Genomic DNA, 144,179 nt, shown 5'->3' with positions numbered 1-144,179 from the left:
GTAGTGTATATAAGGCAGTGTGTGTGCATGGGAAGTACTGCTTGTATAGGCGATGTAGTATAAAGGATGCAGTGTGTGTGTGTGTGTGTGTGTGTGTGTGTGTGAGATGCAGCGTGTGTGAGGAAGATAGTGTTTGTGTACAATGGCATTAATGTGTGTGTGTGAATATGTGGGGTGGACTTTAAGGTGTTTGGTGTTTGCCTAGTGTGTTGTTCTTGTCAGTCACTGAAATAATCTCAGAGCACTGCTACGGTAATGCAAAGCAATGCACGAATATGAGTACCCGACAAAAATGCAGACTAGATTCTCTCCAGCAATAGAGTGCTCTAGCATTGTAAGGGAGATCTTTGGTTAAAACCTGACTGCATACATAATTATTTGCTGCAGCAATTGACACATCATCATATTTCATATTGAAGTACCTTCTTTTCACTTTGGATCAACTTTCAGTGTAGATGATGGCTGATTCCAGCAAATTAGAGCTTACAGAAGATCACCCGAGTGAAAGTGCGGCACTTTGATAAACTTTATCTTTGGCTGTTAGTAGATAGACTTCTAAATTCCAAGAAGGATAACTCTTTCAACTATCCTCTCTTGTCATTTTCTTTTAACCTGTTTGCCTCAGGCAAATTAGCTCTTAAATGGTTTGAGACAACTGTCTCTAAAAATGTTCAACACTTTCAGCCTGTTTCAACAATAAAAATATGATTTCCTGAAAAGACTTGCACTACATCGACGATTTAAACATATGCGTGTCGGAAATAATAAAGTGAATTACTTCCAAATGTCCACAATGACATTGCTTGTGTACCTTCTTAATGGCTACCCGAATGACATGAATGAACATTGCGTTTCTGGGCCTTCCATTTCATCAAATATGGTTTTTAACACATTCTAACCAAAAGATCAATTATTGGTAGGGCTTTGTTTTGGTGTTTATTTTCTCTAAAAATAATCAAATTAGCCACTAAGTAGAGTATGGTAAGGACAGGTGTCCCACTTAGTAAGTGAAAGTCTGTCATGTCTCCAAAACGTTATTACTTTTACATACCTCCCAACAATGGGAGGTAAGGAATCAGGATGGAGTGGGTGGTACCCTGAAAGGGCTTTGTCAGGGAAACATTCCAGGTCACTGGTGATGCCCAGAAAAGCATGCAGAAAAGGGGAAAACCCACCCACTGACAGGCTGTCTGGCTGGACCCCAGCCTTCAGTACCTGGTGCTTCAAAAGTGCTCCCTGCATGGTCCTAGTCCCCATTGCACAGTGCAAGCACATCTAATGATGAAGGATATCAGCAGATTGAAGTGGGACAGCGGGACGAGATCTCAAAATCATGACTGTCTCGCCAAATGTGGGACTGGTTGGAGATCTGCTTTACTTTTAATTCAAGCCAACTCATAATACATTAAAAAAATCCTTTTGTTTATTTATTTATTACTGGTATTTATAAAGCGCCAACAGATCCGCTGCGCTGTACAATTAGTGGAGAACGTACAATATACACAGACAAATACAAGAGGTAGAGAGGGTCCTGCCCGCAACCTTAGATCTAGCCATTGAAGCTCTTTTACACAAAGTGCTTAGCTAGATAGCCCGTGAGCTTACAATCTAAAAGGATACCGCAGGATGATGAGGTTGATGAGTCCATGAGCTCAGTAGTGTAAAGAAACAGTAAGAGTACCTATTTAGGCCAGATCTGATGAAGTACCCAAGAGGCATGAAACGTATTAGCGTTTTCCATATGGTATGCCCTCTCTGCACCTTGTAATTTCATTTATTTATGAATGAATTATTTGTATATTTATTTTTAATTACACTACTTTTGTGAATTCGTTGTGTTATTTCCTGTATGGGAGTCTGCAGCTTCATGGTTAATTGTGCGTTATCATGACTGTAGCATCACTGCGTAAGAATGTCACCTTGGACATGAGAATTTCGCAGAGTTAAATGTATTTTTACTTACCTCTGCTATAATACTCACCTTTTAAAAGGTTTCAAAAACCTTTAAAACCTAAGGCTTGTTTCTTACAACACTAAAATACCATGGCATTCAGACAGTTGTTCCTTTAGGGCACTATTAAAGGTACTTAGGAAGAGGCAGAGTATTCATTAAATATGTCCCTTAGAAAGCATTATATGTTCATTTAACTTCGCCAGTAACGGTACTAGCTGACAGCCCTTTCAATAACTTTCCCAGCACAGTGTTACTATGCTTGGGGATAAGCGAGGAAAAGTTGTATCCATTTTGATTTTGCTGTTTGTGAATCCAGGAGCTACAAGGCACAATTAGAACTGATTAAAAACAGATGGCACTACAAGCTACATTGTCTCTTTTAATTTTTATTATGTATATATGGACTTATTGAATATATATAATATAGCACTTATTGAGTGTGTGTCTGTATATATATATATATATACTCAAACAATCCTACAAAAGGAGAGAAAAAATCTAACTCCCTTTCATTCCTACCACATCTGGACTTTTAAATTCCAGCTACCTAATTTCTTTCAACATTTCGTACAAAAGAGGGTTTTTTTTTTTTCCTTCGTTCTGCTTTGTACAGAAATAGTTTGAAAGTTCTGATGTCACATATGATGTTAGAACAAGCCTCACCCTCAGCTGAACGGCTGCGTTCTCACAGAGCGCAACAAGGATTTACCTTCTCGTTGCCTAGAATTTCAAACTACGTTTTGGAAAAGGTCAATGTGTGAGAGCACATACTTGAAATCATTACCCGTTATCATGATGTAGAATTATTAAAAAATCTTATTGTATTTATATTGAATTGCTGCTCTAACTCTGTATTAACCTGATACTGTGACAAATCCTCCATTTTGTCCTCATAACCTGACTTCTTCATATGAAAACTACATTACATGACAGAATTTCTCAGCACATCTAATACAATAGACAAGGACAGTATTCTCCATAAGGATATGACTAACCCAGGAACTGTTGAATTTCCTCTAACTCGCAACATAATATAATTTAAAGGCCATGAGAACACAGTAGTAATGAAATGTTCTATTCATAAGAGACCTTGCACCTAACCACGAGATTTGACATCACCGACCGAGTAAAATGACGCTCAAGACCCCTTGTCCCCCACCCGTGTCCGAAAAAGTACCACCTCTTGGTGGGTGGACACGGAACTAACCACTTAGCTTTTGATCCAATTAATTATATTGATAGGTGGACACTAACCCAGACACTTAACAATTAATCCAATTAATGATGTTTATTCACTGATATCTTGATAATCAATGATGACGAAAATGTCTCTTAAAAGGGCCTGCGCGCCCGCTGATTCTGCACTTGCCAATAAATTTCCTCGAAGTTATTTTAACCTGAACTCCGTGTGTCAGACTGAATTACTTCAGCGTATATACGCAATTCAATTCTCTTTAATTTGGACAGGAACAGATAGACACTTAAACATTTTGGTTTACTGAAAAAGTACCATAACAACTTTGGCGCCCGAACAGGGACTCCGGGCTATGTCTGGCCGGTGAGCCGTCCTAAGGAAGACAAGGGTGGACGGAGGAATCCAGGGGGAAGGAAAGGGAGACTGATCACCTCCAGTTACACGGTAGAGACTTCTGCAGAGCCACCGGTACGTTCCGGCCCCTTTGATTGACCCGTCCACGTGTCTGTGACTGCTTCCCGGGAGGACATCAAAGACAGGTAATATCTTGCCCGGAGTCTTATTACCCATTTGTTACCTGCATTTAGTCTATCTGTTGCCTGGGTGTGTCTAGTTTGGTTGCCCGGGCTGAATGTTTATTTGTTTCCCCTTTTTGGGATAAAGGGGGGTGGTGGACCAGTGGTAGTTTGCTTGAGGGTCCTGTGTTTGTCTGTTTTCCCCTTTTTGGGATAAAGGGGGGGTGGACCCGGGGGATTTGCCTGGAATCCTGTTGCCTGTTTTACTCCTTTTAGGAGCCACGTGTTTGTGGCTGTAGGGAAAAAGGGGGGTTGACCTGTGGATGTGTTCCTGGGGGTCTTCTTTGCCTGTTTACTTCTTTTAGGAGCCTCGTGGCTGTGGCTGTAAGGAAAAAGAAGTTTGTGGAATTGTGGGATCTGTGTAGAATCATAGTTTCCTGTGATCCAATTTTGTGTCACTTTGATAGCCTAGCTAGCTTCACTGTGCGCTTTCGGACCATCCAGCTCTAGTTGAGTTGGGGACGTCCTGACCCGGACCATCCAGCTCTAGTTGAGTTGGGGACGTCCTGACCCGGACCCTTCGGCTCTAGTTGAGTTGAAGGTCCACTGATTATTTTAACTGTGGTAGGAGACTTAGCCTTGTGGCAGGGGACTCAGTTTCCTGGGGGGATTCAGGCAGGCACTGCTTGTTTTCCGCATCACGTGGTAGTGAGACTTATAGAGTGGGTTTTATAAGGGCACTACGGGAGTGAGGGTGGCGTGGCCACTTTAAGTGGACTGCTGTAACGAGGGAGGCTAGAAAGGATTTCGGACCGGTGTTAGCTGTTATCCTTGGCCGCTGGTAGTGAGACTTGAGGAAGTCATTCCCCGAGCGGGGACACTACGAGGTTGAGAAAGGTGACTTTGGAGTAAGCACATGTAGAAGGAAAGGGATTACTGTTGATTTCATTTGAACTGTGATGCATGCACTGTATTTCAACTGTACTGTTGTCTTGTTTGTTTAATGTGGAGTCATTTAGACTCCTGTATCTGTCTCTAAGGATTTTCCTTCCCTTACTCTTTACCTTTTCTACACTTCCTGTACTATTGTACTATCCACTCCCATTCCTCTTAATAGAGAAGTGATTGGTCACACACTTCTCACCTCGCTCCAATCCGTGTCTACCACCCCGGGTAGGTGGATTCAGTGACTAGTCTACGTTTTGGGAAGACGCACTTGAGAAAGACCCACGATTCTCAGGTGGCAGTCGAGCATTGTAGACGTTCCGGTTCAATTTTCCTTATCTTTCCCTATATCTGGGACGCTGGTGTAGGGGAGAAGGGATCATGGGGCAGGATTTAAGTAAGCCCAGTAAGGGCTGGTTAGCATGTGATTTAGTTGATGACAGAGAGGGTGAGGAGATGGTTAAAGGTGTTGAAAAGATTGCAAAAGTTTGTAAAATAGCTGTGCCGACATGTGGTAGATTACAACCAGAAAGTTGGCGTAGATTGTTGATGGAAAAGAAAGGCAAGCTTGCAAATTATGATTTATTAAAAACAGCTGAAGCATGGTACAGAGTAGCAAAGGCTATTCAGCAAGAAGGTTGGGTTGAGGAAGAAATAATTCACAAGGGTGTGAAATTGTTTGTGTACCATAATAATTGTGTTGCTGGGGCTCTTCCTCAGCCAGCGCCCCAAAATGGCGCCCGGGGGATGTCTATCCCAAAGGTCCAGTCAGCAATGGGAGATTGCCAGCTGACTATGTATCCCACTCCCAATCCTCCCAATCCCCATCCCGTCACCTCTCCCGTTTGCCCGGTCCTAAATTCTGATGGATCCTACTTTTCCCCTTCTCCTTCCCTAACATTCCCATCATCCTCATCCATCCCCAAGCCACCTTCTGTGTCTAATGCTAACATCTCATCTGCCATTCCTTCCTCACACTTTGTCTCCGTAGATAATCCTACCCTCCCATCTGCATCTGCCCAGTTCACTAACCCCTCCTCTCCTGCCACTGTCAATCTTGCTGATCCCACTCCGGCTCCTCCTCCTTCAGGCACCTTTACTGACTCTTCCCCACCCTCTCCCTCGCCCGCCCCGACCACAGCCCAGTTTCCCACCCCCTCTGCTAATCCCTCCCCAACCTCACTGCCCACTCCAGGTTCCGCCCCAACTCCCACCCAAATGGCCTGGCCATACCCCTTCCCATACCCCTATCCTCACTGGCCATACCCCTTTCCCCAAGCCACTCCCCAGGTTCCGGTCATGCCCAGTCCGGTTCAGTCTGCCCCGGATGTGCCCACATCCAACATGGCCGCCACAACTTCCCTTAACCCCAATGCAACTTCCTTCCCCGCCTCCAATATGGCGGCCCCCAGCCATTCAGCACCCCTGATGCCGGTGCTTCCCGGTGATTACCGGTCCCAAGATTATGACCCAATGGCAACTCCCGCCTCCGGAGCTCCCTCCTATCCCCCGGCCCTGTCTCCTCAGGTGATCCCCTCACGCAGAAGGTCCCAGATAATAGAGCTAGATGAGGGAGAGGATGACAGGCTGTCCCAGGTTTCAATGGAGGCTGCGAGAGCCCACCGTTCTATTGAAGATCCCTTCGGCCATCAGGGTCGGGGAGAACAGGCCCCTCCTAAATATGTCGCTTTTAACCCCACACAAGCTAGTGCTTTAATGAAATCTCTCCCTGACCCAGAGAAACAGCCTATGCCTTTTTACCGAGGGATAGTTCAGATACAAAAGACTTATTCCGCCGCCTGGCGTGACCTACTGAGCATTTGTGCTATTAAAGCAGGGGATGCATATTGGCCCAGCATGGCCCGCCACCTCAGTACAGATCTGCTTACAAGTGATGTTGATTATCCCTCCGGAGTAACCTTTTGCAATCAATTGAGAGATTGGGCTAAGGATAAACTTGCAGATCAAGCTGCTGGCCTTACTGATGTTGTGCAAGACAAAGGAGAATCAGTGGAAAGGTTTCATGCAAGATTATATCAAATGTTTACAGATTTGGGATTTGATCTCACTGACAAAATTCATTCACAAATGCTATCAGGTGCGTTTGTCCAAGGTGTTAAAGATTCCATACGCAAGGGAATCATTGCTGCACGCCCTGAATACAAGGTTGTTCCCCTAGATACGTTACTCCTAGTTGCTAGAGGTTTGGAATCTGCCCAAACCCCCAGAAGACCCAATTCAGCTCCTCTCATGGTGGCCCGTGCCACCCCCATCACCCCTGGCACCAAGGGTGTCAAGTTAGAGGACGTAACATGTTTTAATTGTGGGGCTAAGGGACACTACAGAAGTGACTGTCCAGAACCCAAAAGGGAACCGGGGGAGCCCAAAAAGTTTCCTACAGGGGAGCCCAAAAAGTTTCCCAAGCCTGCCCCGGCCCCTAAGACCATGAAAACGGTTCCAATTGTTGAGGAACCAGATGATGATTAGGAAATTGGCAAACCTGTGTCATTAACCCCTGTCATGGCAGTGTTTACAGGGGATAAGGGAGGGGGGCCACTTGCCACAGTAACTTTACCCATTGAAGGCCAACCTACCACATTTCTTATTGACACAGGCGCAGCCCGAAGTGTTCTCAGAGAACAAGACCTGCCAGACCCATCTTTCTTGTCAAGTATTGATGTATCCTGTGTTGGAGTGGATGGCCAACCGAGACACAGTCCTCTAACAACCCCTCTGCGGGTTGGCACAAGCTTACTTGCTCGTTTTGTAGTTTCCTCCACATGCCCAATTAACCTGTTAGGCGCTGATGTCCTTTCACGCCTGCAGGCGTCTATAACCTTCACTCCAGATGGACAGGTAGAAATGTCTACACCTCTATCTGTTTCTGACACTTCAGCCCTGTGCTCCATACCTTTGATGCTGCAATTAGATATATCCAATGAGCAAGCAGCAGAACCTAGGTCCAATTTCCCAGATGAGTTAAAAACTCAGGTGCCTGCTAAGTTATGGTCCTCAGGCCCAGAGGATATAGGTCATCTAAATGTCCCACCTGTGGTGGTTAAGCTTATCCCAGGAGCTAAGTTACCAAGGAAACCACAATATCCTCTAAAACCAGCACAGGCTGCAGCCATTTCTATTCACATCAAAGCGCTCCTGGAAAAGGGTGCTTTAGTGGAGTGTAAATCAGAATGTAATACTCCATTATTTCCTGTGAAGAAGAAGACTCTAAAAGGTGAGCCAGTAAAGTACAGGATGGTTCAGGATCTCCGTGCAGTCAATGAAGCCACTGTCCTGGACACCCCTCTTGTACCAAACCCCCATACCCTGCTCTCTGGCGTCCCACCTTCTGCAAAGTATTTCACAGTCATTGATCTAGCTAATGCCTTTTTCAGTGTTCCATTAGATCCATCCTGTCAATACCTGTTCGCTTTCACCCATGAAATGCAACAATATACATGGACTGTCATGCCCCAAGGGGCACAAAATTCTCCAAGTCAATTTGCCAAAGCCATGTGTACTATTCTTGACCCATGGCAAGCTGAACACCCAGAAGTTGTTTTACTCCAGTATGTGGATGATTTGTTGCTCTGTGGAGATGATATACCCACTACTGAAGAATGTTCAATTAGTCTGCTTTGCTATTTGGCAGAACAAGGATGTAAAGCTTCGCTTCTCAAGCTGCAATTCTGTCAACCTTCTGTGATTTTCCTTGGACATTGCCTATCTCAAGGTACCAGACATCTCACTCGGGACCGAGTCAGAACAATTCTGGACATTCAACCCCCAAGGACTTCAAAATCTCTTCATGCCTTCTTAGGCCTCATTTCCTACTGCAGAGCATGGATCCCAGAGGCCTCTCTGCTTATGCAACCTCTCTACGATGCACTCAAGTCAGATCCATTCGGCCTGACCAACGAAGCTCTGGACAATTTCAAATCTCTTAAGCGTGCCATTGCTTCTGCTCCTGCCTTGGGCCTACCTGATTACTCCAAACCTTTCAAATTATTTGTCTCTGAAAGACAAGGCCACGCAACAGGAGTTCTCACCCAAACTAATGACTTAAGAGGCCGCCAGAGGCCTATTGGATATTTCTCATGTCAACTGGACATTGTGGCCAGAGGGACCCCTTCCTGTCTCAGGGCTGTTTTTGCTGCAAGAGAGCTCATAGAAAGAACCTCAGACCTGGTCCTTGGCCACCCCCTGGTTGTTTTGGCCCCTCATGACATTTCTGCCATCATCAACCAAGTCCAGCTCAAGCACGTGTCTCCAGCCAGACACCTACGCCTGCAGTGCCATCTTCTTCTACCTGACAACATTTCCATCCAAAGATGTCAAGTTCTTAACCCATCCACTCTTCTTCCACTCCCTGAGGGGGGTATCTATTATGGATTTATCACAGATGAAACCTACATTTACCTGCTTTGTGGATGTATCAAGAAAGTCATGCATCCACATTTGACATTTTATGAAGATGAAAAGCCTCTCTGTGAAGGCCCAGATTACGCCTTCTGTACCATGTGGTACAAACCAGACATTACTCCCGAGCCTTGCTATGAAGATGAGCTCTACCATTGGACTGATGTTAAGCTCACTGCTCAAAACTTCTATTGTGACTCTGAAGGCAATAGCATGGTCTTGGTCCAATTACCTCAACAACTTAACTACCTTTACCGCCATTGGGATACTGCTATCCCACATATTCCTGTTACCAAATTGAAGACAAAGTCATGGAATGATCTTGGGCCCATGGCAAAGTTATGGGCCACCATGGATGAAGAACAGCTACAGGAAAATGGTATTGTCAAATACCCAACAACTGACCTTCTGGAAGCATGGCCACGCCACTTCCTAGAAAAAGAATTTAAAGACCTAGTTATAACAAATGACTATGACCCTGAAACTCCTCATGACTGTTTCGAACAGATGAAAATGGAAACAGTACACTTACCAACTGTGCATGAGAATCCATTACCGGATCCGGATTTTACTCTGTTTGTGGACGGTTCAAGGTATGCTGATGAAGAAGGAAAATACCATACAGGATATGCCGTAACCACAACAGGGGAAGTTCTCAAGTCATCACCTCTACCGCCAGCAATGTCTGCGCAAGAAGCTGAATTGCAAGCCCTGACTTCAGCATGCAAGATTTCCAAGGGAAAACGTGCCAACATCTATACAGATTCAAGATATGCTCTGGGTGTGGCACATGACTTCGGCCTCATTTGGAAGACAAGAGGATTTCTTACCACTGCCGGTACACCAGTCAAACACAGCTCTGCAATCAAGGAACTAATGGATGCCCTCCTACTCCCTGAAGAAGTGGCCGTTTTGAAAGTAAAGGCACATGGGAAATTGGATTCAGATGAAGCAAAGGGCAACCATTTGGCTGATCAGGCTGCTAAGCAAGCAGCCAGAGATTTGCAGGAAGTGGACGAAGAAGTGTCCGGTCAAGAAGAAGAAGTTCCTATCTTTACCTTACAAACTCTTCCTACTGACCTAAGAATTCTACGAGAACAACAAGCTATAATTACCCCTGAAGAAATCCAGAAATGGAAGAAGAAAGGAGCTGTCCTAAAGGACGGAATTTACTACAACAATTCTAAATTTTGCCTTCCAAGAAGCTTATACCCAGCAGTTGTCCAATGGGCCCATGGGCCTGCACATCTGTCAAAAGACCTGATGGCCGCCCTCATTCAAAAATATTATGAAGCACCTGGAATCACAACCCTGATCAACAGCTTCTGCAGGGCCTGTGTCATTTGTGCAAAATGTAATCCAGGAAGACCAATCAAGGTGCCTGCAAAGCACCTAGCAAAACCCATGTACCCATTCCAGAGAATTCAAATTGATCATATCCAAATGCCCAAGAGTGGGTCTCATGAATATGCACTAGTAATGGTGGATATGTTCTCAGGCTGGCCAGAAGCCTACCCTGTAGCCAATATCACTGCAAAAACAACCGCAAGACGCCTACTTACAGACATTGTATGTAGATTTGGACTTCCAGAAGTCATTGAAAGTGATCAAGGCCCAGCCTTTACAGCAACAGTGACTAAAGAAATTTGGACTGCTCTGGGAGTGACCCTAGCCTTCCACACCCCTTACCACCCACAAAGTAGTGGTAAAGTAGAGCGCATGAATGGCACTCTAAAAGCCAGAATGTTAAAAATGTCACAAGAAACAAAAATGCCCTGGCCAGAAAGTCTGTCAATAGCTTTGTTCAGCGTTAGGCACACACCTAGAGGGAAACACTCGTTATCCCCATATGAAATTCTATTTGGGACAGCACCCAGGCTAGGTTGTTATTATCCACAGCAGTTACAGCTTCAATCAGATGTTTTAGTAGACTATGTAACTGAACTTGCAAGTGCCTTGAACAAAATACATGCCCAAGTTTTCTCTTCAATTCCAGATCCTGATCTGAACACAGGTACCCATAACCTGCTTCCCGGAGATTGGGTTCTGGTTAAGAAGTTCGTGCGGAAAAGCTCCCTGGAACCAAGATTTGACGGGCCATTCCAAGTTCTCCTGATCACCGCAACTTCCGTCAAATTGGCCGGCAGGCCACATTGGATCCACGCTTCCCACTGCAAGAAGTCTCCTGCCCCAGAGGAAGCAGATACCGCACAACCATGTACCTCTGGTACATTGTCTCCTTAATTAGTTTAATTAAGGCCCAGCAAGTAGCCATCACTAAAGATGCTAGTGGGTACACCTTCTGGTATAATTCATCATGTACCCGTGTGGCTACCTATACCTTTGATTATTGTGACATCGTAGAATGCCCATTCACTACAACACAAATCCAGAATATCTATAGAGATATCCCTCATGTAAAAGATCCATATGTTTGTGTAGTTGACAAACAATGGGGGCATGATTGTGGCCATTGGGGGGCGGCGGGATGGAATGCCGGGCCTTCCTGGGGCTACAAGCCAAAAAGTGCCTTATCTAAAGTAGATGATCATGGTAGGTCCCTCCTTCAAAGAATGACTCTGAGAAAGCCTGGAGGAGGCACACCAATGAAATTAATTCTTAATGTTGAGCATCCAAGCCCAACAGATGCAGACCAGTATGTATTGGGAATGTACTGGAAAAAGGGTTCCTATACTAAATTAGGGCATTTCTACCTTAAAGATATGTGTAATTCCCCTGAGTGGCAAGGAGCTACTCATATGGTCACAAACCCATTAAAACCACACATCCAGTCCTTTAAGGACATGATGGCCATTGCTAACCCCACCTTTGAAGATACTATGGCCGCTGAAACAGGTTTTAATGATGTTAATCTATGGTTAGAATGGATGAAATATAATGCCAACAAACATAACCGAACCGCATGCTATGTGTGTGGTGGTGCCCGGCCTCATCTGGGCACTGTACCTTTAACCCTGCCAGTAGATGAAGAAAAATGCATTTTAAGTCTTTTTGCCTACCAATATAATTTCAACAGGTCTCAATGTCAAGCATGGACAGCGGAGTATCCACTTATAGCCAAAAATGTAAGACCTCCTCATGGTGTTACCGTATATAAAGGTAATTACACTTGCTATGTCAAACATGATGGGATTGGTAAATTTGTGGGTAACTTTCCCGCAGGTTATTGTACTACATATAGAACTGTTCCTGTACGTTTGCTGCAGCAGCACACTAGGTCACTGGGAGATATTTACTGGTTGTGTGGGGATTTACAGTTAAGATCCAGAATGGACACAGAGTGGTGGGGGGAGTGTACATTGGCCAAGGCCATTATGCCTATACACATTATTTCTGACACACACACCAACACCCATGAGTCCAGCCACACTAAGGCTAAGCGTGAAGCCCCAGTAAAAGGAAGTTTTGACCCTCACATTTACATTGATGCCATTGGGGTGCCTAGGGGGGTACCCAATGAATTTAAAGCAAGAGATGAAGTTGCTGCAGGATTTGAATCAATTTTTACCATAGTTACTGCAAACAAGAACTTAAATTGGATAAACTACATTTATTACAATCAACAGCGTTTTGTTAATTACACCAGAGATGCCCTCCAGGGATTAGCCGAACAGTTGCAGGCAACATCCCAAATGGCCTTCCAAAATAGAATAGCCCTGGATATGATCCTAGCCGAAAAAGGAGGGGTATGTAAAATTTTGCCCGACACCATGACATGTTGTACCTACATCCCAGAAAACACAGGTCCTAATGGTAAAGTTACATTAGCCATAGCAAAATTAAATGACCTCTCAGAAGAATTAAAAAGGAATTCTGGGATAAAAGATCCCTGGGACAGATGGTTTGGTTGGATGACGGGTTGGAAAAAGGCTTTAATGCATATTGGTATGGCAATACTAATTTCTCTTTTTATCTTTGCTCTTCTCTTTTGTTGTGTCTTCCCCTGCCTGAGGAAAGCTCTCACGAAGACTATTGACCAAGCGGCACCCACTTTCACACTACTTGATGTTGATGACCAAGATTTCCAGGATCTCAACTCACCCTGTTTGCCGCTGCAATCCATCCCTTTTGATGATAAAGTGCGAGAGTTCTAGGAAGGGACTAGATTAGGGACAGCATCTGTCGGTGAATGGTAAAGGCCCCATGTGGAGAAGTGGTGGGTTAGCTGCCATGGGATACCCTTGGGTGTGAAGTGTTCGAGAGCCATACTGACAGATGAGCTAGCCTAGTAGGGTCAGAAAATAGGGACAGACTTGCACTTTGCATTAACACCTAGCTAGCGGCCACGGGGTTTCTGTGCCTTTGGGCTAACACGTCTTCTGGTATTAACAAATAAAGTTTTTATCTCTTAGAATCTAACATTTCATAGGGGGGACTGATGTAGAATTATTAAAAAATCTTATTGTATTTATATTGAATTGCTGCTCTAACTCTGTATTAACCTGATACTGTGACAAATCCTCCATTTTGTCCTCATAACCTGACTTCTTCATATGAAAACTACATTACATGACAGAATTTCTCAGCACATCTAATACAATAGACAAGGACAGTATTCTCCATAAGGATATGACTAACCCAGGAACTGTTGAATTTCCTCTAACTCGCAACATAATATAATTTAAAGGCCATGAGAACACAGTAGTAATGAAATGTTCTATTCATAAGAGACCTTGCACCTAACCACGAGATTTGACATCACCGACCGAGTAAAATGACGCTCAAGACCCCTTGTCCCCCACCCGTGTCCGAAAAAGTACCACCTCTTGGTGGGTGGACACGGAACTAACCACTTAGCTTTTGATCCAATTAATTATATTGATAGGTGGACACTAACCCAGACACTTAACAATTAATCCAATTAATGATGTTTATTCACTGATATCTTGATAATCAATGATGACGAAAATGTCTCTTAAAAGGGCCTGCGCGCCCGCTGATTCTGCACTTGCCAATAAATTTCCTCGAAGTTATTTTAACCTGAACTCCGTGTGTCAGACTGAATTACTTCAGCGTATATACGCAATTCAATTCTCTTTAATTTGGACAGGAACAGATAGACACTTAAACATTTTGGTTTACTGAAAAAGTACCATAACAATCATATACAGGAACATTCTTAGGATAATGCAAGGAGAAGATTATCAGTTACAGACATTTATCTATGTTAAAGAAGTTGTGTCTATTCATTATTTTTTTCCACAACTTTTTCCCCCACTCTGTTTTCATACGAGAGTTTCTTTGAGGACCTCACTGGAAGAAAAATAGGATTTTTCTATTTGTTTTATTTTTTATTAAAATCAAAACTTAAATTACCATGACTGTTAATGCTCTTTCACATAGCTGCTTTAGCAAACCTTAAAGAGTTTTTATCTGGTAAAGATTTCTTGATTAGATTCTTTGCACAAGGAGCAGCTGTTGGAGGCCTAGTGTAGTGGATAAAGTGAGACTAACTTTGTGCGTATAATTTGAATGCCGTAAAATGCTATATATTTGTGGTATGCACATGTGTGTATACACATACACAATGACATCATTTTCTTTTAATACATGATTCACGATTATGTATCATATATTACACGATTTTGTTTAGGGTTAGAGTTTGGGTTCCTTTAATTTCAGTATAGCTATTAGCTAAGTGGATCCGCTAAAACATGAACAGACATAACCTGCTTGAGATTTATTGAAAGTTTGCTCCTGTCACTTGTAGCTGACAGCAACTACTCTGTTTTGCTCTCATAACGGAAATTTTGGAAGAGGACCTATCACAACAGAGACATAATGATTCTTTCTCCCCAGCTCACCTCCAAGCATATCACTAAAAGGAGAGGCAGGGACGGGCTGGGAAGGGGGGCAAAAAAAAGGAAAATCTGAATCCTCTGGCTCCAGCCCTGCCTCTGGCTGAGGACTCAGATTTTTCAACTTACCTCACTCTTCCCGTAGCCTGCAGTCAGTGGAGTCGGCCGGCCTCTCCTGATGATGTCAGGAGGAGGGGGCGTGACTTTCACTGCTCTTCTCCCAGGACCGCTGGGGAGTCTGGGAGAAGAGCAGAGGAAGCCATGCCCTCTCCTCCTGACATCATCAGGTGAGGCCGGCCGACTCCACTGACTGCAGGCTCCAGACTTCACTGACTGCTGCTGTATGCTGGCTGCTGCCCACCCCTCCCTGGCCTAAGGTAAGACTCAGGGAAGGGGAAATACACTTTAGTTTTTTTTTATTCCCCCCCTCAGCCCTACCTCCCCCCTCCTCAGCGCCTGTCCCCTCTTCAGCCCTGCCCCCTCTCTTCCCCCCTCCTCAGCCTTGCCCCCCTCCTCAGCTCTGCCCCCTCTCTCCCCCCCTCCTCAGCCCCTGTCCCCTCCTCAGCCCCTGTCCCCTCCTCAGCCCTGCCCCCCTCCTCAGCCCCTGTCCCCTCCTCAGCCCTGCCCCCCGTCCTCAGCCCCAGTCCCCCTCCTCAGCCCCTTCCCCCCCTCCTCAATCCCTGTCCCCCTCCTCAGCCATCCCCTGTCCCTTAGTCAGGCTCTGGTCCCTTAGTAAGGCTCTGTCCCACCCCTCCTTTTTTCCCCCTCTCAGCTCCTGCCCCCTTTCACAGCACCATGCCTCCCACTACAGCCCCATAACATCCCCACTACAGCTCCTCTTACCCCAATTGCAACCCATATCACCCACACCACAACCCCTTTCCCAAATTGTAGCCATCAACCTACTTAAGTCCCTATCCCCCCCTACATTTCCTAACCCCCCCCATTACAGTTTATACCCTCCACTACACCCCTGTCCCTTTGTTATAGTATAATTTAGAAATAAACAAAGATGTTTAAATGTCTATCTGTTCCTGTCCAAATTTGAGAGGATTGAATTGCGTATATACGCAGAAGTAATTCAGACTGACACACGGAGTTCAGGTTAAAATAACTTCGAGGAAATTTATTGGCATCTGAGGAAAGAGCGGGCTCGCAGGCCCTTTTAAGGGGGATTTTGCATCATCGTTGATTATCGAGATATCAGTAAATAAACATCATTAATTGGATTAATTGTTAAGTGTCTGTGTCAGTGTCCACCCATCAATATGATTAATTGGCTCAAAAATTAAGTGGTTAGCTAAGTGTCCTCCCACCGAGAGGTGGTATTGTTCTGGACACGGGTGTGGACGGATGGCTCAAGCGCCATCTTTCCCAACATGAGGTTTACTCGGTGGAAAGGGGGGCTTGGGCGTCATTTTACGTAGTTAGTGATGTCAGTCTTGTGATCAGGTGCAAGGTTCTTTTATGAATAGAACATTTCATTAGTACAGTGTTCTCATGGCCTTCAGATTATACTATGTTGCAAATTACAGGAGATTCAGCAATTCCGGGGTTAGTCATGTCTTTATAGAAAATACAGTCTCTGTTCATTGTACTAAATGTTGCTGGGAAATTCTGTCATGTAATGTAGTTTAAAATGGAGGATCTGTCAGGTAATGTGGACAAAATGGAGGGTCTGTCACAGTGTGAGGTTAAAATGGAGTTAGTACAATAATTCAATACAGGTTCAATAAAGATTTTTAATAATTCTACATCACCTTTACTCAGCCACTGTCTTCTGCTTTTAAAAGTGTAAAGTTTGGGTGTATGTGTGTGTCAGTATGTCTGTGTGTGTGTGCGCCAGTATGTCTGTGTGTGCGTGCAAGTATGTCTCTGTGTGTGCCAGTTTGTGTGTGTGTATGTCAGCCAGTATGCCTGTGTGTGTGTGTGTGTGTGTGTGTGTCAGTATGTCTGTCTGTCTGAGTCAGTATGCCTGTAACAGTGTGTCTTTCTGTGTGTGTCTGTGTGCCTGTCAGTGAGTGTGTGCGTGTGCCTGTCAGTGAGTTTGTGTTTTTTAGTGTGCGCCAAATCAGCAAGTATGTGTGTGGTGGTCATTGAGTGTCTGTTTAGGTGACTGCTCCCCCCACCCCCCCCCCCCCCTTTCAATCACATGGGAAAGGTGTTTTTACTCTCCTCTTGGTGCAATGGGCCACTTGACTGGATTTGCCCCCCAGGCCAAAGGCTGCCAGCCCTCCCCTGAGGAGAGGGGCCACAATAAAGGGTTACTCTACTTTACTTTTAAGGCCCTGTTGAGTTATATTGTGTATGTCCACCTTCTTTTTATTTTTTATTTAAAAAAAAAAAAAAGCTGTAAACTTGCCTGGAATCCAGAGCTGGGAGAAGCTCTCTTTGCTGGATTCCATTTTTCCATCCAACGTCATTGATGACCTCTAATGGTCAATCAAATGCATCTCATAGAAACATATTTGACTGGACCATTTCACCACTCAAAGCACATTTTTTCACATAATTTATTTTAGGCAGCCTCGAACAGAGTGTAACTAGCCCCACGGCACAAAAGTGCAAATATATCTGGATGTGCAGTTTTTCAATCAGAAACATTGCATATACTGATTACTACTATCCATTGACCACTCCTGAATGCAGAAGTGGCCATTGTGGTTGGGGTAACCCTTTAAGAACAGTGTTACTACCATCAACCTAGGGCAGAACCAGGACATGCATATTATACAGAGAGAATTGTAAGCTTTGTGATGAAAATCTACAGTTGAAGTGGACCTAGTTCTGTATCTCCTTATACTACAACTTAAGATGTTGAGGTCTGCAATTCTTATCATCCTCACAGGCAAAGCTACAGTCCAAAAGGTATCTGGTTTCCAAAACATATTTCCAATTGTCAGGTTCAAATTTGTTTGTTATCACTGATTATTCAAAATGTCTGAAGTCCCTTAAAGGGACACTCTGGGCATAAATACAGCTTTAATGCATTTGATACGTGTTGGCCCCTTTAATATGCTGTATTTTTTTTTGCATGCTCAAGTCTTTATAGTTTTTGCAGAAAAGAAACAAATGTTTTGCAGAATACTACACTTTAAGCCTGCCTCCTTTCCCATGGCACCTCATGCCAGAAATACTTCCTTATCAAATGTATGCACACAGCTCAGTTACTGACAGTACTGAATGATCTGAACAACAAAACAACCTGCATTAGAAGGGAAGAACACCCAAGGAGACATATAGTAATGATATCATGACCTGATTGCAGTTTCTCTGACTGTCTGCAGCTAGGTGGTGAATTAAAAGAAGCTCACTCAGTACTGTCAGTGGTGAGACTGTGAGCATACCTTTGATAAGGAAGTATTTCTGGCTTTAGGGGCGTTGGCAAACCTATGGTGCAACATTAAACTTGCATTATGCCCGGAGTGTCCCTTTAAATTCTTACATACATTACCTGTGCAATCAACACCAATCATCCTCAGCCACTTCTTTACTACTGAGATCAACTAATTCCACGGGGGATATGTGGATAAGATTTTGAAAATTGCAATGGCGTAGTTAATGTGCTGGTAAAAATGATTCTGTGAGTGTTTGCTGTCCTAGAGTAAATATATTTTCCCTACTAATTTAAATCCATAATTTAAACACATTATTAGCAGTTTTTTTTTTGTTTTTTTTATTATTCTCTCCATTGTAGGTCTAATCTTCAGCATCAAAGATTTTATTTTGTCCCTCCCGTGTGCTAGCCACAGTTTACACAACTGAATGCAGTTTAACAGATTCTTCGCTCCCTCCCTCTTTTCTGCTTCACCCTCCTTGGTAGATCGCCTGCGAGCATTGTTTTTAGATGCAGACATACACAACTTATTATAACTCAACATCAAAGCTGATGTCCCACAGTCTTGCTGTCAAAGACTCCATTGTGTTTCTGTGCAGAAAAATCTGCTGGAAAAGAAAAATACTCTGTTCAAAGACACACCGAGAGGGGGCAGGAAGTAGAGTGAACGAGGCTGAGCGCATCTGTTGAATAAGGTGGGGGTGCGAGACATTCACCCCGAAAAAAAAATTCATCAGAATTGATTGTATTGTATGTATTGCTTTTTTAAATCTTTTTTTTTTCTCTCTTTCATTTTTCTTTGTTTCATCTCAATGTTCTGTAATACATGTATTATAAATTTTCCCTCTAACTCAGAGTAACAAAATCACCGCTTTTTTTATGGAACCAAAATTGCTAATTTTTTTACATTTGCAAAGAACCTTGTGTATTCAGACACACCAAAACACACACTCTGTATACTAGCCATAAGTGACATACATTAAATTTAAAGGGAAGCCTTCTCTTCTTATTTTGTTTATCTACTATATTTAAGAAATACATATTTGTGAGATCTAACACAAAATTAAATCTATAAATCAATGTTCATGTATTTACCTCTATCCTGGGACTTCATGTTGGTGCATTATCAATCAGGAGATACAGAATCAGCAGAATTGTGATGTCAGTTATTATATCTTTAATCTACATTTAATAGAACACTGAGCAACACATGGAAAAAACACTTACCAGAGAAGTAACAGTTCCTTTTTTATTTATTTTGTTTTACATAAAAATCTGTTATTTGGGGGGGAAACCGACCAGCAAACCGAGCAGACGTGCAGAGCTGTAGCTCCGTACCAATAAGCCTCAAAAAACGCAGCGAATCGGGCGATACACCGACCACGCACCCCCATAACGCAATGGGAAGGCGGTCCAAGAAGAATAAAGCAGCCCTGACCTCAGGATCCCAAAATATCGGAGAATACATGCAGGAAGGCCTCTCGCACATGGCGCCCAAAATGGCGGACCAAAGAGCTGAGATCTCGTTGTCCGAGGAGGAACCCTCTCTGGACGCATTAGATGAGATCCCCCAAGCTGGTGGCCTGCAAATTGAATCCTCGGATGAGGAGAACAATACCCAAGTCACAAAGGGAGATATTAAAACATTACTTTGTGACATCCGCAAGATGTTCCAGGCGGACCTATCTATACTAAGAGAAGACATGCTCTCGCTTACATGGCGAATTAAGGCCACAGAGGAGACATCCACCTTGCCGTAGAACAAAAACAGGTAACAGACTCCCAAGCCACCATGACAAAAAAAATGGCTGAGTATGAAGACTGCAGCCGCAGCAAAAACATCAAGATTAGAGGTAGTGATGTTCCGAATGGTTCGCTGGCGAATAGTTCCTGGCGAACATCGCATGTTCGCGTTCGCCACGGATGGCGAACATATGCGATGTTCAGTCCGCCTCCTATTCATCATCATTGAGTAAACTTTGACCCTGTACCTCACAGTCAGCAGACACATTCCAGCCAATCAGCAGCAGACCCTCCCTCACAGATCCTCCCACCTCCTAGACAGCATACAATTTAGATTAATTCTGCATTAAAGCTGCATTCTTTTTTTTTTCTTTTTGTTTTGTTTATTATACATTATCCCCCCCATAGCCAGTAACCTGTGTTTATTATACATTATCCCCCCTATAGCCAGTAACCTGTGTTCAGGGCCGGATTAACATAGGGGCTGATGGAGCTGAAGCTCCAGGCCCATGGAATAGGCCCATTGATTTAAAAAAATAAAAACATTTTTTTTTTAAATATTTTTTTTTTTTTTTTAGACACTACTCTTAGGATTGCCAGGTATTTCTCATGTATTTCTTAGGGTTGCCAGGTATTTCTCAGGTATTTGAGGCTGCCTAGCCGGTGCCGGTATTGCAGTAATACCGACAATACAAATGTCTGTCTCAGTATAAACAGATTATTCTGCAATACCAGCGCTGGACAGTAGGGGTTGCTGTTTGTGTGGAGAGAGGCAGTGATAAGAAGTTACGGCATCTCCCTCACTGCCTCTCTCTACTCACTGATCCGCAAGGGAGCAGCTCTGCACAGAGAGTCTAGACAGCAGTTCCAAGACATGGGGACGCTGAGACATTGGGATACTGGGGAACATGGGGACCCTGAGACACTAGGGACACAGTGGCCCCATGTCTCCCAGTGGCCCCTAGTGTGTGTCCCCATGTCTCCCAGCCACTGTCCCTAGTGTCTCATGTGTCCCCATGTCTTTCATGACATCGGGACACATGGGGACACAGACTCTAAGGGACACTGGGAGACATGAGGATACAAACACTAAGGGACACTGGGTGACATGGGGACACTGAGACACTAGCGGACACAGAGACATGGAGACACTGGGGGACACAGGGAGACACTGGGCGACTTTGAGACCTAGGAGACATGGGGCACTCCCCATGTCTCCCAGCCAGTGTCCCTAGTATCTCAGTATCCCCATGTGTCCCTGATGTCTCTTAGTGTCTGTAGTGTGCCAGTGTCACAAGTGTCTCTGTTTCCTAGTCCCCAAAGTCCCCTAGTCTCCCAATGGCTCCTAGTGTCTCAGTGTCCCCTAGTATAAAAGAAAATCTGAGGCACTCACTGTGATAGATATAGGCAGGTTTATTGGACACCGCAACGTTTCGACCTGTGCCCAGGTCTTTATCAAGTCTCCAATGCCCCCTATGTATCAGTGTCCCCTATGTATCAGTTTCCCCTATGTATCAGAGTGTCTCAGTGCTCCATGTCTCTCAGTGCTCCATGTCTTTCAGTGACCGTAGTGTCACTGTGACCGTAGTGTCTCGTATAAAATAAAAAAATCTCAGGCACTCACTGTGATAGCTTTAAGCATGTTTATTGGACACCACAACATTTTGACCTGTACCCAGGTCTTTATCAAGTCTCCAGTGTCCCCTATATATCACAGTGTCTCAGTGCCCCATATCTCCCAGTGTCCCCTCGTGTCTGTCTCCCAGTGTCCCCATGAGTCTCAGTGTCCCCAGGTCTCCCACTGTTCCCTAGTATCTGTGTCCCCATGTCTCCCAGTGTCCTAGTGACATGGGGACACTGGGAGACATGGGGACACAGACACTAAGGGGCTGGGAGACGTGGGGACACAGACATGCCCCCTTTTTGTGTATGTTCACCCTTTCGGACGTTCTGGTTATGTGATTTGTGTCAGTGGCCCACCTTTTTACCGCTTCCATAGACTTCCTGCTTTACTGGACACTGCTGTTAGGGGGTATGGGTTTACTTGAAAGATGAAAGCGTGAGATTAGCAAAGGGTAGTGTTTTCTCATAGTTGCATCCTATGAGTTTCCCTCCAGCACCATCTCCATCAGATACATGACGCTTAGGAGGTAGGACTGTTTTAGTGTTTTTGGTCAATAAGATTTTGTAATTAGGTCCATCATAATTATCAGCACCAGGCCCACTGGGCTCTTAATCCAGCCCTGCCTGTGTTTATTATACATTATCCTCCCATAGCCAGTAACCTGTGTTTATTATACATTATCCTCCCATAGCCAGTAACCTGTGTTTATTATACATTATCTCCCCCATAGCCAGTAACCTGTGTTTATTATACATTATCCCCCCACAACCAGTAACCTGTGTTTATTATACATTATCCCCCCACAAACAGTAACCTGTGTTTATTATACATTATCCCCCCATAGCCAGTAACCTGTGTTTATTATACATTATCCCTCCATAGCCAGTAACCTGTGTTTATTATACATTATCCCCCCATAGCCAGTAACCTGTGTTTATTATACATTATCCTCCCATAGGCAGTAACCTATGTTTATTATGCATTACCCCCCCCCCCCCCCCCACATAGCCAGTAACCTGTGTTTATTATACACTATCCCCCATAGTCATTTATCGTTGGACCTAGGCAGCATGATGTCTTAGGCCGGCCCAGAGAGTGAGTGAGTGAGTGAATAATATAATATATATGTTCAGAAACATATTAGTAATATATGTAAATCGGATTCATGCAAAGAGGGTGAAAAGGTATTAAAGAAAAACACACTTATTGCATCAAATTTACAAAGCCAAACTTTTCAAAGCTTTCCTCATTTCTTTCTCGGGATGAGGAATATATCAGTTGTAGACTGAGGATTTCCATCTGACCAATCTTTTAATAATATGCACTGGAGTGTCAGTGTTGAAGGAGCTCGAAGCCGCCCCTACTCTAAATGAAAGACCTGAGACATGGATACAACCCAATCTTAGGAGTAGTGTTCTGATGTAGAAGATGAATTTAGCCGTAGTCAGAGGGATTCAGTGAGAGTAGTGGTGAAATGTGTGTGGCATGACTGAGTGTGGGTAAGTAAGAGTCAAGTATTTTAACTGGGCACTAGTTCTAGGTGGGATAAAGTGGTATAGCGGATGGATGAGTAGTTTGGTTCGTTTAAGAGGGCACTAGTTCTAGCGATATCCAATATTTTTAAGGTGGTCCCAGTGCCACCACTCATATCTGGTGTCACAATAGCTTGCATTTAAAAAAAAAAAGAAACTTTTTTGACTGTAATATAATAGCAGTCAGTTTCCTTCACACGTGTGCGTTTCAGGGCCTGCCAGGGCACAGTGTCACACCAGTGCAACTCATATCTGGTGTAACAGTAGTGTACATTTAAAAAAAAAAATAGAGGGGGCTTGTTGTCACCTTTCGGGGACCCTTGGTGTTGTATGTGGCTGGGTGGAGGAAGAGACCTTCAATGACATCAGTGAGGACAAGGAATAGGACATAGCTAGCTTGGTATCCAACCTTGTGCAAATGGGGAGTTTGCGGTTGTGCAAATGGACTGTTTGCGGTGTGTTAAACGGGGAGTTTGGTCTGTCACTGTGAAGCGGGCGTAAACCTTACACTACCTGATCGATACAACATCATACCTGATGTTTTAAAGCACGTTATTCCAAACAATTTAGGAATGTTAGGTGATTTCTGCCCTTTATGGATTAAAAGCAGACTCTGCATCAACTGTGCAATTTTCCATGGGAGTTTTGCCATGGATCCCCCTCCGGCATGCCACAGTCCAGGTGTTAGTCCCCTTGAAACAACTTTTCCATCACTATTGTGGCCAGAAAGAGTCCCTGTGGGTTTTAAAATTCGCCTGCCTTTTGAAGTCTATGGCGGTTCGCCCGTTCGCGAACATTTGCAGAAGTTCGCGTTCGCGACATCACTAATTAGAGGCACGGAACTGCCACAACACTTGAGACGCCTGCTTCAGCATATACTTCCTTACAAGCAGGCTAGAAGCATCCTGGTGGATAATTTTTACAGAACCCGCAGGCAGGGCAGACTGCCCCAGCAAACACATAGCGATGTCATCATACAGTTTGTCACATACCTGGACAAAGCGGCAATCATGACAGCGGTCAGGGACTCACCCTCCCTGTCCTTCGAGCAACACATCCTGACTTTCTACAATGATCTATCAAGGCCTACCATGCTCTGGAGGCAAACAATGCGCCCAGTCACCAGTGTGCTGAGGCAGAAGAGAATTTTGTACCACTGGAGCACACCACGCTCCCTTCAGGTCACCATGGAGGGAACAGTCCATAAGCTACACTCACCAGCGGAGGGCCAACTGTTCCTGACCCAGCAGGGCATCACTACACAGACAGAATCAAAGAAGGGCAGCCCTCGAAGACAACAATGGGATGTAGACAACATCACCCCGTTTGAGCTGAGAAGAGGCCCCTACCCATCCACAGCAGACCATGGGGACTAAAATAAAGAGACTGTCACTACCTGGCCTCGCCGAGGCACGGGACACTCATCCAAGTTCACACCCTCCCTTACCACGGATAGATCAAAATCCCAGCTTGGACTACCCTACCTTAACCTATTGCCTTTTTTACATGTATTAATGTGTAGGCTATTTCGCCAACCAAGCTTAGCTCAAGCATTACCAGTATAGGGCAAGGGCCAACTGCGGCCCCCCTTACGAGAGCGTAGGTCTCCATAAGCCCAACCACGCACTACACATAACTGCGAGCCTTGTAAACCTGGCTCCCACCGCTTACACACCAACCCAGAGCACCAGCAGATACCAGCATGCACTCCAGCAAGCTCCCTATGCCGAGGGCTTACCTTGACGCACCACGAGATAACCTCCCGAGCTACTTACCAAAGCCCCAGAGGGATAAGCTCACATATACCACAATACCTAAGCAATGAACAGCTTACGCACAAATTCCGCAACTAAGTTATTTTGTTAATGTATAGTTTTATGTGCATGTTTTGCTACCTTATATACCTTTTAAACAAAAAGTGGATAACGAGATTACTGTACATTTTATTGCATGTGCACATCCACAAATAAAATAAAGAATTTAAAAAAAATCTGTTATTTTAAAAAATTGCCTTTCATTTTCTCGTCTTGATATTTTTACAGTACTAACAATTTTTACAGTGCTATTATTTTAAGTATTATTATCATACAGGGACAGCATATTCTCTATTGCAATGAGGCAATTCCGTTTATATATCAATAGAGGGACGGTAGGAACTAGCATGGTGTGAGCCCACGCTGGATGGATTTCGAGGACATTTGGACCTTTGGTATCAGATGAAGAAGGAGCAGGCACAAGTTGGAGTGATTCAAGTCCCGGGCTTTTAGGAGGCAAGCTTAGCCCCTGACGAAGGTGTAACATTACACCGAAACGCGCGTCTGTTTTTTTTTGCTCTTACACTTATTTATTCACTGAGCACTTTTTTTTTTAGCACAAAATGGGTTATTAGACCCCTCTCTTCTTTTCATATTACTTGTTTGTCGATAGCTAGATATGTCAATTGGGATTTAGAGAGACCGTCAGATGCTTTATTTGAATGAGCCGAAGTTTAGAACACCCATGAAGGTGTTAACTAGGAGACTCAGGGACTAGCATTGAGGATTTCTGAGCAAAATCTGAAGAATGAATATAGGGTTCCGTGTAGTTCCATTCCTTTGGGCAGATCTAACTATGGCAAGTTAAGGGTTATTAGCTACAGTGGTCTTTGGAAATATATAGGAGTTTGGAATCCATCTGTTTACTCTATTCAAATACCCCTATTGAGCACATATAGGAGTATTAATTCAACTCCATTCATACCAAATCTTCAGTGTATGATTCTTTCATTTTTTTGTACCGTATGTACTCTTTTATATTTATTTTTATTTGTATAATTAGAATCTACTACCATATCACCACGGTATACAGCTAATATACCTCAGCATCAAGGTATTTGTCTCTCATATATCCCTGTAGGTTAGAGGGTAATTTTGAGATTACTACTTAGCGGACAGTCATCTGCTCGAAAGCATAGAGGGTTCCTGCACCCGGTTATTAAAGCTATAGACAAGCGGACAATTAATGACATTACTGGCTGCATCTTGACCCCAGGCAACATGATGACGAGCAGTCATATTGTCAGTTCGCTATCAATCATCTAAGATTTATTTCATTTTCTTTTTTCACATTGTACCCTTTATGATGAAAAGTTAAATAAAGTTACATATATATACATTCTTGACAAAGGGTACATGTGATAGGAATTAGAACAATTGGTTCTAGTTTTTTTCCCTCTTGTATATACCTACCACAACCACATTCAGCATTATAATTGTTTATCATTCCATGTGTGTTTTTTACTCACAATTTACCAGCGCTCACGATCTCCCTAGTTGGAGATTACTTGCTTCCTTCGCTTGTAGATATGTAGGGCAGAAATAATGGGCTTAAAGAGCAAAAGTAAACCTTATTTTAAAAAAAATTAAAATACAAAAGATTGAAAAGTACCCTGACATATCTCACTGTAACCTAAAGATGCTACATCTAAAAGGGTATACAGATTGCCAAAAATCACTTTGAATTGGACTACATGGTTGAATAGTTGGTGATGGAATAAAGGTGCAATATTGAGGCACATCAAGTGCTTTTGATACCAATGACATATATTAAGACCAGTCATGACATAACTCTACATATATTTATACAACTTCGAAAACTACAGTTGTCCATCATCTGCATATCTCAAGTAGGATGTTGGGAAAAGTCCACTTTGGCCATAATAATTCCAAAAAGTCATGTTTCCACAATTCTTAGGAGAAATAAGTTAAAATTAAAACACTAAAGGGGTGTCAACATTTTGAAACATTTTTCTACTTATTCATGAACAACTAGGCTACTGTCATATACCGGAAATCTATCAGTGACATAGATGCTAGACTGGAATTACAAGGTTGGTTTGTATCTGTCAACAGAGAAGATAATAAAATTACCTGTTTTTGTTTACAGTAATAGATAAGGTATCATCCATTAGGGAAATCTAAGGTGTTGCAGTAGAGCTCTCACATATTTAATGTTCTGTTTAAAAAACTACCAATGCCACATGGAAGAATATCCAGAGATTCCATGAATAAATTAATGAATAGATGGAGGTTCAAAGATTCCGACTGAAATCTGCCCCCTTTAGCATTTTACAGTGAATTTCACAATACTGTTGGCTTTTACTGCAATAAGACACATATATTTGTATGCTGTGATGTCCCACATGTGCAGGTTTTATGGGGTTTTGGAATGTTACAGGGTCAAATAGAGGACTTGCAAATTAAATTCTCTGGTATTTTCTGTGGCTGTTATGAATATATTATATTTATATTTTTGTTATATTAATATGAAAAAATTTTAAGGAATAAACTCACTTTCCTAATTGAGTTTTTAATTTTCTTTTGAAGGAACAGAGTTCAGGGTTGTCCGCTGAGAGTCTAACAGAGCAGTGAAAGAGAGTTCCATAGGAATGGCGCAGTCCTAGCTAAGTCTTGAAGGTGGGCATCAGAGGTTTGAGTTCAAACATAGGATAGGCACAGATCTTACACAGTGCATAGGGACCTGGCCGGGACATACTTGTATATTAGTGAGGATAAGTAGGTAGGAGCAGCGTTAAGCAGAGATTTGTAGGCAAGCACTAGAATTTTAAATTGAGCCTTAAATCATATGTGAAGCTATTGTAAGGACTGACAGAGGGGGTAGGCATGGGAGGTGTAGGCAGACAAGAAGAAGAGCCTTGCTGCTGGATTCATTATAGACTGTAATGAGGCAAGCTGGGAACACGTAAGACCACTGAAAAGAGGATTGCAGTAGTCAAGGCGAGAGATGATAGCAGCGGTAAACAACATATCCGGCATTAGATAGCAGCAAGATTCGGTGAGCGGCTGGACATTAGGGGTAAAGGAGAGGGTGGAGTCACAGAAAACACCTAGGCAATGATCCTACAAGGTAGTGCTAATGGTTGTGCCATTGACGTGGAGGGAGATAGACATGGGAGTAGCAACACTTGAGGGATGAAAGACGAGAAGTTCTGTTTTGCGCAGGTTAAGTTTAAGGAAGTTAGCAGTCACCCAGATAGAAATAGCAGGTGAAGCAGTCAGATACACCAAATCAAGAGGGATGGCATGAGATCAGAAGAGGACAGATAGATTTGTAGATCATCCACACAGAAGCAATATGATATATTGGAGGACCTGCCTGACAACTCAGGTTGTCCTCTGCATTCAATCCAGCTGATCTGGGTCATTTGATGGGATTGCTGATGATACTAATATATGTAACAGTGTTGATGTTCCAGGAGGGATAAGAACAATTGCAAATGATTTAGGTAAACTAGAAAAATGGTCAGAGTTGTGGCAGCTGACATTTAATGTGGATAAGTGCAAGATAATGCACCTTGGATGTAAAAACCCAAGGACAGAGTACAGAATATTTGATAGAGTCCTAACCTCAACATCTAAGGAAACTGATTTAGGGGTAATTATTTCAGATGACTTAAAGGTAGGCAGACAATGTAATAGAGCATCAGGAAATGCTAGCAGAATGCTTGGTTGTATTAGCAGGTATTCGCAGTAGAAAGAGGAAAGTGCTCATGCCACGGTACAGAACACTGGTGAGACCTCACTTGGAGTATTGTACGCAGTACTGGAAACCGTATCTCCAGAAGGATATTGACACTTTGGATAGAGTTCAGAGAAAGGCTACTAAACTGGTTCATGTATTGCAGGATAAAACTTACCAGGAAAGGTTAAAGGATCTTAACATGTATAGCTTGGAGGAAAGACGAGACAGGGGGGATATGATAGAAACATTTAAATACATAAAGGGAATTAACACTGTAAAGGAGGAGACTATATTTAAAAGAAGAAAAACTGCCACAACAAGAGGACATAGTCTTAAATTAGAGGGGAAAAGGTTTAAAAATAATATCAAGAAGTATTACTTTACTGAGAGGCAGTGGCGTCTCTGGGATTCATTTTTAGGGGGGGCACAGGGTGGGCCAGGGACAAAAGTAGGGGGGCACATTCAACCCCGCCCTCGCCGCAGTTTGACCCCGCCCCCGACAAAATGTGTTGGTTTTTTCTTTTTTTTTATAATCCCTGGTGGAGGATTCATTATTTTCCACCAGAGATTATTAAAAAAAAAAAAACACATTTCCTTTGATACAGTGCCATAGTTGCCAACATTTGAAAAAAATTTCCAAGGACATTTTGCAGCACAGCTATCAATTACTGTCTGTGTATAATATCCCAGGACAGTCTGTGCTCTCTGTATAATACAGGGTTGTGTGTATAATAAATTGTGACAGTCAGTGCTCCCTGTATAGTGCTGCTCTCTGTATAATACATGGCTGCAGTGGCGTACATACCAGGGTCGCAGGGGTCGCGGCTGCGACAGGGCCCGGCCCACCAGGGGGCCCGGCCGCCCCTGCGACCCGGTATGTACCCACAGGGCCAGCCTCTTCTGCTGGGGGGCCCAGGAGCCGGCCACCTCCGGGCCCCCCGAGGCTGGCCCTGCTGTCACCCGGCTGGCGGGCGCGCGAGGGAGCACTGTCCCCTGGGTGCTCCCTCTTCAGCTCCCTCGCGCGCCGCACTGAAACCGGAGCCGGAAGCTCCCTCGCGCGCCCGCCAGCCGGGTGACCAGCAACACCACTGGACCCCAGGGAATCCCCCCAGCTCTCACACAGGTAAGGAGGCTGGGGGGATTAAATAAAAAAAAAAAAACAGAAAAAACGTGTGTGAGTGTGTGTGAGTGTGTGTTAGTGTTAGTGAGTGTGTTAGTGAGTGTGTGTGTGTGTGTGTGTGTGTGTGTTAGTGAGTGTGTTAGTGAGAGTGGTAGTGAGTGAGTGTGTTAGTGAGTGTGTTAGTGAGAGTGTTAGTGAGTGAGTGTGAGTGTGTTAATGTGAGTGTGTTAGTGTTAGTGAGTGTGTTAGTGAGAGTGTGAGTGAGTGTGTTAGTGAGTGTGTTAGTGAGTGTGTTAGTGTGAGTGAGTGTGTTAGTGAGTGTGTTAGTGTTAGTGAGTGTGTTCGTGAGTGTGTTAGTGTTAGTTTGTGTTAGTTTGTGTGTGTGTGAGTGAGTGAGTGTGAGTGAGTGTGTGTTAGTGAGTGTGTGTTAGTGAGTGTGTGTTAGTGTTAGTGAGTGTGTTAGTGTTAGTGAGTGTGTTAGTTTTAGAGTGTGTTGGTGTTAGTGTGTGTGTCTGTTACTGAGTATGTTTGTGTGCGTCTGTCACTGAGTGTGTGTCTGTCAGTAAATGTGTGCGTCTGTTCATGAGAGTGTGTGTGTGTGTGTCTAAAGCACTTACCTTTCTCCCTTGGCGCTGGGGATCTCTCCGTCCCGATCCGCCTCTCAGCTCCGAATGCACATGCGTGGCAAGAGCCACGCGCGCATTCAAACCGCCCATATAGGAAAGCATTACTCAATGCTTTCCTATGGACGTTCAGCGTCTTCTCACTGTGATTTTCACAGTGAGAATCGCAGAAAATCCTCTAGCGGCTGTCAATGAGACAGCCACTAGAGATGGATTAACCCTCAGTGAAACATAGCAGTTTCTCTGAAACTGCTGTTTTCAGCTGCAGGGTTAAAACTAGAGAGACCTGGCACCCAGACCACTTCATTGAGCTGATTTGATCTGGGTGTCTGTAGTGGTCCTTTAAGTGTATGTGTTTATGCATGCACTGGCGTACATACCGCGGTCGCACGGGTCGCAGCCCTGCGACCAGGTGCCCGCCTGCCATGTGTTGCGGCCCCAGCCCGCGCAGAGTAAGCGGGGGGGGGGGGGGCCCACAGATCAGTTTTCGCACCGGGGCCCCATGGGTTGTGTGTACGCCACTGCATGGCTGTGTGTATAATATCCCAGGACAGTCAGTGCTTCCTGTATAGTGCTGCTATCTGTATAATACAGTTCTGTTTGTGTATAATATCCTGGGACAGTCAGTGCTCCCTGTATAGTTCTGCTCTCTGTATAATACATGGCTGTGTGTATAATATCCCAGGACAGTCACCTGTATAGTGCTGCTCTCTGTATAATACAGTTCTGTTTGTGTATAATATCCCAAGACAGAGAGCAGCACTATACAGGAACACTGACTATCCCGGGATATTATACACACACAGATCTGTATTATACAGAGAACAGCACTATAGTATTATACAGATAGCTTAGCATATACCCCATGTCCCAATCTCTAGACTACTAGTACCTGTCAACAGCAGCTCCCAGATGTGTGTAACAGGGCTAAAGTGTGCGGCAGCTCACACAGATGATTCAGCTGTGAAGCGCACTCGCTGGCAGAGCCAAACTGAGAATCCAAAGCAGCCCTGGAAAAAAATGTATGCCATTTCTACAAGTCAATATGTATATATTGTACAGTAAGCACACAAGTTCACTGACATGTGCAAATAGGCTTACTGACAGACAAAACTCTCTGACTCACACAAGCTTACCACAGACAAACTCACTTGTATTAACACAAGGCTCACTACAAATAAGTTCAGGGACACACACAAGCTCACTAAAGACAAGCTCACTGACACACACATGCTCACTAAATAGAAGCTCACTGACACACACAAGCAGTACCATCTTAACAGCGTTAAGGGCCCCCGGGCAAAGCAGTGCACTGGGACCCTTCCTACACAACAACTCACAGGAATACAAATGTTAATAATTGATAGACTGCTGAGAACACACAGTACACTGAATACATAAACACACACACACAGAGATTTCTGAATGCCCACAGACTACTGAATGCAAACAGGTGTTGCTGAATGCACACAGGCTGATTCATACGCGTACACACAGACTACTGAGTCCATACACACACACACACAAACATACAGACTGCTCCATACACACACACAGACACACAGAGACTGCTGAGTCCATATATACACACAGACTGCTGAGTCCACACACACACACACACAGACTGCTGAGTCCATACACACACACAGACATACAGACTGCTGAGTCCATACACACACAAAGACTGCTGAGTCCATACACACACGCAGACTGCTGAATCCATACACACACACACACACACAGACTGCTGAGTCCATACACACACACACACACATACTGCTGATTACATACACACACAGAGACTGCTGAGTCCATACACACACACACAGACTGCTGAGTCCATACACACTGCTGAGTCCATACACACACACACACACAGACTGCTGAGTCCATACACACACACACAGACTGCTGAGTCCTTACACACACACAGACTGCTGAGCAGGGTTGCCATCAGAAATTTTAAGGCCCCTGCCACAACTCAAGATCTGGGCCCCCGGGGCCAGCCCCGAGTCCGCCCACAAGGATAAAGTGTGTGTGTGTGTATAGTGGATGTAGAGTGTGTGTCATGGATGCAGTGTGTATAGTGGATGTAGAATGTGTATAGTGGATGCGGTATGTGTGTCATGGATGCAGTGTGTATAGTGGATGCAGTATGTGGCTCATGGATGCAGTGTGTATAGTGGATGCAGATTGTACGTTTTGTGTAATATGTAATGTTTGTATGCATGCATTAGATGCAGAGTGTGTGTGTAGTGAATGTAGGTGTGTGTATAATGAATGCAGAGTGTGTGTTTTTGTAGTGGATGTAGTGTGTATAGTGAATGTAGTATGTATAGTGAATGTAGTGTGTTTGTAGTGAGTGCAAAGTGTGTTTAGTGAATGTAGTGTGTGTGTGTGTAGTGCCGTGTGTGTTTAGTAAATGTAGTGTGTAGTGAGTTAAACGCGTGTATAGTGTGTGTGTGTAGTGCAAAGTGTGTTTAGTGAATGTAGTGTGTGTGTAGTGCAAAGTGTGTTTAGTGAATGTAGTGTGTGTGTAGTGCAGAGTGTGTTTAGTGAATGTAGTGTGTGTGTGTAGTGCAGAGTGTGTTTAGTAAATGTAGTGTTTGTAGTGAGTGCAGAGTGTGTTTAGTGAATGTAGTGTATGTGTAGTGCAGAGTGTGTTTAGTGAATGTAGTGCAGAGTGTGTTTAGTGAATGTAGTGTGTGTGTGTGTGTGTAGTGCATAGTGTGTTTAGTGAATGTAGTGTGTGTGTGTAGTGCAGAGTGTGTTTAGTAAATGTAGTGTTTGTAGTGAGTGCAGAGTGTGTTTAGTGAATGTAGTGTATGTGTAGTGCAGAGTGTGTTTAGTGAATGTAGTGCAGAGTGTGTTTAGTGAATGTAGTGTGTGTGTGTGTAGTGCAGAGTGTGTTTAGTGAATGTAGTGTGTGTGTGTGTGTAGTGCAGAGTGTGTTTAGTAAATGTAGTGTTTGTAGTGAGTGCAGAGTGTGTTTAGGGAATGTAGTGTATGTGTAGTGCAGAGTGTGTTTAGTGAATGTAGTGCAGAGTGTGTTTAGTGAATGTAGTGTGTGTGTGTGTAGTGCAGAGTGTGTTTAGTGAATGTAGTGTGTGTGTGTGTGTGTGTAGTGCAGAGTGTGCTTGTAAGGATTCAGTGTGTGTGTAAAATAGGGGGAGGGGAGTATTTTATATTTATTTATTTGTGTATATTTAAATTTTATTCCCCCCTCCCTGGTTCTTACTGTGCCAGGGAGGGGGGGAGATCGCATTTCCTGTTGATCCAGTGGCATGGTGGAGGGAGCCAGCCGCGGTACATTGAAGAGGGGGCCCAGCAGCACACATTGTCTTCCTTTCCAGCTCCTCTCTGACTAACTCTCACGAGACAGGCCTGCGTGCTGTGCGGAGCGTTGCCATAGTAACCCGTGGCAACGCTCTGGCGGCTGCAGGGTGCAGGAAAGTTAGACAGAGAGCAGCTGGAAAGGAGGACAGAGTGTGCTGCTGGGCCCCCTCTTCATTGTACAGGTAGCAGGGGGATCTCTGTGCACATATATATAGCGAAAATCGCTATATATATATATATATATATATATATATGTGCACATAATGAATGTGGGGCTCGGGGCCCCCCAGGACCGCCGGGCCCATGACAACTGTTATGGTTGTTATGCCCTGATGCGGCCCTGCTGCTGAGTACAGACACACAAACACACACATACACACACAGACTGCTGAGTCCAGACACACACACATACACACACACACAGACTGTTGAGTCCAGACACACACACACACACACAGACTGCTGAGTCCATACACACACACACACACACACACACACAGACTGCTGAGTCCAGACACACACACACATACACACACAGACTGCTGAGTCCAGACACACACACACACATACACACACACACAGACTGTTGAGTCCAGACACACACACACACACACACACACACAGACTGCTGAGTCCATACACACACACACAGACTGCTGAGTCCAAACACACACACACACACACACACACAGACTGCTGAGTCCATACACACACAGACTGTTAAGTCCAGACACACACACAGACTGCTGAGTCCATACACACACAACCACACAGACTGTTGAGTCCAGACACACACACACACACAGACTGCTGAGTCCATACACACACACACATACACACAGTGGCGTACATACCAGGGTCGCAGGGGTCGCGGCTGCGACCGGGCCCGGCCCACCAGGGGGCCCGGCCGCCCCTGCGACCCGGTATGTACGCTCTGGGCCAGCCTCTTCTCCTGGGGGGCCCAGGAGCCGGCCACCTCCGGGCCCCCCGAGGCTGGCCCTCCTTAAACCCGGCGGCCGGCTGGTGCGCGAGGGAGCACTCTCCCTATCAGTACGCGGCGCGCGAGGGAGCTGAAGAGGAAGCACTCAGGGGAGAGTGCTCCCTCGCGCGCCTGCAGGACCAGCCAGCCCGCCGGGTGACCGGCCCCCCCAGGAGCCCAGCAGCACCACTGGACCCCAGGGAATCCCCTCAGCACTCCAAAAGGTAAGGAGGCTGGGGGGATTAAATAAAAAAAAAACATGTGTAAGTGTAAGTGTGTGTGTGTGTGTGTGTGTGTGTGTGTGTGTGTGCGCGAGTGTGAGTGTTAGTGTGTGTGTGTGTGTTAGTGTGTGTGTGTGTGTTAGTGTGTGTGTGTGTTAGTGTGTGTGTGTGTGTGAGTAATAGTGTGTGTGAGTGTTAGTGTGTGTGTGTTAGTGTGTGTGTGTGTGAGTGAGTGTTAGTGTGTGTGTGTGTTAGTGTGTGTGTTAGTGTGTGTGAGCGTTAGTGTGTGTGTGTGTGTGTGTGAGTGTTAGTGTGTGTGTGTGTGAGTGAGTGTTAGTGTGTGTGTGTGTGTTAGTGTGTGTGTGAGCGTGTGTGTGTGTGAGCGTGTGTGTGTGTTAGTGTGTGTGAGCGTTAGTGTGTGTGTGTGTGTGAGCGTTAGTGTGTGTGTGTGTGTGTGTGTTAGTGTGAGTGTTGGTGTTTGTGTTAGAGTGTGTGTCTGCTAGTGAGTGTGTTACTGCGTGTGTCTGTTACTGAGTGTGTGTGTGTGTTAGTGAGTCTGTTTGATGTCTGTTAGTGAGTGTGTGTTTGTCAGTGAGAGTGTATGTTTTGTAAGTGAGTGTGTATGTATGTCTGCCGCTGAGTGTGTCTTTGTCAGTAAATGTGTGTGTCTGTTAGCTAGTGTGTATGCATTTGTTCGTGAGAGTGTGTGTGTGTGTGTGTTTCTTCAGCACTTACCTTTCTCCAGCGCCGGACTCCCATGGCGCTGGGGATCCCTCCGCCTCTCAGCTCCGAATGCGCATGCACGGCAAGAGCCGCACACGCATTCAAACCACCCATAGGAAAGCATTACTCAATGCTTTCCTGTGGACGTTCAGTGTCTTAAAATGGCGGAAGCGCCTCTAGCGGCTGTCAGTGAGACAGCCACTAGAGGCTGGATTAACCCTCAGTGAAACATAACAGTTTCTCTGAAACTGCTATGCTTTCAGCTGCAGGGTTAAAACTAGAGGGACCTGACACCCAGACCACTTCATTGAGCTGATGTGATCTGGGTGTCTGTCGTGGTCCTTTAAGTGTGTGTGCATCTGCATGCAGTGGCGTACATACCACGGTCGCAACCCCTGCGACCAGGTGCCCGCCGCCATGTGTTGCTGCCCCGGCCCCCGCAGAGTAAGCGCGAGGGGGGGGCCCACGGATCAATTTTCGCACCGGGGCCCCATGGGTCATGTGTACGCCACTGCATACACACACACGCACACACACAGACTGCTGAGTCCAGACACACACACACACACATCAAGCCTACTCTGCACTACACACACACACACACACACTACATTCACTAAACACACTCTGTAGTGCAGAGTGTGTTTAGTGAATGTAGTGCAGAGTGTGTTTAGTGAATGTAGTGTGTGTGTGTAGTGCAGAGTGTGTTTAGTGAATGTAGTGTGTGTGTGTGTGTGTGTAGTGCAGAGTGTGCTTGTAAGGATTCAGTGTGTGTGTAAAATAGGGGGAGGGGAGTATTTTATATTTATTTATTTGTGTATATTTAAATTTTATTCCCCCCTCCCTGGTTCTTACTGTGCCAGGGAGGGGGGGAGATCGCATTTCCTGTTGATCCAGTGGCATGGTGGAGGGAGCCAGCCGCGGTACATTGAAGAGGGGGCCCAGCAGCACACATTGTCTTCCTTTCCAGCTCCTCTCTGACTAACTCTCACGAGACAGGCCTGCGTGCTGTGCGGAGCGTTGCCATAGTAACCCGTGGCAACGCTCTGGCGGCTGCAGGGTGCAGGAAAGTTAGACAGAGAGCAGCTGGAAAGGAGGACAGAGTGTGCTGCTGGGCCCCCTCTTCATTGTACAGGTAGCAGGGGGATCTCTGTGCACATATATATAGCGAAAATCGCTATATATATATATATATATATATATATATATATATATGTGCACATAATGAATGTGGGGCTCGGGGCCCCCCAGGACCGCCAGGCCCATGACAACCGTTATGGTTGTTATGCCCTGATGCGGCCCTGCTGCTGAGTACAGACACACAAACACACACATACACACACAGACTGCTGAGTCCAGACACACACACATACACACACACACAGACTGTTGAGTCCAGACACACACACACACACACAGACTGCTGAGTCCATACACACACACACACACACACACACACACAGACTGCTGAGCCCAGACACACACACACATACACACACAGACTGCTGAGTCCAGACACACACACACACATACACACACAGACTGTTGAGTCCAGACACACACACACACACACACACACAGACTGCTGAGTCCATACACACACACACAGACTGCTGAGTCCAAACACACACACACACACACACACACACACACACAGACTGCTGAGTCCATACACACACAGACTGTTAAGTCCAGACACACACACAGACTGCTGAGTCCATACACACACAACCACACAGACTGTTGAGTCCAGACACACACACACACACAGACTGCTGAGTCCATACACACACACACATACACACAGTGGCGTACATACCAGGGTCGCAGGGGTCGCGGCTGCGACCGGGCCCGGCCCACCAGGGGGCCCGGCCGCCCCTGCGACCCGGTATGTACGCTCTGGGCCAGCCTCTTCTCCTGGGGGGCCCAGGAGCCGGCCACCTCCGGGCCCCCCGAGGCTGGCCCTCCTTAAACCCGGCGGCCGGCTGGTGCGCGAGGGAGCACTCTCCCCTGAGTGCTTCCTCTTCAGCTCCCTCGCGCACCGCACTGATACCGGAGCCGGAAGATGACGTCATCTTCCGGCGCCGGTATCAGTACGCGGAGCGCGAGGGAGCTGAAGAGGAAGCACTCAGGGGAGAGTGCTCCCTCGCGCGCCCGCAGGACCAGCCAGCCCGCCGGGTGACCGGCCCCCCCAGGAGCCCAGCAGCACCACTGGACCCCAGGGAATCCCCTCAGCACAGCAAAAGGTAAGGAGGCTGGGGGGATTAAATAAAAAAAAAACATGTGTAAGTGTAAGTGTGTGTGTGTGTGTGTGTGTGTGTGTGTGTGTGTGCGCGAGTGTGAGTGTTAGTGTGTGTGTGTGTGTTAGTGTGTGTGTGTGTGTTTTAGTGTGTGTGTGTGTGTGAGTGTTAGTGTGTGTGAGTGTTAGTGTGTGTGTGTTAGTGTGTGTGTGTGTGTGTGTGTGAGTGAGTGTTAGTGTGTGTGTGTGTGTTAGTGTGTGTGTTAGTGTGTGTGAGCGTTAGTGTGTGTGTGTGTGTGTGTGTGTGAGTGTTAGTGTGTGTGTGTGTGAGTGAGTGTTAGTGTGTGTGTGTGTGTTAGTGTGTGTGTGAGCGTGTGTGTGTGTGAGCGTGTGTGTGTGTTAGTGTGTGTGAGCATTAGTGTGTGTGTGTGTGTGAGCGTTAGTGTGTGTGTGTGTGTGTGTGTTAGTGTGAGTGTTGGTGTTTGTGTTAGAGTGTGTGTCTGCTAGTGAGTGTGTTACTGCGTGTGTCTGTTACTGAGTGTGTGTGTGTGTGTGTGTGTGTTAGTGAGTCTGTTTGATGTCTGTTAGTGAGTGTGTGTTTGTCAGTGAGAGTGTATGTTTTGTAAGTGAGTGTGTATGTATGTCTGCCGCTGAGTGTGTCTTTGTCAGTAAATGTGTGTGTCTGTTAGCTAGTGTGTATGCATTTGTTCGTGAGAGTGTGTGTGTGTGTGTCTTCAGCACTTACCTTTCTCCAGCGCCGGACTCCCATGGCGCTGGGGATCCCTCCGCCTCTCAGCTCCGAATGCGCATGCACGGCAAGAGCCGCACACGCATTCAAACCACCCATAGGAAAGCATTACTCAATGCTTTCCTGTGGACGTTCAGTGTCTTAAAATGGCGGAAGCGCCTCTAGCGGCTGTCAGTGAGACAGCCACTAGAGGCTGGATTAACCCTCAGTGAAACATAACAGTTTCTCTGAAACTGCTATGCTTTCAGCTGCAGGGTTAAAACTAGAGGGACCTGACACCCAGACCACTTCATTGAGCTGATGTGATCTGGGTGTCTGTCGTGGTCCTTTAAGTGTGTGTGCATCTGCATGCAGTGGCGTACATACCACGGTCGCAACCCCTGCGACCAGGTGCCCGCCGCCATGTGTTGCTGCCCCGGCCCCCGCAGAGTAAGCGCGAGGGGGGGGCCCACGGATCAATTTTCGCACCGGGGCCCCATGGGTCATGTGTACGCCACTGCATACACACACACGCACACACACAGACTGCTGAGTCCAGACACACACACACATCAAGCCTACCTGTTGCTGGGGGTCAGCCATCTTCTGGCCTTTGCAGCAGCAGCATGGGCTGCTGCTTAACGGCAGGGGCGGGGCTTATGAGCGGGAGGCGGGGCTTCGTTTGGGGGCAGGGCCTGTGCCGGGGAGCCTGTCTCCTGCATTCCCTCGGGCTGTCACAGACTGTTACACAGGTTGCTGGCATTTGGGGGGGCCCAAGGTGGGGCACAGCATGATGTAGGGGGGGCCATGGCCCCCTCTGCCCCCCCCCCCAACGACGCCACTGCTGAGAGGGGAGTGGATGCATGGAATAGCCTTCCAGCGGAAGTGGCAGAGGATAACACAGTGAAGGAGTTTAAGCATGCGTTGAATAGTCAAAAGGCTATCCTAGATATAAGATAAGGCCAGGGACTAATGAAAGTATTTAGAAAATTGGGCAGACTAGATGGGCCGAATGGTTCTTATCTGTTGTCACATTCTATGTTTCTATGATTGTGGTGTCACCGCATGTGCGATAGTGCATCATTGAGGTCAATAGAGGATTCTGTGAGACTGTGAGATCCTTCGTAGAAAGAGCTTTATTCCTTTCAGTTATCACTGGTGACGACTAGGGGAAAGGACAAGTTTGACAAAAAGTAACTCATCCTTTTGTCAATCAGAGGGAAAAAAAGAGACAAAGTAGTCCCTACTTTGTCTCAATATATGTTTTCTAGAGTCTGAGCAAGTGTGGCGCTTGTTAAAAAACAAAGTCTATAATAAGGTTGTAAATAGGTGTTTCCCCAACACCTAAACAGTGTAAGTTAAACCAAACCAAACACAAGGTGAGAAACCACAATGTATAATACACCCTTAAGAAATGTGTCTAAAATAATATAAAATAATATTGATACTTATACACAAGGTAATGCTGGTTGATAAATATCACAGGTAAAAAAAAAGAAAAGAAAAGGCAACACATAGTGTATACTGTAGAACCAACTGGATATGTTTACACTCATGGATTACAGAGCCGTGCCAGGCTCTGTGTAATGTGCCCAACGGTGCCTATATAGGCAGAGGTGGTAATGTTGGCAGGACGTCCCTCCTATCTTTAGGGCGCGTTAGCCATTTTTGTTGAGGGCAATTTGCCCAAATGTCTTTTATATCCTGATGAAATAAAAACACTAATGCAAATAAAAACATTTGCAGCCAGATGTCAGATGGAAATCCACTATGAATTATTAGAACAGTGTGTCTTACTGATCTATGAGAAAAATGATGTATAAAAATGTATATAAAAGTTAAATAAATACCATACTGCGTATAATCTAGCATAGAGAAAACTTTCTCAAAACAAAACATTATAATATTAAAGTATGTTACAACAATAACTGGCCTGGTTTAATAATCAAATATCAATTCCATTATATTATTTTGCCATAATACATACATCCCATTTGTTTGCAGTGATATATTTGAAGCTTCTATGTATTCTTTTCCTATTGTAATTCAGCCTCTTTCCACAAAATATTATTGTAGTGAAGTTGAGAAACTATGTCTAACTTTTTTTCCCACCATATATCACTTTCCAAGTGGGGCTAAATTTATGGCGATGCCTTTATGTTTACTGCCCACTAATTTCCCACTCCCACCGATCTCAAGCTTACCAGGACCTGTATGTCCTTTCTACCTCTAACCTAATAAAAAAAAAAATAAAAAAAAAAAATATATAATATATATATTATAAAAGATACATAACGGTGTCGAAAATATTAGGGAAAATAATTAGGGTAAAATAATTTCAGCTCAGGGTTCTGGAGATACTCATAAACCATTAGACCCTTCTTCTTGTGGTTTATTATGATGTCTCTAGAACTTCTATCTCATTAATTTATTTTAAAAAAACAACAACAACAACAAAATCCAGACAAACAAAAAAAGAACAGAATTTCAACAAAAATGAATGATACATTTGAGTTTTTTTTTTCTTTTTTCAAGTATATCCTGAAGAACACATACAAATACATGTATGTGTGTGTGTGTATGTATTTTGTTCTGGTTCTACAGACCCTTTTTTGCTTACTGCACACACGCACACTCCTGTTCCACTGCCCCCCTCTTATTCTTCCCCCCCTCTCTCCCCTCCCTCAGCCCTATCTCTGGCTCCTCCTCACTCTCAGCAGCCTGTGTGTCTGGTTCCAACACTATGAGCCTCTCGCCTCTCTGTACTGGATACCACGACGGGCTCCTCTCTGTCCATGAGGTGCCACTTTCCCCAGGATTCACTCGTCATCTTCCTTACTTTTTGGATTTTTTAGGAGGGAGATTGAACATATCACCCAGGATCGAGGATTTATGTTTTTTTGTTTTCTCCTTTTTTTTGTGTGTGTGTGTGTGTGCATGAAGCACATTCAATGTGGGAAACACACATTGGATTCTTAATTAGCACTGGGATTGTACTGTGTTTCTGATGTCCAGGATCTGGGATTTCCTACAGAGACATGGGCAAACTTTACTCCAAGCACGGTAAGTGCTCTGTAACCTCTGATTCTCTATGTCCTATTTGTGTTCAGGGATGGCAATGATCTAATCATATTTTGTTTTTCTTTTCTGTACTTTCTTTTTTATATACATATCGCTCCTGTCTGGCAGCTGCTGTTTGCAAACCCAGAGAAAGTCCTGAAGGTAAGACATTTAAATGTCCACCAGTGACCTACAACTTTATTTTTGCAGGACTCCTCTCTTGAGAGAAAGAAGTCCTGGTCCCAGTCTGTCTGTCCCCCCCTGTATGTTCTAAGCTTTGCAACATTTCTTTCTGTGTTAAAAATATCTGGTTACATGTTGCCCGGAGCCTCATGAAGTCCTAGTCACATCATTCCCTGTGTGTGCTATTGATCTGTGTTAATGGCTTTCCCTGTGTTCCGTTGTGTGTTGTGTGCCATGTGAGTTCTGACATTAGCTGATGTGTCTGATAAAAGTTTGGGCCACTTTGTTTCTATCTCCTTTTTATGTTTTAAAACTCTGATCCCCTAGTCTAAACATTAGTTTGCTCTGTTTATGTTTAATGAGTTGGTGACATACTATTACATGGGTGTGTTATGGGATTGTAGACACACATTGTCACCTCTGTGTTATAGTGCTCTGATTGATCGCTTTCCTTGTATGTTAAAAAGCTTTGTTCATTGTTTCTCATGTGTGACAATCTATAAGCACATATACTCACTTTTATTGTTTTATGAAACACACTTTGAGTTTTCTCACTTTTGTTCCTAAAGCTCTGGACACAGTTTGTTACTTCACTACTGAGCAGAAGATGTAACATGAAATGTTGTTTGCTGGTGTGTTCTAAAGCTGTAATTGTACATTGTCACCTCTCTGTTTAACTAGTTTTAATGGCAATTGTGTCCAGTGTCACCACATGTATTCTCTGCTTTGCCAGATCTGATCACATTGTGTTTTGAAAACTGTATTGACAGAGCGGATATATTGTGTGACAAGAGACTACTTCTTTATATTATGTGATAAAAAAAAAAAAAACTATATATATTTTATGTCACATAAAAGTTAGGTTCCACATCAAAGTTGCTTTATGCTGGCATTGGTTAGGAAATGAGAACTTTGAATAACTTGGTGATCTGTTCACCATTCCTGCCTTGGCTTTCAAAATTGCTGTTTCTTTTGTTTTTAATAAGATTTTTTTGAAACCTTATGTATGTGGTATTTGATCTCCTGTGCTGTAATGGAATTGAGATCTGGTTTAGTTTTATGTAACAGATGTGGAATGTGGAGTTTCTTGGTGTAAGGGTGGAATGGAGTCTTGGTATTCTGTGGTGTGATGCATGTGGACACTTATCTTAAGATTCATTCTTTTAGAATCTCTTGGTGTCATGTCTGTTGTACAAAGCAGAGCCCATGCGCTTTGATCTAGTTTGTTGTTTTTTGTTTAAAACTCAGTCCTCTGCTCCACACAATCATGATTTTTATCTCATCAAAAACTTATCTTGTTAAAGACAGAGGGAACCGGTTAAATCACCTGCGCTGAATGAAATCTATCCAACACTCTTGGCAGTTGGTAATAAAGGGTTTGGGGATTGGAGTTGAAAATCCTGGCTTTACATACATACCGTTTTGTGTTTTTTCTTTGCAGAAATGGAAAATGACAGTTCATTTTCCATTGCCTTAAAAAGAAAACTGTTTATGATAGGATTAGTTTTGCGTGCATGTGTTCCATGTGTATTTAGATCAAGTTTGGTCTTTTCCTGTTCTCTTTTTGGTTGATAAAGATGAAGGTCAAACTCCTCATCAAATGCATTGCTAATATTTACTTGTAAATTGAAGCATTTTCGTTGTACGTCTAGATTGGATAGATCTCTGAAATTACTCACTTTTCACACATTTCTCAAATTTATTTGCAACTGTTTACCAAAAAAAAAAAAGTATCACCAAATGTAACTGTCACTTGGGTGGACTACCCCATCTTTTCTGCTCTTACTGCTTTTACACAATGTATTGTCCAATGCTTGTGAGGTACAATTTGCTGTTGAAAAGTTAATGTTCCGAACACACCATTTGAAAGAAAAATTTTATCATTTTCAGGGTCCTCTCTTTTTAATGTGGTTGTATTTTCCTTATTAAAGGGAAGCTTGTGTATATTGTGTTGCCCTTGTCTCCTACATTCTAGAATACTTTTTTTTATCTAGTGTCCAAAGCTGTATATATTGCTCTTAATATACATACAATAATCTTTTTTTGTGTGATCAAATAATATTTTTGGAGTGTAATAAATAATACTTAGTTCAGACTTTTGAGGAGAGCATTGTAGTTTGTCAACAACTTGTGGCCCCAGTCCTGCTCTATCACATATTTGCTAAATCTTCTAGCACTAGATTCATAGAGTAATAATTATCAATATTAAATTGCATCCTCAGTTTTTCCCCATCTCTCACATTCTCTTAAAGCCATCTAGAGTCAACATGGATCTAGAGCCAACTTTATTCCTATATAATAACACAGTGGGTATAGAATGAATCAATATCTCCCATGGGCCAAATTGTCCCTAGGGGAGTAAAGTTGGTTCCTATTTGGCAATTTCAACAGCAGAAACTTAAAGGAACAGTAAAAAAGATTTATTTTCTCTATAGCCAAACTCAGGTCTAAAGAATTTCAAGCTAATTTAAGTTGGAACCTAGAGAGAGGGTCAAAATTAAGTTTTTTTTTTTGTTAAATACAGGAAGTAAAATTGTTTTGGACATTAATGGTGCCTCCAGGTACCAGACATCATTTCCAGAGGTTCCTCAAACACAAGGCAGACAATAGCTAAGAAAACGAAGGCTTCACTGCCCCATTAAGGGATTTACACGTATGTGTTGAATCTAGGATCCAGACAAATATACTTAGTACAAACATACTTTCTTATGTGTTTTTACACATACTTAGGAGCCAGTCTGATTTTTAATGAGACAGACAGGAACATCCAAAAAAATAACATACCAGTTAGTATATATTTAGGAGCCATTCTCGTGGGTATAATCCAGCTCTTCCTTGTTTTATTGTTTTAATAATGTACTTAGGCTATTTAAGTTTGATAAGTAGCTTTTCATTTGGTTTTTGTTTTGTACTTTTTTTTTTGTTTCTTCGATTTCATTATAATCCTAGGGAACTTTTCAGAACAAAATACTAATGACGCCAAATGAAGTCAATGTGGGCTAAACTCTCTTGCCACAGAAGCCTGTTTTGTGTCCACGGCAGAGTTTGGCATAAACAGAGAAAATGTAGGATAAGTGAATCGATTTACATAATTTGCAGAAAACAAGAATATCAATTGTAAAGTATGCCAGCATTTAATCAGTGAAGATAGGTTATTTAGATACACAGGTGTTTGCTTTTTAAGATAGTAAAACACATCAAAAGTGTTTAATGATATGAAAATATACAGAAAATATACATTGTACAGCGCTACGGAATCTGATGGCGCTATATAAATAAAATAATAATAATACTAAAGCATAAGTAGGAAAATGATGCCAGTTAATATAGGTATAAAAGGTTTGGCATTAGCATATCAAGCTACATTGATATTCACGAGTTTTAAAGGAATATTGACGGGAGAGGCTGTAGACTAGGGGGAAACACTAATAGCCCATTTGACATAAAATCGTGATTCCGTCTGTCCTCTTCTTTTGTTTCAACCTATCCTAATATAACTGGAATTAAAATTGTGTTTGGTGGCTAGGATAGACTTTGTTGAGGATGAAGTAGTGGTAGACTATATTGTGCTGTAAAATGCAAAATTAATTTAACAAATCATAAAAACAGTCTTACTACAAATTAATTATGTTTTTGAACACCTGTGAATGTTTTCCTTTAAGTAAACATAAAGCATTTCTGTGTCTGTAAACAAAATATAAATTCTAGTACAGTTCTTAGTGGAGTCCTCGGAACAAGTGATGTTGAATGAGCCATAAAGATGGTTGCGTGATGTATACTAGTTTGGTAACCAGTGTTACTTTGTGACTGCCCATGATCTTTTAAAGGAAATACAGCTAATCTGTTAACTTACATAGGTAACATAGAACCATAGAATGCTAAAAATAAGATAAAAACCATTTGGCCGATCTAGTCTGACCGATAAAGGTAAACAGGCTGAAAAGAGATTCACTTTCTCACTTTTGTTTTTGCTGTTAATCCAAACAAAGGCAAAAGAAAAACAAACGTTTCTCTGTATACAATAAAATGTAAAGTTAACTTTGTCTGAGGCCCCGCCACGGTATGATAAGTAAGAATCTCAATGATGATGTTGAAAATCCATTGGGATCTTCTAAATGTCAAACCTGGAATTGTCTATAGAAAGCTGTTGATAAAGTACTGTGATATGTCTAATACGTTATCAAATTAAGTCTATTCATGTATATTTGTGTAGGTACAGTTTGTTTTCTTTAGTAACCATTAGTGTAGTTAATTGTGTGGTCTCTGTTTCTGACATGGTTTGAGGGACACTACACATAACTAATGTGAGATCAGACAGGTTTTCCATTGGATTGCGTGACCTCCTTGGATATCCCATGGGATACTTCACAGCCTTTCTATCTCTTCCTATAGGTGACAGCTTTGCAGTAAATGCCTGCTTGGCTCGAAAGGGCATTGAAGAATGGATTGCAAAGCAAAAGTCTCCGAATGCTCCCAATCATAAAAGTGGGTGCAGGTTCACACAGAGGGTAAGTGACCACCTTCTTGCTGCACTTGTCTATTACTCGGAAAGAACCCTTTCAAAGAACATGGGTGATTATGAATATGTCTTGTATTTTTTCCTGATACGTGTGTAGCACCTATACAATTTATTACATATCTTAAGAACCTTATTCAGTGGTTCAAAGATGTAAATATTGTTATCTAGGTTAGCTTTGGAATGTACAAGTGGCCTTCTGACCTGAGTTAGTGGTCACGCTATTGGCATCAATTTTGATAATGTGCCACTTTTGTTTGACATCTTTTTTTGTTTTGTTTTTAGTTTCATGAAGTTTTGTTGACTATAACTAAATAATGGCTTGCTTTCCTGCTTTCAAATGCATTTTTTTTTTTACTTTTTTACTAATTCACAAGTGTCGCCCCTCTACACAGGAAGTTCTAATATTTCTCATATGTGTTAGTACTGTTTTGAGACAGCGTGCCTCACAAGTTGTGGGTTTTGGCATAACTTCTGATTTTCTGGAAGCACTGTACCTTCAGTTAACCCATTTACAACTAGGCTTGGTGTAAGATCAGTTCCTTCAAGGCAAATGAATTGACTTAATATTAATACCACCCCCCTTACACCTATAGGCTTTCAAAGGAAGATTAAATCCTGTTTTACGGCTTTGAATCTGTACTTTGCACAAATATGTGTCACTCTCCAGCAGGATAGTTCATTTCAACACTTGTGTTTCTTCTATCTTTTGATTAATGATTGTTTTCTAAATACTTTGGAAAGAGCAAGATACCTCTATATGAGGGCTGGAAAGTAGATCAAGTGATTAACACAAGATTTCACAGGAAGATTGTAAAACCTTTGAAAGCGTCTTTTTTTTCTACCCACAACTAAGTGATGTTTGAAAACAATCTGTGCTGTGTTTTCGTTTTCCTTTTTTTTGTAAAAGGTGTCAAACTATAATTATATGTTGGGTTGTTTAAAATGGTCTTGTTTGTTTATGTTCTGCATTGACTTTGCTTTACCATGACCATCTGCACAAATTGTGTTAACGGGGACATGAAGGATAAGGGTTCATTAGAAAACAACATATACAGGTTTATCCACTAAAGTGAGAATCAATAATACAAAGTGAATTCAAAGTGAATTTCAATAAAATTCCCCAAACTTTCAGTTAAACTACTTTGGCCCTAAATTTGAAATTCCCAACTCTTCTCACTTTTGTGAATAACCATGATAGAGTGTTGATTGTTGACTCATTGTTTCTAAAAAAAAATGAACTCCATTAGATTCTATGGTAACTGCTGCACTTTTAGCCCTTTCATTAAACCTTAATTAAAGAGTAGTAATAATATCTATTTATATGTATTATGATTGTCCCAAATTGGATGCATTTCACCATGGTGGAAAGTGTATATTTTTAGTTTCTCTATTTTTGATCATGCAGAATATGTGCATGAAAACCTTGATACTGGTAAAGTTTTCTATATACATCAATGCTTGCACACTAAGGCTTTGCTCCGAGAGTTCTCAATGGGATTGAGTTTTTGCTGGTATCCATAGCAAGGTTGAGTCCGTGTAGTAACAGTGATGAGAAAGTTTACTTGGCAAAGACTTTGCAGAATGTAAATTAAACAGACATTTAATTAGAATATGGGCAAGCCTTAAGGAACGTTGGGCCTCAAGAAATGTCAACAAAAGTGTATGCCTATTTAATTAAGTGATTGAACCATCTCTAGAATTAAGGAACAAGGATTTGCGTATCCAATCACTTTACCATACGTTACAAAAATACATGGTTGAGAGTTATAAAAAAATAAATAAATCAAAAACAGGTGAAGGAACTTTCTGGGGACAACCATGAGTCTTGTTTTGCCATGCCAGGTTCCAGCAAATGTATAGATTAGATGTAATTTTACTTTAGGTTCCAGTCAGTACACTTCTAGGCCAGCAGTTGTGTTGATCTTTATTTACCTATGGAACCTTTATCTTACTAAGTGCAAAGTGGATAAACATGTCACTGCTGTTTGCCCACTTTTGTCCTTGGTGGGAATGTCCCTTTAAAAGGGGCTAAATGCTCTTGTGACATAATGAAAGGATTAGCTTCATTGCCAGCGATGTAACAAAGCCGGATTCCAAGGAATTATTTCTGAGTGATACCAGTTGCTCCTATAAGCTCAGTTCAGCCCCACGTACAGAGATTTTTGGATGCTGAGCCCCCTCCCCATAAATTCATTATTTCGGGCCCTGACGTGAAACAGATGCGTTGGCTGACAGTTTATTAAAGAACCATCTGGATTTCCAGCTGGTGGAACTAGCAAAACGGAAGTTCAGCAGCCTCAAAGCAGGGTGCTGGTTCTGCTTTGTACAGTGTGCTAAGCATTAAATACACCTACCTTTATGTGTTACAGCCAGAGTGGGTAACTATGGACATCATTAGACTGCGTGGCTGGGCATTAAAGAAACAATACTTTTTTGGCTTCCGGAACACTTGGTGCTTGTTAACTGTATAGAAAGATATAAGGTGTCACAAATTGCATTTTTATGGCAATATTTACATATTGGATAAACACTATAACAATCTGAAATTAAACTGTTTAGTAAAATAACAAATTGCTTTTATAATTATTTTTATTATCTTTCCTAGATTTATTTTATTAGCTTTAACCCCCTTTTTTATGCATATATGATTTACATTACACGTGTGCATATATTGCTACGGAATTATGCATTTTATGCTACCCAATTAATTACAGTATTCTTTATAAATTTCAGTAGTCCTGGCCTCTTGCAGTAGATGTATTAGCACGTTATAAAGTGCAGGAGATGTTCCTCGCATTCTCTGATCCTATTCATTCCAGTTGGTTATATGTTCGTCATTGTAATGCATTTGTGAAATGTGCCCTATTGGAATTAATGTGAACCACACTTGCATGCCTAGTACAAATTACAATCATAAACGTATCCCTTTACCTTACTTAAAGTAAATGGTGCCTGTACTGTGCATGCACAAGTAGTATGACTCCCTCTTTGAAATGAGTCACACACATATGGGGTTCCGCCATCTAATCTTTTTCAGCTAAAGTCTAATGATATCATTTTAGTTGTTCTCATTAACTCTTAAAGGAATTCTTTGCCCATGTGCAATATAAAAGCTATGGAAAGGAGGGCAGCGAGAATGTTTCCACTCCTTTTACACATTTACTAGCATGAAAATTTATCTTAGATCCTTGTTAAATTTTTTTTATCAACTTTCTGCATGCTAGTGATCTATGTAAAGTGTTTCAGTTCTCCTCTACTCTAATTTTTTTAAAGGGACACTGTAGGCACCCTGACCACTTCAGCTCATTGAAGTGGTCTGGGTGCAAACTACCATCACCCTTAACCCTGCAGTGGTAATTATTGCAGTTTTTATAAACTGCAATAATTACCTCTGGCGGTTAACTCCTCCTCTAGTGGCTGTCTACCAGACAGCCACTAGAGGGACTTCCTGAATTCAAACAAACTTTTGATCTGTTATCTGACGCTGGATGTCCTCACGCTTTGCATAAGGACTTCCAGCATCAGATTTTCCCCATAGGAAAGCATTGAATAATGCTTTCCTATGGGGAGATCCTAATGCAAGAGCGTCCATTGCTGCGCATGCGCATTAGGACCCCCCCACCCACCGGCCGACATTGGCGGGGGAAGACCGTGAGCCAGCAGCCAGCACCGAGGGACATCGGCGCTGGACCCAGTTAAATGACTGAAGGGGTTACTAACCATTTCAGTGCTACGGGAAGGGGCCTTTACAAATGGGAAATCTATAGTTTTCCTGGCACTATAGAATCCCTTTAAGTGGCATAAAAGACAACATTTATGATGATGATGATGATTGACAAAGAGTCAAGATGGAGGCAGCTAGTTCCAGGATAGATTTATGGATTTAAAAAAAATATTATTCTTTTTTTCAAAGCTCACAAAAGCATATTTGCTAATGAATATAGCAACAAACGTAATATAATGGTTTCGTGGTTTTTTTTTTAAACATTTTTTGTCTTGAGATTAAGAATTGTTCAATCATAAGTGTTTGCTGCCCCCGTGCTAGCGCTGTATCTTTTCTTGTTTTCCACAATATATATATAATGTTTGCAATTTGTACGATTCATGAGAAAAATACTAAACGTTAACTGTACAATAAATACAAAACCAAATACATAAACAAGTCAATTTGGCACTAACAATCTATGCAGTTTAAATAATTAACATCTTATTAAAATCTTATTAAAAATACACAAAAGCCCCACAGAACTTGAGAGATTGGATCTGAACAGACAAAATAAAACTGAATAAACAAGTAAAAATAATAATGTTAAAAAAGTTTTTAATTATTTAGTGAGTCACCCCCTCTTTTAGGTTTAATAGCTTTTCAAACAACGGCTTCAGTTTTTTTTTTATCTTTATATTATTCTTGTTTGTATTTTCATAGTTGCCATTACTTTAGCATAACTTTGTTTTATATACTAATTACAATAAAGCTTGATTAGAAAACCTAATAAAGCTTTATTGTCATTTTTAAGACGGTCCTGCATGTGCTTGTCTTTGTGCGCGTGTTGTTTAATAGCTGCTTGCTCAGGTGAATGCTCTTTTTTGTTTTGTATGTGTGTGTGTATATTTATTTGCATATTTTTTTAAATTCACATGGGAGTGCAGGCATCACTTGTAGTGGTTAGAGTGGTTAGCTTCTGGCAGTCAATGAGTTAATCTTTCAGCTCAAACACATAAACAGGCCTGGAAGGAAATAGCTGAATAAATACAGACTCCCAGGGTGCTTTGAGGTAGTAGCCAATAAAGCTTTGGAGGAGGACTGAAGTGTAGCGGACAATCAATCCTCTCTTCTAGGCCCAGGCTTTCATGTGAAGTTGTTAGTAGTTTTGGAGGGGTCGGACTTCACCTCTGTGGTCCCCTTCATGTTAGAAAAATAACATCAGGAGCTCCTGGTGAAATTTCTACGCTGTAAAAATAAATAACACCACACTTTTTGTTTGTTGTTTCTTTTTTTTTTTTTTCTTTAAAGGGTATTTCTATCACTCCTCCTTAATTATCCTGTTCCCCTTCTGAAAAGCTCTGCAATAAAAAATAAAAAAAAATGGAAAATTGCATGTGCAAACACCTATGGTACAGTGAGTTTTTGCTTCTATATTAGAGAGGATTCTGGGAGCGACTATAGGAAAAATAACAATTGTTAACACTCTGGTTCAAAGGACCATGACTACAGTTATTTCCGCTTATTGAATGTGTGGAGTCTACAGTTTGGAATTGGCCCTGTTTGATGCATTGAGATGTTATTTTAAAATAAGTAAAAATGTTAATGAAAACATTCCTTCATTTATAGCAAATCTGCTGCTACACAATTAAAGGGACACTCCAAGCACCATAAACACTACAGCATGCAGCTACCTACATCCAGCTACCAGAAGAGCAGGAGCTTCTGGCTTCCAAGCAGATATAGCATAGGAGAGGAGCAAGACCACTCCTGATACCACTACAGGGCACTATTGCTTTAACGAATTGTGCACTAATAATTTAGATTTTTTAAGTAGTATAAAATTAGTTGCAGACCTATACAGGCCCTGTCATAGAACACTGAATTTTTTTTGAAATCTTTGCAGCTACTTCAGGGAGAACAAGACCTTTTATTTAATACATACACAGACACTACCCCATATAACAACATGTAAGCTACAGAATGTTTGTTTTACGTTTACACTTGAAGCATTTTCACATTGTCCTCAGAGATCAATCCTTTTTGACAGAAAAGAGACATCACTAAAAGGAATTTATGAGAGAAAATAGCTATTTTATTAGTTTTGAATGTGAAAAATCTCACTTAAATACATTTTATAAAATATAGTTTTATTCTTTGCAAGAAAAACCCAAACATATAAACTTTGCTAATGCAGACATTTTTTTTATCACTTGGAAATTATATCTGTTTTTTAATAGTTTTTTTTTTGCATTTTTCCTGGTATATGTCATATTACTGTCACTATAACACCCATATTATTTATATTATAATTATATTTATATAGCGCCAACAAATTACGTAGCGCTTTACAATGGGTGAACTAACAAACATGTAATTGTAACCAGACAAGTTTGACGCACAGAAACAGAGGGGTTGAGGGCCCTGCTCAATTATTATTATTATCATTGGTTATTATTTATATAGTGCAAGCTTATTCCGCAGCGCTTTACAATAAGAGGGGGATTTACCAAATGAGAAAATAACAAAATGTAACGGGAACAATAGGTAGTTGAGGCCCCTGCTCAAACAAGCTTACAATCTAGAGGAGGTGGGGTATAAAAACACAATAGGAAGGGTATTGAGGGAGACAGCAAATAGACATGGTGGGAAAGTAGCAGAACTGGAGGTGAGAGTTAAGTGAAGATTTGAGAGATAGAAGTTACTCTTGGAGGCCATAAGCAATCCTGAAAAGATGGGTTTGAAGCATGGATTGAGGACTAGGGGAGAGTCTGACAGGGGTAGGCAGGCTGTTCCAAAGGAAAGGAGCAGCCTGTGAGAAGTCTTGCAGGCATGAATTAGGGGCATATGCAGGCAATGTTTTTAAGCTTGAATCGACAGGTTTTAACAACAGACTGGACATAAGGCGCAAAATTGAGGCCAGGATCAAAAATGACACCAAGACAGCGAGCTTGAAAGGATGGGGTGAGGCAGGTACCGTCAGCCTGCAGGGAGAGTGAAGGAGGAGGATCAGTGTTATGAAAAATAAGAAACTCCATTCTAGAGAGATTGAGTTTCAGAAAGCGGGAGGACATCCAATCAGAGATAGAAGAGAGGCAATTGGTGACACGTTGTCGGACAGCAGGGGACAGGTCAGGGGAGGAGAGGTGTATCTGGGTGTCATCGGCATACAGGTGGTAGTGGAATCCATATGAATTAATGAGTTTGCCAAGAGAGGCAGTATAGAGAGAGAACAAAAGGTGGACCAAGAACTGAACATTGAGGGACTCTGACTGACACAGGACGAGGAGAGGAGGTGTCGTTGGAAGAAGAGACACTGAAGGAGCATTGGGAGAGATAGGGGAGAACCATGAAAGGGCTGTGTCACAGAGAACAAGAGATTGAAGAGTTAGGAGAAGAAGGCCATGATCAACAGTGTCAAAGGCAACAAGAAGAATTAGTATGGAGTAGTGGCCTTTGGATTTAGCTGTGATTAGGTCATTTGTAACTTTAATAAGAGCAGTAGAGTGGACGGGGCAGAAGCTAGATTGAAGAGGGTCTGGGAGGGAGTTGAAAGTTCAAAACAAGTCTTTCTAGAAGTTTTGAGGAAAAAGGAAGCAGGGACATCGGACGATAGTTGGTAGGGGAAGACGGGTTTAGGGATGGCTTTTTTAGGATGGGTATGACAGTAGCATGCTTAATGGGAACAGGGACAACACCAGATGAAAGAGAGCAGTTTAGGATGTGTGTTAAGGATGGTACAAGACAAGGGGAGAGAGATCTGATAAGGTGGGAAGGTACTGGATGAAGCGGACCGGTGGTGGGACAAGAGGAGAAGCGAAGCCACCTCCTGTTCTGTAGCTGGGGAGAAGGCCTGTAGGGTAGGGAAGGTATGGTCGATGTGTGGTTGAGAAAGGGAGGAGCAAAGGAGGGGAGAATTCTTTCCTTAACTTGTCGGTAAAGTAGCATGCAAGGCTATCTGCCGAAAGGTCAGTTTGAAGGGTGGCTTGAGGTGGGCAAAGGAGAGAGTTGAAGGTATTAAAAAGATGCCTGGGATTGCGTGAGCATGAACTAACAAGAGATGAAAAGTAAGCAAGGGTGAGGGATGTGCTATATGTCGACAAAATGTATTTATAATGGAGGAAGTCTGAGAAGATGCGGGAATTCCTTTAGCAGCGTTCAGCTGAACGGGACCATCTCTGCAGATAGCGTATTGACTTTTGTGGCATTTGAGGTGCTCCCTACTTGAAGTACGTACTTGGAGTGGGACTGCAGCGTCTAGGGCAGAGGTGAGGGTAGCGTTATATGAGGAGATAGCCAGAGAGGGACAGGAGAGGTTAGGGATGGATGTGAATTCAGAATGGATTACAGTTGATAGCTGTTGGAGATCAAGATAATTCAAATTCCTCCTGAGTTGAGGGGGATTAGGTTGAAGATATTGGGTGTGGGGGCTGTCTGATAGAGGAAATGGAGTATTACAGAGATTGGAGACTGAGCATGCATTTGAAAAAACAATGAGCTTGCATGCTAGAGGGAATGGGGTAAAGTGACACAAAAGGTAAGGGAAGTAGATTGGTAGAATAGTATTCATTGAAGATGTAATGTGTTTTTTTTTTTTTTAGAGGCAACAGTGTAATTGATATGCTTTTGTGAAAAAATTTTCAATTTCAATTGAGTTTTCAATGATTTTTTAAAGGAGTGGAGACTGGGTGAGCATCTAACGGAAAAGGGAAGGCAGTTCCACAGGAACGGTGAAGCCCTAGAGAAGTCTTGAAGGCGAGCATCAGAGGTGGGAGTACGAACAGAGGATAGACGAAGGTCTTCAACAGAGCGTTGGGGCCTAGACGGGACATACGTGTGTATTAGGGAGGATAGATAGGTGGGAATAGCATTATGCAGAGATTTGAAATAGAAGAACCAGAATTTTATATTGAGCCATATATCTTATGGGAAGCCAATCACAGTCACTGACAGAGGGGTGAAGCGTGGGAGGTGCGGACGGACAGGAAGATGAGCCTCTCCGCCGCATTCCTTACAGACTGCAATGGGGTGAGTTGGGAGCACATAAGACCACTTAGAAGCGGATTGCAGTAGTCAAGGCGAGAGAGGACAGTGGTATGGACCAGCACCTTAGCCACATCTGGCATTAGGTATGGGCGGGTGCACGCAATGTTTTTGAGATGGATTTGGCGATCGAATGGACATGAGGGGTGAAGAAGAGGTTGGAGTCAAAGAGAACACCTAGGCAGCAAGCCTGCATGGTGGAGCTGATGGTAGCACCATTAACATGGAGGGAGACAGAAACGGGAGTAGCAACACTTGAGGAACGAAAGACCAGAAGTTCTGTTTTGGACAAGTTGAACTTAAGAATGTGGGCAGCCATCCAATTAGAAATAGCAGAGAGGCAGTCAGAGACACTAGTCAAGAGGGGAACGGGGAGAGATCAAGGGAGGACAGAGTTGCGTGTCATCTACATAAAAGTGATATTTGAAGCCAAAGGTGCTGATGAGTTTGAAGTGACCCAGCTAGCAGCCTTAAACTTGTGTATGGCTCTGTGTCACGTTGATTGAAATCTTATGTAGAATTCTCCCTTAGAGTAAATTAAGCTATGTCGTGTATGCTTTAACCATTTATATTGCATAATTCAAGGCAAAAACAGATGTTGTTAAGGGAGAGGGTGCTAAATAAGGAGCAATCACTATGGAAACCAGTATACATTTAGAACTTTGCCCCAGGAAAGCACATCCTTTGTTTTAATAAGTGTGGAGCATTGTATAGTTTGTGTTATTCAACAATACATAGAACTATATTGTATATGTAATTGTTTAAGACAGGCTTTATACAACATTCTCCATTGCAACGACAGTGGATTTTTATACATTGAGTATGTTCCATTTTCATCTCCATAATTTCCTCGCCAGTTTAAGGTATTGTCCATGTGCCTGATTAGATATATTTGTGATAATTGCACATTCTGCTTTGAGATTTACAGACAAATATAGACATCAGTCAATGAATGATGCTATGAATAAAAAAAATAAACATACCATTACTGCTCAGTTAAGCCCATCTAAAAGACAACCATTTTTAGTAATGTCTGTAATAAGTAACATTTTAACTGAAAGAATGAAATGCATTCTGTGGATTCTGTACCAACTCATTTTAGCTCACTTTAACTTTGTCAAGATGTGTGTCCTAGGGAAATGCACATTTGTGCAATCTCTTTATAGTCACAGAGAGTCCAGAAGGATTTGAACTTGTTGTTCCTTAGATCTCTTCTAGAAATGTGGAAAGTCTTTTGAAATCCTGGCGTTCAGCTCTGCCAAATTCTTCTGAACTCCGCCGTGAGTCCTAGCCATATAAAATACTTGTTTTCTTAGCCCGTCTCATTACACAGACGTCAAAAAATGCAGCGTCCTGGAAGGAGATCCTCTTTATTTCCTTCATTCAGATGTGAGAAAGTTAATCTTTTTTTTTCTTTTTTTTTTTTTGGTCTCGCTTTGACGTCCATTGTATTTTAAGGAAAACATCCAGGCCACTCTTACACAGACAAACTCCACACAAAGGCTGCTCTGTTAAACATCTTTTAAATGTTAAGTTTGATGGGATTGAAAGGTTTTTGGCAGACAAGAACAAAGCGATTTTGAACACAAAGTTATTTTTTAAGCATTCAGATTTTATCACAACTTGTAGGATCGTTTCTTTAATGCTAATAGCAATTTTTCTTTTTCTTGCCGCATAGGCAGCTCTTACTCTCCCAATTTTTAAGAGCACTTTAACCTTTTAAGGACACCTATCCCTTGTTCCTTTATTCGGCTGAACACTGAAGAAATTAAGACGCTATTGTAGGATTATACTTACACAAATGACCTAATTACCTATCGATAAAGAGTATTGATTACAACATTTCCGTAGCATTAAAGGAACATTCCAAGAACCATAACCACTACAGTGCACTGTAGTGATTATAGTGCCAGAAATGCTTTGACATCATCCCCATGTTAGTAAACTGTTTGCTAACAGTTTGACTTCCTAGCTGTGGTCTGCTTTTTCCTGGGTGTGCACATGAAATCACGCGCTTGCTTGGATTTGCAATTTTCAGCGAACTTTCGAGAGTCAACAATAGGCATCAAGGACACTCTGCTTCAGGAAGTGAAGCAAAGTCAGAGGAAGCTGAGTATAGAAGAAGACAACATTGACAATAGTCATGGAGATAACTAGATTGGTCATTGCAAAAGGACTGGGTGGTAGGCATCCAGAAGGGGTCTTTTTTTTGTTCAACTACTCAAAAACAATTTGACACAAACCGGGGAGACTGTATCCACAGAACCACTACAATGGACGATTGTGATTATGGTGCTTGGCACATCCCTCCCCCCTTTAAATACACAAATAAACCATTTTATATCTTTTAGGAACCTTTAACTGTAAAAAAACATGTATACATATACATTTTAACACCTCAAAGATCGTTGCTGTGACTATATCTGGCACATGTTGAAAAGATTATTTAGGAGGATTATGTAACTTGATATTAGATTCATTATATATGTAAGTGTGGTTGTCACAAGTGAATAGATAACTATGACTATAACCATGCAATATCTGCATGCTAAGAAGTTAAGAGGTTATAAAATAATTTATAAATAGCATGTCATGTACAATAAGTCATTCAAGGGCAAATCAAATAGCAGTAGAAAAGTAAGCTGTGGAAGAAAACTAAAGTTTCTTGAAATGTATGTTGCTCGAAATGTAGACATACAAATGTCATGAAATGGAATGGATCCAAAGTTGTCTTCAAAGTTCCCCTGTATGGTCTCTCCTGTAGTTTGCTGAAAGTGTCTATTTCTCTTCTCTTCAATTCCTTCTCCCACTCTAGGACCTCATTCTTCTATTTTGTGTGTGTTCCTTTGTACCTAATGTATCATTGTCTTCTCTTCACCACTTTGAACCATTATTTCTTTCTAAGAAACGCAAGACGCAACAACAGCTAGGTGTGTGTCCAGGATATTTTACACCATTATACATTACATCCTTTATGCCCTGGGAGCAGTTAGTCTCTCCCCTTCCCCAAACACCTCATCTTTAGTTGAATGAATGGTGCTATTGTAATACACTAAAATCGTCTTATTTTCCATTGGCAATTCAACAAAGAATTTAATTACGAAGGATTTTGTCTTTCATTTTTTTCCGGCTTGTGGCGTGAGTCCCAGACATAGAACTGACAATAGAGAAGGATGTTGCAATTTTGGAGGGGCTCTAATTAATGCTTATTTAATTAATATGTGTACAGCAAAAGGCGGTTTTTAACCCAATGCTTTTTTGAGCAGCTTCAAATGCATTTGCTGATCAAACCGCTGAACGTTGAACAAATAAATTATTCACACTTTATCTTTGTTGCATTCGTGTTTAGATTAAAAAAATAATGACCATCTTATGTTTTTCAAGCTCTTTAAATACAGAAGCATCAATGTATGACATTTTCACGGTATTTTTTGTAATATTAGAAAATTCACTGTAGTACGGCATAAGTATGTTTATAAATTGTTGACAAGCGTGTTATTTTAAATATTTTTGTTCTACTTTATTTACAGTGGTTTACATTTTTTCAATGACAATAAGTTCTTTGCACATTCGTAGCATACTTGTCATGCAGTTATTTGCTATATCTTAGTGACATGCCATAAAACAAGTGGACTACATTTGTGCAGAATCAGTCATACATGTGCAAAAATAAATGCAACATGATTATATTTGACATTTCTTATATGATGCCCTGTGTCATACCATGCTTTGCACTTAATTTTTAATTGTGATTAACAAGAGTCTAATCCAGAGATGTTTCGTGTATGCCCATGTACAAGTGATATATATAAATATGACCATTGTTTTGCATTGTTACTAACATCTGTAACTGCATTTTGTCTCTGTTTTGTTTTCTAAATGGAGATGCATTTTACAAATACATGCATTACACACATATGTGAATGGTTTTACATATACTGAATGCTTTGATTACGAGAGAGTCTGGAATTAATATGGGTGGAATGTGCAATCTCTGTGGGTCCCTGGTGGAATGGGACACGCAGAGAACACCCAAGTTCACACTTCCTCTTTGAATTTATTGCAAAATTTTACTTCACTGCACCAGATGCTTCGGTTTTTAGCTTCGGTTTCATGAAAAAAGAAAATGTTTGAATTTTTTACCGTGGCTTAGGTTTTTTCGAGAGATGTAGGGAGGAGGTATGTGCATGCTGCACCCAAAAGTTGGATGGATCTTGCGCAGCAAAGGTGAAAGCATAATTCCCCTTCTTATGTCTGTGATATAGGGACAGTCTACTAGTTCTAGTGGTTTTTTACAAACTGTTGCAATTGTAAGCTTCTCTATGCAAGAATCCGATCAATCTATGCGCTATTGCCTCTGAAAAGATGTAATTGTCATTGCACTTAAAGTGACTCTCTAGCGCCATAACCAACTAAGCACCACAACTAACTACGGTCAGTCTACACCGATATGAAAAAACAGAAGTTCATACTTCCACGTTGGTAATATCAACTTTTCTGAAACTTTAGACATTATTGATTGTCAGAGATTGTCAACTTGTCCGCCAGTAAGTTCAAAGTTGCACAAAACTGATATCGCTAAAGCAAAAGTAGTATTTTTTCCTCTAGCATATCCGTGCAGACTGCAAAGACTTCAAGGACAGAGCCAGGTAAGTGTCAGAGTTATTGTAAACAATTTGACAGCTCAACATAGGATAAACAGTACTTACGCTGAATAGTTATGGTGCTTAGAGTATGCCTTTAAGGTGGGTGTATCCATATAAAAGACAGACAGAATAAAGAGAAGCAATTCAATGAGTGGTGACTAAACAGACTGGCCTTTACTTTCAAGGCATACTGAACCCATTATGACACTTCATAAATGCTGTTGGAGCTAAAGTTTCTCCACCCCATCTTCCCCAAAAATATCAAATGTTGCATAACTTAGAATACTCATTTGTCTATAAAATGTAATTATGAATGTAGTGGCGTTATAAATATACTTTCCTAGTTCACCTGCAAAAGTTGGCTTAGAGGTTAGTTGCATCCTTTTGACTATATTCATTAAATAGTAATATAATTTACTGTGAAAAGCTGGGTTGACCGGTAAAACCCATTTATGGTAATGATCGTTTCAGGGAAAAGCATGCAAAACTTTACAGTACACAAACGGGGCTGGATTTGCATCACGAGCGCCTATAGACACAGAATTCATAAATGCCCCTAAACACACCCCACCCAACAAAAAAAAAAACGAGTTTAAATATGAGAAAATTGTTACATATGCACACATAATGAGTGTGTGTATGCATATATATATATGTAGTGTATATGCAGGTGTAGCAGTGTCTGTAAATGTCTGAGTGCATGTCTGCGTGTATGTATATGTATTTCTGTGTATGTGTGTCAATGTGTGTTGTCTACAGTGTGTGTATATCAGTACAGTGTGGGGTGTAGGGTGTGTGGTTGTGTGTGTAACTGTGTGGGTTGCAGGGTGCAGGGGGGAAGTAGCAGTATGTATTAACTGAAATGAGCTACGATATTACACCCCCCTCTCCCAATGCAGGGCATAATTCACAAGAACTTTACAAACAGCCCAAAATTAAACAAAAAAAATGAGGAGGAAGGGAGTGGGATCACCACTGAGGTAATGTGTCCCTGTTCCTTATATATTTACTGCTTTGTCTATTATTTGTGACAGCTCTTAGAATGTATTGAAATAGACAGTGTCTGCTATAGGGGTTAATCCCAATAATGTTTCCTTAGTTATTTAGTCTATTCTTTTCCTAAATTGTCTAAATATATCAGTAGAACATAACTGAGATAGCATTATGGGGAGCAATTACTGTGGGATTTGACAGCATCAATTGGACCATTTGTGATTGCTCAACTTTTACCAGTTTCCTTGGTCACCCAGGCTGGTTATCTTACCCTTTTTCCAAAGCAAAAGCACACAGTAGGTGCTGGGATTTTGATGGAAAACATTATAAACCTTTTAGCTGATGGTGACGAGCCTATATATTTATCCGTAGCAAATGGCTCATGTTGAGATATCATCTGTCTGTCTGTTGCTTACCATGATTATTATGCAAAATTTCACCAAAATGTAGTTATTTTTTTTTTTAAATGTTCGTTTTTTTATCGATTTTTTTTTTTTTACTTCATTAAAGCTATTCCATAAAGTGCTTAATTTTTTTAAATGTTCGTTTTTTTTTTATCGATTTTTTTTTTACTTCATTAAAGCTATTCCATAAAGTGCTTAATTTGCTGGGGAAAAAAATAACACATAAAACATTTCATTTTTTACAGTAATTAACAGGGGAAAAAAAGACACCAATATTAGTGTTTAAATGTAGTATATGACAAAAGCCTAAATGGCTTTAGCACACAGGATTGAATTGGCCTGTAAACTGAAGGGTTATTTTTTTTTTTTTTCACAGGTCTGCTTCATATGTCTTTAACTGGAGAGCTTCTGCAATTCGAAAGAATAATTGCTATTTTTTTTCTGTTGAGATTTTTTTTTATTGTTTTCGAAAAGCGTAATATAGAGAGCAATAGATCTGGACTTGGATATATCCAATGCTAATGCCTTTTTGGTTCAGAAACAGTGGGGTATCAATAGAGACTCATAAATGGAGAAATTCCTTAATAATTTTTTTAAAGGGACACTGTAGGCACCATAACCACATTATACTAATTATACTGATGCCCTTCCACTTTTCAGTGCTAAAACATACTTGATCAGTTTGACACTGAATATAGGTTCTGGGTGCCAGTGTCTTTTCACCCTATTGGAGGATTTAGCTAATGTAGGGGTTATATTCCAATTGGCCAATCAAATTTTTTCCAGTGATTGGCAGAGAGTGCTTACCTATGGAGGCTATTAGCTTATCAATGCTACCCATAGCTGCTCATCATTTCCTCATTAGACTGAACAGAGGGGCCAGAGAGCAGGCAGCCAGGCACTCCATACACCATAGCTACTTAAGTAAAATAAAATGGATATGGTGTGCAGAATGTGCTTTTAAACATAATGTTAGATTCCTATTAAAAATAGGTGATTTGTTAGTTTTTACCCCAAAACAAAATGTTTTTACATGGCCTCCCCTTCTTCTGAGTTTTTCACTTAACTCTGAATTGTAGCAAAATAAAGACTGGATTGCAAAATGTAGACTAAAATTTTGAAGCTGTGACTATAGCTGATTAGACAAATTTTCTAGATTAGCTAATTTTTTCCATTTGGATTGTAATTTGCTACAATTTGGAGTTTCTTTAATAACCCTGTTTAAAATTGATTGAATTGAATGATCTGTTTGGAGTAATATGCTTTGTTAAAAAATATTCGTAGCATATTAAAATGTGCCTAATTATTTTTATATTTGATCTCATCGTATACTGTATGTCAAAGGAAAAAAAGACTCATGTGATGATAACCATTTCAAAGACATTTATGGAAATGTTAATGTGAATGACTTTGTTTTGACAGCAAAGTATTGCTGTAACACTCAAACCAATGTGGATTAACAGAGGTAAATCAAATATCACACCAAGATGTATAGTACTGTTGTGGGCAAGATATCACAGGTTTGTATGTTCTCCTGACAGTGTTTGGTGTTAGCTGAGAAGTGATTTTTGTAATGACATTTTGAACGTGGCATACCCAGGCATCATTGGTGTCCTAACTAAAGTTGTCCCTCACTGCGAGTGGTCAATGTGCAAACATTTGTAGCTTTTACAAGAAGCAATATTTTACTTTGCTCTGGATTCAAAGTGACAAAGTCATCCATGTGAACTTTAGAGAATCCTTTGTCTTTGATCTCTTTATACACTCAGTAGATTTTAATGTCTGGGCCAGATATGTGTTTTTATTTCTGTTTTCAAATGCACTTTGTAAATAAAAGCCCACATTTGTGCCATCTGTACATGTTATGGATCCTCTATACATGTTCTATGACATAAACTCATTAAAATAAATGTAAATAAAAAAATATTACTCCTAAGCGTATCCTTAGAATTCAGAAATGAAAAACAATTAAACAGTTAAATGCTGGTCTTTCTATTTTGTTTTTACACCCCACCTTCTCTTGACTTTAAGCTTTTGGAGAATTGTCCTCATCAACCTTTTGATTAGCAGTCATGAGGAATGTCAGTCTGGCCTGGTTAGTGTCCTTTTTCATGTCTTGAGACTCTCTTGCTTTGTTGGTTCCTTGCCTTGTCCATTGCTGTATCAATATCCTCATATCAAAAATTTGTTGTATATCATCCAGAGTAGTTTTTATTCTGTCTCGTATGCAATTAGAGATGTTTTCCACCGCTTTCTTAAAGAGATAATCCAAATATTTAGCAATGGGTCCCATTATTACTGAAACAATAAGACACGCAGATGGACTCAATTGATTCTTATGTATTTTTGTCACAGTATAAGTGATGTGTGTTTTTTCAGAAGATATTGGTATAACTCATATGCATATGTCCTGTTTATAAACCCATAAGTAAACACTCCTCATGACTGATGGTGTAGGATCCACTTGAAAGGGTACATATGTTGTAACATTTTGTAATTGGTTACATAATTCTTGCGAGTAAACTCTGTAGTTAAGCAGTACGATACCTCCCCCTTGTCTGCCAGTCTTATGACTATGGAGGGATCATTAACCAAGTTTTGGATCAGATTTCTTTATTCTTTAGTAATGTTTGTATGTTCAGTGTGTGAGGAGAAGAGAGAACGTCTTCAGATTCATTTTTAATTAAGAAATTGACTTACATTTGCTTGATTAGTGGAGGAACAAAGGTACTCCTCATCCCAAAGTTGGTCTTTTCTATTACAGTTTTTTTTCTTTTTGCTTATACTCCTTTTTGGAGTAATCATCGAGCCTCAAGGTACATCCGATTTTAAAAAGTTCCGCATGCCATTGAAAATTTATTTGGTGAAGCTGTAGGTAAAAAGGAGAGTAAGAACCCTTTACTTAAAAGGTGTATTTCTGGGTCAGTCAATTATGGTCTGATAAATGTATATATGGGAACTGTTTTCTGAGAGGTGGCCTCCCTTTTGGACCAATTTAAGTGTCCCCTCTGGCCGCTCCTGGTAATATGTCTCTTCTGTTATTTATTTTGCTTCGGGTGCCCGTCCCTAGTGACGGAGTTGTCTCTGTCGCTTAATCTTTGTGACTGTGGGGTTTCTTCCTCAGAATTTGATTTCCTTGAAGTTATATCAATTGTGGATATATTTGGCTTAATCATTTTCTTGCATAGCCTCCTTGGTCTAGGTTTCCTTTCTGTTGATAGCCATTTGTGTACGCGATGGTCTCGGTATTGAGTATATCATCACTGGGTTTTGTTTGCCAGCTGTGATTTTAAGAAACCATTACCCTTGAAAGTTTTTTCTTCCCCTACTCCTTAGCCCGTTACTAATACTAATTTCTAGAAACTTTTATGGCATCTCGGCCCTTTTGCCTCACAATTTTCTCTAAACAAATCCTGTCTCTTCCCCATCTGTCCATCATGTTGCCCAGTATGATCATGTAATTATATCCAAACAAATAATGATAACATTTAGAATACTTTGTGTCGATAATCCACCAGTTTTGGCACATTATGGAATGCTTGTACTTAGCAAACTTTTTCTCCAGGATTTTTTGTGATAATCTGCCCATTGAATGACTACTATTCATGTTACGTTTGTGAATTTGGGTTGAATGGCAATAATTTGGTAAAAATTATACAGTATATGTATATAATATATTTGATATGTCCTGATTCTTTTCTTTTGTTCAGTAATGTCCATCTCTGAAAGCATAGTGTTTCTGTGATACAGGTTTCGGGGTAAAACGACTCAGTGAAAAGTCATGTTCTTTCCATTTCTCTAAATGTAATATTGGCCTCTCCGGAGGCAAAATAGTTACTCTGATCTTCAAAGCATTTTCATTTTATTGGAATATTTCCATCACATTGCCTGGGGAGAATTTATAGAAGTTAGAGTGAGAGAAATACATGGTATTATAATCCTCAGAAATGTTCCAGACACAAACTCAAATAAACAATCTTTAGTTGTGGAAGTCACTTGCGCAGCTCAGTTTTAGAAGTCCACACTGAAATGAGATGAAACATTGTTTTAGCCGGTAGCATTTTTTTGTATAATAAAAGGATCATTGAGTCCGTTTCCTGTGTCCTGGGCAGCAAAGCCTGTTCATATTTATTTGAATTCTGTTGATATTTGTAGCTGGCACCAGTTTCTTTGACAAACATTTGTTTGCAGTTATTACATGCATTATGTTCTATCTTCTGCCCATTTGAAGGTCCGCATATTCAAAGCTACGGCCGGCAATATTCCAATCAGAAATACGTTTCACGTTTGTATGGGTTAACAACAAACAGTGTAATTATGATGCTCGCTACTATATATTGAATGTTTTAATCTGAGTTTTCATTGTGCATCTCGTTAATGTTAAATCTCAATCATAAATGGTAAAAAAAAATCATTATCAGAAGCATCTATCTTGTTATTATTCACTTTGCTTCTTAACGGTAGAAGGTCAGCTTCCATATGAGGTGCCAACTAAGGACAAATGTAGCAACACATCACTTGAAGAATAAATGTCAAGCAAAGGTTCATGCTAATTGTCATTTCATATGCACATGGACAGAGGCTCTCTACTGAAGAGCAAAGGGGTAGTTTACGGAAGAACCAGCACATTTCCAGAGGTCTGAATAAAGAGACTTTCAGTATATCTTACAATAAATATTTCTAGTTTGGAAAGAAGCAAACATATTGCCAATGTTAAATAAATAAAAAAAATAATATTGTGGCCATTCTCTCTTAGACGGTCCCACTGTAGTGGTTGTGATGCAGGTGTACATTTTGTTTTTTGTTACAAATGTTTTGCCCTCTTACCTGGGACCATGCCAGGCAACGAAGGTCTTCTAGGGGGAAGTGATGACATTTGGCTCTGCAGAATTGCAGAACCTGAAAATCAGGGATATGCACAGAAATTATTTTAGTCAGCTCAGAACTCTTGGTGGACGACACATCCTGCAGCAGAAGGGATCTTAGTGGATGTGGATCTGTAGTGTTTGAAAGTGAAATGCTGCGCGTACATATTCCAAGCACCATGATCACTTTAAAACACTGAATATAGGAGATTTCATTGATAACAGAAAAAATGTGTTAGGCTTATTTTATATGCAATCTAGCACCCATAAGCAAATAGCTAGTTCCTAAAATATTTTGCCTTTATATACTAAGGATGTAATAAAAGAGCAGATATCCAGTGTCTACATACAAATTATGGACTGTATCAACGACCTTCAACATTGAAGGTATTCTGGGTTTACATGTAAATGAGGGACTGTATTTAAAATCTGTGACCTGACCATTTGCATACTGGATTGTTTTGTATGTATGATTTTAGGGGCCTTGTTTTCATTTATATTTTTGTTTTAGTTGATATCAATTGTTTGAGCCTATTTACACTAGGGGAGCTGATTTATATTTACAATTTATCCATCTTGCCATCCTTTTGTTCCTAGTGACCTGTTAAAACAATTGCGGTATTAAAGTTTTAAAATTGTATTAAACTCTAAACAAACCAAAACTAAACATGTTTTTTTCATTTTAAATTTTAAATATATTCAGATATGTACAGGGAGAAAAAGTTAACATTTTTCCCTAACGTGGTGGAAGAAACATTTATTTCACAGACAGACACCTGTAGAAGCAACGTGGCTTCATTCTGGCTGGATACCGGATGCACATTTGTAGAGCTCTGTTCTGATAACGAGCCAGAGTCTGATACTGAAATAGCCTTTGGGCCAAGGGCCAGTAATTTGTTGGCCCTAGATCAATGAAATCTGTCGTTGTGTTTTTGGATTGCTGGTATGCAGAGTTAGATCTTTATACCTTGTCCCGTTACTGACACCCAGATTTAGAGATTAATGCTCTATCAATATGTCATCAGCTCTTTTGTTTTTTGTTTTTCTTTTTTCTTGTGCACTTTTATTGCGTATTACGGAGAGGATTTAAAGGTGCGATTACGAAACATAACAGCTTCCATTTTGATTGTAACCTGACAGACCTTTTTAGCTTGATACACATCTTCTCCTGTTTACAGTTCAAGGTCTTATGTATGAAGTATTTATTTAATGTCAAATGTTATCCAGTTCATTTATAAATAAAGCAGTGCTACTATCTTTGCAGGAATATACCTTGTTACAGACAAAATGTGATCAAACTTAAATGCCAGTTGATTTACAGTATCTGATTATCTGTGGCGATGTCATAAAGCCTTAAAGCAACAGTCCAAGCACCATAACCACTACATCCCCTGTAGTGGTTACGGTGCCAGGAGTGCCCTGTGCTTTTGTCCCTCAGTAAGTAGCCAAACAGTTTTAGTACTGCTGAATGCTCTCACCCTATAAGCGGTCCTGGAATGGCTGTGCTTGGCTCTTTTAGAGACATCCAACTTCTCATACGGAAGAAGATGTATTAAAAAAAAAGAGAATATAAAAAATGTTTCTCCATTTTTGGAATGTATTACTCACTTTACTTATAAAGTGTGTAATAAAGTGTGATAATTTTATCTAATTTGGTATGAGGTTCATCTGTTTATATGTTATTTATCTGATCACAGTGAAAAATGGATCCAGATATGGATGGACCTATTAAAATTGGTTCTGTCACTTCTCCCCATAGGGATTTCCCAACTCTGCCCCCCACCCCTTTTGCTGCTCTGCTCTGTTTTTTTTTGTTTTTTTGTTTTTGTTAGTTTGTATTTTTATTTTCAAAAGTTATTTATAAGGTCTACTACTTTTTCCTTATTTCCTTATGTATAAATTCAGGGTGAAAATGGGTGGAACTTTTGTCAAGCTAGATGGCCTTTCTCAACTTTGTCATTGGCCGTACTCAGTTCCGTCCAGCGATGCATAACATTCGGGAGCGATGGATCACTGACGCTCTGCATTGACTCTCGTGTGATCGCAGTAGTCAACACAGGTCCATGGGAACCCTTGGGTGTGCGATTCATTTGACACACACACACAAATAAGGGTAGAACATGGAATTCCTGGCTGACGCCATTTGAGAAAAACAAAAATGGGGTGCCGTGAAACAAGACCAGGCAGGACTAACACAACTTTGGAAAAAGCAAGTTGCACTGGTCCCGAGGCCTAAAGTTGTTGTGGGTAGGGGTTGAGGTGGGCTATAGATACGCATTGCTGGGCTTGGGGTCATGTACTAAATTACTGACGGAACCCTTTGAAGTGTCAGAGGCGTTACAATTTGTTATGCATACCTCTAGCGCTCAAAGGGTTAAGCAAAACACATAGTTTTTTTAACTAAATAGTAAATAGAAAAACTGCTTTCAAAATTTCAAGTCAAAATAGCTGAGATGGTAAAATAATCTGATCTTAACTATGCATTTTGGTGGTCAATTTACTATACATCATAGGAAATAAGCCTCTAAAAATATTGAAATAAGCTGAATAAAGAAATTCTCAACCAAGAAAAAACTTTTATTTTTTTTCATTATCATTGTACGCTTTAAAAAAAAAAAAATTACTTTGCAATCGATTTATACACCATAACGTGCACTTATGTTGTAGAAAACAATGTTTGCATTTTTCGTTCTAAAAAGAAATTTGCAGAGACGCTTGAAGGTGCTTTTATTCTTGTACATTATCTCATTTCTAGCTGACAAAAAGTGGCAGAGGGTGAGTTTTAGGGCTCGGACATTTAAAGAACGCAGAGAAGGGTGCCTCTTTTGTGGGGATTTTCAATTGGTGTTGTGTTTTTTAGCTGCACAGAACACTTAATAGGGGTTTATTAAGGCAACACAAAGCAAACAGAAGTGCCTTCTGCCTTTGATCAGTAGAGTAGCCCATCCAGGAAGCTGGGAAGCCAGAGACAATTCTCTCTTTCATCTGTTTGGCTCAGTGCTGCCCTGCTGATTACAAACACAGATGCCAGTGTGGAGGAGGTAGGGGAGAGAGTGGGAGGACAAAGGAATTTTGCACAAGAGGGAAGGGGGAGGGGCAGAGTTAAAGGTACAGTTCCATTTAGTTTGCCATGTTTTGATACTCATGAACTGGTACAAAACTGAGTATCGGTTTCACCAATTTGCAAGGCAGCCCTATTTACTTGGAATGAGGCTTCGCCTTCTCACTGAAAAGAGCCTTTGAAGACTTGTTTACATTGGAAGCAGACTTATTCTGTTTTAGGAAATATTTCATAGAATCATATTTCTGTTTCGAGGTACACCCTTATAGACTTAATTCCACGTAGGTGTGAATTTACATATTTTATATCATGGCTCTTGTTTTCTCAGAATAATACATGTACGTGGCTGAGTTTGGGAAGTTAATTGCCGTTTAGCACAAGTGGCTGACGAGACACTTTAAGCTGCAGCCAATGCTACTTTGTTAAACTAAAAAAAATATATATATTATATTTTGCAAAAAACAAACAAAACTAAAACACAAACAGAGATATGTATATTTTAATTTATTCTGTTTAAAATGCCGAATTCACAGATAATTCTGTTGTTATTGTTTGCAGCTGATAAGTCATTCTTATGCTATGGGAGGTGTAATTCAGAATTCATAAGTAGTTTTATTCATAAAACAAAACATGAATGAATCTGGGAATGATCAGTATTCTATAAAGCTCCCTGAATAAATATTTTCGGTCATACGATCTTGTAAGGAAATGAGGAAGTGACACTTCGTGCAGTTATTTCACCCAGTGGGAGTGCACCGTGCTCATAGCGCCAACAATTTTGTGTACATTGCTGTAGCTATTCTAAAACGTACTTACGCCTCAAGCTTCATGCCCACAGGTTATGGTAGCAAGTATGTGCTTGGAGTCTGTTTGTGAAGTCCTTATGGCTTTTGTAAGACCGTTTTCAAGTAAACCAAATTAATACATATCATTACTTACCCAAGATACATGTACTGGTTAAGCAAGATTTGGTCATAACAAGTTACTGTGTATCATTCCGTGACACAAAATTGAAAACCTGTATTAATTTGGTGCTATGCAAATGGTCAAATATGATTTGGAAATATCTAAAATTATTTGGACAAAAATTCAGGGATTGCACCAGTAGCGTCCTAAAACCACAGCCACATCACACAAGGTTGACCAAAGATCACCTGATGTTTTAAAACTACAACTACCACGATTCTCTACCATTCTAATGGCTGGCAAAGCATCATGAAAGTTGAAGTACTACAACCCGTGCTGTAATACTTTTTCCAAATGTTTCCGTGGACAAGAAAAAAAAGTCTGCAAAATGTCAGGCTACAACTTTTGAAGGTTATGTTTAAAAAAAACAAAAAAAAAAAAACTGTTTACACAATTTTTTATGCATTAACCTTAAAAAATATTGTGGTGGTGGTGGTGGTGTGGGGGGGGGGAGCGGGGGCATCTGCTGCATGAAGTGTTGCTTAAAGGCACTGTAGTTGTTGCCACGCAAACAGGACCTTTAATATTCCCCCCCCCCCCCCCCCCCTGAAAACTGAAGTTGGCCAGGCCTGGAATGCTCATTATGAAAACACAGCGGAGAGCCTGCTTTTCATATCCACTACATTCCCTAACGTTTTACCTATTCCGAATGAGTATACAGAACAGATTTCATGTAAAGACATCACACTGTGACTAAAAGCAATCCTGTTACAAATAAATCTCTAGGAGTCACTTCATTTGGCAAGCAGAGAAAAAAAACAAAAGCTGGTTCTCTGCGCAAACCCATTGAAGTACCTTGTTATGTTCTCCCATTGAATTATTTTCACAATCACTTGAGAGTTTAAAGGTTTTGTGGTCCCTTTAAAGTTTATTTTAATGGATAAGGTTGTGCAGATTAACGAACATAGATATTTCACACCTGACTTTAATGCGATTGCTGCAGATGTTTGAAAATACATCAATCCGGAACAGATGATCGGTGTTGAGGAATTTAATTAGTTACAGATTATTAATTGGTTACTTAATGCCAAATACTTTAATCTTTAAGACTGTTTTATTAGAGAAGAGAAGGCACATTTTTTTTTGCAAAACATACTACTTTTTCTCAATGTGCTTTTAACCATTAACTTGTATTTTAGGTCAACAATATTGTCTACATGAGTTGTGTTTATACGTTACTGAACATCTAACATTCTAAGACAAGAATGCATGCATACGATGTTGTTAATGCCATCGGATATTCATGCGCGTGATACAGGACTGCCTTCAGGAGACAGTCCATCAGTAGGGAATTGTCTAAACAAGTAGACACTTGAGTGTATTATAAAATCCCTTGTTTTAATAATAACAACATTGTGTTACATAATTTTCTTATAGTCAAACTCAAAATGCTTCAAATATTACTTTCACAAAAGAATTTAAAAGTGAATGATCGGTTTCAAAAGCTTGAGTAGAGAAATAGGTCTCCGATATTTTTAATATTTCCATGGAACTTTCTGAAGACACAAATATCTATAAAACTCAGAATTTTATAAGTATAATGAAGAATGCCTTCCGTTGCTCCACCCCCTAATGTATAGTTTAAAATGACTGCACGCATATATTGAGATCCAGCACAAGATAATATAAACAAAGGTAACTAGCAAGAGTTTAATCATTAAGATGCAAGAGACATATGGAGAGAAAAAACAAAAATAAGAAAATGGCAGGTCTGCTTTAACCTTTAATTATGTATTTTCTATAAATGTAAAGCTCTGTGGGATGCTTTATATAAAAATATGTTTATGCAAGAAAATTGTATGTGTGTGTTCATGTGTATTTGTGTGTCATAAATCCACCTGCTCAAGCTAATCGATAGGCTATTGAGGGCACCCATGTAACCTACATAAATTCTGTAGTCTTCCTTTTAAATCTGCTAATCCAAATACTCATACATTATTATTATTATTATTATCATCATTTATTTAGCGCCAGCATATTCCACAGCGCTTTACAATAATACATTGTGGAATTAAAACAACAAATATTAACATACCAAGTCATGTTAACATTACTGTTAAAGACAAAAGATTTAGAAGGCCTTGCTTAAATGAAATCACAATCTAAGAGGACATCCAAAAATCTAACCAATAAATTTCTTCTGTTTTTGTCACCCAATACACTCATCAGGGGATATTTGGGCAACTTGCTTAACCCCTTAAGGACCAAACTTCTGGAATAAAAGGGAATCATGACATGTCATACATGTCATGTGTCCTTAAGGGGTTAAAGGGACACTGTAAGCACCCAGACCATTTCAGCTCATTGAAGTGGTCTGGGTTCAAACGCCCATCACCCTTAACCTTGAGTATGTAAATACTGCAGTTTTTATAAACTTCAATAATTACCAGCTAGGGTTAAATCCTCCTCTAGTGGCTGCCTACCAGGCAACCACTAAAGGGACTTCAGGGTGCATAGGCGACTATTGGTCACCTAAACAACACTGGACGTCCTCACGCTATGCATGAGGACTTCCAGCGTCACCGGAATCCCCATAGGGAAGCATTGAATAATTGTTTCCTATTGAGAAATCCTAATACAAGTGCGGCCCTTGCCGCGCATCCGCATTGGGTCTCCCCCGCTGGCTGACGTTGGTTGGGGAGGAGCCTGGGCGGAGCTGAGCCAGCGCCGAGGGATATCGGCAGTGTACCCAACTAAGTGCCTGAAGGAGTTATTAACCCCTTCTGCACCAAGGGTGCTATAGTGCTAAGAAAAAGAGTGTGTTTTCCTGGCACTATAGTCTCCCTTTAATAGGGAGCTATCACTATGGAAACCATCAGAATGTCTTTCAGCCTTTAGTGGTTTGCCCCAGAATTGCACCTATTTTACTTGATAACTGACCTTCAAATTGAGTGTATTGATCTTTTTGTCTGTCTTCTTAGAGGCCATTTTTTTAAATTATTTTCTTTACTCACTGTGTCCTGTGCTACAGAATTTGCCTGCAGTATATAAATAAATAATCTAAGTGCTAGTCACAACATTTCCGTGATCATTTTGCACCATTATTGTATTTCCCCTTGCTGGAAGACTGAATACGTTCTAAAGTTCTAGACAGGAAATTCTTTAGGATTTCCCACAATGCCACTGAGATTGCCCATGGAAAAATAATTCCTAAGATTTAAAATATATCTATAAAAAAATATATATATATATTACACTGACAAAAAATAAAGTTGATGTGTAACTTATAATATATAAGTTATATATATAATATAAATAAACATTTAACATATATATATAATATGTAAATAAACATTTAATGAGGCTAAATGTGGTGTCTGTGCTGTGTCTGCGTTTCATATACAGTATTTAATTGGTAAACAACCTAATTTCTGCATGAACGAAGCAATTTTGCCCTCTAACATAACATTACAGTTGCCAGATTTCCTCTTTACTGGTTGAAAGGAGAAAGGGTAATTAACACTCCATCCAGCACAACAATCATTTGAATGCAGTCCTGTTTTTGTTTGGTAAAATTTGCTCAGTTCTTGGTACTTAAATGAGCATTCCAAGCACCAGGTGTGCTGTTATGTTTATGTTGCCAGGATTTCCCAGGTGCCCCCCATGTAAGTTTTCAGTCCGTTTACTAATGATGTGACTTCTTAACTGCCCCCCCCCCCCTACCCCCCCTTCTTCCTGTTTGAAAAACTGGAAGCTCCTTCTTGGAGTTTCCAGCAGGAAACCTGTATTACTAATGCTATAGTTTCATTTCACCTGCCTAGATGTCGTTTGAAAGGTGAGATTTAGTTACCTTTCAGCATGATGCAGTTCTACCATCCGGGCTAATACCATCAAGACAGATGATCTCTGCCAATTCAATGCTTCTCTATAGGAAAACACTGGTAGGCTAATGCACATGCCTCACTGCTCCAATCAAATGCTGTTCTAGGAACACCATGTGATCTATAACAGAGTTTAACTGTGTTCTTGTAGAGGAAGTGTCTTTACCGGATGTCTTTACTCTTTTTCTTTTTTTTTTTGGTATGTCCAAAATACCTTCACCCCCCGGGCAGTCCCATTTTTGTTAGAGGTATGCTTATTTTTAAAGTTATGCATATGGAAAAGTAGGGACAACTTTCTTTGTATAACTGGCAGGTTGATAAAAGTCGACAAAGGGTGGAGCATTACTTAAGCCTTATCTTTAGTCATCTTTCTCACTACTTATCTCCCTCCAGTATCGCATCATGTATATATATTCTGTTTGTTCTCGCTACACCAAGTCTAAGAAAGCCACCAGAAATCTTCCACACGTATGTGAAATTTACTCATGCTCATTAGGCAGGTTGTCAGCTAGGATGGGGGTGCAGTGAAAAAATACCTTAAATTGCACTGTTCCCTGTGCCAAAAAATAAAGGGCGTTGGGGGGAGAGCAAGAGGGAGGTATTCATAGGCTGGGGCCCTGAGAGGTGAAGGGAATTTGATGACAGAATCACTTTAAATGCTCTGTTTACTTTAAACTCTGTCTAACTTAGTGGACATTATTCTGCAGATAAAATAGTTTTATAGATTGTGTTTCAGAACTCTTATCTCTTTCAGTTAAGAAAACATTTTAAGTGTATCTTGGCTTTTGTAAGTTATAAATGTGATTATATAGAGAAACTTTGATGGAAGGCATGTAGGAAGGGATTCTGGGTAAAACTGCAACATTGTTAGCTTCTACTCCTAACATTAAATAACATAATTACCTCCTTGACCTAGAAAATATTACTGTAGTCTATATATAAAAAAAAAAGTGTATAAAGTGGTAAAATATTTTATAAATAAATATCCATCAATTTTACATGGCTTTACCTACAGTAAGCTGTTGACCTGTCTGGTGTCATCTGTACTACACAAAAAAATCACAATATGAGAAGAAAAGTGTGATTTTTATTGTTCATTATGTTTATAGCCAATTTAGGAATCTTTACACCTACCAAATATACACAGTGCAAAACCATTACCAAATAAATCTGACGCATTATTAAAAAAAAATCAGCATTATTTATATTGTACATTTTTCTGTCTGAAAGTTGTTAGCATGTGAATCATTTTCACGAAATATGTGATTATAATGTGGTTTATTCACTAAACAGCTTATTTTGGGAAACTAGCAGCTAGACTGCCAATTATAGGCCCAAACTGCTGAATTTGGCATATGTTTTTTCATTCAACTATTTTTCAAACATAGACAGTTTGAAATTTTTCGGACAATTTAATGCAATTGTACATTCCACTGCCAAAGTGAATAACCAAACCCTGCAACTTCCCTTAGATGTAGCAAATGCCTTTAACAATTATTTTGTCGGATGCTCCACTACCCTGATTGCCAAGCTAATAAATGACACACATCCTGAAACTACAAATGTGGATCAGGCCCCAGTAAATTTGCAAAGACCAAATATAGACAAGTACAATTTTAGACCTGTACCTATTACTGTCATTAAGAAGCACCTTAAAGGAGCACTACAGGGTCCGGAACACAAACATGTATTCCTGACCCTATAGGGTTAAAACCACCATCTAGCCACCCTGGTCCCCTCATGCCTCCCTAAAATCTTACTTGTATTTAAGTCTGCAGCTGCTTACTTTGTCCCTGTTTCCTTTAGACCTGCCCACCCCTGTTGACATCAGCAGAAGTGATGACCCGATCCAATCTCAGTGCTTCCCCATAGGATTGGCTGAGACTGTAGAAGAGGCAGATCAGGGGCAGAGGTCTTGGTGATTGTCCGCTAACCTGGTTTCAATCATATGTTTCAGGTCGCTCACAATACGTGTCCATTTCTGACAGCGACTCCCTCCCTCTCCCAGTCACGTGTGGTGTTCCCCAAGATTCCATTCTCGGCACCCTACTATTCACATTATTTATAAATGGTCTGCCTAATGTCTGCAAATCCTCAAATGTACACATGTACGCAGACGACACAGTAATCTATGCAAGCAAATCCAAGACCAGTTTACAGAGGTAGAAAAGTGGATCACAAAAAAACAAACTCTTCCTAAACACTGACAATAATGTCACAATGATCTTTGGAACAGTACCAAATTACACAAATTACACAATTCCCACCTACCCATCAAAACAAATTCAAATGGCACACTGACCGCAGTCCACTCAAATAATTGGGTATGTTGTTAGACCCCAATCTATCTTTTGGCCTTTACATAGAAAAACTTGCATCTAAGCTTTATCCAAAACTAGGTGCCCTGTACAGAAACAAATCCTGCCTAAGCCCTACAGTAAAGGAAAAGATTGTACAGCAAATGCTGATGCCAATCATTGATTATGGGGATGTAGTATATGCACCTGCACAGCAAACACACCTTAATAAAATTAATACATTGTATAACTCGTTCTGCCGACTTGTGCTACAATGTAATTACAGGACCCACCATTGTGACATGCTAAAAGAACTAAACTGGCTGTCGCTGGAATCCAGACGCACCCTTCATCTTTCCATCCTTGTGTTTAAGAGCTTTTTGGGAAGCTCCCACCCTACCTGAGAAGAATGCTCTCCCCAACTCTTCCCACCTCCTATAACCTCCGATCCAGTACCAGCACTTTATTTGGTCTATCTCAATAAAAAAAGAGAGCAGCCCAATCCTCCTTTTCCTACAGAGCACCGCAATTATGTAACGACCTCCTGGGCCTAAAGTCCTTTAAGAGATCCCTCTCTACATACCTCAAAAAAGAATGCACCTGTCATGGTTGATTATATATTTCCTACCTGTTCTATGTCACATTTTGTATATATTGTGTATTAATATTGTTTTTGTATTTTATTGTACCCTATTGTATCAATGCAATGTTTTGTGGACCCAGGAAATACTTGAAAACGAGAGAAATCTCAATGTATCTTTCCTGGTAAAATATTTTATAAATAAAATAAAATAAATAAAAAAATTCACTGTTAGAAAATCACCCACCCCATCATTTAAACATTCATTTTTTTTTCATGTTTTTTACATAATAGTAAGCAACCACTTAGAAATTGATTAAGAAGAAGAATACAACAATAGTGTTACAACAAATCTAAAAACAAGGTTTTACTATTTTGTTGCACCATTATGCACAACATTTAAAAGCTCAAACGTTTTAAAAAGTTTTCTCTCCATTACTATGCTAGCTTTAATTCCTCAAGCAACCCCAGTTGTGTTTATCTCTTTAGCAGAGGTCCCTACATCTGCTGCATTTCATTTTCCCTCCCCCACACTGCCTTCTAAACCAATTAAGAAATTCTTTAATGTCAGGAAGTGTGTTAAAAGCTTGGACTGCAGCAGGACTGCCAGAAAGCAGGGGAGTGCTGTAGATTAAAGTGTTGCTGGTGAGTTATTAGTGCCGTATAAAAATAATTTGAGAAACACTCCAGATATCTAAAGTGTAGAATCTTATGGAGCAATGTGAGTCTGCCCACCCATCAATCCACAGAAATTAGATCAGTAATCTATTTGCTTAAAACCAAATTAGTATAAAATGTGCAATATTGATGTTTTTTTTTTTTTTTAGCAAATGTGATACTGCTTACAACAACATTATATGATATATGTATACATGTATTATTCACTTACGTGCAAAATTATAAAGAGCTCCAATGGCTAGGTATTACCTTACGGGCAGGGCTCTCTCTACGTCTTGTATTTGTCTGTGTATATTGTACGTTCTCCACTAATTGTACAGAGCTGCGGAATCTGCTGGCGCTTTATAAATAAATAAATTAAAAAAAATATGTGAATTCTCAAATGTACACATGCTATTGTCAAATAGATATAATAGGAAGACAATGATTGACTAAAAGATCTCCTGGATGAGGAATTGGAAGATCAGATCTCATTTTCATCAAAAGTACGATTTTCAGAGTTGAGCATATTTTTTCTTTTTAACACATTTTATCTGCAACAATTTTTTTTTACAAAAAAGAAATGCTTTAAAAATAGGTGATAAATCCATGCTGTAGATTCTCTCTTTTCTTTAATTTAAGAAGAATCTAAAGAATGTTAATTCCTTTTAAACTTTCCTTTGGTAGATTGAAGGAAAACGAAAACAAGAACAGTCTCGGATTGGGCTGCTACTAAAAACGTTAGCCTTTGTCAATGTGGCTTGCACCAGATGGTTTCATAGAGCCTTTGACTATAAAAAGTTAAATATTGGCCTCCAAGAAATGCATATCATGCATTATATAAATATATCACTTACTACATACCAGTAAATGTAATTTTGCTTGCTTAAGAATAATCTTCAAATACAACTACAAATGAGAGAGCTATTATATGTGTGTGTCATTAAAGGAATGTGTAGCTAACAGGAATGCTAGCCTTTAGAAATTAACACATTTTATAGTAAATTATCTTTTTTTTAATCAGAAATACCCCATTCGGGAGATCCAGGGATCCATACTTTTGGAGAGATAGCCTTTTAATTATAGGCAAGATCACAAAAAGTTATCTTGTTTAGCCTAGCAAATGACAAATCATGTAAACGCTCAAGAATCCGACACACACACACAATTTTTTTTTAAATAATCTGACAACTACGTTAATACCTGTGATATTGTTATTTTAAAATATGTTTATTTATAAGGGCCACTTAGTTTAGATATTTTTTTTCTGGGCTTCTGTATTTCCATCTACCTTTCTTATTGCAATTAGTTCACACAGTGGAATCATTATTTCATTAGAACCCAAGCATTCCTGTTGATGTCATCCCGTGATGTAAGTAGAACATTCGTATCTCTAATACAACTTATCCCAAGAAAAATATTTTTTTTTTGCTACACCCATAAAAATAAAGTATAGTCACAAAAACAGATGTAGCATTTATTCAATTCATCGAAAAAGAAAAGAAAAAAAAACTTCAAAAGAATAATATTTATAGTTCTAAGAAGAGAGGTGAAGGCATGATATGATAAACATTTTCAGATATGTCAAAAGGATTTAATAAAGTTCAGCAATGCATCATTTTTCAGACAAATAAATAGTTGAACAAGAGGACACATTCTGAGGTTCGAGGGAGTATGACAGAGAGGGAGTGAAAAAATGTACTATTATATTCTTGGATGCTTGAAAAAAAGACAGTAAGAATTCAAGAATGCCATGGGAGAGAGAGAGTGTGATTTTGTGAATTCATGTGCATTTGATATGAAGGTTGAGGAAAAATCGAGACATGGAAACTGGAAAAGAAGAAATATGCAGTGCCGACAAAAAGTATTTGCCCCTTTCTGATTCACTCTGTTTATGCATATTTTTCATTTAGAATTGTTACAGATTGAAAAATGTAATTTAAGACTGTAAGAGAGCTTGATTAAACACAAAACTCTGTTTTAAAATTGTATTTTGTATCGTGTTTGGGGAAAAAAGAGGTTAACCAACACAGACTGTCCCTCTGTGAAAAAATATTACTCAACCCATTAGCCAGATTTAATTTATCAGTGGATTCAAAAAGAACAGACACACCCAGACTTGATTTACTGTCTGCCCAGATGAATTTAACATGACTTATATAGAGCATCAATGTGAAGTACGGTACAATGTCTAAACAAAAAGGACATTATGCATGAATAAAACAACATTCTGATAGAGATAACGGGGAAAAAAAATGTTGAACTATAGAAGTCTGGAAAAGTTTACAAAGTGATTTCTACAATCATGGAATTCCAGCAAAACTCTGTGAAAATTGAGAAATCGTGAAACATTGGTGAATTTGTGTGAAGAGTGGTCTGCCTACCAAAATTGTTCCACGGGAAATAATCCAAGTAGTCCCTAGGAAGAAAACCTAGGAAAACATCTTGGGAACTGATGTGAAAATGATTGAAGAAGAATTGCAGAGTGCAAACCTCAGTCTCAAATTTGCACACAAAAAAAGAAAACATTGATGACCTTCAATCCTTTTGTGTTATGTTGTATGGACATGAAGTACAAACTGGACCCTTTTTGAAGACACAAGTCCTCTTATGTGTGCCATAGAGCCAATAAGATCATACCAGCAGTCAGACATAATGGTTGGTGGTGTTGTGATGGTGTGGCAATTTTAAGTTGCTTAAGGGCTTCCAAAACATGTCATCGTTGAAGGAACTATGCATTCTGCCCCTATATAAGATCATTCTGAAGAAGAATAGCTGTTCATCCATCAGTGATCTAAAGCTGAAAAGTAATTGGGTTATGTAGCAGAGCAGTGATTCAGAACAAAAGATTAGTCTACCTCAGGATGACTGAGAAGAAACAAAAGTAAGGTTTTGTAGTGGCCTCGTCAAAGTCCTAACTTAAACACAATGGTGTGTCAGGTCCTTAAACGAGCAGATCATGAGAGACACCCCTTCAATGTTGCTATTCCACATAGAATATTGGGCAAATGTTCCTCCACATTGATACAAAAGACCAATATCCAGTTGTAGGAAGTGCTTGGTTACATTTTTTGATGCCAATGTGATGGAAGCAGTTACTAAGTCCATGAGGCAATTACTTTTTCAGACAAGGATAGTTAGTGTTGAATAACTTTTTTCCTTAAATGCATAACATTTCATTTAACATCTGAGATTTATTTACTGTGATTTGTTTCATGTGACTTTTATATGAAGATCTAAATCCATTCAGTGTGATAAATATGCAAAAATAAAAGGACATCAGAAAGCGGACAAAATCCTTTTTCATGGTGTGTTATGTGAACAGCGAAGAGGAAGAATGTGCAAAATTAGGATTTATGAAAACTAAAGCAAAGTCGAATTGGATTTCATAGGAAGTGGGGTTGTAGCAGAGACATTTGGGGATCGTGGGATAGAAGGTTTTAGTAAAAACTTTAATCCCTCCTCCTTCACCTGCCACTGTATTGTACAACAATATGATGTTATACTAATAAGAGCTTGTAGAATTAAACTTGTAGCACCCAAAGGTTCATTGCACACAAAAAAAAGGTTGTGGTGGATTATGGTGCTTAGTGTGTCACTTTATTGACATAATTATGGAGTAGAAACAAATTTTAGCTTTCAAGGTATGTAACGTTAAAAAAAACAACAACAAAAAACAGTATTTTCGTTGAAGGGTGGTATTTATTATGTATATGTTTTATCATCTTTCCTGCTTTATTTCACCTTATAAAACGTTAATTAATACTGTTTAGTGTTTTATTTTTTTTCGTAAATATTTTTTTCAGTGTTTTCCTTGTTTTGTTCTTCTGTACAAGCGTCAAATAACTTTTAGAAGTTATTTTAGAGAAATATGAGTACAGCAGTACAACAGCACTCTACTCTATACTGCACAGAATATAAAGGTATAAACATTATTTTGTCTCCATGATAATGCCCCTTTAAGAAATAAGGTCAAGAGGGCAAATAGCAGAGTGGGAGGATGAGATGGTCAGGAACCTTGTCTCCATCACAAGAATAAAGAAAATGACTGTACATTAGAGCTTGAGTCATTATGTTAAAGGGGATATAAACAGTGTTTATCTGATTGACAGACTTTCTTTTGAAGTGTGTGGCTAGTGACTGGCCAGTGGTATTGATAACGTGTGATAAAGCAAGAGTGTAAAAGAACTACCTACAGTGGTGTATTTAGTGTGTATTTAGGTGTCCTAAGTCCATCCAAGTCTAGACACCCCACCTTCCCAATAGACACAGTATCATACTTACGCTTAAACATTAAATACAAATAAATAATATACATAGCGGATGCTTAAAAGATAACTGTCACCCCAAACTACTCAAACTCTTTTAAAATAGCATTACATTTCATATATGCTAGCTAAAGTATAGATGGGAGGGAAAAAAATGTTTAAAAATAGGTCTTTCTCCCACTTTTCAGTCAAATCTTCAGCACAGACTCAATGCCGATGATTTGACTGACAAGGGAACGTAGAAAAGACCTCCCATGGGTGGTCCTTTTCTCTTCCAAGCATGCACTGCGGTTGCTATGTAAACTCCTTAGTGACTGATGTCACTACGTTCCAATGCCAGCAGTGAAGCCAGTGTGTCAGCATCACTTAGGTGGTTTGCCCTGTTTGAGGAAGTGTCCCCAAGCAAAGAAAATCAAAGAAGACCAGTTGGGGGTGGACAAGCTGCCACTTCCCTGTGTACTAGGTGCTCAGAGGTTGTCGGATCGAAGGTGGGACGTGGTCCCATGGGCTTTCAAGCAGTACAATTACAGCAAAACTAATTACAAAAGAAAATTTTAAGAAAGGAGCACCGTGTTGAGGTTCAGAGTGAGCAGAAATACTAATAAAAAGGAAGGCAACTTCTTCAGGGTTGCCCAAGATATTGGGATTACAGAAAACAAATATTCTACCACCTGGGCCTAGTCAGTCTAGTGATAAATATGTCACTGACCGCCTTGATCATAAATACCGATATTCTATATCCTGCAATACTTTTGTCCCAATGTTTTTCTAAAAGGCTACAATTCTAACCAGATGTTCCCATTATGAGTTACAAAGAACTGCAAAAATAATAATAATTAGTATTTATATTCCGCAGCTCTTTGCAATTACAGAAAGGGGTAAGGAAGGCCCTGCTCAAACAAGTTTACAATCTATGGTAAACATGGTTACAACCAAACATAGGACATCAGACAACATGTTGTTCAAAATGCAAAAAAACTTAAATACAAAATACTGTGCACCAAAAAAGGCAAGAACGAGAACAAATGCAACATTACAATTACCGTATATACTCGAGTATAAGCCGACCCGAATATAAGCCGAGGCCCCTAATTTTATCCCAAAAAACTGGGAAAACTTATTGACTCGAGTATAAGACTAGGGTGGGAAATGCAGCAGCTACTGGTAAATTTCTAAATAAAATTAGATCCTAAAAAAAATTTATTAATTGAATATTTATTTACAGTGTGTGTATAATGAATGCAGTGTGTGCGTATGTGTGTGTGTATGAGTGCAGCGTGTGTGTATGAGTGCAGTGTGTGTGTGCATGAATGCAGTGTGTGTGTGCATGAATGCAGTGTGTGTGCATGAATGCAGTGTGTGCAGGGCCGGTGCAAGGATATTTGCCGCCGTAGGCAAAAAAATTTTTGCCGCCCCCTCCCCCCCCCATATGTCCTGACTTCCCCTCCTCCTCCCTCAGTGGTCCTTACCTCCCCACCCCCGTGTTCCTTCACTCCCCCCCCCAGTGGTCCTGACTCACCCCTCCCCCAGTGGTCCTTACCCTCCCCTCCCCTAGTGGTCCTTACTTCCCCCTCCCCTCCCATAGTGGTCCTTATCCCACCCCCTCCCTCTCATAGTGGTCCTTATCCCCCTTCTCCCTCCCATAGTGTTCCTTATCCCCCCCATCCCTCCCATAGTGGTCCATATACCCCCCCCTCCCTCCCATAATGGTCCTTATACCCCCCTCCCTCCCATAGTGGTCCTTATCCCACCCCCTCCCATAGTGGTCCTTATACCCCCCCCTCCCTCCCATAGTGGTCCTTATACCCCCCTCCCTCCAATAGTGGTCCTTATACCCCCCCTCCCTCCCATAGTGGTCCTTATACCCCCCCTCCCTCCCATAGTGGTCCTTATACCCCCCTCCCTCCCATAGTGGTCCTTATACCCCCCCTCCCTCCCATAGTGGTCCTTATACCCCCCCTCCCTCCCATAGTGGTCCTTATACCCCCCTCCACCCCATAGTGGTCCTTATACCCCCCCTCCCTCCCATAGTGGTCCTTATCCCCCCCCTCCCTCCCATAGTGGTCCTTATCCCCCCCCTCCCTCCCATAGTGGTCATTACCCCCCCCTCCCTCCCATAGTGGTCCTTATACCCCCCCTCCCTCCCATAGCGGTCCTTATACCCCCCTCCCTCCCATAGTGGTCCTTAACCCACCCCCTCCCTCCCATAGTGGTCCTTATACCCCCCCCCCTCCCATAGTGGTCCTTATACCCCCCCCCTCCCATAGTGGTCCTTATACCCCCCCTCCCTCCCATAGTGGTCCTTATACCCCCCCCCCTCCCATAGTGGGCCTTATACCCCCCCCCTCCCATAGTGGTCCTTATACCCCCCCCCTCCCATAGTGGTCCTTATACCCCCCCTCCCATAGTGGTCCTTATACCCCCCCCCTCCCATAGTAGTCCTTATACCCCCCCCTCCCATAGTGGTCCTTATACCCCCCCCCTCCCATAGTGGTCCTTATACCCCCCCCCCCCTCCCATAGTGGTCCTTATACCCCTTTTTTTTTATTATTATTATTTTTTTTATTATTTTATTTTATTTTTTTTCGTCCCCCCTCCCTGCTTGATATATGGCAGGGAGGGGGGCTCTCCTTCCCTGGTGGTCCAGTGGCAGTTCAGTGGGGGGAGAGGGGGGCTGGCAGAGCTGTACTTACCTGTTCTGCAGCTCCTGTCAGCTCTCTCCTCCTCTGCGCCGTCCGTGCAGCTCCTTCTGTCAGCTCACAGTGTAAGTCTCGCGAGAGCCGCGGCTCTCGCGAGAGACTTACACTGGGAGCTGACCGAGGTGCTGAACGGACGGCGCGGAGGAGGAGAGAGCTGACAGGAGCTGCAGAACAGGTAAGTACAGCTCTGCCAGCCCCCCTCTCCCCCCAGTCTGTATTATGGCAATGCAAATTGCCATAATACAGACCTTGACTCGAGTATAAGCCGAGTTGGGGTTTTTCAGCCCAAAAAATGGGCTGAAAAACTCGGCTTATACTCGAGTATATACGGTATTTATCCGGGAACACTGAATTTAGGCTAAAGTAGCCAAGTTATGCGTAGAGCAGGTTTGGAGAATATTTTGAAGTTTGATTTTCAATTTGCTACAAGTTTTGGGTTTAGTTGAAAAAAACACTTCATATCTCATGCCACAAGGCTAACGATACAGATAACTAATTTCTTCAAAGATACATTATCTGCAGCAAAGTTGTCTTTCTAGCCCTTTTGACTTCACCTCAGAACACAACACAACAATCTGTGCATTGTACTGGCAGACTCAAAAGCAAACCTATCAATCAAAGTAAATCTATATACAATTATATAATACTAATTTGTTAACTTCCTCACTCTTTATAATATATTGTTACAGCATGACTATTCTTTTAATTCATTAAAGGACCACTGTAGTGCCAGGAAAATAAACTAGTTTTCCTGGCACTGTAGTGTTAATAGGTCCCTCCCACCCTCATGGTCCCCCTCCCACTGGGCTCAAGAGGGTTTAAGGGGTTAAACACTCACCTTTCTCCAGCGCCGGGCTCCCTTGGCGTTGGGGACTCTCCTCCCTCTTCTGACGCCATCCGCCGAATGCGCATGCGTGGCATGAGCCGTGCGCGCATTCAATCAGTCCATAGGAAAGCATGTCTCAATGCTTTCCTATCGACGGCAGCATCTTCTCACTGTGAAAATCACAGTGAGAAGCGCGGAAGCGCCTCAAGCGGCTGTCAATGAGACAGCCACTAGAGACTGGATTAACCTTAATGTAAACATAGCAGTTTCTCTGAAGATCGGCATCCTCAGGCCCCCAAAGCTGTGTGGAGTCAAACCCGGGGGGAAATCCATGTTTCTAAGAAAGTGTGTCATTAGGGACATTGGGGTAGTCAGAGCAAATTTGTATGTTAGAGTAGGACCTGCCAAACATGGGGTACATTGACGTTGTGTCAGGCTTATGCAATGTATGATAATATAATGTAACTAAACTCCCATTATTTTTGCCTAGATTAGGTGTTTTTAAAAAATCGAATAAAATCGAAGAACATCGAAGTTCTGTTTAGTGGATAAGTGAGTGCGCTGGATCTTGTGTATTTGCTACAATCTTGACAACATCCCAAACATTGAACTACATTGTTTTCATTGCCCCTTACAACCAGAAGTCCACTAGATTCTTCAGCTGTCATCCAGAGAACACATTTTCACTTTTATGCACTTTTTAGGAATGGGTAAATCTGAAACACCTGAACTCAATAATTGGTAGGGGTGTCCACATATGTTTGGCCATAAAGTGTGTGTTTCTTATGTTGCATTTTATTTTTTTATTATGTCAACTTGTTTGTTACTCTCTTCTTTTGTACACTGCTGTAGAATTGGAATGTTCTTTATAAAAACAAATAATAACAGTAGTGTAACTATTTACACTCGTCACGTCTCAAAATTATGAAAATCACAAAAAACACCAAGTACTTTACCACTAAAACCCACTGTAGTGGTTATGGTGCCAGGAGTACCCTGGTGTCCTTCCAGAGTAAATTGTCAGGGTCATACAGCATCAACTAAGCGCTCTCAGCCTATTACTGCAGCCTTGTATTGGGTTGTGCTTAGCTCAAGGGAAAGATGTGGCACGGAAGCCCAGGTGGACCAGAGTCATGTTGTTATACAGTGGGTTGTGGTGGCGATGGTACTTGGAGTGATCATTTTCAAAAAAGGTGAAAAGGGCAATCTGTTTGAATAAAAAAAAAAAAATCAAAATGAGCAGACTTAGTGGCTGTATGGCACTGTGGTTCCATGTTAACGTTTTCCCACAATACTACATTATAACTGACAGGTCAACAAGTGACCTGGAGTACAGAATAATAAAATGAAGAAACAAAAAACTTTTTTCTACAAGTCATATGTGATTTCCAGTGTTTTATGCTGTTATTAGAGGTGAATATCCTACTTGAAATACCCATAAAATAAACATGTATACATGTTTCACTTTGCACGTGACACAGATGATCTTAAGGACATTAAACAATGATTCCAATGTCTTAATAATGAATTATTAAACTATGAAAATATTACAAAATGAGTCAACAAATGCATAAGAAACACAAAACAAAACACTATTTAGCCTACCCCCAATGTAAACATGCATGCATTTAAATATGTGCTTTGTCATTTGGGCCAGTGGAGGCTGGTCCACAGGGTCAGGTTGGGTGATGACACTACCCCCAACCCCCACAATTTTTGTTGCAGCCCCCCCCCCCTCCTGTTTTTGCTGCAAAAAAATAAAAAAATAAATAACATTTAATATCCGTTTAAAGATTACTGATAAGTGTGTTAGAAAAAAGGTGTCTGTCATGATAATACCTGCAGTTTCCATTCTCCCTTTTATTGATGACTGAAGATGCAGCTGGTTTTGAACATGACATGACATCTTATGGGGTTAAATAAGTTGGTGGTGGGGGGGGGGGGGGGCAGCACCACACACCACTTACAAACTTCATCATCTGCCACTGATGGGCCAATATTTTCTGTGGCTGTCAATCACAGACTTTTCAATGCAGCCCAGTGAGAAGTCTTTGCAAGGCAGTTACTCTGGACAATTGCCTGCCCAGAGTTTAGCTCCACTGAGCTAAACTACTAGGATGTGATAGGTCCAGTTTTCTGATTGACAGGAAAGCAGCATAATAAGGTTAATTTATAAAAGTGGCAATTTCTATTCTACTCTGCACTTTTTGTAAAATTAAACAAGAGGACATACTCTTCACACGTAGAGCACTTCAGCCTGCTTGAGTGCTTTAGGTGTTTGCAGCGTTCCATTACGTAGCAAGGTCAGAGATGGCAATGTTGACATTTATCAGTCAGTGTGACATCTGTCAGTCAGTTAGCCACTAGAGTTACTTAATACTGAAAACTGCAAAGCATGTACAGTCTTCAATTTCAAAGTCATGATGAAACTAAATACATTTAGGCCTCCCCTTAGAGAAGCATTGTAATTGTAATGCTTCTCCATAAAAATCTTTGTATTGGTGCATTGTGGCGCATGTGAGCAGTATAGTCCTCAGTGCTTCTCTGTGGAGAAGCATTTGATTGACAGACATCATCCGTCTGGGTGATCTCACATGAAAGAGAAGCAGAGGCAGTGGTGAGACCAGGATAAAAAGTGAGTTTCCTTTTATTTAATCTATAAATGGGACCCAACAATCTAAAATTGACTAGTGACACTCTGAAGTTAAACATTTTAATATATGTTCAAGTTAGAATGCTACTTTAAATGTATCCTTGGCTTGGTTGTAATTTGTAACCTTGTACCAATGTATTTTAATTTCATTTTAATAGCTGTATACATGAGAATAATTAAACGAATAAATAACATGTTCTTTTTTTTAAATTTATTTGCAGGACCCTTCAGGTGAAATATGCAAAGATAATATTGGAGAGGAGCATTATCGTCTAGAAGGTAAATAGCTAAACTATACGTAACTTTAACAATAAACCATGGTTTCGATTTTAAATGGATGTTTTCCCTATTATACTGTTTATCTTTCTATTATACTGTTTATTTTTAAACACTGTCTTAATTATTGTACAGTAGCCACAGAGCAATAAGGTTTCATGTAAATTCTGATATGAACATATGTTGTATGATTGCAATATTGATCATGCTTTAATTGCCCCTACTCCTCAGTGATTTATTGCCTGCTCTTGTTTTCATGGACATTCTTCACGAGTGGTGGTTTCTGGGCATTTGGAAGAGCCCCAGATAATGTCACACCGTTCCAAAACTGTTTGACATTAATCTGGGGCACAGTGCCTTGGCATTTTCTGCAGCTAGTTTTTCTAAAAACCCTTCCTTGATTAAAGGAACACTCCACTGAAATTTGTTTCCCACTATTTAGTAGCTATAACTTTTAAGAATGTTTGTATTTTTTTTTTTCTGCCTGCAAAAGCTGTAGATCAAATTTTCAGCCTCTAGCGATGGTTTGATCAATCGGGCTTCTCAATGAGACACATGCACATGCGACTTTCTATTCAAAGAGGGACCAGTGAACTGTAGTACATCTCATTGAGGAACATTATTAGGTGTGCTCTAGCCTGGCGTGCCTTCTCCATCCGCAATTTCTGTGGAAACAAACTCCCAGCTGTCTGATTGATAGCTAGGTTGGTGTTGTGGTACCAAGTTACAAAAGAGCAGATTTAGTTTAAAATGGGTAATTTTATAAATTAAAAAAAAACTAAATGACCGATTCAGACACAAAAAACTCTTTAGCGCACTCGAGTGCTTTATGTATTTGGAGTGTTCCTTTAACGGATTCCTCTCCAGCAGCATCTGAATTCTATAAACTGCAGGAAAGAAGTTTGCAATTCTTCCCACTGACAATAAGAATATATGTATCGAGGACAACTATAAATGTTTGGGGTTTTCTTTTTTGTTTTTGCTTAAACAAGACCTTTGTGGTTTGCGTAGTATGTTTTGTTTTGTTTATCCAGGGATAATATGCATATCAAGAGCAATCTACCAAGAGCTGCACCTTAAATAGAAAATGCAATCCTGGCATATTCTACTATTCTACTGAAAAAAATTCACATCCTCGCTGATCAAAAGCGAATTTTACTGCTATTTGTACATAGAATCCTGGCTAAAGCTGATAAGATCCCACATCTTTTTATAGCTGGTGGAGGAGAGAGTTCTTTGATGTTTGCAGGGAGCGATGGAGGGGGGTATGATTTTCCGTATGGGTGTTTGGCTAACACAACAAACACTGTTTAAAAATGTAACTTTGCTTAATTAATTAGTGATTCTGTTTAATGCTTGTCTGATCTGCGTCCAACAAGGTATTTTGAGCCTTGAGAAAAGGATCTTCAAAGTCACGGTTAAGATGGTCAGAATGGGTGGGGGGGGGGGTTAACCTCTTCTCTGCTGAAATATGACTAAAATCTTCCCAGGCAAACACAATTAGAAAATAAGCTCTCTGGGGAATGAATTATTGGTGCTTCAGACATTCTACATATAATAGAATTTAAGTTCTAGGCTACGCACTTTCTATTTTAATGTATATGTGGCCTGTGCATTCGTTCATAACAACCTAAATAGTTACAATTGTAATTTATTTAAAAATAACCTGAATATTATCACATAGGAAACCTGTAATTCTTTAGCGCATGCCTTCATTCTCGAGGGTCAACGATAGGTCTTAGCGTTGAGACTTCTCTATTTAACAGTCAATTAACCTATTAACATGGAGCCGTGTATCATTAAACGAAACTTATAGGTCAGCAGTTTGCAACCTTTTTCTAATCCGTACCACGGTGAGGAAAGAGGATTACTGTCTGTAGACCCAATACAACAGCTAACTGGGCTCTGCACCTTACATCTTCAATGCTTCTTATATGTTTCTGACTGAGGTTTAACTGCACCCATGCTATAGAGTGTGAATCCTTGATTTTGCAATTTATATAAATAGACGGGGCCCAGGAGTAGCAATGATTGCATAGGGAAATTCCAAACATCATAACTACCAATATGTTACAACATCTGCTGCTGTAGGACATGTATTGCTATTGTGCATCATTCTGGTGTCCTTTAGGACGCAGGACACTACACTCTGGCTGCTTCTTATAGGTACCGTGACTTGTATCAATATTTTGGAGCTACAGCATGTTACGTCATTTCTGATTGTTTGTTTGTAGACGTTCTGGCATCACATTTTTTATGCTGTCCAATAGGACATGTTCTGGGCTATCTTAAAACCACTCCACAGACTGTTCAGTGCCCAATCGTGGTCTCTGTTACCCAAGAGTGCGTTCATTCTACTCATTTGGTTATTCTGGTTTCTGATGTGGCTCTGTTTATCGATTATCCTGACTTCTCTACTCTTTGACCTTTGCTTGGTCTGTGTTTATAAAAGACAATTCCTTGGGACCCACGGAAGCAGGTCCCCAAGAAAAAAGACCTGTAAGATATAGACTTGACAAAAGAACTAGTACACTAAGTGAAGCAATCACTTCATTCTCAGTGTATGCTTGTGCACAATTGAGCCTAATAGATAGAAAGTGATAAATCAACAAAATATGTGAATTTGTGAACATTAATCAATTTCAGTCATGCAAAAAAATATACTTAAATTAGAGAAAGAAAAAACCCAGAGACTCTAGTTTTGTCTGCACAATGTAATATTCCCCATATGGGAAAAAGTACAAAATAAAGTGACTTCGAAGTTTTTTCCATATGGTAAATATAAAATTAAATTAGAGAAGAATGGTAGAAAAAGTTTTAATTTCAAATGAATCACTTTGAAATTTTCCCTTAGACTTGCTCTGTGACCGTATATGAGCATGTCAGTCCTGACTCGATACTGGTTACATGTTTCTTTGCATCTCAGATATATATAAGAAATTGATGCTAAGTCAATTATTTTTGGGGTTATGAATGACATCACAAGCGTCGATGTCAGTACTTGAAGATCACCAAAGCACACAGAGTTGCAGTTAGAGGAAAGAAAGAATCCCCAATCTGCATCGTGGTGGGGTTTCAGGTATCCTGACAGGTGCATGTTTTGTTTTAGACACATCAAAGGGGATCTATTGCCCTCCATGGATTTTGGTATAAATGCTCAGAAACAAACTTCTTGGCCAAACTTGACTAGTAGTCCATTATAGAACTTTGGAATCTAGCATCTGTCCATGCTTTCTCTACCTTCGTGGATTAGTGGAGATTTCTTTATACACACATGCTTCACTGCGGTGAGGTTCTTGTAATCGGGCCTGACTGTTGGCAGCTAATCAGAGCCATTCAATGTTATCCTTTAATTATAAAGATCAGGTTGACTGTGTCTTTGTATTGGTCTTATGTCTTTACAGTGTGTCACATTACCCTTGTATAGGTACAAGGAGGAGTGACTGAATTCGAGCTCTTGTTTTCTTATCCCGGCTGGCATTACTGATTATACCTGAACGGCTGCTTCCTCTGAGTATTGCATGTCTCACTGTTCGAATACAGTGCAGGATTTACATGTCAGGTGCTTGGAAGCAGTCACCCTCACCCTCCCCAGTACTTTGTCACACGCTGCATTATTAGGAAGATGTACAAGAGTGTCAGGAAGTCATCCCTTTCACACACTCCATCCCCACTCAAATAATATCAAATGCTAGTGCTAATTTAAAATAATAATATATTTATATAAAATGTGTATATATACAATGTTAAACAAAAATCTGCACACCAGTCAAGCCATAAGACTTGCTTTTCCCACAGAAATCCCATAACTGCAGCAATGTTACTACCGCAAACGATTCAGGGTTGGCATATGCAAATTAGTTTAACAAAGAATTACATTTTTGCCTCATTCCATTTTAAACATGGATTTTCTTTGAGTCTGTGTTTGCTGTATACAACAGCTTGAAACACAATATAGGAAAAGATGCAAAGCCAGTAAACCACTCATGGACAGCTGTTTCGTTGTTAATGCAACTCTTCAGCATGAGGTTGGTTACTGGTTTGCTTAGTGAGGCTTGGTAGTGCTTGGGAAGAAAAATCCAAATAGGTTATGGTGGGGAAAAATTGTGATTGAAAACCTGTCATGGAGTAACACTTCCGGGTTCGGCACTCAGCTGTGAGGAGCCGGACCCCGCCCCCCTCTGACACAGCTCTGACGGTATTTAGGGAGACTGGGCCAGAGAGAGGGTGCTTGGTGATTGATTGTGTGAGCTAACGTGTGAGCTGCCTCCGCGAGATCGCAGGCTCCACAGGCTCAGCTACTGGGAGCTACTTCCACCAGACTTACCTCTCCACAAGCTCAGACAAGCCGTTCCAGCCTTTGAGCAAATGCAAGGATTGCTGCATGCCATAAAGGATTACTGGAGAACGGATACTTTGCTACTTTACAAGTGGACCATACCTCTGAACTATTGGAGGACTACCCATATTAATCCTTAAGTATATCTTTCAACTATTTGTCTGCAAATCATTTATTAATGAGCTAATGCTTGCTTACTCAAATCTTCATTGCTACAAGTTACTAATCTCATGAAGGACAACTCCCATCATGCTTATTCACTATGAACTGTTTCTTGCTTTGCAATTACATTCAGTGCTTCAAGTTACTAATCTCATGAAGGGCAACTCCCATCATGCTTATTCACTATGAACTGTTTCTTGCTTTGCAATTACATTCAGTGCTACAAGTTACTAATCTCATGAAGGGCAACTCCCATCATGCTTATTCACTATGAACTGTTTCTTGCTTTGCAAATATCCTTAGCTACTTGATTATTGTTCCTATTGAAGATTATTCTCATGAACTAATGTTACTTAATGCATCTCTGAAGAAATACTTAATAATGAACTTTGTTGTTGATTACTTGCACTTCTTCTTATTGGATTATTGCCTTAATGCAATTCATTTAAGTTTAACACTTATTAAAACTTCGGTTGAATCAAGTTACCAGTGATTCTCTCTTTTCTTAAAGCTACAGTATTGATACTTAAGGATTCTCCATTTCTTCACTATTGTAATTAGGGAGTTTACAAGCTGCAGTTGAGTTCCAATCCAAATCACCCCTAGTAGCGTAACAAAACCCCTTCCACCTGAAGTCTGTGGATAATTATATATATATATATATATATATATATATATATATATATATATATATATATAGAAGACCGTAGTAATCCCAGTTGTGATAGGAGCAATCTGGGCTGTGACTCCCAAATTGGGGGAGTGGCTTCAACAGATTCCAGGTAGGACATCTGAGATCACTGTCTAGAAGAGGGCAGTTCTAGGAACAGCTAAGATACCATACAGAACCTTCAGACTCCCAGGCCTCTGGTAGAGGACCCGAGAGTGGGAAATATATACCACCCTGCTATGTCTTACAATTCTTTTATACATACTGCAAGAAATCTACTTATATGGATCTCTACGTATGTATACCCTTAGCTATTACCCACAGTCACTTACACTAGAAACCCCTTTCTTTGAACTATCTCATGTTTCTAAAGTTTCAATAAAGGATTTGAATCTTTTATCACTTTTAAGTTCAACCCTTATAATTAGGAGTAACCTTGGCAGATACAACACAGATACCTACATTCTTTTCACCTACCATACAATTCAGTTTATTTAGCTTCTGAGCAAAGCACCTACCCACCTGCATTCCAGTCAATCATTCCCTGATAGAATCTGCTTTATTGATCAGGCTGTGTGAGGACTGCTGATATTACAGATTGTGGGTATATTTATCAAATGGACAACTCCTGATTAATCTGCATTTACCTGTTTGTCAAGCTTTTCCAAGAAACGTATCTTGTTAACGATCAAGCCTCTATGAAATCTGTGCAGAATCTCATTGCCCAAGAGCATTTCCTAAACTGCCCTGGGACTATTGTAACAATCTCAGAGATGACAGATCAAATTTGCTTTGCGGTGTGAATGTGATTTGTGTATCATGAAACTGATCACACCCTTTTACAATTCACCTGTGAGCAGCTATAATGCATTGTTTTTGTACTTTAATGTTGATTTTTTTTAGATCAACTATTTTTATTAGTTTGATGTACTGTATGGATTAAATTATTACATTACAGAGCACTTTTATATAATACGGCAGAAAACACTTTTGTTGTTATCATTTCAATGTATCTTACAAAAGCTAGTCTGACTATTACAAGTGCACTCGAGATTTACAGGGTTGTTCACGAAAGTGAGAATTCAAAGTAAATTCAAAAGAGAATTGGGCCAGAGTATCCAAACCGAAACCATAGCTGATTTAGATCACTTTTCCAGTTAAGCTATTTTGATCTTAATTTGGAAATGTACCTTGATTTCTCAGTTTAGTGAATTAATTTGCTTGCTGGCGGCAAAACAAAATTATTATAACAAAGAGAATCTGGATCTAATGCATACCTCCCAACGTTGGTGACACAAGAGGTAAGAGCAGGATATCTTTCATATATGGGGAAATTGGGTTACTAGAATAGCTTATAATGAAGGATTTGTGTTTTGGATGACATAGTTGCAGGAGAGGAAGCAGGATGGGTTACCAAGATTCGGAGAGGTAAAGCTAATAACTATTTATAGAAGTACATTTTCAAAGATTTTTTGAAGGAACGGAGACTGGGTTAGAGTCTAACAGAGTAGAGAACGGAGATCCATAGGAATGGTGCGTCCTTAAAGAAGTCTTGCAGGTGAGCATCAGAGGGGCGAGTAAAACCAGGGTATAGACGCACAGCAGAGCGTAGGAGCCTGGACGGGACATACTTGTGTATTGGAATAGTGTGTAGCCTTTCTTTATGTAGAAGATATAATTTATTGTTGTTTAATTCAAAATAATGCACTTACCTAATTTTCTGCTGACCCAAGATTTTATCTATGTGCATAATATAAAATTATCCATCTCTGTATAGATCAATGTGTATATGTTGTTGATTTGTTCTGTATATACACCTCCACTCGGTATTGCCCCAAGCAGCAGTAATATAACACTGACAGTGATAAGGACCAGCTGCTGTCTATGTTGTCATTTGGTCCTTAAAGACATTAAAGTGAGATTGAATGTCCCAATTATTTTTAACTGTCTGAGCTAAATAATCATTACATATTATGACAGTTGCAGTATAGACATGGTATTGATGACGACATAAAATTCATTATTTTAAAGGTTTTTATTATTTTTATATTTATTATGGTGAATCATTAAACATATTTTAAAAAAGCTGAACTGCACAAGCTGCACAGTTATAGAACGATTAAAAATAACGTATAGTTATCAATCTGTTTGTCAATTCACAGCTGAGCAGATAAGCCCTTTAAAGGGACACTCCAGGCACCCAGACCACTTCTGCCCATTGGAGTGGTCTAGGTGCAAACTCCTACCACCCTTAACCCTGCAAGTGTAATTATTGCAGTTTTTATAAACTGCTATAATTACCTTGCAGGGTTAAGTCCTTCTCTAGTGGCTGTCTATTAATATCAGACCGCCACCAGAGGGACTTCCGTGTTCTCAGAACATGAAAAGTGTTTTAAACAACGCTGGACGTCCTAACGCTATGCATTAGAACCTCCAGCGTCACCGGAATCCCCATAGGAAAGCATTGAATAATGCTTTCCTATGGGGAGGTCTAATGCGAGTGCGGCAGGTCTCCCCCACCGGCTGACGTCTGCTGGGGAGGAGCGTAGGCGGAGCCTGACCCAGCGCCGAGAGACATCTGCGCTGTATTCAGGTAAGTCACTGAAGGGGTTTTAGCAACATGGGATGGGGGTGGGAGGGAGAAGGGCACTGCAGTGCCAGAAAAACGGATATGTTTTTCTGGCACTGGACAGTCCCTTTAATTTTGTGGGGTTTGTTTGACTATCTATACATGTGAGTGAATATGTTGTTTATAAACAATTGATTGCTTGTTTTTATGTGTTAAATAGTAATCTTGGCTGCTCCGTTTTACGTTAAACCTCTTATTCCTTGTGATTTCAGTTGCTCTGCCCGATGAGAAAGGTGAGGGTTTCTTTTCTGCCGATGAGAAGAAAGCAGACAAAGACTTGGAGGGACGTGTTAAGAAACAGCTGAAATTTGAAGTAGGTTTTTCTTTTTTTCATTATTTTTTTAAAGACTTTCTATGAATGTGTTTGCTTATGTGTATTTAATGTAAGGTACACAATCCTCGCATAAAACAAGAAACACTTATAAAAATATTATTCTACAGAGCTGTATAGAAATGTTTTCACTAAGCTTGCTGCATTTGAAGGGTGGTTAAGTGACCTTAAAGTTTTTCCAAGCTGTAATCAAATAGTCAGTCTTGTTTTATTTCCTACACTGCACCAGACAGCACAGAACTGTGTTCTACGAAGACATCAAAGTGATCCGTCCAACAAACTGTCTTATGTCGGACTACTTATGTAAGGCATCTTGACGCCATCTGGGTTGCATTCCATTCAGTTTTTGAATTTGAGCAAAAACATACTATCTAAATCTCCCTCATTAGGACCTATATCCTCCTGCCCCTCTTTCTAGCCTTATTCCTTAGAGTCAAGAATATTTAATGTGTAGGAATGCATCACATCAAAAATATGAATCCAACAAATAAAACAACAATGGCCTGCTTTAGGCTAAAGTAAATAGTGTAGTGCCAATAAATTGCACTGATCTTATTCTAAATAATTTTTTTAATGATGTAAATGGTTATCGGTAGATCCTTAAGTCATCACATTTATTAAATTCTGAAGTCTTATAGGGTGCCCATAGGCCGATGTGTTAAGAGAATCTTTAATGCTTGGTCGCTTCTTTTCAATTAGGATCAACTGTATTTAATGGTATATAAATTACATTAACATGTGCTTTGCTGTAATGTATCTTTTATATTGAGAGCAAAAAACAGGGCGCAAGAGAATACTGAGAACGGGCAGCAGCTGAAATAGCCTGCCCTTTGGTTGGTTCCCCTCTCAGATCTCAAGCTGGTTTTAGCTGATGTTGTGCCATTACAGAGAGACATCTCTGAAACATATCAGACTGGTCCCACCCATACGGGCAGTCCAAATCCGAAATGCCAGCAAGTTCCCTCTGCACGAGAGACACAGCAACCCCAGACGATCGTTTCAGCCTTGTTAGGCATTATCAGTGAGTCATAGCTGATATCTCTCTAGGCACCGTGAGCAAGGGGTCGATGTCTGGATTACCCTTTAAACTTATGGAGAGCAAAAAACGTGGTGCAAGAGAATATCTTTTATATTGCATATTACTATACATTAAATGTCTTGCAATATATCCTTATATGGATTAGTAGGTCGGCACTGGGGCATACATTTATTGTCACGGGTGGTAGCTTTTTAGCTGCCCCACCATAAAAATGGTGACAATTGCCAATTGGGACTGTAACTCTAACTAGTCTGTGGCAGACCTGGACATGTAACAAGATTAGGGAATCAGACTGCACTGAGGTGAACCCTGTATTATTCCTCCATTATTAGGGAAATAATTGTATGAATGGCGTCACCATCCTTGCATGTTTGGGAAGAGAAAACATGATCTTTTCATTAACAGGCAGTGTATGTATACATTTATGAGAAGTGTGAGCTTGATTCACTCACATTCTGGCTGGTATGAATGAACAATCAGTTCAGACATGTGATTCTTTTCATATAGCAAGAATGAGCACTTTTGTCTTATCCCTTCCAGACCCCAGCTCCTCGCCGCCAATAGTTTCACCAAAGATGAAGTCATGCTCACCTTGCTATAACTGCAGTCACTTCTATTGTTTATGTTTTTAGGTTTTTCCTATTCTTCTTCTGTCCCTTTTATCTCCAAATCCTAACTTCAACACTCTCTGATCTCTGTTCACTTTGATCATGTAGCGCAAACCAAGCACTTACTTAGGACTTGAACTTTAAAGGAGAAATCAGTATTGCAGACTTACTGTGGGGAATGCTCTGTTGGAATCAGGAAAACAATTACGTTGGCCGTAGACCCTGAAGTTAAATCAGTCTAGTACTTTTTTATCTTACTTTTTTATTTCACCCTTGCTTCTGATTGTTACATGTATTTTTCCATTCAGCAAATGTATGTCGCGAGCTAAGAAGGAACAGCAGGAAAATCAAATCCCCAAAAAATAAAAATAACTGGTTTCATTTTATTTCTTTTATAAAATACAGACAAAACACCATACACAGCGAGGGAAAAAAGTATTTGATCCTCTGCTGATTTTGACCTTTTGCCCACTGACAAAGAAATTATCAGTCTATAATTTTAATGGTAGGTGTATTTTAACAGTGAGAGACAGAATAACAAAAAAAAAAATCCAGAAAACCGCTTGTCAAAAAAGTTATAAATTAATTTGCATGTCAATGAGTAAAATAAGTATTTGACCCCTTTGACTTAGTACTTGGTGGCAAAACCCTTGTTGGCAATCACAGAGGACAGACGTTTCTTGTAGTTGGCCACCAGGTTTGCACAAATCTCAGGAGGGATTTTGTCCCACTCCTCTTTGCAGATCCTCTCCAAGTCATTAAGGTTTCAAGGCTGACGGTTGGCAACTCGAATCTTCAGCCCCCTCCACAGATTTTCTATGGGATTAAGGTCTGGAGACTGGCTAGACCACTCCAGGACCTTAACCCCTTAAGGACCAAACTTCTGGAATAAAAGGGAATCATGACGTGTCAGACATGTCATGTGTCCTTAAGGGGTTAATGTGCTTCTTCATGAGCCACTCCTTTTTTGCCTTTGCTGTGTGTTTTGGGTCATTGTCATGCTGGAATACCCATCCATGACCCATTTTCAATGCCCTGGCTGAGGGAAGAAGGTTCTCACCCAAGATTTGACAGTACATGGCCTCATCCATTGTCCCTTTGATGCGGTGCAGTTGATCTATCCCCTTAGCAGAAAAACACCCCCAATGCATAATGTTTCCACCTCCACGTTTGATGGTGGGGATAGTGTTCTTGGGGTTATAGGTAGCATTCCTCCTCCTCCAAACATGGCAAGTTGAGTTGATGCCAAAGAGCTTGATTTTGGTCTCATCTGACCACATCACTTTCAACCAGTTCTCCTCTGAATCATTCAGATGTTCATTGGCAAACTTCAGACGAGTCTGTACATGTGCTTTCTTGAGATGGGGGACCTTGCAGGCGCTGCAGGATTTCAATTGTTTTCTTGGTGACTATGGTCCCATCTGCCTTGAGATCATTAACAACATCCTCCTGTGTAGTTCTGGGCTGATTCCTCACCATTTTCATGATCATTGAAAATAATACCTTTTAAACCCTTGCAGGGGTGGCGGATACTTAAACGATGACTAGGACACTACAGCGTTACACGTTTGTATTCCTAATTCTATAGTATTCCTTTAAAGGAAAACTTTCACTTCTTGGAATTTACACCATTGAATTAAACAATTTGAAAATTACATTTAACTTAAAGTTAGATGTTCTGACTTTTAAATTTATATTAAAGCTTTAGAAAATTACATCATAATCCAGTTCAGACAAGGCAAAGTCACAGCAAACATTACAAATGAAGAGAGAAAAAGAAGTAGCAAGAGAGGTGAGAATGGACAACAGCTCAATTAGCCTGCCCTTCGGTGGGTCCCCGCTGAGATTTCAAGCTGGTTTTAGCTCAACTTGTGCCATTACAGAGAGAACATATCTGTAGCCTATCAGACTGGTCCCACCCGTATGGGCAGTCCAGATCCGAAATGCCAGTAAGTTCCCTCTGCACGAGAGATACGGTAACCCCAGACAATCGTTTCAACCTTGTAAGGTATCATCAGTGAGGTATAGCCAATATCCCTCTAGGCACCGTGAGCAAGGGATCCACGTCTGGATTGCCCTTTAAACTTAAGGAGAGAAAAACAAATAGCAAGAGAGGTGAGAATGGACAACAGCTCAATTAGCCTGCCCTTTGGTGGGTCCCTGCTCAGATCTCAAGCTAGTTTTAGCTCAAGTTGTGCCATTACAGAGAGAACATATCTGAAGCATATCAGACTGGTCCCACCCATACGGGCAGTTCAGATCCGAAATGCCAGCAAGTTCCCTCTGCACAAGAGATTTTACAAATGAAGAGAAATAGAAACATTGTTTCATGCCTCTTCTCTGTTTGTAATGATGGCTGACATGGAGCTAAGATGGAGGCATCCAGTTGTAGGATAAGGAGGTGTAGATGTCTACATTTAATTTTAATAACAACTCACAAATACTTATGTGTTACCCATATTGATAATTAAACATACTTTCAAAAATCTTGGGAAAGGACAGTTCCCTTGTAAGATAAAATACACCTGTATGCCTGATTTCATTAAATCAGTAATAACGATGTATTTTATCATTTGATAACTGACTTTTTTCAGCATCCAATAATAATCACAATAGTTGAATGTTGGTACTTCCTGTCAAGATCTACTGGGTTCCCCCCAAAAAACATATAAACACTTTCAGTAGTAGTAATTGCACCTCTTAAAAGTTTGCCTTTATACATTGGAAGAAACAAACAGCATAACTTGAAATGTCTGGCTGACAGAAGTGTAAGGAGATCATTGAGAATACCGAGCAACAAGTTTATATTTAGGCTTTACCTCCTGCTGGTTTTGGAATGTTGAGGGAAACTGTAATCAGAAGGAGTGGAATGTTTTTGTCCTGATCTGTAAGAAGATTGTCTAAGATGATTGGTTGAGATTTATAAATATTACACCCATTTTAAAATATTAGTTGAGTCTCCAGGAAATAAATCTTCCGAATTTAGATCCTTTATAGTGATAATACAAATATATCTCTTGTTCATATACATGATATCCAGTGAGAATTATGAATGGTAATATATTTTGAAATGCTAATATATTTTCAAATGCTAAGGAATATTTATTACATTTGTTTTGTTTTGTTTTTGTCAGTTAATAACATTAAAATATTTTGGACAGAACACCTTGATAATCCCCCAACCCCAACCACTATCTTAGTGGCCTTTTTATAAGAAATACCTATCCGTTAGCCTCATTCACATAGTTATTTATTGGATTGGTGGATTGGAACTTGTCTAAGAAGTTCATTGAAGTAAAGTGGCATAACTCATATTTGTGGAACAGGTTTGTGATGACACTTTTACGATACTGGCCTTAATTTAATATTTTCACATTAGCCTTTCAAATGATTTAATATTTTTGTAGTAAACATTCTTTAAATGATTTAATATTTTGTTTATATATATATATATATATATATATACATATATATATATATATATATATATATATACACAGATACATTTGTTTAGATACATATTTTTTTATATTTGAATTTTTTTTTTATATAATTTTAAAAGTTTAGCCAAAAAATATTAAATTGAGGCCATTATTCCCATGTAAAATGGAAATACTGTAGCCATAAAGGGATATATATGGTTAGAATCATCTCTTAGGTGTACCGTACCATTTAAATTAAGTCCAATAAGTGTTAAGGGGCCTAACATGTTTCAAGAAAATGTCACATCATCAATGCACCACCATCGTCATCCTTCATCACAGAAACAAGGCTGGATGGACTAAATAATTTATGAAGTTTACTCCATATTCTGACCCTACTATCTTTAAAATCACAGCACAAATTGAGATTCCTTAAAGCGTCTGACACTTTTTCCAGTCCTCATTTGACTAGTTTTGATGCTCATATGCCACCGCCTTAACTTGTTCTTTGCTGACAGGTGTGGAAATGGGCTCTTCTCACTCCGTAGCCTTTACATTTCAAAGTTCAATGCTTTGTACATTCAGATGTGCCCTTTTGCTCACTACTGTTGGAAAAGTGGTCATTTGTGTATTTGAGACCTGCCAGCTGGACCCAGTCTAAGCCATTTCCCCCTGACCTTCTCACATTAAGAGCTTTTGCCACTCACAGAATGTGAGTTTCTTTATAAACTCTTTGGACTGTATTGTATGGAAGTCTTGTGAGATCAGCTGTTACTGTGATGCTGAAACTACTACATCGGTCTCCAAAAATCATACTACAATAAAAGTCACTTTAAAATCACATAGTCAACTCACCATCTCCATTTTAAGTTTCTGCTATACAGAAAACTAAATCTCTTGGCTATGTTTGGATCCAAAAGATACTGTTGTGTTCTCAGTTTCTTTACTTGAAGTACCGAATATGTGTACTTAATAAAGTGCGTGAAGGAAAAGCGTATGTGTCTGTATTGGACATTAATGTTTAAATTCAAATGATTAATTTTTCTACAAATTTCGAACACTGTTTATTGTACTTTTAAGAAATGTTTTATCTCTGGCCCAGGCCACCCCCATCTCCTCCCAGTTAAGGTTTCACTAAAGCGAAGCTGTTTCCATAGTGAGCACCATGTAATGTGAGACTGGTACTGTTTGCAATATCTCAGACTAGCTTATTAAAGACGGGAGGCTTTGAACACAGTAGGGGAACACAGGTTCTTTAACAGCCAGAGGGAAAAGATTTCTAGTCAGCAAATCTAAAAGGTAACTGGGCTACACACAGCCCTGGGTTATTTTGAGCAGTTTACACTGCAACTTGTCACCAAAGATGGAGCCTCACGCTGACACAAGCTGGTCATACTCTTGTCCCTGACTATGTCACCTGGGCAGTCTTTACAAAAACTACCAAAATATTAAACAATTCAGTTCCCTTACCTCAAAATTTGTAACGAAAGCTAAACTTATGGTAGATTTCCCACGGTGATTGCGAAAAATTGTATAGAAGTAATAAATGTTTCTTAATAGGAACTATAATTGCAATGGAATTAGATACCTTTTCTGTCACCTTGTGTCATCTCATGTAACTTCACCTGATATAGTAGTTCTGTTATGATGAGTTGATTTCCATAAAATTGCTAGCTAAAGGTGACTCATGGCAATGACTTTAGGGCTGTTGAGGAAGCCCCAGGAGGCACTAAAAGCCATCCTACAAGATCAGATTTTTAACTTCGGGTTGTCTCCCCATGCTTATTTAATGGAATATATATGTTTTTATTTTTATAAATGTTGCGTTTGTGAATTTTCAAAAAAATATTATGTAAAGCAAACAAATTTGATCCACAAGGAGTTCTGTACAATCATATTGCTACCTAGGATGAGTGTTCGTGACCTAGTTGGATGTTGTTTCTGTATTTAAAGTGAGTGGTTTATCTCATGCTGGCTTCTGGTTCTGTTTCCTGTAGAATCATCTTGTGGCCTAAAAGCCCATTCTTGGAAGGTTTGGCACAAGGTACATAACCATGTAATGAATTATTAAGCGACTGCAAGTGTTGAGTTTAACCACTACAGTTAGCCAAGCAGACCATAAATATAAATGATAACCCATGCTCTGATTGTAATGATAAATTTATTATTTTCTTAATACATTTCAAATCAAATGTCAGATTAGGCAGTGGTTTTAACTTGTTCTGTTTTTGTTAATACTCAACATTCATATTTTTAGGAATTGCAGTGTGACGTCTCGGTAGAAGAAGATAATAGACAAGAATGGACATTCACATTGTATGATTTTGACAACAGTGGAAGAGTTACACGAGAGGCAAGTACAAGAAACATAATTTTCTCTTATACTCCTCTCTGTCTGTCTATGTTATCTATCTATCTATCTATCTGTCTGTCATCTATATATCTATATGTCTTTCTGTCTATGTTATCTGTCTGTCTATGTTATCTATCTGTCTGTCTACGTTATCTGTCTGTCTGTCTATCTATCTATCTAATCTATGTATCTGTCATAGTTGCAACTCTCCACTGATTGTAGTGCACTGATGCCTAAATGAGAGACTTGAATTCTGGTGATCTACCAAAGAAAAAGAATGCAATCCAGTCAATCTGTAGAGCTGTTTGGAAACCAACCTAAAAACATGCCCCTAAGTGTGGAATTAATGTGTTTCTGACCTTTATTCTGACCTTCGCTGCCAGTAACTTGTATATACTAGCAAGGGGTGCCTTCATAAATCCCACCCCTTTAAACAAAACTGACACATTTGCACATTTTTATTTTATTTATTATTTTATAAACAAAATTAATGTGCTAAATATACCCATACTACTTATGGTCAGCTCGCTCAGGAGACAGTGAGGTGCAAAGAGACGTTCAAGCATAGCTATGATCAGGATCTGGTGCAGCTGCTGTCTGTCTCCCTGTGTCTGCAGCAGTCGGGCAGCTGCTTGATATCTTGTTTACAATTCTGCAACACCTTTTTGTGTGTGTGTGTTTGCGTGCTTTTTCCATGTGTCACTCTCCCTGTGTTTTTCATATGGGGGCAACGTAGAATAGTGGAGCATTGTGGCTGCTCTGTTGTGATATTGGGATCAGTTTGACAATATACTCGCCTAATGTAGGCATGCACTGTGATAACATATGAGGATAGTGTAACAAGTTAGGCAAGCAATAAACACAAAAATGTAAGAACATATGTGGGCACTGTGGCAATATGAAATTATTATTTATCATATCTAGTGCCAGAAATTACCACAGTGCTAAACAATAAAACCAGGGTTATAGAAAAACTGAAGCTTGAAATTATTGCATAACATTTGCCATAACATACAGATGGCTATAAAATTGTACGAAATGTCCTCTCTTGTAAGCTTAAAGTGTTTGTATTGTAATAACATTTGGGGACAATGTGAGGATGCATTGGGATAACTTTACAAAAATACGTGTTAGTTTGTACAGCACTGTGGGAATTTTTTTGGCACTATATAAATAATGATAATATTAACTTATGGGCGCAAAGTGGTTACAAATTTGGCAATATGCATGAGAAAAATATGACATGTCACCTTGTCGAGATGTTGCATTGGGCAAAAATGATCTGTGCCATTTCTTTGAGGAATTATTACGTATGTGAAGGGAGTGCGAAACTATAGCATACACTACCAGCTCAATAAGATTGTTTAAAATATTATATATATGAAGGGGTTAATTATTTTTTGGAAAAGCGCATCAGGAAGTGTGTTGATCTACAGCAAACGGGAAGAAGGAACAGGGCTCTTGCACACACAAAATGCTTTCCTACTTGCAATGATCCAAGATCAATAGAACGTGTAAAGTAATGAATCCTACCATTCTTAATTTCCATGAACGCTGCACTGCAGACATTACAACATATTTAAAACCACAATGAATAATACGTAATTGTTCATGAATGATACCTTTTAATTCTCAGTTCTTCTCAGGATGTGAGATTTTTTGTTTTGTTTTTGTTTTTGTCTTTTTCCAGCTGCCAAGAGTGCCGAGAGCACTCCTGGCAGGTGTTCTTTGACAAAGTCAATTACAAAGGATGTGGGTATTGCCGGGGGTAAAGGTGACTGTTTTATAATTAGGATAATAAAGGAAGTTCATTTTTTTTTTTTTTTGGTTGTTGTTGAAGAAATAGGCTGTGTTAACATGTCTGTAAAAGGATCCTTTATCAAAATAAATTATCTTTCAGAAGAATTATGTATTTTTATATCAATGACAGGTTTCCGTATCCTTTCTATCTCCTTTCATGCATGAAGCAGATCTCAGTGTGATGTTTAAAAAGCGTTTTTAAAGAAATATTGGACAAAGCAGTGCTTTATCTATATATTTTCTTTTTTTACTGCACCACATACATTTTTTTTTACCTATTCACTGTGTTCTATATTTCATCAAGGGTTCTTTTTTATTTGTTTGGTATTAACCCATTCATGACAAGGGCTCTTTAGTACTTTGAATGAGATCAATTTTTATAATGTTTCGATTCAGCAATAATTGTTCTCTTACTCACTTACAGGGTTATTCACTAAAGTGAGAACTGCGGAAATTTCAAAGTGAATTTTAAAATTTTAGGACAGAGTAGAAGAAATTGAAACATTGGAGATGTGGAGAATTTTTCTAGTTTGGCTATTTTGACCTTAAATTTGAAATGTAATTGAATTCTGACAAATCTCACTTTAGTTAATAATCCTGATAGTTTCTAATACAGTGTGTGCCGGTGAGCATTTTCATAAATGCCGTCGCTTGCTGAGAAGAAACCCATGTCAAGAAATACAGGTAAATGGCTGATAATGACAGTTATGGTCATTGATGCTGTTAGTGTTTACCTGCAGTGAATGGCAAGCATGTTTGCATGCCACGATCTATAATCAGTGGTGTGCTAGCTGGGACAGTCGATTGTCTACTCAACATCACTTTTTTATTTTGTATAATACTACTAATGATTTGTACATTCCTTCAGGCTGTTTGAAATGTTCATAAGTAAAGTCAAAGTGTTTAGTTTTTTTCTGTTTGTTTGTTTTTTTCTGTTTGTTTTGTCCGATCAGCTTCTGTTCACTTACGTTGAATATAGGTACCTTCAAAAGGCACCTAATACTCTTTATAGTAATTTAGCCATGTCTTCAAGCACCACTAAAAAAGTCTTTGTTTGTTGTTTGTTTTTTGGAAGCTATGCTTGAATTCATAACATTGCTTGACATTTCTGAATAGAGAAAAGCCAACAGCTCACTCAGCAATTCGAGAAAAGCGAACGTCTTCATGGTATTGGCAATAATGTGCAATGCATGTTAAGCCATAGCTATAATTGGTGGCCTTTGCATAGACTCCCATGGATTCCAACTTTTTCATTTTGTTTTATAAGAACTTTGTCATTTAAGTTTTATAAGACTCATAATTAAATATACATTTAATCTCCAAACATTATACCAGTTTTGCATAGGTTAAGTTCTATCCCTGTTTCCTTGCACAGAACTTTTTATACCCGCAGCAACTTACACAATTCTATGCAGCTATAAGCTTTTTCCCTTCTCATTGTAATATCAAAGAAGGAATCTGTGCTTCCTTATCTGTCTCCACCTTCCCTTCTGGCTGAGCTATAGATGTGCATGCACAGTTTGTGGCCCCGAACGAATGACATGCATAGCCCTACAAAAAACTGAACACATCTGCTAGTAGGGTGATATATGCAGCCTTAGTGTGGAACTGCTGCATATATCATATAAACTGCAGCATATATACCTTATACACCTGCTATAGATGGAATTATGGATACCTGGGCAATCTGTGACAAGTAAAAAGGATAGAGCATTTAGGAAACCAAATGTTCAATGGGGTTAGTCCAAGGTCATCGAGTTGTTTTCTCAGTCTGTCCAGACTGCCAGAAAAGGGTTTTATAAGATAAGATCTGACCCTGCAGACCCAAGTGTGAGGTTCAATGTAAGCAAACCCCCTTTCTGGTCTGAATAGGGTTCTTGTTGTTACTTGTCTGTGCATTAGCAAAAATGTTTACATTTTTCTTCTTTGTAAATTAATTATTATTATAATGCCTTTAAAACTAGAAGTTAAAGAGACACTCCACTGCCCACATAACCAAACAAAAAAGTAATCGCTGCTTAGTAAATATATCATCAATGAAAGCATGCCTTTAATCATCCATTTTTTTCATTGGGGTATATCTGAAAACAGCTTGCAAAAGCTACATATCTCGTGTCTGCTGTGTTTGCAAGCCCCCCCTTCTTCCCCATCCTAGACTTTCCGATGCAGCTCAATGAGAAGTCTTTGCAAGGCAGGTGCTCTGGGCATCTGACTGCCTCTACACTGAGCTAAGCAAACCAGGAAGTAACAAGACCCGTTATCTGATTGACCCCCAAGCTGTCAATCAGACAACTGATTCTGTTACTTCCTGTTACAAGGTTTATTTATAAAAGTGCAAATTTCTATTGAATTCCACACATTTTATGAAATATGAAAAAAGAGGACACACTATCCACATGTTGAGCAATTCCACAAGCTGAGGTGCTTTAGAGGTCTGTAGTGTCCATTTAAGCCAAACATGGATTGTCCTCTTAAGTAAGTTTTCCCTTGATTGTATCCCTCATGCATCCCTCATGTATCCCTCATGCATTTTCACTGCCCTATGATTTTGATTGACCCTTTTATGTCATTACCTCTGAATATTGTTAGTCTTTGCATTTCAAATGCCTCATTACAGGTGTGACACGTTTCGTGACTTTCTTGCCAAGTCAGTGTAGAAAACATTCCGCTTTCAATGTCTTTGATGAGCCGTTCATCGCTTTCTTTGTGCGTGTGTTAAGATAACGGCATGGCTTTAATACTCATGTTGAAAAGAATTAGCTAATAGAGTGTTTTTCTCAATTGACAGTCCAATTTATTTTGCTCTCGAGGTCTTTTCTACAACTGACAGCCTGCCCTGTAATTATCTTCATAGGGAAAACTGCTAATCGGACTTCAGACTCGTATAATTGAACTAATGTTTTGTGATCCGTGAAGTGTTTCTGAGCATGATTGAGGTTTAAAAGACCTAGATCATCCATTTCTCCTCTAACATAATTCTTTAACTCTATGCAGTTCATACTTAGGCTCATCTAACTTCTTGCATTTTAAAGAATTATATGTTTATTTTTTGTTCTTACACTGAATTCCAGAATGTCCATTTCAATTTTGGTTTAATTGTAATGTTCTTCTCCATTGACGATACCTGAGCGATGTGTCCTACAATATTAAAGGGCTGTCTAGGAAATATACTTGCATGTTTCTTTTATTTTTGAATCTATTTTTCTGATCTGTTGCTTTGTATTTTATTTCTTCAGGATATTACGAGTTTGCTGCACACCATTTATGAAGTATTTGATGCATCCGTTAATCATTCCTCTAGCTCCAGTAAAACCTTACGGGTTAAGTTGTCTGTGGCCCCAGATGCTACTTTGAAGAAGAGGACAATGGTACTTAACCAAGCAGGTGAATACGCTCTGGAATCCTATTAAACTATTAAAAGTATTTAAAATTTAAGAAGAAGAGGGATGAATCAGCCATATTTTCAAGCTTACTTCATTTATAAGTTCTGTTAACAAGCTGTTCTCCAAACTCGAGTGTTAAGGTGGCATGAAGACATCTACCAAATGTCCATGCCGGAAAGCATTGTCTATCATTGACGTCACTACATGCCTTTTATAGTGTTGTAATGCTACATAGCTATCTGTAGACATATGTTGCTGGGTGAATATGACCATTGATCAGATTTAGAGAAGTGGAGATTTAATACTGAAAATTGTATTAGGTGACCATCATTGAAAAAACTTTAAATTGTCTTGACCTGCATCTTAGAGGCCATTAACTAAACTAGAGTTTAGAACTTGGAAGATGCTGAATTACTATTTGGACGGGTGTTGGTGGATGCATTATTTATAGAAAAGTGTTTTTTTTTATATATATATGTCATAGATAAAGATGGATATGTGGATAACTGGTCATTCAGCTACATGTGGAGGACGAGAACATTTAGGAACACAAGTGTTAAATGGTGTTAGTCCAACAACTACAGGTTATTTTCTTAGTCTACCCAGTCCCCCATAATGTTGCTGGTGGAGTAATGAGTATAGAAGAACATCTGCATCCTATCTTTAAATTAGAGGGCATTTCGTCCTGTATGAAGTTTCTTATTCAGTATTCCATGAAACTGTAATAGGGATGCTGAAAAAAAAAAAGCAGAGTTACTAAACAGTAAAAAGAAAAAAAGAAGAGTCGTTATTTGACAGTGTTCTAAATTAGATCAATAGACGCTGTCACGGTTTTAGTGTTCTAAATAAGAACTCTGTGTGAAACCACAGGAAGGCAGCAAGGCTAAATATTATGTCTCACAGTGGCTGCACATAGTCCCTTCAGTCTGCTTAACTTTCATACATATAAAAATAAACTCTGTAGCTTCATCCACCCTAAAACATTGTACCAAGTCTAGATTTTTATAATCTTAATTCAAAACACAAATATGTTCTCATGTGTGAAGTGTAGAAATAATTAGTTTTTTTTTTTTTTAAATAAATACACAGTGATATTTGTATTTAATGTTTCTTGAGTGGCACACAATTTATTTAAAGTTTTAGCTAATTTCTTATAATTTTTTTTAGACATGCAAAGTGGAAGACACAGGAGTGAGAGCAAAGTCAACGAAGATTTACGGAGTTCAGAAAAGAAGCAGAAGGGGAATGGAAGGTAAACAACAAATGTCATTTATTTTTGGAACAGAGCTTTCAGTCTGACACATTACCACATTTATGTGATGATTAGTTTATTTTGTATGGTTCAGGTACAGTAACTTACAGATGTAAATGGTTTGTAAAGTGTTTAAAGGAACACTATAGGGTCAGGAAAACAAATATGTATTCCTTACCCTATAGTGTTTAAACCACAATCTACCACCCCCACCCCCCTCCACAGCCTCCCTTTGCCCCCCTTATTATATTAAAATCTTACTTCTAGTCAAGTCTGCTGCTGCTCGCTCTTCCCCCGATCTGCCTACTTGGTTGACATCATCAGAATTGGTGTTCTAAGCCAATCACAATTTTACATAGGAAAGCATTGGATTGGCTGTTTCTGTCAAGGAGGCAGATCAGGGGCAGAGCCAGCACAAGCCAAACACAACCTTTGCCAATCAGCATCTCCTCATAGGAGATTCATTGAATTAATGCATCTCTATGAGGAAAGTTCAGTATCTCCATGCAGAGGGTGTAGACATTGAATGTCAGTGCTGCACACTGTGCAGCACTCCCCCGGGAAGCACCTCTAGTAGCCATCGGAGGAGTGGCCAGTGGAGGTATCCCTAGGCTGCATTGTAAACACTGCATTTTCTCTAAAAAAAAAAAAGTGTTTACTGCAAAAAGCCTGAAGGGGATGATTATACTCACCAGAACAAATACAGTAAGCTGTAGTTGTTCTCGTAACTATAGTGTCCCTTTAAATATATATATAATTTGGAGAATTTGGAGAGAAATTGCAAATGTCAGGCTAAAATAACATATTGCCTTTAGCATTAAGTTCTTTGCTTTAAAGTGTCTTCACTTGTATGAAATTTGTAGCAGATATACTGAAGTGAACATTACAACACTAACCTACTCTCTAAAACTCCCAACGATCTTGGGTCAAATGAAAGGCTTTATTCATGGTTACATTTACTTGTCTGTGTACATATCTAGTTAGAGAGACCCTCCAGTCACTATTGCATACTTTGCATAATGTCCAGATGGTAAATCTTTTGTTTACATGAAATAAGGTGTCTCTTTCATTAGCACAGGTGGTTCTTTCAAGATGAATGATGCACCTGTCTTAAGGATTATAAATACCTGAATTGTGGGCGAGGCCAGTCTCTTAACCAAATTTGTGAATAGCACAGATATTATCTCCGTAACAAAAAAGTTCACAGAAAGTGATTGATTTCTGTAACTATTTCAACATAAACGGTGTGTCAGATGGTATAGAAAGATAAAAAGTTCAACATTTAAATAAAGCTGGGAAGAGAAAAAGTCATTATGTGCAAGGAACATCAAAAAGGATTTGATGTGGTGTGATTAAAAAAAAGGCCTGGCTCTTTGACAACAAAGTCTGTGTTTAAAAGAAAACTAAATGTCAACGCGTTTCAGGGCAGATTTGTCCAGAAGGATTTATGAGACTTGATACCTTTTTGTCTTTTTAAAAAAAAATAATAATTTATCACCTTATCACCCTTGTTGAATTTGAAAGCTTTTGCTGTCTTTTAAATGTTATAAGTAATGTGTAGATTTTAATTTATAAATGCAATTTCGTTAGCAATTCCTGTATGTTACATTTTATCGAAGCTTCTAATGACACTTTTTATTTTAAGCATAACATCATATTATACTTAAACTAGCAAGCCTTGTTGTCCTTTGGAGTGCAATTTCTGGCTTCCTCACTTGGCAATATAATATAATATATTCTAGACAAGCAAGTAAGGCCACCTGGCAATTCCTTAAAATATTAACTGTGGATCTTAAAGGGACACTCCAGGCACCACAACCACTACAACACTGGTATGATTTGACCTGCCTGCCAGAACACCCTACTTCTGGACTTCTGCTTTACAAGAATCTGATTCACTCTTCTGAGTTAAGTAGGGCTATGTATTACAGCGCTCTTGACCGAGAGTGTTGGCTGAATAGGAACATCCTGCTTCTCATGCCGGTGCCTTAGGAGAGTCAGGCAAAGTTTCAAAGCTGGGACAGCGCCAGAGCACAATAACCACTACAGTGCACTTGTCACTGGTACTAAAAGTATTTGACATATTAAACTGGGACAGTACCAGGGCTCTACAATGATAGTAATGGCACTTGGTGTTCATATATTTATTATTTTTTTTTACTTGTCTGTGTAGGTATATTTATCCTGTGAACAAAAACATTAATCTTTTTACCAATTTGGAATTATTATTATTGACTCACATAGACACGAATAAGATAAAAAAACAAAAAACTGAGCTTCTAGGCAGAACAGTTTTACATTTTGAGGAATCAGAGATCTGGTGTTCTAATCATGTTTACATGTGGTGATGGTTGAGAATGTTGTGATATTGTGGTGTAAATGCATCTGCATTGAGCTGACCATATTCACTATTGTACATCACCTATATATCCCTAGGTGTATACGTGTGTGTGTGTGTGTGTATATATATATATATATATATATATATTTGTAGATAGTGATCAGCACTCTCGGTCTTTAAAGTTTAAAACATGAAGTTTATTGGTTATCCATTAAAAATACATACGATCGACGTTTCAGTCCCAGCAGGGACTTTCATCAGGATCAGGCATCAGGCATCATCCTGATCCTGATAAAAGTCCCTGCTGGGACTGAAACGTCGATCGTATATATTTTTAATGGATAACCAATAAACTTCATGTTTTAAAGTTTAAAGACCGAGAGTGCTGATCACTATCTACAAATATTTCAATTTTTCCTGGATTTCAAGCACCCGGCAAACATTTTACCAAAGCGTGAGTGCAAGGACTTTCTATACTTTGTTATATATATATATATATATATATATTAGATTAGAAAGGAACAATCTCAAGTCCTAGAGATCAGCAATGGTTCTCTAAGATTATTTTTGTTGGCAGCTGATCTCTATTTTCCCTCCTGTAGCCTCACCCCTCTGCATTCCAAGAATGGCTGCAGCTAGTCTCCGCACTAACTCTCAGTTCGAAAAGAGATTATCCGTGCTGGATTAGTGCTCTGGTTGGGAGAATCAGAGACTCTTTTGGCCTTGAACAGTCAGTCTGCTTGCAGTTCTGAGGTCTGCAGTGCAGGGGATATTTGGAAGGTGAAGACAGACAGATGAAAAGATAAAAGGGAGTTTTATGTCTCAGGATTAAAAATGTCATGCTTGGAGAGATATTGGTGCCAAGAGAGACATTAGGAACATCTTGTGAGGGTCAGTTTACCATAATTCCTCGATAATTTTTTCCCCCAAAAGACCCAAACGTAATTTAAGAAGTGCTCAAATATAACTATAGGGAGAATGAACAAGAGTTCTAGTTAAGCAAGTAGTAACATTTATTTTTTAAATAACATTACCCATAGCTCTTGAAATTGGCTTCGGTATTTTAGGAAGACATTTCATTTGAAGGAAGAATGGAATTGTAGTTTATCTTCTACTTATTGTTAACTGCTTCTTCATAATTAGCTGATCTTTTAAATTTACTATATTTTTTTATATTTTGTGTTATGTTACACATATGTTTTTGTCTACTAGCCACATAAAGGGGAGGGCGAGGGGGTTTTGAAAAGAGAAAAATAGGGATATAACCAAAATAGATTGTATATAAGTTACAAAAAACGGAACATTTTTCTGCACTCTATTCTGGGCAATGTGAAGCTGTTTTATAAGCTAACTTCAAAGACACTTATCAGTGAGACTGTCATATCCTGAGCCTCTTCGATAAGGCTCTTTGATATTGCAAATTATATTTGTCAAGCCTGGGTGAAACTCCAAAGTTTAAAAATCAGCCATAAGATAGGCATTTGTCAGACAACCTATTGTACAAGATGGAGAAGAAATCCTTTAGGATATAAAACATTGAAGATAATGTAATCTGTTTTTGTATGTGGTTCCCAGACATATCTTATTCTCTCTGTTCTTTTTGCAGACATTACTCAGTAGAGAATGAAACTGAACAGACAGAATGTCTCCGACAATGTGTGGACGAGAACATTGAGCGAAGAAACCACTATTTGGATCTTGCTGGAATTGAAAACTACACTTCGAGATTTGGGCCAGGTGTGTTTTCAAGGACAATATGAGTTTCTCTGTTTAAATAGTTAAAATAAGACTTGGCAGTGTAATGTTTAAATGTATTGTTAATTATCTGTAACTTGGAATATTACAAATGGACAGTATATTCTAAAAATGTGTTTTTAATGTTTTGTTCATTTATTTTTATGCTTTCCATACATTGTTGTATTTATCTTGTTTGCGAAATAAAGTTTAATATATTGTGTTGGAATTTTCCAGGATCCCCTACAACAGTTGAAAAAGAAGAAACACAGACAAGGGCTTCTAATCAAATGAGATCGCGTTCACATGAACCAGAGACCATCCACATACACCACAGGAGATCCCAGGCTATAGATCCAGGGCATTTCAATATGGCAGATTTTTCTCACCCCAAGGTGGGGGACATTCAACAACGACAACGAGGTCAAGAATCCAACAAGCACTCTGTTAGGTCTCCGAAGATCTCAACCAAGAATGCAACAGTCTCCACTAACCAGCCTGGAAGAACAAGAGTCAAACCCAATCATGCTGTTTCCATTCCGGTTACTTCCCCAACTGCACATATGGGCCAGAGCTATCCTTACCACCCTATGCCACCTCCACAACCTCATAGGAAGAGCAAACAGAAGACTAAGGAAGGTCATCAGATGTGCAAAGCCTTCCAGTCTCCAGTGAACGTGGTAGAGAAAGAACATGTCAGAGATCTACCCAGCATGGTATTGTATGAAGGTCACCCAGGACACATGGTCCAAAGACATGAACATCATCACCATCATGAACATCACCACCACTATCATCATTTTTACCAGACATAAATGAGAAACATCTATCCCACATCTTGATGAACAGTCTGAGTGATGAAAGTCTAATGTAAAAAGGATGTTATAATAGCTGTATTTCAGAAACCTGTTGACAGCTGATATATACGAGTTGGATCTAAAGAATGGAACCAAGGGCATCATTTTTTGGATACAGTTATAAATTTGTACTCCTATAAAAGTCACGAGCACTTCTTTTAACCAAGACCTACAGATGGAGTTTTGCATCAAGTGTTCTTTATATATTTGACAAACAGAGCTATTGCACAGAAACCTTTTACCAGGAGAAAACAATTCCGAACACTTTGGACTCCCGGAAAAATATTACTTTTACTAACAATAACAAAAATCCCACAAACAGCGCGCTACCTCTAGTATTATTAAGACTTTTTCTTTTACTATTGTGATGAGCTACGGGGAGGGTTAGTTTTACAATTTTCATACAATACTGTGGTGTACATTGATAATCTAAAGGCTATATTAATGAACACAAGAAAAACTGTGTAATTGCCAACGTATTCAAGTTACTAAAGTCAATATGTTAATCTTTCAGTTAATATTTATATACAAGGCAATTTAAGCTGTCAGATCTTTTTTTGTTGTTGTTTGTTTTGTTTAACATGGATACTACTTGAGAGGATACAAAGTGCTTTTGAAGTTGGCACTTAACCCTTTGAATGCCAGAGGCTCGCTGCTCTGGCATTTAAAGGGTTAACTCGTTATCCTTATGAAATTTTTTTAGATCCATTGTTTAACTGTATACGAAGACTGGGGTCTGCAGCATATTGAGCTAAAACATGTTGCAATCCATTATGGCAGCCAAACAAATCCTTCTGATTAAAACCCACAACCCTTTAAACTTAATGAAAAAGGATTTCACATTACTTTAAATACACATCATAGTTACCAAGATTGGATTGGAAGGCATCTCTTGTTGTGTTTTTTTTTTTTGTTTTTCTTCCTGATTCATCAGGGAGAAATCTATTTTGTTTAATATTCACTTTAAAAGTTGGCAAACACATATATAATTATATATAAATATATTATCTATACACTCAGGTACATTTTTTGTGTTAAAGAAATCTGTGGTTTGGTTATTTGTAGCATTTTTCATTATTATTTTATTTTAAAGAGTTTCTACTTAATGTATTATAACAGATGGATTCTTGTGTTAAAACGCCATTTGGATTATTATTTTTCCTTAAGGCGTAATCCCTTTATAAACTTAATTGTGAAGGAGCTAGTTTCATTTTTTATTGTTTTTTTTTATTATTATTATTTTATGTTTAATACAATAAAAATATAACAGATGATAGGATCAGTTCTTATTTTACAGGTTGTTCAATGGCATATGGAGTAACTGAGTGTTAAAGGGGAAGTATAATTATTTATGTGAAATGTATTAAATTTTCAATGCATAGTTGGTCGCCTGGAAATCGTTGATTAAAGCACCCATTTGCTTTAGTGAAGAACAAAATTAGCAGAATCATTCATAATGGAATTTGTTTTTGAAGCACCTCACATTCCCACGGCAATGGACCACCGTGCAATCTTATTGGACAGTGCATTGCACCTTAACCAATAGCGAATGTTTCTGCATCAGTAATGAGAAAGAGCAACATGGAAGCTGGAACAGCCATGGGGGTAATAGTTATTTTAGAATTTAAGTACTCCCAAGGAGATACTACCACTGTTTATTTAGGAAAAGGAGGATTTTGAAATCTAAATTTACGTAAAGGTTATACTTCCCTCGTAAGATGTGATATTTTTTGAGATTATGCTTTTTGTTATGCACCTTTAAATGTAATGTATTGGTGTGTAATGGCTCCAGTGTTATAGCAAGTATCAGTGCACGGTTTATAATGTTTATATTTTGTTAACAGGAAGGGATTAAGCTAGTTTAAAAAAAAAAAAATACTACATAGTTCCTTTAACTATGAAATCACAGTAAAAAAGAAAAGTAGATGAAATTCCTGGCTCAATTGAGACTTGGCAAATTCCGGTATAATATTATGTAATTTGACTCCCACTTTTTACTAGAATTGTGATAAACACATCACTCCAGTCAGTCACAGCAAATTTTGCAGGCTTGGTTATTGTAATGGACAGGCTTGAGGGTCGACTCTCATAATTTTTGCATTCACATAGCCATTCCATTAGTATGCTGCTCAGTAGTATGTGGAATTCCTTCTGGGCAGAAAGAGGATCCCGGTGGGACAGCCTTGATTGGCCTCCATAGTGCATAGGGATTTTAAATTCTAAAGAGCAACAGCCATCTCATGTTTTTTTTTAGTCTAGAAAACAAAGTGGATTGTTTTCCCCCAGTGATCAGCTGTTCTTTCGCAGGTCTTCAGGACTAACATTTATTCTCAAAGTTAATAAAAGTGGAAAGGTTTGAAAATAATAATTACAGATTCCCTTTAAAACAATTCACATTGGGGTTAATGGCTTATTTCATATAGATACACACAATTAAGCTCTGAGCTCAAACCCCACTATTATTGGGCAGTATTAATAGATGTTGTAGTCATCAGTCCAAATAAATAGTACAACTCTCCCTCCCAAAAAAACACAAGTTACCTTTGCACTTTTCCTAATCCCTGTGCACATTTAAATAACAGATGATTTTTAGTATCAATGCAAAGGACGATTAAGTGTAAGTTCACCTGTCCTGTTAAGACAATCCTCCTAGGTGAGTCCATGCCTTGTCCTGTATCCGATGGGAGCCTTCTTTCGCTGTCCTAGGTTTGTTTCCCTATTCAAGGATAGCAAGAGACAATCCCAAACAAGCACAGTAATTATTAGATTTGATTGTGCGGTGCTGAATGTTGTCCGGGCAGTAGGACCATGCACAGAGTGCTCCATCACCAACTTGTTGACAGTCTGCCTTGAGTGTGGCCAGCAAGGTAGGCCTGCATTCACAAGGCTGACAGCATCTTCTATGGGTGGCCCTGTCTCTTTCCATAGACACATAGAATGTGACGGCAGATAAGAACCATTCGGGATATCTAGTCTGCCCAAGTTTCTAAATACTTTCATCAGTCCCTGGCCTTATTTTATATCTAGGATAGCTTTATTCGTGCATACTTAAACTCCCTCACTGTGTTAACCTCTACCACTTCAACTGGAATGCCATTCCATGCATCCACTACCCTCTCTTTAAAGTAATACTTCCTGATATTATTTTGAAACCTTTGCCCCTCTAATTTAAGACTATGTCCTCTTGCTGTGGTAGTTTTTCTTCAAAAAAGGTAAGTGGAACTGTCTATTATGGGTGACACAATTGGCATCACTGGCATTCCACATATAACTGCCAACCCCATGTTCTAATTTGTATACCTCCAAATCTTGGAAGGTATGCAGATATGCAACTTTCCACTGATTACCCTTATTGAGTAGTTACATACCCACTGCATATAGATTTACCAAGGCAAAACCTTTTGGGCGCAAACGTGTCGAAAGCCATTTTAATGGTTTCCATGGTGATTACAGCTCATTTTGTTCTTTGCCCCAGAATAGCACCTGTTTCGTCTTGATAAATCCCTCCAAACATTTTAAAACTTTGGCCTTATTGGCTAAAGATGCGCCGCCTTTGCAGTGAGATCTTGCCAAAGCAGGCGGTGGCTAAACATCTCATCCAATTCTGTCACTTCCATTACTTTCAAAAGAAGTGCTTAGCATATCCCATAAATCCTTGACCAGCAGGGATTAGAGATTTGTGGATCAAGCTTGGCCCATAAGGGCACCCAATGGTTTCTTGGTCCTAGGCAATACTTGGGGACTGACATTTGCCCTACCTTATTGAACACTATTGTCCCAAGGTAGAAGGTGTAATGCTGCCCCATAGAAGTAGTGCTTCTATACTGAACAAAATTATATATGCAACACTTTTGTTTTTGCCCACATTTTTCATGAGCTGAACTCAAAGATCTAAGACTTTTTCTATGTACACAAAAGGCCTATTTCTTTCAAATATTGTTCACAAATCTGTCTAAATCTGTGTCGGTGAACACTTCTCCTTTAATCCATCCACCGCACAGGATGTGCCTTAGGCTGGCCACAATAAAAGGCCACTCTAAAATGTGCAGTTTTACTGTATTGGGGGGGTCCGAAAACCAGTCAGAACCTGGTGTGACCACCATTTGCCTCACACAGGGCAACACATCTCCTTCGCATAGAGTTGATCAGGTTGTTGATTGTGGCCTGTGGAATGTTTGTCCACTTCTCTTCAATGGCTGTGCGAAGTTGCTGGATATTGGCAGGACCTGGAACACACTGTCGTATATGCCGATCCAGAGCATCCTAAACATGTTCGATGGGTGACATGTCTGCTGAGTATGCTAGCCATGCAAGAACAGGGATGTTTTCAGCTTCCAGGAATTGTGTACAGATCCTTGCAACAGGGGGCCTTGCATTATCATGCTGCAACATGAGGTGATGGTCGTGGATGAATGGCACAACAATGGGCCTCAGGATCTCGTCACGGTATCTCTGTGCATTCAAAATGCCATCAATGAAACGCACCTGTGTTCGTTGTCCATAACATATGCCTGCCCATACCATAACCCCACCACCACCATGGGCCACTCGATCCACAATGCCATACACGATGTCTGTCATCTGCCCTGTACAGTGAAAACCAGTATTCATCCATGAAGAGAACAACTCTCCAAAGTGCCAGATGCCATCGAATGTGAGCATTTGCCCACTCACGATGACAAATTGCAGTCAAGTCAAGACCCCGATGAGGACAACGTTTCTGACAGTTTGAGCAGAAATACTTTGGGTATGCAAACCGATTGTTGCAGCAGCTGTCCGGGTGGCTTGTCTCAAATGATCTTGGAGGTGAAGATGCTGGATGCGGAGGTCCTGGGCTGGTGTGGTTACACATGTTTTGCAGTTGTGAGGCCGGTTGGATGTACTGCCAAATTCTCTGAAACGCCTTTGGAGACGGCTTAGAGAAATGAACATTCAATTCACTGGCAACAGCTCTGGTGGACATTCCTGCAGTCAGCATGCCAATTGCACGCTCCCTTAAAACTTGCTACATGTGTGGCATTGTGCTGTGTGATAAAACTGCACATTTTAGAGTGGCCATTTATTTATTTATAAAATATTTTACCAGGCAAGATACACTGAGATTTCTCTCATTTTCAAGTATGCCCTGGGTCCACAAAACATTGCATTGATCCAATAGGGTACAATAAAATACAAAAACACAGATTTAGACAGATTTGTGAATACCATTTGATAGAAATAGGCCTTTGGTGTACATAGAAAAAGTCTTAGATCTTTGAGTTCAGCTCATGAAAAATGGGGGCAAAAACAAAAGTGTTGCGTTTATAAATTTAGTTCAGTGTTGGTACAGCTATCAGCTCAGCTGTTACTGAGGCAATTGAAAGAGACTGCATCCAATCTCGCTCTCAGGCCCAGGTAGCTCCTTGCAAAATGAGATATTACATTCTCCCTCTTTCAGACTGTTCTGCAGGGGGCTGTGAGACCTGTCTCAGGCACTGGAGAAGGCAGAGGCTACTCAAAAGAGATCAGGGAAGACACGTTTTTAAAAGTAGGTAAAAGGGAAGGTAAATTAAGTATGCAATGGGGATATAGAAGATGTGGGTGGACAGAGAAAGCATTTGGGGAAAGAGAGGAAGAGCTTAGGGTGAGATGGCTAGACGGAATGTAGCTTGGAGAAAGGAATTGTGGAGTAAATGGTTGGTGGGGAATGAATAGGAGGCACGTGACTAGGGCATTGGATTGTAGGAATATAGCTGGGAGGACAATTTGTTGGGGAATTATGGCTATGAGCAATAAATTAGGTGAATATATATTTAGCAGTGAATTAGAGGAATATGGCTTTGGAGGGAACAAATCGGAAGAATGATATTGTAGTTATAGAGGGACTTTATTCTATATATCAACTTAGGAGTGTTTTTAGAGGTGATGACAAAGGGAAGCAAAGGAAGAGAAAAATCAAATAGGGTAGGAGGAAATCTTCAGTTTATTTGAAAAGGGTGTGGTAAGTGCACTGGGTGTTCGGATGTTTTAGTCGGGGCAGTATTTAATTCTTGGATCAATGTAGCACAATGTTCTTGGGCCATCCGTGATGTAGTTCCGCACTCAACAGCAGATTTGTATATGAAAAACTGTTAAGCAAACTAATAGAAGTTACAGTGTAGCTTTTACTGCATTATTCGAAGGATCCATTTGTGTTGGTGGGCTTTTAGCTGCAAAGGTATTTTTCAAATGGCTCCTGTTATAAGCAACAGCGTGTAGGCGACGAGAGAAGAGGAGTGTAGTGTGTCCTTTTTAAGTAAATATTACATATTGCTATATATCAATGTGTATTTATATTTTTGTGTGTAGAGTCGGTGTGAATGCATGTGTGCAGTTGTAAATACAAGTGCTTATTTCTTATCAAGTGCCACTGTGAATGTATGTGTAATTGGATGTGTAATTGGATAAAATATCGGTGTGTATGAATTCAGACGTTTATCTGAGTATTGTGTCATAGGTTATGATTGCAGCGGTTTTTTTTGATGTAGTGTCAGCAGGTGATATGTTTGTGTAGTGCAACTGTGCAGGACTGCAGGGTTGTATGGTTTTGTTTAAGTATGTAAATATAGGGTGCGGTTTCTGTTTGTTGCAAGTGTGAATGCAGGAATGTTTTTATGGAGAGTGTCAGTATGTGTAAATGAGTGTGTGTGTCTCTGTATTGCAATTGTGTGCACATTTAGCTTCATAATCATGGATATTGCAATTACAAAGTAGTATTTATGGGTTTTGCAAGCCTCTATGTGCAAATGTAGGTATTTTTAGTTGTTGCAAGTGTGTGATTCTGAATGTGTTTTTACTTCACCCCAAGCCCCCTCTTATGCTTCTCACATAATACCCTCTTATGTATCTTTCTCCATATTATCCCACCATATGTGCCTCATATCGTCCCCATTGTCTGGTTAATAACATGTTCCAAGCCCCCAAAGTGTGGATTTTTCTCTCAAGCCCTTTTGTATGTGTCTCTCTTCTCAGTCATGATTATTACATAGTTGCATAGTAATTTAGGTTGATAAAAAAGACAGCTCCATTGAACCTTTTAAGGTTGTTGATCCAAAAAAGGGCAAAATAACAATTGAAGCGATGGCCAATTTCATATATATATATATATATATATATATATATATTTAATTTTTTTAAATTTTTTTTTAAATCTTCTTGAATTCATGGCAATCATATTTCTCCTTGAATTGATAACTAGCATAGCAATTATTTATATCCTTGAATATTCTGTTTTTTTAAATAAAAAAAAATCTGATAAGACATTCTATCTCTATTCACGTTCCTTAGGCCTCATTACACAAATTAGCTAATAGAAACAGAACCCCTTTTATTTCTCCTCTCCTACCCTGTAGCGTGGAGCTACCTGTGAGCAGTGTTTTGTGTTTAGATAGTGTGTTTTGCACGTATTGGCTGTTGCCAACACAGCCTGCTCTACCTGTGGTATTCCAGCAAACCTAAGGGGCACTGCGTGTATTTTGATATAATTGGTAAGATTTATCGGTCGTGTTCTGAAAAGTTGTACTAAGTGCTAAAAGTGGGGCAATCACCATGTAAATCAGTGAAAGCAGCAGGCACAATCCATTGGTGACAACTCTACTTTTACATCTTTAAGACCCTATCCTGTATCTCAACCTCATTCACATGGCACTCATTCACAGGCTGCTGCGTGAAACTCTAAGCCAATCTGTAGCTCCCCTTTTATAAAAAAAAAAAAAAACTGCTTGAGAAAGATACATATTTTTCTCAAGCTGTTTTGTGAATGGGAAGCTACTGGTTGGCTTAGCGTGTCAGCAAGACCTCCATTGGTGGTCAGGCTTTTGGCAGCCAGGGATCATCATTCATGCTTAGACTGCCAAAACATTGGAAGGAGGGACTATGCCAAGGGACTCCATGCACTAAAATTCAGTGAATAAAAAAATAAAAAATAAAATTAGTGAACTGTGATCTTCTTTGGTATATGTTTTTATGTGCTTCCCATCAGTAAAAGGAAGTGATAAATATCAACAAAAAAACATGGTGACTATGGTAACCCAAGGCTAGACCCCTTAGAATTAATTTTAATTGTTATATAATTAAATCATATGTAATCAAATTTTAATTGTGTCATAATTTTTAAAAGTCACATTTACTTTGATTAAAAAGGACTAGCATTTCTCATGTGTTTTACTAAACTGGGTAGACAACCAGGTTTGATTTACACAGAAATATATCTGATGTGGGTATGTACAAATTTGAGGATTTTTTTTTAAATTTACAGAAGCAGTGCATTTAAAATCGTGTGTGCTTTACAATATATTGTCCTGTGGCTGTCATGTATAACTGGTATATTTTTTTACAGATACATTTTTATTAAGCAGAGATGCAATTAAAATGTCATTTGGAAAGAATATGTGGTTTGTTAACTAAGCAATGCACTGAAACACACATTTGCAAGCATTTGTCTGAAATAGCTGACTTGGAGGTATAACACATTTTTTCCTGACTCTGTAATGATGACCAATTTGGGGGGTGGAAGAGGGGCGGAAATCACATAATTTTCCTATTTGTTATTTGGTCCGTATTTCACAATGCCGACTGAATCATCACATATCACTTGGTAACATCCATTGTCTGTTTTAAAATAAACCAATCGCAAAAATCATAGGATTCACATATTTAGCAAGTGCTAAATTTCAACTAGATACACTTTGATACAATTTGCTAAATACATTTATCTCATATTTGCAGGTTACATATATCTTCAATAATTGCCAACTACTGTTGACTAAAATAAATTTATTTAAAAAAATATATGAAATGTCCTTCCTTAAATATGTTTTATTTTTTTAGAGTTTATTGGACCTCTCTATCGAGTTAACCTTTCTCCAATACAGTTAGCTATCGAAATGGTGCTAATGACAGCTTTTTGTAATTATAGCTTATGTCTTATTATTTTCTAATATGAGCATTCAATCCATTGATTTATGCGATCTCTTATTGTCTAAGAAGAATTCAATTGCCCTCCACTTTATTCATATAATTGTAGCTAGATCTATTTTTGCCTTAAGTGAATAAACTCCTAAATGACCGAACATCCATCATCTACAGACAGTGCAAAACTTGCAGCATAACTGGCTTCACTAAAGTTCATTGTAAATTCAACGTAACCTATTAGATTAATAATAGGTAGTGGAAGCCTTTGCCACCAATGTAAAAGAAGCCTATTAGCAGTGTATGTTTGTTCTACCTGTCCTAGAAAGTTATAATGACTGCCAATGTTGACTGGATTTAGAGGAACACTATAGTGTTACTACATGTTTTCCTAACACTATAGTGTATTGTAGATGTTTGGGTATCTTATCTACCTCTGCTCACAGCTTTGTCAATGGCAACCCGCCTCCTTGATGATCAGGTAATCCAATGCTTCACCATTGGCAAGCATTCAGAGGCTACTGCGCATGTGAGGCAAATCGCTCTAGGGCAGTATTTGATTGAGATCTGAGTTTGACTCAGTTCTCAGTGAGAAAGCGCCCCTAGTGGTTGTCTAGAAGACAGTCATTACAGGCATGGTAACCCTGCAATGGAAATATCGCAGTTTCTACAAATCTGACACGCTTTAAATTGCAGGGTTAAAACTACAAGGCCACGTCTTCATTGAGATTGTCCTTCAAGGAAAATTCAACTATGCAGAATAGGGTGCCAAAACATCCATTTTTTTTCTTTCGTTTTAGGTTTCCTAGATGTCCATTTTTTGGGATTAGGAAATCAGAATTCTATCATGCATTGCTTGAAAGTGTTGCTTTGAGGGCGTGGAAACTGTGTGCTCCTAACAAAGCACAGCACCAAATTTAGCAAGCTAAACTTTAAATGGAAAAAATATCTGAAGTTGGAAAAAAAAATTAAAGTTCTGCTACCTTATCACGATACCGGCAGATCATTTTTTGGGAGAACACATATGAATGTTGTGCCATTATGTATAAAAAGTAACCGGCAGTATTCAAAATGGATTCTACATACAGCCTGAGGTACTTTTCCTGCACAGCCCCACAGCGTAAGGTAGCTCGTAAAAACATGGTGATGTGGCGGCCTTCAGTTAATAATTACTCACTGCAGAATATGTTTTAACCAAAACCAGCCTCTAATTTGGTTTCCTTTTTTTTTTTATAAGCTTTCCTGATTAAAATAACATTATGGAAAGTATTTTACCAATTTAATTGTCTGAGCTGAGAGCTGTGCTGCAAGGTGTATTCACTAAAAAGTTAGCGGCGGTTAAATGAAAACTGAATAGCTAATTTAGGAATGTGTGGCATTTTATTTAACAATGTAGCTGTTCTGTAGCTGTTCTCTTTTCATCTTTTTCTAAGCATGGTTTTTCAGTGGCCACAATTGATGAAACAAGTCTTAAGTGATTTGCAGCGCTCCACACGGCGCTAAGAGGATAAGAATATGTGTTGACTCAGATGATGTATCTGTTTATATACAAAAATAAATTATAACATGGTTCCCATGAAGTTGCTTTAACCAGACATCCTTTAAAAAATTCTTGCCAGAATTTTTTTATTTTTTTTTTAATTGAACAATGCTCCAGACTGTCTTGGTGTTCTTAAGATAAAGATAAGATAAAATAACATAAGATTCTATATTCCTAAACTCCAAGCATCCAGTGATTTAGTCATAATTTGGAACCCCTGTCCCTCTGTCCCAGATTAAAGCTCTAATGACCGGGTTCTTTGGGAACCTCAGAGAAAATCCCTCAAAGGCACAACACAAGAACATAATTGGGCAAACTTGCATGGGGACCCATTCTGCAAGGTTCTAGACATGCCTGGGTGGCTAGTTGGCAAGGCTGGCACTCTGAATGTGGCTGCCGAATGTGTATATGTGCAGGTATCACCCCTTGCATGTCAATGATACATGTTAGTAGCAGGTACTGTCCTTGGCATGCCATCCACTACAGCCTCAAACCTTCCCTTCCTGACTTATTATGGAGCAAATTTGCAAAGAATGTTCATTTCCATTTTTAAGAGATAAAATGCACTTCTACACAATAAAACATCTTCAGTCTGTGCCAAGGAATACACCAGTCAGAGGTTACTCATTGAGGGGAGAGTGGAAGGGGAAAGGCAGATAAGGAAATACTGGCAGTGCAGCAGGTGTAAATGCACCAGGGCCTCAGCCAATAAGTATGCCTGTTGTCACAAGCCATTGTTAAATACAGGCACAGCAGCCAGGGGGTCAGTACTGGCATTGCTAGTAATTTTGCCTCTTGAGGCAGCTAGACAGGGAGGCACAGGGGAGAGGCACAGCAGGAAAGAGAGATGGACTTGGGGAGGGTGATTGTGTCTATGTGTGTGTGTGTCAGCATTTGTGGATCTGCATGTATGAATATATGTGTGTATATGCACATGTGTGTCAATCTGTGCATGCCTTGTGGAGTGCATCAGTTTGTGACAAAGTATAAGTGTGTGCATCTGTGTGTATCTGTTGGAGTGTTTCTCTGGGTGTGTTTGTGTGTTTATATGTGTGAAAATGTGCATATGTATATGTGTGTGCTAATGTATCGGTATACAGTTGCAAGAAAAAGTATGTGAACCCTTTGGAATGATATGGATTTCTGCACAAATTGGTCATAAAATGTGATCTGATCATCATCTAAGTCACAACAATAGACAATCACAGTCTGCTTAAACTAATAACACACAAAGAATGAAATGTTGCCATGTTTTTTATTGAACACACCATGTAAACATTCACAGTGCAGGTGGAAAAAGTATGTGAACCCTTGGATTTAAAAACTGGTTGAACATCCTTTGGCAGCAATAACAACCAAACGTTTCCTGTAGTTGCAGATCAGACGTGCACAACAGTCAGGAGTAATTCTTGACCATTCCTCTTTACAGAACTGTTTCAGTTCAGCAATATTCTTGGGATGTCTGGTGTGAATCGCTTTCTTGAGGTCATGCCACAGCATCTCAATCGGGTTGAGGTCAGGACTCTGACTGGGCCACTTCAGAAGGCGTATTTTCTTCTGTTTAAGCCATTCTGTTGTTGATTTACTTCTATGCTTTGGGCCATTGTCCTGTTGCAACACCCATCTTCTGTTGAGCTTCAGCTGGCCTTAAGTTCTCCTGCAAAATGTCTTGATAAACTTGGGAATTCATTTTTCCTTCGATTATAGCAATCCGTCCAGGCCCTGACGAAACAAAGCAGCCCCAAACCATGATGCCCCCACCACCATACTTCACAGTTGGGATGAGGTTTTGATGTTGGTGTGCTGTGCATCTTTTTTGCCACACATAGTGTTGTGTGTTTCTTCTAAACAACTCAACTTTGGTTTCATCTGTCCACAGAATATTTTGTCAGTACTGCTGTGGAACATCCAGGTGCTCTTGTGCAAACTGTAAACGTGCAGCAATGTTTTGTTTGGACAGCAGTGGCTTCCTCTGTGGTATCCTCCCATGAAATCCATTCTTGTTTAGTGTTTTACGTATTGTAGATTCATTAACAGGGATGTTAGCATTTGCCAGTGACTTTTGTAAGTCTTTAGCTGACACTTTAGGATTCTTCTTCACCTCATTGAACAGTCTGCGTTGTGCTCTTGCAGTCATCTTTACAGGACGGCCACTCCTAGGGAGAGTAGCAGCAGTGCTGAACTTTCTCCATTTATAGACAATTTGTCTTACCGTGGACTGATGAACAGCAAGGCTTTTGGAGATACTTTTATAACCCTTTCCAGAATTATGCAAGTCATCAATTCTTAATCGTAGGTCTTCTGAGAGCTCTTTTGTGCGAGGCATCATTCACATCAGGCAATGCTTCTTGTGAAAAGCAAACCCAGAACTGGTGTGTGTTTTTTATAGGGCAGGGCAGCTGTAACCAACACCTCCAATCTCATCTCATTGATTGGACTCCAGTTGGCTGACATCTCACTCCAATTAGCTCTTGGAGATGTCATTAGTCTAGGAGTTCACATACTTTTTCCACCTGCACCGTGAATGTTTACATGGTGTGTTCAATAAAAACATGGCAACATTTCATTGTTTGTGTGTTATTAGTTTAAGCAGATTGTGATTGTCTATTGTTGTGACTTAGATGATGATCAGATCACATTTTATGACCAATTTGTGCAGAAATCCATATGATTTCAAAGGGATCATATACTTTTTCTTGCAACTGTATATGAATACGCACCTTCATGCAAACAGCAACAGTTTACACAAAACACACCTCTGCATTCAAACATAAACAATGTATATAGAATCAGCCATGCACTCAAACACTAATACTACACACAAACTCATACATTCAAACGTAAACTCTACACAAAAGCATACCCCTGTATCCAAACATTATATACAAATACACAAACATTCACACACATACACCTATATTCACACACTGACACAAACTTCACACACATACAACTGGCACAATTTCATGAGAGTTGTACAGTAGTTGAAGATCTAGTTTTTTGTCCACCCCTAGGCAAAATATTGCACCAGAGACCTCTCTTTATTAGTCCCACCACTGAAGCCAAGGGTGTGCTAGCCAGCGTCCCTGCTACTTCCGTTAGTTTAAGGAAGAAATCAGCACTTTTAGAAACTGTCACAAATATTTCAGATTCAAGACACATGAAGTTTTGCAAATTGAAGTGCTTTATTTGTCTGGAGTGTGTCTCACAATGCTGTTATTAAGCAAAGACATATAACCCACATTCGTTGGACAGAGTATGAAAAATGCTTCCCAACTACTGCATCTGTGAATGTAAATCCTTACTATGCTTTAAAACTATTCTGAATTAAATTCAAATTTATAATGCTGCATGTATTTTAATTCTATGTATTCTTATTTTATGGAATATATAAATGCCAGGATTTGAATTTCTAAATTTTTACGAGCAGGTTTACTTTTTTTTTTTTTTAAATGTAGTGTGTGTTAACATTTATGCAAAAGTATATTTAGAAATATTCATTGATCTTATTTAAATTGGTAGATTTAGTTAAGCAAGATCTGGTGAAGAATATGTATCTGATGTTCCATGGGGGCCAATGAAATAACACAGATTTTATTCATTAAACGATAAATTGAAAACACATTTGTAAACTTAAAGGGACACTACAGACACCAAGACCACTTCTGCCCATTGGAGTGGTCTGGGTGCCAACTCCCACTACCTTGAACCCTGCAACTGTAAATATTGCAGGGTTAACTCCTCCTCTAGTGGCACTTCCAGGTTTAAAGCACAGATTTTATGTGTTATAGTGTCGCTGCATGCCTCTTCCACTCTCCCCTCAATGAGTAACCTCTGACTGGTGTATTCCTTGGCACAGACTGAAGATGTTTTATTTTGTAGAAGTGCATTAGACAGCCACTAGAGGGCACTTCCGGGTTTTCTGTGCTATAGCGTCGCTGGACTTCCTCACGCTATGTGAGGACCTCCAGCGTCGCTGAAATACCCAAAGGAAAGCATTGAAAGCGTTTGTTTTCCTGGCACTGGAGAGTCCCTTTAAATGCAAAATAGCTGCATTGGAAACAAAGTCTCCAAATCATCTTCTTGTTCATCTTGACCTGATTTTGCAATTTGGTTTCAGTTTATGACAATTCACCGTTTAGTGGATCAAACACTCATATTTTCATCTCTTACAGGCTTATTCAATAAAGTAAGAACGATTATTAATTCAAAGTGATTTTCAAATTTTAAGGACTGCATAACCGAACCTGGAAATTTTCTCCAAATCAGTTATGCTTCCAGTTTGGCCATGCCTCCCAATAATCCTGCTTTTGGCAGGACAGTCCTGATTTAATGGTCTTGTCCCTCATCTGGAAACACCAGGGAGCTGGTGCACAAGTGCATCACTAAACTAGGATTCTGCAGCACTCCCTGCATGTCCTAGAAGTAAGGGGCCAGCCAGACAGGCTGTCATATTCCTTCGGTGGTCAGGCCCATCTGTTTTCTGGGTTGACCAGCCTATTAGGGCTGTGGGCAGTGTTGTGAATTGTGTCAGTGGTGATGCCACCCTGAGTTGGACTTACATTTGAAAGACATTTCTATTATACTTTGAATTCTCAACAATTATTACTTTTGTGTATAACCTTAGTTAGTAATGTGTTGCGTTACGAGATCCACAATGCCTTTTTTATACCTACACTGATGGAAAACACATTGAAATGTTCTTTAGTTGTATTTATCATTAATACACTGCTGGAAGGAAAATCATTAAAGGACCACAATAGTGCCAGGAAAACAAACTCATTTTCCTGGCACTACAGGGTCTTTAGATCCCCACCTTTAGGGTCCCACTCCTGCCGGGCTGAAGGGGGAGTAAGGGGTTAATCACTTACCTTTCTCCAGCGCCGGGCTCCATCGGCGCCGGGGAACTCTCCTCTCTCTTCTGACGTCGGCGCTGAATGCACATACGCGGCAAGAGCCGCACGTGCATTCAATCAGTCCATAGGAAAGCATTACTCAATGCTTTCCTATGGACGTCAGCATCTTCTCACTGTGATGTTCAATGAGACAGCCACTAGAGGCTGGATTAACCCTATTGTAAACATAACAGTTTCTCTGAAACTGCTATGTTTACAGCTGCAGGGTTAACACTAGATGGACCTGGCACCCAGACCACTTCATTGAGCTGAAGTGGTCTGGGTACCTATAGTGGTCCTTTAACTGATAAAAGTAGTTACTTCTACTTAACAAATTGATTTTACAGCATCTAAATATTACATACTACAGGGCGTGACTATTTGTGTGCCTCCCATCAACATTTAGAACTGATTTATATCCAGGATGATGTCCCATATTCACTTTACACTGTGTGCAGAATTATTAGGCAAATGAGTATTTTGACCACATCATCCTCTTTATGCATGTTGTCTTACTCCAAGCTGTATAGGCTCGAAAGCCTACTACCAATTAAGCATATTAGGTGATGTGCATCTCTGTAATGAGAAGGGGTGTGGTCTAATGACATCAACACCCTATATCAGGTGTGCATAATTATTAGGCAACTTCCTTTCCTTTGGCAAAATGGGTCAAAAGAAGGACTTGACAGGCTCAGAAAAGTCAAAAATAGTGAGATATCTTGCAGAGGGATGCAGCACTCTTAAAATTGCAAAGCTTCTGAAGCGTGATCATCGAACAATCAAGCATTTCATTCAAAATAGTCAACAGGGTCGCAAGAAGCGTGTGGAGAAACCAAGGCGCAAAATAACTGCCCATGAACTGAGAAAAGTCAAGCGTGCAGCTGCCAAGATGCCACTTGCCACCAGTTTGGCCATATTTCAGAGCTGCAACATCACTGGAGTGCCCGAAAGCACAAGGTGTGCAATACTCAGAGACATGGCCAAGGTAAGAAAGGCTGAAAGACGACCACCACTGAACAAGACACACAAGCTGAAACGTCAAGACTGGGCCAAGAAATATCTCAAGACTGATTTTTCTAAGGTTTTATGGACTGATGAAATGAGAGTGAGTCTTGATGGGCCAGATGGATGGATTGGTAAAGGGCAGAGAGCTCCAGTCCGACTCAGACGCCAGCAAGGTGGAGGTGGAGTACTGGTTTGGGCTGGTATCATCAAAGATGAGCTTGTGGGGCCTTTTCGGGTTGAGGATGGAGTCAAGCTCAACTCCCAGTTTCTGGAAGACACCTTCTTCAAGCAGTGGTACAGGAAGAAGTCTGCATCCTTCAAGAAAAACATGATTTTCCTGCAGGACAATGCTCCATCACACGCGTCCAAGTACTCCACAGCGTGGCTGGCAAGAAAGGGTATAAAAGAAGAAAATCTAATGACATGGCCTCCTTGTTCACCTGATCTGAACCCCATTGAGAACCTGTGGTCCATCATCAAATGTGAGATTTACAAGGAGGGAAAACAGTACACCTCTCTGAACAGTGTCTGGGAGGCTGTGGTTGCTGCTGCACGCAATGTTGATGGTGAACAGATCAAAACACTGACAGAATCCATGGATGGTAGGCTTTTGAGTGTCCTTGCAAAGAAAGGTGGCTATATTGGTCACTGATTTGTTTTTGTTATGTTTTTGAATGTCAGAAATGTATATTTGTGAATGTTGAGATGTTATATTGGTTTCACTGGTAAAAATAAATAATTGAAATGGGTATATATTTGTTTTTTGTTAAGTTGCCTAATAATTATGCACAGTAATAGTCACCTGCACACACAGATATCCCCCTAAAATAGCTATAACTAAAAACAAACTAAAAACTACTTCCAAAAATATTCAGCTTTGATATTAATGAGTTTTTTGGGTTCATTGAGAACATGGTTGTTGTTCAATAATAAAATTAATCCTCAAAAATACAACTTGCCTAATAATTCTGCACTCCCTGTATTTACTATGTGAGAATTGCTGCAAATTTTAAAGGTAAGGTGTTTATTTGTTTTCGATTATTAATTCCCCACAATTTTCACTTCACAGAGTTCTAAACTAAAATGAGAATTTGAAATTTGAAATTTACTTTAAATTCTCACTTTAGTTAATAACTTTGTTGGTCTTTTATCTCGAAAAATTAAAGATTAAGATTGATTGCTCTCAATCGTAATATCGTAATTGTACGTTCTCTAAACTAATTAATGGGTTGAGCAGTAAGGATACTTGTATATAGATTGATTTTGGATTAAAGGCTCTGCTGTATAGGCAACTCCAGGATGACAATTACCAAAATGCTGTGTTCTACGCAATGTGGCTCCCGTATGGATCAGAGAAATGTGCTCCACATAAAAGCAGTATGACTTAAAAATTTAAAGAGCTCATGCATATTTCTGTTTCCAAAACGCCTACTGTTAATATCATTTCCCTGGGTCTTGTGGGTTTTGCTCTTTTAGGAGCATTTTTATTTTTAGAAAACTAATGAGGAATAAAGTCTAAGTCTCTTTACTCTCTTTTCAAACACCAGCATCTTTTTTTATAAATGTCCTCTTTTATAAATGTGTATGTAGTAATTAGCAGCCAGATTTGCTTATCAAATGTATTTAAAATAAAAAGCTAATAAAGAAAACCTAGAACTGATAATCGCACCAAGACTACAATTCCTTTTCACCAACTCTTATCTACTCCTAGACTGATTGCTTTAATTACTACATAGTTATTCTCATCACTTCCAAGAAATGTGGATAAACAGCCAGGTGAAATTATCATGAATGGATGCAAATATTTGAGATGAAACGCATGTATAGTAGGGTTGCCACCGTGCCAGTATTTTCTGGCACAGCTGGTATTTTTGTCTCTCTGGCCAGTGGTGGCATTGTAAAAATAATGTCAATGGAAAGCGGGAGCCTGATCTCTGCATGGCCTGGCCCCGTCAGACTGAACACCGCAGTGTGAGAATGCACACATTTATAATTTATCATGCATATTAGCAAAGCTAACAGTTTTTCCAAGAAAAGAGGCAACAATGTCAACAATGTTAAGAAACTTTGCCAGAATTATAGCTATAAAAGGAGATGAAAGCCACAAGCTATCAGTGAAGAAACCTCAAACCAGTTGGCTAGGTGATGGTCAGACATAAATTGTTTGTACAAGTGAAAAGCTCTGTGATACGCGTGTTGAGTGCTGGTGGATAAGGCTAACTTGGTGAGAGCATGGCTGTGTTGAAGTAGTTCCTCTACTCCAAGGTCTTGGAATGTTGGAGCTGGGGTTGCCAAATGAGCTGCAGAGGGTAGGGACAGTCTGAAAGCCTGAAATTGAAAACGAGATAGCTGGTCAGCTGCTGTGTTGTATATACCGGGAACGTGGGAACATATAATGTGGAACTGATGGGTAGCTGCCTAAAGAAACTCATAATCGCCAAGGCAGAAGAGCGGCCCTTATTGATAATGTGGCATATTGCCAGGTAGTCAGAAAAGCAGCGCACGGACTGCCCTTTCCACAACTTACACCAAGTGACAGCTGCAGCAACTATCGGGTATACTTCAAATAGGGTTGAGTTAGTGTGAAACCCCTCAATGACCTGTGTTTCTGCTGGCCAAGTCCCCCAGAGCCATTCGGTGCTGAAAATGGCTGCATATCCCACGGATGATGTTGCGTCTGTCCAAACAACAGGTGACTGAGAATCAATCCGCGGGAGGAACATGCTGCTCCCATTCCAGTCTGAGAGGAATTTGTACCACATCTGGAGGTCAGCGGTCGCAAGACCGTCCAAGGATATGCGGACATAGTCGTTGGAGAAAGTGGGGAACAGGGTGAGGAGCCTAGAAATGAAAGCCCTGCCCTGGGGGATTATGCGCATGGCGAAATTTAGCGTAACCCTTACACTACCTGATCGATACAACATCATACCTGATGTTTTAAAGCACGTTATTCCAAACAATTTAGGAATGTTAGGTGATTTATGCCCTTTATGGCACCAATGTTAGGTGATTTATGCCCTTTATGGCATCAACTATGTAATTTTCCATGGGAGTTTTGCATGTATTGACTAATATCATGTAGGATGTGATCGATCTTACCTCTAGGGAGGCTGGCCATCATTGTTGATGAATCCAGCAAAATACTGAGAAAGTTTATGATCGTGTCTAGTTTCTCCGAATTTTTAATGGAAACCAGCCCAATAGGGTTAGTTCTCCAGCTGGAAAAGGGGGGGTTACAAAAAGGCCCCATGACAAACCCCTGATCCACTTCAAGTTGTAACAAGGTAGTGGCTGAAGTAGGGTCATTAGTAGCAGACTGCAAATTGTGACACTCTAGTACCCCTGTTGGTATGTGAATGAGCCCCGTGTGAAAACCCTGGGTGAGACCTGTGCATAAAAATTCCACAAGGTGTTTGAAGGGGTGAGTGGACAGCATACATGAAAGTACAGGAACATTCACCAGGGACAAATAAGGTTTCTGGTACATTTTATTTGGGCACATGGATTTCGCATGTGCCCTGAAACAATGCGAGCATACGTGTAATAAGCGGCAGGCGCTGTAACCGCAGGAGCCCTCATTGAAGTTGTTGCAAATCTGAGATTTGCCTAGGTACACTACTGGACGACCCAGTTTGTCTCTGGTCTGTTTCTCAGCCCTTGGGGGATGTTGTAAGGATGAGCTGGGAACGCTGTCCGGACAGAGGGGGCAAAGATTAGCTGCGTGAGCGGGTGACGTACATATGGCACAAGCTGGTGTCCTAAGCCCCGCGAAATGTCTGAGGAACAGTTCATTGTCCAGTTGGCTCCAATCCATCTGGATGCCGTACTGGGACAACGTGGCCGACACTTTTGATGAAAAGGACTTGTGGTAGTCGTAAAAAGTATAGCCACCATACTTATTACCTAGGTCCACCAGCTTATGCATATATAGATCCAGTTCCTCCCTCCTATGGGGATGAACCGTGCATAGAATATCCCTAAAGATACCGAAGGCCAGAACAAAATCAGGAATGACCAGTTTCTTACTGAGTCTGGGGTAACTGGCTTTTAAAACCACGAGATGTCCCCTTAGTCGTAAGAACGGTTTTCCACAACATCCTGGGAGGCAATGAGCAGTGAGACTAAGTTAACGTCCTTGCCTTCCAGGATGTCCTTTTTAAGATTAGCCGGAACCATGTGGGCAGGATTAATAACATGGGCGGCTGCCTTGGTGGATATGGAATTACCCGCTATTTCTGTGGGTATGACCGGGATTACTTCGGTGAGAGGGACAGGAGGCCGCACTGTGAAGCTACGGGCTTCCAGTCTCTCCAGCCTGTCGTTGACCTTCCCCATAGAAGAGATTAGGGAGGCAACCATAGCGTGGAGAGTCGGATCTTGAAAGCCGCTTGTGCCTTCCCCTGCGTCTGTATTAAGGGTATTGGTTCTTAGTAATTTGAATAGTTCTGCTTCCCTGGCAGTAGCTGGGAATGGGATACTGCATTTGCATAATTCTGCAGTGATGCGGGGGATAGTCCAGGACAAGGGACTTCCCATGTCGCCCTTGCGAGTCAGGGTAAGTGACCTAGCAGGGGTGCTAGGGATTGACATATCCTCACCATCATCTGGGAGTAGGGACATACTGAAAATATATAATAGACATTGTTGGTAACCAGGGGTGGGAAATAACAGGTGGCTAGCTAGTGCCAGATGGCGAAAGATTATTCTAGGATTTGTGGCAGGTGAGGCCCTGCTAGTGCCAAGTGGCTAGAGAGGCTCTATCTATGAGTTGGTGCGAGGGGCGTGGTAACCTTCAACAGTGGCCTCTCCATGAGTAGACAAGAGGGGTATTTGGCAGTGACTGGTGTCGCCCTCTCTATATAATTTGCGAGGCGACTAACTATGATTTGGCCCGAGGGGGAAATAGTACCTCGAAGTGGAGGATGGGAGTTGGCCTCGCGGACCGCTAGGACTAAGAAGCAGGGAAAAATATCTAAAAGGCCGTGTTGACAATAACGTGACCCAATTTACCTGCAGAAAAGTGAGCCCTGGCTTCTGTATGAGAGAAAACAGAGGTCTCTTAAGTAGGGGGGCCTAGATTAGATGACACATCCAGGGGTATTCGGGTTCCGGAGGTATGAGAATTTAGATAAGGTACTCTTGTAAGACAATACACATAAGACTGTATAACTGAAAGTAGTAAGCGCTTAGGGGGTGACTGCAGAGAGTACTGACCTCCCTACAGACACAATGCTCCCAGTAGCCATGTTTCTTTAACATTAACAGGGATTACTTATCTTAAACTTTAAAGTTTGCAACTAACAATGCAGATATCGTATGATATTATCTAAACACCAGTAAGTAATGCATATACTATTATAACTGCTATATCTGTAAAGCATGAAGTACCTATATATGTATTTAACACGAGTTCTACTTGCAGTAATTTATAAACAGAACCAGCACAGCATTATAACCGAATTAAGGCATTGTAACTGAGATATATTGTATTAGTCTCTTAATTGCTGAACTAGGAGTCAGCCAGCACCAGACCAGCACAACCAGGGCCGGCCTTAGGGGTGTGCGAGCTGTGCGGCCGCACAGGGCGCCATGGAGCAGGGGGCGCCCTGCGGCTGCACAGCTCACACATGGCCGGAATATAAAAAAAATAATAATAATAATTTGCGGTGTGTGTGTGTGTGACTGTCTGCCTGTGTGTGTCTGTGTGTGTGTGTGTGACTGTCTGCCTGTGTGTGTGTGGCTGTGTGTGTGACTGTCTGCCTCTGTCTGTGTGTTTGTGTGTGTGTGTGACTGTCTACCTGTGTGTGTGTGTCTGTGTGTGACTGTCTGCCTCTGTCTGTGTGTTTGTGTGTGTGTGTGTGACTGTCTACCTGTGTGTGTGTGTCTGTGTGTGACTGTCTGCCTCTGTCTGTGTGTCTGTGTGTGTGACTGTCTGCCTCTGTCTGTGTGTCTGTGTGTATGACTGCCTGCCTTTGTGTGTCTGTGTGTGTGTCTGTGTGTGTCTGTCTGCCTGTGTGTGTGTGTCTGTGTGTGACTGTCTGCATGTGTGTGTCTGTGTGTATGACTGTCTGCCTGTGTGTGTATGACTGTCTGCCTGTGTGTGTCTGTGTGTGTGTCTGTATGCCTGTGTGTGTGTCTGTGTGTGCATGACTGCCTGTGTGTGTATGTGTGTGTATGACTGTCTGTTTGTGTGTGTGTGTGTGTGCGTGCGTGACTGTCTGCCTGTGTGCGTGACTGTCTGCCTCTGTGTGTGTGACTGTCTGCCTCTGTGTGTGTGGATGTCTTCCTGTGTGTGTATGGCCGTCTGACTCTGTGTGTGTGTGCATCACATACAACCAATACACGCATATCACACACTGTTAATACACCCATTACAAATATCACACACAGTCAACACATAGCATACATATCACACACAGTCATCACACCTACTATCACATACACAGACAACATAAACATTACATCATACATGGATGACGGGGGGGGGGGGGCGCTGTGAAGATTTTTCGCACAAGGCGTCTAAAGGCCTAAGGCCGGCCCTGAGCACAACACCCTCCTTCCCCTTTTAACCTGTGAAAATAGCAGACCGGATTTACCCAGACAACCAGCCCACCTCCCCTCTTTCCTGTGTAATGCCGGCAGGAAACAGGGACTCCTTATGGTAAAGGAGTCTCTGAAGTCTGTTACCGCCCGTGCCTTGTAGTTTTACCCCTGACAAAACCAGCCCACCATCCCCCTCAATGTATGTAATGCTGACGGCCGGCGGGAACAGGGACTCCTTACGGTCCGTGCCATGCTGCCCAGCGAGTAATGTTCCCCTTGGCTCACAGCCCTGTCGAGCTGGGGGAGCGGACGGCCTGTTGAGCCGGTCGTGTTGGGGAACTGGTAGGGCCTGGGAGCCGGCTTGTAGGTGCCAGGTACTCACGATGTGACATCGAAAAAGCGCTGCGTCTCACCGGAAGTGACGTAGCGCAGCAGGAAGCCGGAAGGGAAGAAGCCGGCGAGTATCATGCTGTTCGTCTAGACCAACGAAGGTAAGTAAGGGAAGGGGGAGTCCCTTAAGTAGGTCTATCGCCACTCCCACAACTTCAGGCCATGCCTTCCAATATATTACAATGACCAGCAGCAGCAACATTAAAACTACTAACAGGTTAAGTGAATAACATTGATTATATAGTTACAATGGCACCTGCCAAGGGGTGTGATATATTGGGCAGCAAATGTACAATCAGTTGCTGAATTGAATATATTGTAAGCAGGAGAAATGGGTGGGCAAGTGACTTTGACCAGTGCCAAATAGTGGTCTCCAAAACAGCATGTCTTGTGGGGTGTTCCAGTATGCAGTGGTTAGTACCTATCAAAAGTGGTACAAAAGAGAACAACCTTTAAACCCTGTCGTAGGGTCTTGGGCACCCAACGTTCACTGATGCATGTAGGGAGAAAAGGTTGCTGAAAAACTGCTGACCATTATAAAAAGGTATCAGAACTAGTGATGTCGCGAACCCGAAATTTTCGGTTCGCGAACGGCGAACGGGAACTTCCGCAAACGTTCGCGAACCGGCGAACCGGGCGAACCGCCCTTGACTTCAATGGGCAGGCGAATTTTAAAACCCACAGGGACTCTTTCTGGCCACAAAAGTGATGGAAAAGTTGGAAAAGTTGTTTCAAGGGGACTAACACCTTGACTGTGGCATGCCGGAGGGGGATCCATGGCAAAACTCCCATGGAAAATTACACAGTTGATGCAGAGTCTGGTTTTAATCCATAAAGGGCAGAAATCACCTAACATTCCTAAATCGCAATGGATATGGATTGACACCTGACATATGACATATTGGCACCTTGACATATGGATTGACACCTGTCCTCAGAGCCCCTGATGCACACGGACACAGAGCAGAATAGGGACTGTTCCCCTTACATAGTGTCACTTGGCAGGTATGGATTGACACCTGTCCTCAAAGCCCCTGATACACACTGACACAGAGCAGAATAGAGACTGTTCCCCCTACATAGGGTCACTTGGCAGGTATGGATTGACACCTATCCTAAGGATCCATGAAACACACTCACACAGAGCAGAATAGGGACTGTTCCCCCTACATAGGGTCACTTGGCAGATATGGATTGACACCTGTCCTCAGGGACCCTGATACACACTGGGGGGGGACCTACTGTCCTCCCCCCCGGCCCCCACCCCTGCGCGGTGGGTGGGGGCCATAAATCACAATGTGGGGACCTACTGTCCTCCCCCCCGGCCCCTACCCCTGCGTGGTGGGTGGGGGGCATAAATCACAATGGGGGGGACCTACTGATAGGAGTGGTGTACTATTCTTATCAGTTCAATACCTTTCGCGTCTCCTATCAGTGGACGTGTATATGGCAGCCATTTTAGGAACTGCACACCTGGGACCCGAGCAAGGTCACCTCGTTCAACAGGCGACAACATTTGTCCCTGGAAACCTAGCCTGGATATTCTGTACAATTTGTATGGATATGGCAGTGATTTCTGTAACAGGGAGATGGAAGAAGATGCTTGGTCGGCCCTCTTACTTCAAATTTGGGGCACTGCGCGGTCAAGCTAATGTGCCACCAGATAGGAGTGGTGTGTTTAGTATTGTTCTGATCAGTTTAATACCTTCCGCGTCTCCTATCAGTGGACGTGTATATGGCAGCCATTTTAGGAACCGCACACCTGGGACCCGAGCAAGGTCACCTCGTTCAAGCTGCTCTGGTTCCTTGATGAGCCAGCTGCCCGTGAGTTAACATGTCCCGTGGAGAAGCACTCTGTCCTGTAAAGCCTCACCAAAAAAAATTTAAATAAATAACAGCACTTGGAGTGGGTTGAGAACTAGAGTTTTCCCCCATCTCACACTAGTGGTACCATGGCCACGAGCAGAACCATAGAGTTGGACAGAACAAGGGCTATGGATAATATTAGAGAGACAACCAATCATGGGCAGAACCAGAGACTCTCCAAACAATGTTGCAAGCATGGATTGTTGTAGACATGGTGTGCAGAAATGAAGTCATGTACATTCCAGGACTGATGGTTAACTCAATGGACACTTGATATTAGGGATCCGGTTTAATGACCGATGTACAGGCTCAGTAACCTTGGGGACCTAGAATGTTGGTTGGCATCAGAACTAATGTAGTTGAAGCACCAAATAAGATGGGACCTGGGACCTGGGACCTGAGACCAGAAAATGCCCTACTCTTCATCTCGATTGACCCATTCCCAAAAGCACATGCCGACCTAACATATCATATTTTGATTGCTGCCAACTTATTAATAGCAAGAGGGTGGAAACAACAACAGCCACCGGAGAGATCTAGCCTTCTCCAACAGATCTCCCTAAACCTAGCATATGAAACAAAAACCTGCCAGCGGCTACACCCCCCACACCACATAGTGGAAGCCAGGAACATATGGGAGGCGTATCTGAGGAAGGAGGAGGAGGGGGTCATATTAGAACAATAACATATCACATATATATATATATATATATATATATATATATATATATATATATATATATATATATATACACGAAGGATGAATAGTACCACTCCTAAGACCTAACTGCTCTGACGCAGAGAGACAACGACTCCAAACACCATGGTACAACAGCCAACATTGAGGTATACCAAGCTGAGGTTAAACAATCTACAGGGCATAACGGAACAAACACCCACATTGTACATAGTTAAGTAGTTAGATAAGGGAATAGACCCGGTGACCGCACACAGCGTGCTAACTAAGAAGAAGACAAAGGGAAATGAGGAGCGTCCGACGTCTATTTCCCCCGTTCTTCTTCCCCTACCGTAGCCTGTCCCCAGGTTTCCCCCTTCCCATACCCCGGACCAAACCCAGGTTTAGGAGAGAAAGACAACCCTGACATGGTACTAGACCGAAGGCACAAGGGCAGCGGAAAAACTCCCACGAGAATGAATAACCAGTTTGCTCTTGAATGTATAAGATGTGAATAAGATCGATGTACCTTAACCGCTTACCCTCCCTTTTTTCCTTTCTGTATCCCGAACAAGTTCTCTGATAAAATAAAAATTGTCAGATTCAAGTTCTTGTGCCCCACAGTTCAAATTAACATTCAAATGACAATTCATGACAGATCACACAAGTGAATAGCCCTGCCAACGTCGTCTCAGAATTTTTTTGTTATCTAAGAAGAAATAGAAATGCAAGAGCAGAATAGAGACTCTTCCCCGTCCTCAGAGACCATGATACACACTGACACAGAGCAGAATAGGGACTGTTCCCCCTACATAGGGTCACTATGTGCCTTTTTTTTGGTTTGGTTTTTGAAGCCACAGTGCAGCACCAGTGGGCCTAAAAATTAGGCATGTACACATGCCTGAATTTGGTATTGTTGCAGCCGCTGCTGTAGCAGCGGCCAGAAAAATTGATGTTTGTTTCACAGGCAGAAAGTGCCCTAAAACATGGTGGCTTGAATCCTAGTTGGTGGCGGATAAGTCACGCAAGTCAACCGGCATTCAGAGCTAAAATACAGCAGCGTGTGGACCATTTTTAGCCCAAGGCAGGTCATCTCATCAGGCCTTTTTTAATCGAATGTATCGCCCAGTGTCAGTCCCTTCGGGATCCATCCCTCATTCATCTTAATAAAGGTGAGGTAATCTAGACTTTTTTGACCTAGGCGACTTCTCTTCTCAGTGACAATACCTCCTGCTGCACTGAAGGTCCTTTCTGACAGGACACTTGAAGCGGGGCAGGCCAGAAGTTCTATCGCAAATTGGGATAGCTCAGGCCACAGGTCAAGCCTGCACACCCAGTAGTCAAGGGGTTCATCGCTCCTCAGAGTGTCGATATCTGCAGTTAAGGCGAGGTAGTCTGCTACCTGTTGGTCGAGTCGCTCTCTGAGGGTGGATCCCAAAGGGCTGTGACGATGCGTAAGACTTAAAAAGGTCTGCATGTCATCCATCAACAACACGTCTTTAAAGCGCCCTGTCCTTGCCGGCGTGGTCGTGGGAGGAGGAGGATGACTTCCACCTCTCCCCCTGTTAGATTCCCGTTGTGCTGTGACATCACCCTTATACGCTGTGTAAAGCATACTTTTTAATTTATTTTGCAAATGCTGCATCCTTTCCGACTTGTTGTAATTCGGTAACATTTCCGCCACTTTCTGCTTATACCGGGGGTCTAGTAGCGTGGACACCCAGTACAGGTCGTTCTCCTTCAGCCTTTTTAAACGAGGGTCCCTCAACAGGCACGACAGCATGAAAGACCCCATTTGCACAAGGTTGGATGCCGAGCTACTCATTTCCCGTTCCTCGTCCTCACTGATGTCAATGAAGGTATGTTCTTCCCCCCAGCCACGTACAACACCACGGGTACCAGATAGGTGACAACGAGCACCCTGGGATGCCTGTTGAGGTTGGTCTTGCTCCTCCTCCTCCTCCTCAAAGCCATATTCCTCCTCTGACTCCTCTTCCTCATAATCCTCTTCCAGCTTTGCCGCAGGTCCAGCAAGCGATGCTGATAAGGCTGTTTCTGGTGGTGATGGTGACCACAACTCTTCCTCTTCCTCGTCACGCTCATCTACGGCCTGATCCAGCACTCTTCGCAGGGCACGCTCCAGGAAGAAAACAAATGGTATGATGTCGCTGATGGTGCCTTCGGTGCGACTGACTAGGTTTGTCACCTCCTCAAAAGGACGCATGAGCCTACAGGCATTGCGCATGAGCGTCCAGTAACGTGGCAAAAAAATTCCCAGCTCCCCAGAGGCTGTCCTAGCACCCCGGTCATACAAATATTCATTAACAGCTTTTTCTTGTTGGAGCAGGCGGTCGAACATTAGGAGTGTTGAATTCCAACGTGTCGGGCTGTCGCAAATCAAGCGCCTCACTGGCATGTTGTTTCGCCGCTGGATATCGGCAAAGTGAGCCATGGCCGTGTAGGAACGCCTGAAATGGCCACACAGCTTCCTGTCCTGCTTCAGGATGTCCTGTAAGCCTGTGTACTTATCCACAAAGCGTTGTACGATCAGATTACACACATGTGCCATGCACGGCACATGTGTCAACTTGCCCAACTTCAATGCCGCTAACAAATTTGTTCCGTTGTCACAAACCACTTTGCCGATATCCAGTTGCTGCGGAGTCAGCCACTTTTCCACCTGTGCATTCAGGGCGGACAGGAGTGCTTGTCCGGTGTGACTCTCTGCTTTCAAGCAAGTCAAACCCAAGACGGCATGACACTGCCGTATCCGGGATGTGGAATAGTACCTGGGGAGCTGGGGGGGTGCCGTTGATGTGGAGCAAGACGCAGCAGCAGAAGAGGACTCAGCCGAGGAGGTTATGGAAGAGGATGGAGTAGGAGGAGTAGAGGAGGTGGCAGCAGGACTGCCTGCAAGTCATGGCGGTGTCACCAACTCCTCTGCAATGCCACGCATTCCATGCTTGTCAGCCGTTAGCAGGTTTACCCAATGCGCAGTGTAGGTGATATACCTGCCCTGATCATGCTTTGCAGACCAGGTATCAGTGGTCAGATGGACCCTTGCCCCAACACTGTGTGCCAGACATGCCATTACTTCCTTTTGCACAATCGAGTACAGGTTGGGGATTGCCTTTTGTGAAAAGAAATTTCGGCCGGGTACCTTCCACTGCGGTGTCCCAATAGCTACAAATTTTTTGAACGCCTCAGACTCCACCAGCTTGTATGGTAAAAGCTGGCGGGCTAAAAGTTCGGACAAGCCAGCTGTCAGACGCTGGGCAAGGCGGTGACTTTGTGACATTGGCTTCTTACGCTCAAACATGTCCTTGAC

At 40.6% G+C, this 144,179-nt stretch overlaps 1 protein-coding gene across 1 annotated transcript; it reads left to right on the top strand.

The window, feature by feature from the left end:
- The first annotated feature begins 41,309 nt into the window (after window positions 1-41,309).
- Window positions 41,310-115,840, top strand: NKD1 (NKD inhibitor of WNT signaling pathway 1). The gene is made up of 10 exons (XM_063438307.1): window positions 41,310-41,631; window positions 41,758-41,790; window positions 46,204-46,319; window positions 88,034-88,091; window positions 96,101-96,201; window positions 103,546-103,641; window positions 108,678-108,825; window positions 109,992-110,076; window positions 114,024-114,154; window positions 114,389-115,840. Exons 1-10 carry the CDS (start codon window positions 41,607-41,609, stop codon window positions 114,964-114,966), a joined length of 1,371 nt encoding a protein of 456 aa, XP_063294377.1. The 5' UTR covers window positions 41,310-41,606; the 3' UTR covers window positions 114,967-115,840.
- The last annotated feature ends 28,339 nt before the right edge of the window (window positions 115,841-144,179 follow it).

The sequence above is a fragment of the Pelobates fuscus genome, chromosome 12 (genome assembly GCF_036172605.1).
Source record: "Pelobates fuscus isolate aPelFus1 chromosome 12, aPelFus1.pri, whole genome shotgun sequence".
Taxonomy (NCBI): Eukaryota; Metazoa; Chordata; class Amphibia; order Anura; family Pelobatidae; genus Pelobates; species Pelobates fuscus.
Note: the sequence above shows the minus strand (reverse complement) of the source record. Positions and strands in the feature narration are given on the sequence as shown.

What these genes read in the sequence shown, in the direction of transcription:
- NKD1 (XM_063438307.1), top strand. Translation starts at nt 41,607, where the DNA reads ATGGGCAAACTTTACTCCAAGCACG. An exon ending in GTGGAAGAGTTACACGAGAG is followed by an intron (nt 103,642 to 108,677) that starts GCAAGTACAAGA and finishes TTATTTCTTCAG; the next exon opens with GATATTACGAGTTTGCTGCA. An exon ending in AATGGTACTTAACCAAGCAG is followed by an intron (nt 108,826 to 109,991) that starts GTGAATACGCTC and finishes AATTTTTTTTAG; the next exon opens with ACATGCAAAGTGGAAGACAC.